The 144,179-nt window shown below is 36.0% G+C and overlaps 5 protein-coding genes and 1 non-coding gene across 8 annotated transcripts; 1 reads left to right on the top strand and 5 right to left on the bottom strand.

Moving 5' to 3' along the window:
- Positions 1-2,421: 2,421 nt before the first annotated feature.
- Positions 2,422-58,185, bottom strand: LOC136797907 (fibrocystin-L-like). Its single transcript, XM_067054489.1, has 61 exons — positions 57,988-58,185; positions 57,238-57,336; positions 53,168-53,300; positions 52,752-52,836; positions 52,439-52,496; positions 52,061-52,172; positions 51,884-51,934; positions 51,560-51,636; positions 51,222-51,335; positions 50,193-50,405; positions 49,476-49,653; positions 48,779-48,896; positions 47,811-48,065; positions 47,214-47,373; positions 46,564-46,775; positions 45,731-45,948; positions 45,348-45,430; positions 44,275-45,003; positions 43,686-43,778; positions 42,709-42,899; positions 42,050-42,296; positions 41,545-41,635; positions 40,938-41,181; positions 39,413-39,710; positions 38,689-38,937; positions 38,229-38,293; positions 37,180-37,447; positions 34,752-36,785; positions 34,205-34,495; positions 33,501-33,649; positions 33,003-33,249; positions 31,996-32,283; positions 31,334-31,577; positions 30,286-30,480; positions 29,781-29,965; positions 28,977-29,106; positions 28,340-28,434; positions 27,228-27,430; positions 26,698-26,983; positions 25,237-26,251; positions 24,469-24,706; positions 23,475-23,648; positions 22,541-22,880; positions 21,981-22,243; positions 21,368-21,629; positions 19,756-19,915; positions 19,043-19,278; positions 18,482-18,681; positions 17,570-17,752; positions 17,125-17,197; positions 14,121-14,279; positions 13,092-13,712; positions 12,243-12,439; positions 11,172-11,789; positions 10,387-10,945; positions 9,796-10,007; positions 6,423-9,026; positions 5,658-5,931; positions 4,746-4,847; positions 3,741-3,917; positions 2,422-2,969 (listed from the first exon to the last, which is right to left on the bottom strand). The coding sequence occupies exons 1-61, from the start codon at positions 58,043-58,045 to the stop codon at positions 2,830-2,832; spliced, it is 17,853 nt and encodes a 5,950-aa protein (XP_066910590.1). The 5' UTR covers positions 58,046-58,185; the 3' UTR covers positions 2,422-2,829.
- A 19,215-nt stretch (positions 58,186-77,400) lies between these two features.
- LOC136797914 (myosin heavy chain, embryonic smooth muscle isoform-like) lies at positions 77,401-95,158 on the bottom strand. Of its 3 annotated transcripts, XM_067054499.1 has the most exons (13): positions 95,138-95,158; positions 90,438-90,571; positions 84,493-84,741; positions 84,097-84,183; positions 83,620-83,866; positions 82,983-83,074; positions 82,188-82,349; positions 81,544-81,714; positions 80,594-80,755; positions 79,887-80,045; positions 78,998-79,177; positions 78,238-78,404; positions 77,401-77,835 (listed from the first exon to the last, which is right to left on the bottom strand). In XM_067054499.1, the coding sequence occupies exons 2-13, from the start codon at positions 90,471-90,473 to the stop codon at positions 77,778-77,780; spliced, it is 1,770 nt and encodes a 589-aa protein (XP_066910600.1). In that variant the 5' UTR covers positions 90,474-90,571; positions 95,138-95,158; the 3' UTR covers positions 77,401-77,777. The 3 variants fall into 3 exon arrangements, with proteins under 3 accessions (XP_066910600.1, XP_066910599.1, XP_066910598.1); XM_067054498.1 differs by lacking the exons at positions 90,438-90,571; positions 95,138-95,158 and adding an exon at positions 88,744-88,922; XM_067054497.1 differs by lacking the exons at positions 90,438-90,571; positions 95,138-95,158 and adding an exon at positions 85,353-85,494.
- Positions 95,159-96,990: 1,832 nt separating this feature from the next.
- LOC136797917 (vacuolar protein sorting-associated protein 4A-like) lies at positions 96,991-100,293 on the bottom strand. The gene is made up of 3 exons (XM_067054501.1): positions 99,747-100,293; positions 98,391-98,596; positions 96,991-97,941 (listed from the first exon to the last, which is right to left on the bottom strand). The coding sequence occupies exons 1-3, from the start codon at positions 100,189-100,191 to the stop codon at positions 97,345-97,347; spliced, it is 1,248 nt and encodes a 415-aa protein (XP_066910602.1). The 5' UTR covers positions 100,192-100,293; the 3' UTR covers positions 96,991-97,344.
- A 1,025-nt stretch (positions 100,294-101,318) lies between these two features.
- Positions 101,319-126,705, bottom strand: LOC136797909 (nucleosome-remodeling factor subunit NURF301-like). Its single transcript, XM_067054491.1, has 18 exons — positions 125,533-126,705; positions 122,326-122,495; positions 122,043-122,147; positions 120,626-120,874; positions 116,066-116,698; positions 114,241-115,764; positions 112,720-112,887; positions 111,790-111,923; positions 111,139-111,321; positions 110,588-110,756; positions 110,378-110,441; positions 110,068-110,159; positions 107,598-107,818; positions 106,569-106,873; positions 105,649-105,825; positions 103,697-103,892; positions 103,186-103,270; positions 101,319-102,213 (listed from the first exon to the last, which is right to left on the bottom strand). Exons 1-18 carry the CDS (start codon positions 126,603-126,605, stop codon positions 102,011-102,013), a joined length of 5,751 nt encoding a protein of 1,916 aa, XP_066910592.1. The 5' UTR covers positions 126,606-126,705; the 3' UTR covers positions 101,319-102,010.
- Positions 126,706-127,953: 1,248 nt separating this feature from the next.
- LOC136797915 (intraflagellar transport protein 56-like) lies at positions 127,954-143,605 on the bottom strand. Its single transcript, XM_067054500.1, has 20 exons — positions 143,542-143,605; positions 143,303-143,437; positions 142,859-142,951; positions 142,288-142,402; positions 141,846-141,895; positions 141,553-141,615; positions 140,917-140,999; positions 140,464-140,533; positions 139,731-139,768; positions 139,178-139,241; positions 137,679-137,753; positions 136,674-136,754; positions 134,525-134,546; positions 134,060-134,169; positions 133,380-133,443; positions 132,643-132,815; positions 131,647-131,716; positions 131,217-131,323; positions 129,321-129,454; positions 127,954-128,766 (listed from the first exon to the last, which is right to left on the bottom strand). The coding sequence occupies exons 1-20, from the start codon at positions 143,542-143,544 to the stop codon at positions 128,652-128,654; spliced, it is 1,665 nt and encodes a 554-aa protein (XP_066910601.1). The 5' UTR covers positions 143,545-143,605; the 3' UTR covers positions 127,954-128,651.
- On the top strand, positions 131,027-131,099 carry Trnaa-ggc (transfer RNA alanine (anticodon GGC)). Its single transcript has one exon. It is a non-coding gene; the product is annotated as a tRNA-Ala (tRNA).
- Positions 143,606-144,179: the final 574 nt, after the last annotated feature.

The raw sequence follows: 144,179 nt of genomic DNA, 5'->3' as shown, positions 1-144,179 counted from the left end.
TGTTTTTTAAAAACATACTATCTTCGTTTAAAAACTTAAGGTTTGAAAAGCCGAGTTAACAGTTTAACGAGTGAAAATATATATTTTTTAAATGTCGAGTAAGGTTTTGTCTCTTTTACCCATATCATAGGGGGGCTACGATGGAGAGCGGAATAGCAGCGTTTCAAATAAATATGGCGTTAAGGAGGAGGGGAGGGCCAACCAAAATCATTAACGAGAAACAAGTTGCTGGTTTAAAAAGGATTGACCTTTAGTGGGACTAAAATTTGATTTTCTGATTTTTCCGACCCTTAGCGGGACTTTGGAAATCCAAAAAAGCTACCCTTAAGGGCGGCACATACCGTACCCTCCATTTGCCTGAGCATCCCCCCCCCTCGGGTGCGGGAAGCACGCTGAGAGAACGTGGTGATCGGCCACATGTTATCGTAATGCGCATGCGCACCGTTGGTAATTGGATAAGCGAGACACGAAAGATTTATAACTCGGAATTTTTTATAATCAGTCAAATTAGTTGATCTATAACTCGACAACCGTAACTCGGCCTTATTGAAGAAAGAAGAAAAGTTTCGATTTCGATTTTGGATGTAAGTATCGGTTCAAATATGATAGTTTCTTTTTAAATGAGATAGTATGTTTTTAAACGAAGATAGTATGTTTTAAAAAAAGATAGTATTGTTTTAAAAAGATAGTATATTTTTAAACGAAGATAGTATGTTTTAAAAAAAGATAGTATTTTTTAAAAATCATAGTATGTTTTTTAAAAAGATAGTATTGTTTTAAAAAGATAGTATATTTTTAAACGAAGATAGTATGTTTAAAAAAAAAGATAGTATTGTTTTAAAAAGATAGTATATTTTTAAACGAAGATAGTATGTTTTAAAAAAAAGATAGTATTGTTTTAAACAAGATAGTATGTTTTTAAACGAAGATAGTATTGTTTTAAAAAGATAGTTCCGTTTTAAACAAGATAGTATTTATTGGCGCTTCATACATGCCCTCTCATAATGCAGGTTATTCTAGGCAAAAAGAAATTGATAGTATAGAACACTGCTTCACTTAAAAAGATATTTGTTCAAAAAATCCGACTTATTAGTTTACAACTTTAGTCCAAATTTGATTCGAAAATGTTTACCCAATTTTCAATTATCTAATTTTTTCTACCTATGACGTCATCAAATTTGCGGATTTTTTAAGGTTTTCTAAAATTCTTCTCGAGTTTAAGGCCATGAATATGCTTCGTTTGAAGAGCACAAAAATGATATGCTTATATGGAAAAAGTTCTTAAAGTTTTGAGAAAATTGAAATAGAGTCCCTGTTCTTGAGAAGGAAATATGCTCGATTTTTTGCTGACGTCAGCATCTTCGTCATATGCCCGATCCAAGGCACGAAGATGTATCAGAGTCTTAAAATCGCTGGTGAAAGGATGAGACATTTATTCGGGGGAAATAAAACAAACGGTTCGGAATTTTTCTAAAATGAACAACATGATTATTTGACATACACATGTTTTCTTTTATTTTGACGTTTTGTCTGACACTCAAATCACACATACAAACACACTCAACCTCGTGCCTGTGTATCCCAGGCTTTATTTACGTTACCGAAGAACACCAGAGAATACCCTGGTGAGGCTGATACGAGCTTGCGCTATCATTAAGCATAAAAAAGCCGATAGTACACAGGGAACGAGGTTGGGACACATACTTACAAATTGTTAAATGTTTTTATAATAGTTTATTATGGATTTTAAAAAATAATGAAAATCCTAAAAACTTATCGTAAATTTTACCTTTCTTTATAAAAATTGATAATCGTCAAATAAAAAAAACGTGCAATATGATTTGTAAAAATTATGCAAAAAATATGTACAAATGAATTTCTTCGCCCAGCGAGAAAGACATGTTCAAATAAAATTCCCACTACTATAAATCATACACCATTCCAAATCTCCTTCTCGATGTTAGACTTAAAATCTTTCATGAATATTTCTGTCAGATTTTTATCATGCATGGCACACCATTGCTGGTACAGTGAAACCTCTTATTAGAGGACACAATCGGGGAAACGGGTCAGTGTCCACCTTTGCAGAAGCTTTTTTATGAGGATTTGACTAGGAAACAGCCAAGGAAAATGAAATTGTCCGCTAATCAGAGGTATCCAAGGTAGACTAAAAGTTGTATAAAATTTGCCACTACTGGCAAAAACCGGGGTCTTTCCGTAGAAAACATTACGTCATGAATATCATGAATTGGAGGTATTGCTGTACTTTGTGATAGGTTAGGGCCACAAGTGCATCTTTCTTAGAAGCCAAAACCCAAAGTACCCAAGTCACCAAAGTAATCTGATCATGGAGAATGCTATTGGGTAAAATCACTTCCTAAAAATCACTTCTCCTTATCTATAGCCAAAAAAGTGCTCTCGTTTACTATAGTGAAAGTATTTACATAAAAAATCATAAACCTAAAAATAAAAATTAATAGATAGTTTGAAAATATTAAATTGAAAGTGTTTTTATTTGGTTCGTCAAATCAAACCAGTCTGGATAAACCACTCGTGTATATCATTCCAACTTACATGAATAAGAAGAAATTCAACACTTTTAGAAAGTTTTATATATAGTGATTACATACATAAAGTGAGTTACTTTCACAATTAAACGATATACCACATTTCCAAATCAAGTCCAAAAAAGTCAATCATCAGATTTGAATTCGATTTCGCTCATTAATAATCATTCGAATTCGAGCTTTGTTGTGATTGGATAATTGAATCCACTCTGTGTTCTGATTGGCTAATTGAAATCCAATCACTGTGTTCTGATTGGATGATTTACATAGGGTAGCATTGTGATTGATGCTTTTGTTTATCTTTTCGAACACAATTTGTAGAACAATAGCCTCTTCGATTGCATTCAGGGCATCTCATGGTCGCTGTTTCACCACATGGACAGAACAAACTGAATCCTTCTTCTAAAATGAGAAATTAGAAAGAAATATTGTCAGACCAATACCAGACCAGGAAAATCCAAGGTAGTCAATAAAACGAGATCGAAAATCAAGGGTGGTCCAAAAATTGAGAAAAGAAAATCCATAGGGGGATCCTGAAGAATTGAGGAAAAAAATCCAGGGGGCACCTGTAGAAATGTTTTCTGAAATAGTCCAAAGAAATGGACTATGTTGTTGATTTGCATCTGGTGATTGGCGCAGTAACAGCAATATGAAGCTAACAATATGAAAAACCTCTCAACTTCTCGATGAAATATACCGTCTTTTTGCATGAGATTCCACATCCCTCACTAAGATTCTCCAGACTTTTCCATAATATTTCCGCTATCTCTCCCGGGATAGTCGGCATGAAATTGGAAAGGCTTTGTCTAAGGATACTGGAAATCTTGTGTTTACTTTCTATTTCTATTTGGTTGAGTTGCAGGAGGCTTTGAGGCCTATTTTCGCAACTATAGACGCTTTCAATGAGCACCCCGTCAGCACCTTGGACTGAACCCAATTCCCCTCACATAATATGGGTTGACCCGGGCGTAGTTCACTTGCCAAGTGAACCGCTGCGAGTGGGAATCGAACCTCAGTCGCCTGTGTAACAACCAAGGTCAATGACCACTATACCACAGCGCCTCAAGTACTCGGCCTGATCTTTTTCCTATAGAAAAGTGGCAGTGAAATCTTAGTGCGGGAATTGGATTCTTATGCAAAACAACGGTATTCATGTAAAGAAATTATTTTTACCTTTAGGTCCAAGTATTTTGACCAGTACAGTGCTTGGGAAGATATCTTTCACCACAGTTGATTCTTCATTCTTTGGATGAACAAATTTGAGGTCGGAGTTCATGAATATGAATCGATGTTTGCCAACGAAACAGCTCTCGTTGTTTACAAAACGATCTCTTGCTTCTTGCAAATTTCCTAGAGAAGATTTACCATATCAGAACGTTATTTGGGAGGTGATAAACTGAGAAACTAAATTTCAATATGACATTACGTCTTGGGATTTTTAATTAAATTATTCTCGACTTACTAAAATTAGTGAGGATGGCACTTCAACTATTTCGATTTCGATTTTTCCCTACAGCTATACAGCCTGATACAGCACAGTAATCTTATATAGAGCTACTCACAGATTTCTGTAAAGCACGAAGGCCCGCACGAAGGGCTAGATGTCATGCTTTAAGCTCTTTTAAGCAAAAAAACAGTGAATATCGCAATAAATATTGCTGCTATTGTTTTCGAAAACCTGCAAAGCTTCTTATTGGTCAAGCACTGAAATTCATTGTAATGTCCCGTGACCTAGGTAGGATTTCCTACCTAACCACGGCACACTTTTCAGCCGAAGCACGACATCTAGCTCTTCGGGCTTTACAAATCTATGGAGCTACTCCGTCAAACTAATGCACCATCTTTAATAAGTACTAAATAGACGAAAGTTCGGAACCAGCAATTTGGTCAATCAAGATCATTCTCTCGCCTCCTCGTTTCCGGCCATGTCAGTTGTTTGTTCTGATTGAACAATTTGCCAGTACCGATTCGAATTGTGATTTTATACTGTTGTCTACTCAGTAAAGATAGTGCATCGTCATCTTAACTCATAAACGTCTCGTTGCTTAGAAAACACAGAGTAACTCTATTTAGTGTATTGTAAAAGATATGTGGTATACAGCTTAACTTTATCTTTTCAGTCTTCTTCAGGGCAAAGAAAACAAGGTTGAAGGAATAAGAAATCAATTCAGCTCGTACCTGTCATATTGACTCTGACCACGCCCATATATTCCAGAATGTTTGCATTAGTCGGGTGTTGTCTCTTTACTTCCAATATACGATAATTCAGATTACCGGAATCTAAATAATGATAATAAAAGGGGAGATACTAGAATAAACTTCCAATCACTCGCACCGGCTAACTGACCAGGTTTCGCGGATAAGAAAATACATAATCATATATACTTATCCAGCTGCTTTATACATATTGTTATATTATTTATTTATTATGCTTACTATTGTGTTTTACTGTTTTTTACTCTTAGGTGCCAAATAAACGGCCCCCCCCCCGCTTGTTAATTTTTCGAAAATTTTCCAACCCCCCCGGACCTTATTAGGACCCCCCCCCCCGTTTATTAATTTTTAGAATATTTTCAGTTGGCAAAAAGAAGTCCCCTTATTTTGCTCCAAAATGCCTGATTTTAGCCTATATTTACCCCATTTTTGGGTTTTCAGAAGTACAATTGCCAAACCCCCCGGCAATTAGGTCCCCCCCCGTTTATTAAAATTTCGAAAATGTTCTAACCACCCCGTTTATTCGAACCCCCCCCTCGTTTATTTGGCACCTAAGAGTACATGTTTATCATTGGTCATATTTTAGCAGGTAAAAAGGGGATTTCCAATGTGCATTGTTAATGAAAAAGACCACAAGCCATTATTATAGTGATAAGGGCCTCAAGTCTCCTTGGATCTTTCATCTTGTTTGATTTCTAATCCTTCTCAGCTATTAGGGCTGACTTTCCAGCGCAGCTGGTTTATTTCATTATACAGAAGGCAGAAAGATGTCCTCTCAGATTCCAAATAAACCTTTTGTTTTATGTGTAGAATAATCCACACTAAATTTATAACAAGCTATAGAAAAGTAGAATTTTTGTATTTGTAGATTCTTACCAGGGTCATCAATGAAAGACATTGCTGAATTGGCGCGTGATTCTTGGAAAACTACCCCTGGAGGAGAGAGAGCTTCAGTCTCATCGTAATCTCTTGGAAGCCTTATATGGCTCACTGCCCCTCCATCGTCGAGGATTTCTTGAGACACTTTTGATGATTGTGGACGCGCTTGGAATAAAAAATTGGAGCTGGACGGGCGTTCAGCAGTCCGCGGGCGTGAACCAGTGGCAGATTGTGGATGGAGATCGTCGATTGCGGTTGATTGCGAAGCAGCCTGAGGGAAAGATGATTTGATGTTATACTCTTCACAAAGTTGAGATTGAAGATTCTGATATTACGACGATTGAGCGCAGACTAGGCTAGTCTAAGATAAACCACTTACTAATAAATAAGTCCAAAGCTGAACAAAATTTGCAAACGAAACGGGTTTTTTTTTGCCTAAAAGAGTTTACAGCCGGTACGGTACTATTGCCATAACGGCTGTAAACTCCGTGCGTATAATATTTTCCCGCCTTTACTATCATTGTAACGGACGATAGCATCGTCTAGTAATGAACGATGAAAGATCAGAACATCAACGTGAGAACTGCTTAAGAACATATATTTGGAGTTGTTGTTACTTTTGAGAGTAAACTTAAAATAGTCAGTATTGAAAAAAGTTTTTTTGCTCACTAAAATCAACCTTAATGGAAGTCCCTCCTGCTCGTGCCGTGGCGAAAGATAAAAAATTGATTCATAAAAATGAAAGAAAATGGGACAACTTACCACTTCAAGAGGTGTGAGAGCGACCAGTTCGAAATCAGAGGAAGAGCTCGATTTCTCAAATTTTCCACCAACTTCTTCTTCAATCACAATCTGAGTGTTGTCAAATGACGTTTGTTTTTCCGTCATTTCGTAATCCGTCCGATCCGTCATAATCTTGTTCCGTTTTTTGTTTTTGTAATAAGCGAGGCAAATCACCAAGACAACCAACACGAAAACGAGGCAACAAACAACGATGATGACCATATAGATCCATGTGGAGTCGTCTTCTTCATTCTTGGTTATCTGTTCTTGTCCATTCACTTCCAAAGTCTTTTTGGGGATCAAGAGTGTTGAATTATAATGCGCAGCTAAGGTACCATCTTTAATATCTGTTTCGAGGTCGCCTAGCAACTTCTCTTGATCACTTTGTAAATGTTCAACATCGAATTCAACGATTATGGAGCCTTCGCTGACACGGACATTGGTGACCGTAACCTGTCTACCATTTTGATTTTCGCGATCTTCGTAAAATCCGATAAACCATTGTTTGAAGGTTTGTTCATTATTTTCGACCAGTGTCTTGTAATCGTTGTCAAAAGATAACTTCAATGTGATGATTTTCAGTGGGTTCAGACAGCGAGCTGTTGTTTCCTCTAGAGTAACTGATTGTTGAGGTTCAAAGGTTTTTGATAGACTGACCAAGGGTCCATTATCAGGAGTTGTTAAAGTCTTGATTTCTGATTGAGTATTTTTCCTGAACATGGTTGTAAATATCATCTCGCCCGTGATTGAGTTTCGACTTATAAGACCAAGAGTGAGACCTAAAGTGGTTGGTAGATACTCAATAGAGGTCTCGAATTGGTATGTAGTACTTGAACCAGACATTTGCATAAAATCGTTATTCGTTTGATTGAAAGTAGCATTAAACCATTTTGTACGCGCGTGCGAGTTTTGCATAAACGAAGCATAGTTATAGGTGAGAATGATAAACACTTTTGAGACATCTGCATCAAACGAGATTGAGCTGTCTACACTGACGGTAGCCGAGAGTTTGCAAGAGCCCTGGGTGTCCTCGTGATCAGGGATGCGAATCAAAACTTCGTTAAAAGGCGCAGAATCACCGATAAGGACGCCATACATATAATCACAATCGTCCAAGGTCGGGAGGGTGTTTTTATCAGCATCTAGCAATCCTGTTTGTTTTGTTGTCATGGAAATAAATTTCGAAGCCTTGGGTGATTCAAATCCATTCAATTTTTGTCGAATATATGATTGACAGAATGCGAAATCAGCTATTGTGAATTTACAATCTTGAGTCACATCTCCAAAAACGTGTTTGTTACAAGAAGTAGAAGAGGATTCTGGGATATCATTTCCAAACTGGTCATGAATGCTTTGCGCGGAGACAGTTAAAACCAAATTGGCTTTCGTTGCTAATCCACGGAAAGTTAATTCAGTAATTTTGATGATTCCGATAGGATGTTCTGTTAAGGAGACACGTCCAATGAGTCGAATATTGCTTGACGTGTTCTGCACATGCGTAAAAGTAGATTGATGAGCCACAAGTAATAGATCATTGGTTGGGAAGGTAATAGTTATATCAAAAGCTTCGAGAGGTTCCAAGCCAACTTGAACATACACAGGTACAGCCAAATCCGATCCTTTTACAATACTTAGAGCTGGCGAACTCAGCTTGTCTCCAACATTGACTTGACCTGCAGTTGACAGAGTTTCTCCTAAGAAGTACGCGTAAAGCTCAAAAGAGACCACCTTCCGCTTGACCATTGATCCGCTATCGCTGACGTTAACTTTGATCAAATAGAAAGCTTTTGTTGGTGTTTTTGTTAAACTGATTTGACCAGTTGATGATGAGATAGCGAAGACGCCATCTTCGTTGCCACTGGAGATTGTATACAAGATTTTTCCATTAGGTCCGTAATCTTTATCTGTCGCGTTAACCTTCAAAACCTCCTTTCCAGCTGTCGAATCCGCGGCAATTTGGACAATCATTTCTTGTTTGTGTAAAAGCTCAGGAGCGTGTTTGTTTTCACCTTGAATGACGAGAGAACACGAGATTGAGGTACTCAATGGTGGTGCCCCTTTATCCGTAGCTGAGATATTGAATTCGATTTGTTTTGTTGTCAAATTTTGTTGATTCAAATCCAGTGATTTTTGAACGAAAATATCAGATGTGGTTTGGGAGTAGGTGAAATATTCATTAAAGTAGGACAAATCTGATTGGCTGGTCAAAGAGTATTCAATTTGTTGGTTTACACCAGTGTCCAAATCTGTGGCATCAATCTTGGTCACTTGACTGGATAAGGGTGCATCATCGGACACGTAAATAGTACAAGGAGCCTTTTGGTTGAATACGGGAGCATTATCATTCAGATCACGGAGAGATATGGCCATGTTGAGCTCATTGCTGGTCAAAAGTGACCCAGATTGAGGCTGATCTTGGGCTCGGATTGTTAAGATGAAACCAGGTGTTGTCTCACGATCTAAGGGTCCTGCAACAGTGAGGTTACCATCTTGCGTAATTGTGAAGATACCATTTTGGTTACCATTAGTGATAGTGAAGGTGATCTGTCCATCAGGTCCGCTATCAGCATCTGTAGCTGTAATCTGAAGAAAGAAATGTGAAGAAAGTTTAACATCAAATTCTCAATTAAAGACTGTGGAATGGAAATCATAATAATTTCTGTTATAAACGAGTGTGCGTCTCAAATTGTTGATATTTTTCGCCAAAAAGAACCAAGTTTATTATTACAAAATATTCAGACCATCAACACATAAAAAGTACCCATAAATATGATTCCATCGATCCGACTCATTAATCACCTAGCCTCCTTTCGTGTCCAATATCTTTCGACTGAATTGTTTTTTTCGAGAAAAAAAATTCACAGCTGACATGGGGAAAGGTTGAAGTTTCTCAAGTCCAAAAATGGTGGTTATAGCATTGCTAGATAAAAGGCTGATTTTTTTCTTTTTCGTTTTTCATCTTCGTATAAGATGATATATACGATAATATACGCATAATATTCCACTCCAGATTGCCTTTCCAAAAAGTATAAAATCGCTTTCTAATTCGAAATCTATCAAAAGTGATACGCAATTGAAAATTTACTGCCAGCTAATTTGAAATGTACTTTAAAAATTTTGAATGTCCTTATAAAAAACGTGTACATTCATATATGTGTGTGTGCTTTAGGGAACGGAACTTCCTTGAAAAAGCAAATTCTAGAAATTTCTGCAGATCGCGAGAATTAATTAGCTTTTCAGAACTTTTGTGGAATTTATTTTCGCGAATTTACTCAAAATTCGTAAAAGTTTCTAAAAGAATCGCAATAAAACTGAAATAAAGGTACCATCTATTCTCATGATGGACACGTACCTTTTTAAGAACTGTTCCAATCGGTAAATTTTCATCAAATGTGAGAGAGTCTCCTGCAGTAGTGATGACGGGCGCGAATTCGTTGACACGTCTGACGGTAAAAATGACGTCAATGGTCGTCGAATGTTTGATGACGTCACCCTTGTCTTGTGCTTTTATGGTGTAAGTGAAACTAGGTTCTTCATCCTCGGTCTGATCCAAATCGAGGCTCTCTATGATGTGAGAAAAAATGACCAGATGAATTGATTGAATAACTAGGATTGATTGATAATTGGCTTTCTAAGTTGACTAAGTTACGTATCTTCCACCATTATGTGGAAACAAACGTTTCAATTTGCATAAAGAGTAGCTTCTACAAATTCAAATGTTTGCTTCCTTACTTTGTCAAAACCAAAAACCCTGAAAAACTTCTATATGCTTGCGTGTCAGTTTTGTGTCTCCAATTTCGGATTACAGATATTCGCTGACAGTTGTAAATGGACTTCCAGCGGCAAATTAGTCCGAATTTTTAAGCTTTAATTGCTAAAATGCCTCTTTCAAAATCACACTAATTTAAAACAAAATGACCGCAGAAAGAAAAAAATAGCTTACTATTAACATGGATTTTCCCTGTTGTTGTGTCCAATCGGAAGAAGCCTTCAGTATCGTTACTATTGACAACCAAGTACGTTATTTCTCCGTTGACTCCTATATCTGCATCCGTTGTTTCCAAGGTAACTGCGACATCACCTAGTAATGCTGTTTCTAAGACATCGGTTGCTAAGGGCGAAGATGCCGTGAACCGAGGTGCATTATCATTGACGTCAGAAATCAAAATGGTAACAGTGGCTGTTGATTTTAATTCGAAAGGATGTGGCGCCCCATCAACTGCTGATACTGTGATCTGGTAGCGGTCAACTGTTTCACGATCAAGCGCCTTAATGAGATAAATGTCTCCATTTGTTTGAGATACGTTAAATGTTTGTGATGGATCGACAAGTGAGTAATTTACGGTGCCAGCTAGCCCAATGTCGAGGTCTGTTGCATTTAGAGTATGGATGACGGTTGAGAGTGTAGCGTTTTCCGACACATTGAAAGTCGCAATGGATTGTGGATGGAACAAAGGACGATGGTCGTTCGTGTAACGTACGTTGAAAGAGGAGCTGGAAACCTGTCAACAAAAAAAGCATTTTAGTTGTTTCGGTTTGTTAACAGATTGGCAGATTTATGATCTTGAGTGCTATCCGTTAATCGTGTGTTCACCCAACATTAATTCAAAAGTGAAATTTTGAATAGAAAACATTCTAAAATTTCCATAGTAGGTCGAGCCTGTTTAAAAAAGAAATGTGAGCAACTACTCTAGTGACTGCCATTCAATAGAACTTTTAAATTCTTACCTCTTGTCCATGATTACTGGCAAACTTCAATACATATCCAACTCCGTAATTGGAGATTTTCAAATCTGTAAATGAAGCCTGTGTTCCAACAACACTGGCTGTTTTCGTCCCGTCTAGTGTACCACTGTTAGGATTGGTTGCTATGGAGACTGTTATGTCCCAGACTTCTCGTAAAGGAGAAGCTGGCTTTTCTGTACCCAGATCCATAACTTCAATGATGGGCTGTTGTCCGAATACAATGGTTTCATTTGCATTATCCGGTGCCGTATGAATGGCCAAATACATTTGACGTTTCATAATGTCAAAAAGATCAGTTTTTGCGGTCAAGTTTGTATGTTTATTGGATGTTGGTTGGACGTAGACTTCAAAACAAATTTCTTGGTTTTGTCCAACGTAGTCAAATTTGAGATCAGTGAAAGTCGCGGACCCAACCAAACTGATTTCCAAGTGTTTGTTACCTAGCAATGGGTTGGTAGGTGATGGTTGACATAATGACGCGTTAACGAACCAACGACGTCCTTTCGTATTGAGATTGACGGCGACGGCATCCGGAATGACGCTACGTATTTCGATGGAGGGTTGTTGGCCACAGATGACCGTATCATTACAATCTCCAATCTAGTTGGACAAAAGTTAAAAATATAAAGGATGAAATTTCTTCAATAAAGTATTTTAATTTGGTCGACACTCTTTTCCCAGGATTTCTCCACTTCCCCTTGAACAATCTCTTTAGTTGCTGAGCATCAAGCAGAGAAACATCGAGTACCTTTTAGAATCTTTGGTTTGACCCACAGATATCATATACTTTTACACATCAGATAGGCTAACTGTTCACAGATTTCCCGTGGAAATTGTCTAGTTTTGAAGTCGACTAGTCCGCCATGTTGTTTTCTATTTTACCTTACATTTTCGAACGTTTGAATTTCTAAACATGATGGCGGATTAGATAGCTCTAAACCTGGACACGCTTCCCTTACACGGGTAGCCCGATCCAGTCAAGTAGTTAAAGATCAGTGTTTTGATCCCAAGTCTATAAGATTAAGAATATCAAAAAAGAAAAGTTTCCCTCACTTGTTGTGCAAGCGTGACATAAAATTGTCGTTCCTTGACATCGAACGATGACGTCAGATGTCTGTGGTCATATGAGGATGCTGGTTCAGTGTGAACACGGAAGATAAGTTCGTAAGTTCCTGACGTATCGATACTCATGTTTTGCAAGGAACCGGTACCGTTGTGAATGAAGGCTTGTGAATCACCGTATATACCAGCTATAATGAAATTGAAATATTTTAAGTTGATAAATCATTCCCTGATAAAAGTTCGAGGGAATAGATGTTAGCGAGGCCTTTACATAATATTTTTACGACTAGAACCCCGGGGGGGGGGGCAGCTGGGCAAAAGGACCGACGGGTATGTGCGGGTCCTAAGGGTACCTTTTCCAATATGTTTAAAATGCACTGTAAGGGTCGGAAAAACTAGAGATGCACTGTAAGGGTAGAAATTTCAGAAAATTCTTGCAAAATCTAGATATTTTGACCAAAAATGCTAGAATTTTGACCATTTTTTGCACGAAAGGGATCGAAAATTTAGGGGAAAATGCACTCTAAGGGTATGATTTTCACTGATTTTTGCTGCACTGTAAGGGTGCAATTTTAAAAGCAAATTTTTGGCCCGCACATACTGTCAGTCCGCAAACCCAGTGCCCCCCCCCCGGGACTAGAACTCATTAACTGGCAATGACTAATAATATAGAAAAAAGTTCTCCAAGGAAGTCATTTAAAATCAAGCCCCTTGAAGTTGACTTAAAGAAAAATTTTCGTTAGGGAAAACTTCATCAGTTGCCTAAAGATTTCATCACTATCACCCGACGAAATTTCCCTTTAAGGTATATAAAATCCATTTTCGAGCCTTTTAGAATACCTGTATTGGAAGCAACAAGCTCAGCACTGAGAATCCATTCACGGTTTTTCCAACCAGTTGATACAATCTCACCGTTCGCTTTGTCAAAAATTTCTACCGAAGGGTGTGGCATGATGGGTAAGCTGTCATAGACATTTGTCAAATTGTACGTGAACCGATAACCAAGATGGCGTTCTTTGATGACGTATGGTCCATGTGTTACGGCGAAAGAAACTGTTTCAGGATAAGTTACGTTGTATAGAATTTGATACGTTCCGTTGTGAGTGATAGCTAAATCGGAGAAATTAGCCGTGCCATTCACGAAGGGGACAGTTAAAACGCCTTCAAGTCTAGCCTCTGGATCACTACCATCACCTTTCACCAGGCTAGCGGTAACCATCCAAGGAAGCTTTTTAGTACCCACATTCTGGACCCATCGGCCTAAGACGTCGTAGAGTCGAAGTTCCGGTTGGTCAGGGAAAGGTATAGTTTCGTTGCTTTGAGAACTGGGTTCCGTGCTCATAACTAATGTTTTGGGAATGTAATATTCGGTTGCCGTAGCTTTTGTTTCTTCTTCTTCTTCCTTCAATTGTTGGCGTTCGAAAAATGTCATTGTGGTGTTTGTGCCGTTCACAATTTGATCTGCAAATAGATAAGAAGAAGAAATCCATGTTTCAAATGCCATGATACTTTGAAAAAGCTTTGCTAAAACATACACACTTCAAAATGGAAAGGGACGTTAGTGGTGAAAGTAGGTGAAAGTAGTTGAAATAAGCCTCATTATCCCAGACTTAATTATCAGACTTTTCAATGAAGAAAGTTGTCTTGTTTCATTCGTGGCCCTCTGTAAAGTGATCCGGTACCATAAACCAGCCTAGCTTATTTCAAACTAAGTTAAGTATTTTTTAAACAGAGATAAATTGAATAAAGCCTCGATCAGCTCAGACAAAATTAATAGTTAAGCAGCTTTTAAACAGAGAAAACTTGAATCAAGTCTCGAATATCCCAGACAAAATTAACAGACTTTAGTATGAAAAGAAATACACAAACCTGTCTCATTGGTAGCTTTTGGTAAAGCAACTGGTTCAGGTTCTGGCTCAGTGACACTAATAACATCCAAGGTTAAATTCAGACTAGAAGCCAACTCTCCTGTTTGAGATTTCTCAACGACTTCAGATGTGATTTGTTGAAGTTCTTCTACTGAAGATTCTGGAGAAAAGAAGATTAGTTGATAGGTTAGGAATGACTCAGCATCAAATCAGCAAGATACAAAAAAGTTTCCATAACTCGAACGGCAAGGGGGAAATGAAATTACACGAGTTTTATAAGTTTTATGGTCTCTTCAACTAACAATGCCTTGTGAACCAATTTTTATAACTCGAAATTTCCATAATTCGAACATATTTGTGTTCAAGTTACGAACTGTATAATATCCATACAAAAACCCAAAAGTATATCAAATCAAATGTTATTATCACACCCTGGTTGTATTGATATCATCATCATCATCATTGCTCGACCGCAGTCGAGACAATGGATTCCACTCGCTGGCGCCAGGAGTCGCGGTTGCGCATAGCAGTGCCCAGGTCGCTAAGATCAAGGCCTGTATCCCTGCTCACCACATCCGGAAAGGTAAGTTTTCTCGATCTCTGAGCCACACGTTTAGGTTTCCAAAGCAATAGGGAGGAAATAACCTCAGATGAGGCACGGAAACAATGACCAGCAAATTGAACGCGCTTGGCTTTAAGGAGGAGAGAGATTGGTTTCAAGGAACCGTATATGGTACGTTTTGTTGGATGGTCACGCCAAGAGAGATTTTTAACCCTTCTCAGAAGTCTGGTATAGGTACCGTCTAGTTGCTTTTCAAACTTTTTGGTAAGGGACCAGGTTTCTGAACCATACATAAGAATTGGCTCAATAGTTGACTTGAAAATTTTAACTTTGAGACTAGGGTCGATGAAGGAAGATGACCAAATATTATGCAGCTTATTGCATGCACTCCAAGCTAAACCTTTGCGAATTTTAAAGTCTTTTTCAGAAGAAGAGATGTAAGAACCAAGATATTTGTAGTCTTCTACCTTTCGTAGGTTTGTACCAGATATTGTTTTAATATTGTCTGATGGTTCGTTAACATTAAGAGTCAAATATTCGGTTTTGGACTCATTGAGGTATAGGCCTGTACAGTTTGCAGCAGATTCAAGAGCAATTAGAAGATTTTGTGCATCCTCTAGGGTAGAGCTGATAAGTGCTATGTCGTCAGCAAAGTCTGTATCTGTTAAATGAACGGCAGGATTACGTGGACCAAGCCTACGTTGAAGAAGAAAACCGCAGCTAGATATTTTATCAACAGAAACGCGCATAAGGTAATCGACAACTAGAATAAAGAGAAATGGTGCAAGGGTATCACCCTGGAGAATACCAGCTAAAATAGAAAAAGTTGAAGTCTCACCATCAGGTGTTTGTACTGAAGATTTTGTATTAGTGTACAGAAGTTTTATGGCATCAATGATCTTTTGAGGGATGCCGTAAAGAGAGAGAATATCAAACATTAAGTCGCGATCAACCGAATCAAAGGCTTTCTTGAAATCAACAAAAATCAAAATTGCTTCAAGATTGAAGTTTCTAGCTTCCTCTAAGATTCGTCGAAGAGCAAGAACTTGGCTTAAAGTAGAACGACCACTTCGAAAACCGTTTTGATTTTTACGAAGAATGGGTTCAACATGAAGCCGTATTCTATTAAGAAGAAGCTTATTATAGATTTTTGCTGCGATTGGGAGAAGAAGATACCACGATAGTTTGTGGCAAGACTAAGGTCTCCCTTTTTTGGTACTGGAACGATGGTCGATTTTAACCAGTGTGTTGTACAAACTTGTCTTCAAACGCGAGGTTGCAAAGCTTTAAAAGGATATCATGAAAATTTCTGTCCTTCCAGATAATAGGTGGTATGTTATCTGGACCGAGGGCCTTGCATGATTTGTGTTGTGGAAAGGACCTTTGTCAACTCTTCCATGGAAAAAGAAAAAGTAGATATATCTAGAGGGGGAGAAATTTGCTCTCGTGGAAGAAAGTTATTTGTTGCTAACACCGGTTTTTTACCTAAAAGATTTTTAAAATGCTGTAACCAATTATCTAAGCGTTTTTTATCCGAGCCACCTTTCAGCAGCTGGATGGACGGTTTTGAGTTCTTGCCACTTAGTTTTTGTACTACTTTCCAAGCATCGCGATGAGAATTTTTGGAAAATTGCTCAGACATGTCCTTCAGCTGAGTATTAATAAAAGAAACTTGAGCCTCTAGGTAGGCCTCGTCAAGTTTAATCTTGGCAGAGGTAAGTTGCTCCTTGCGTCTCCGCGTTGGTGCTGCATTATACAAAGAGGAAGCTTTTGTTAGATTTTCTCTTGCTTTCTTGACTAAGGGACATTCTTTTGGGTCTGATTTAGCTCGTTTTTTGTTTTCTGGAAGTTGCTCTAGGGCAACTTTTTCTGTGGAATCTTTAAGACAAGAATACGCTAGCTCAACATTATCTTTGGTCAATTCTTCATTGAAAAGAGTAGAGAAACGGTTAAAGACCTCAATTCCAAACATGCTACAGACTTCAGGATTTGTAGAGGCTCTTTTCCAATCTATTTGTTTTAAAGGATTAGGTTTCGAAGGTTTGGAAGAGCGAAGACTAAGTTTGACCTTAGAAGATACGATGCGATGATCAGTACTCACAGTAGCAAAGGAAGAATATGCTCTTGAGTCCTGTATGCTATTACGCCATTTTTTCCGGAAAATGATATAGTCGATCTGTGCTTTATCGCCGTTTGGATATTTGAAGGTCCAGAGATGATTAGCACATTTCATGAAGGAGTTATTTGAGGAAAAAAGGTCAAATTCTTGTAGAAGATCTAAAAGGTGTTCACCGTTACGATTTGTAGCCTTGTCAAATGAAAAAGGAACATCAGGGTAGGCAAGTATTGATATAAACAATCATCGAGCACTCTTGGTAATATACTAAAACATTTGTATAGTCTCATATTTTCGCAAATTAAGTTCGTCAATATTATGTTTTACCGGTAGAATTAGCAGATGTTGAATTGGTTGCTTCGGCTGTTCCGTTGACTTTTGCTGGTTCACTAATTTCAAGCTGCAATGGAAAAAAATTTCAAACCTTTAATTACTGACAACCCAAGAAGAGCCCTAGCTTTCGCACTGTTTATGATTGGGTGCAAATACTAGAAGATGGCCGAAAGGGCTAATTTATTGTCAGCAGAAAAAAAGAAAAGTGTCCATGTTTGAAATCTTTGCTTGCTCCTTCCTATAATAAGTTCTGTTCATATAGACACCCAAGCCGGTTGGCCTTGGACCAACTGAAAAGACCCAAAATAATGTCTAAATGTCCTATATTACTTGGTCTATTGACGTAAATCACGACTCTACCTAATACATTGGTTAATACTGAACTATTCAGGCTAATTATGTACAAAAATTTACGTGGTAATATGATGAAAACACAAACCTCGATATACGTGATATCATCTGCGTTACGTCGTTTACGTAACGATCCGTCTTTCGACGCAACGACGTCAACGAAACGTATACGGTCTTTGGTGATTCCTAAGAGAGCTGCAAGGTTGTTGACAATTTGTTCTTTGAAAAAATCATCAATATTGACGCTGGATTGTGTTGTGCCGATACGGAGCTACAAGAAAAACAATTGAACAAATATTTTGTCATTTACTTTTCATCTATATCCACATTAGCTATTCTAGTTTTTAAAGAAATAATAAAATGTTCTTAAATTGTTCTTAGCATTTTAGCCATCGAAGCCTTATGTTCTTATATAGTTTGACATTATAAAAAACGTATCTCAAGCCATCTGATTATCTCTTAACTATTATAGAATCTTGGTAGTCATATATTGGTTAGAATCATTCAAAACTCTTTTTGGGCAAATGAGGATATGCAACAAACAAAGCGATTTAGTTATTGTTATTCTAAGAGTTATACCAAAAAAAAATCAAAGCTTCTTCACTTTGCAAATAAAGATGTTAAATCCACTTTACGTCAATCTTCTTTGTTACCATATGACAACCATGTTACTGAAATTAAACTTTCTCCCTTGAGAGCTGTTTCCACATGGTATAAAAAAAGTGCACGTATTTAAAGCGATTGGGTGTATTTAAGCCTTGCTGATTTCAATAAAAATCTATTTTAATTCATGATGTTCATGACGTAATGTTTTCTACGGAAATACCCCGGTTTCAGCCAGTAGCGGCAACTTTAAACTAGACAAATCGTGTATAAAATCTGCCACTACTGGCAAAAACCGGGCTTTTTCCGTAGAAAATATTACGTCAGGAATATCATGAATTTTGGAAGAAATATAAGGATTCGCTAAATTTTGATGAACACCCTTGGCCATACACACCTGAACAACGGGCACCATTCGGACATCAATAGCCTCACTTCCCCCAATAACAACATACAACAATTTTGTGTCCAAATCGAAGAAATTTGCACCACTGAATTTCTCATGCATCTCAGGTATAAAGGATTGACCAGTATTTTTAGAGTGGAATTTCATTTTTCCATCTTCGAAGAAAGCATTTGTTGGAGCGATGTAGACTCCTGAATCGATAAAAAAATAAACAGCGTTTCATACACTGGTTTTGAATTACATAAAAAGGCGGTTAAAGGGTATCTTTGGCCAAAAAAAGGCCTGTTTTAAGGCCTGAAATAGCACAGATTTTGGGGAATGAATATGCTAATTTAAAATCAATTTTAATTTAGGTTAAACATTTTTCAGATTCTGTGTTTTACACCTTATTTTTCGACTTTGGGCAAGGTCAAGGCCTCGGTTTTTGTCAGTAGTGGCAAATTTTATACAACTTTTTGTCTAGTTTAAATTTGCTAAACTGGCTAAAACCGGGGTATTTCCGTAGAAAACATTACGTCATGAATACCATGAATAGGATGTATTTTTACCCACCTTGTTTATATACATCCAATCGTTGAGATTTGGGATAAAAAATTTCCACGCGGATCTTTTCCTCCTCGTTCGCGTTCAACATCATAAAACGTGTTTTGTGAGGATTGTATGACGTCATATGAACTTCGTAATGTTGGTTAGTCGAGATAACAGTTTGAAACATCGAGACACGTTCTTGACATGTGTAACCATGACACCAACCATGATCTTGTGGTCCGTTGATCAGATCGATGTAACTGAAAAAGTTTTAGATAGAGAAGTCTCTAATATTAGTTTGGGTGAGTAAGGTAAATACGATATTTTTGGGAAGCGAGAAAAATTTGGCATAAATCGGTAAAAAATCATCGAGGATGCATATGACTTTTGTGACAAGTCAGCATTTACATTTTTCTTAATTTGGTCTGGATAAGAGACAAGCTTTGGTTCAAATTCCTTTTATCTCTGATTGGATAAGTGAGGCTAAAATCATAAATGTTACTTGAAAAAACAACAGGAGAAATTTTCATTTAAAAGTCCCTTATTTTCGACTGGATAAGGGAGGTAAACATACCCGTTACTTGAAAAAAACTAAACGAGAAAGTTTTTAGTTAAAAGTCCCTTATATTTGGCTGGATAAAAGAGGTAAACATACCCGTTACTTGAAAAAAAACTAAACGAGAAAGTTTTTAGTTAGGAGTCTCTTATATTCGACTGAATAAGAGAGGTAAACATACCCATTACTGGCGATACCAATGGGTGACAATCGACGTGTTTCTGTATCTTTGTCCAAGCTCTCAATAACAAACATTTTATAAAACATTTGTTGGCATTTATACATGTTCCAATCATCAATGAAGGTGCATTTGGATCCTTGTTCTGTACCGCGAATGATACCTATAGATTTTAATTCATATAATTATTATCTGACTGACTTAAATGGGAGGATTAGGGCTGCATGAAACATGTTCAACCCGTTGACAGCCAGTAAGAACTGGACTGCAAACTACGTTTCAGTAGGTGAGAACACAACGCAAAGAGTTGGCAAGGTAAAATACACTATAAAGACTAAGAGTAAAACCATAGAAAGGAAAATTTTTAACACATTGTCACTTTACAACTAAAAAAGACCAAGATTTTGGGTAGGTGAAGATAAAATTCAGTCAGTTACAAAAACCGTAGACTATCATACAGCCAACTAAAGTCTGTCCAGATATAATTGGCAGTGGAAACAAGAATGCCTGTAACTTTTGATAGTCAAATATAATTATAGACATTTTTTTTGCTTGTTTTAGAGAGTCAAAGGTACTGTATTTGAATGTATTTTTGGTTGAAAAATTCGTGATTTTTAGCGGTTAAATTTGCGATTGTAAAAATTGAGCTATTTTTCTACTTATGCTTTAACGTTCTTTTTTACACCAGTGGTAGTTCAACCTTAGGTTAAGAAGTTTGTCAAATTTCAAAGCAAACAGAAAAGTCCTTCAGAAGATATGGGACCCGAAATACCCCTTGGTAGCACTTTTCTGTGAAATATCAAATCTCCAACTTATTACTAAAAACGGGGGTTATGTTATCTTTTTTGAACAGTGCAATTAAAAGTTGGAAAATGTTAAGTGTTGGTGCATTGGTATTATTGCTATTGGTATCATTTATTATTTCGAAACGAAGTGAAATCACAGTATAATTGTTTTTAGTGAAAAGATAAGCATGAACTTATATTGCCTTTGTTATTTTTAAGTCTAAAGAACTTTGCTAATTCCTAAAACACTAAACACAATTTGGCTATGAGGTCATTAAACAGATCGTAAAATGTGTTATGATCGAAAAACTGTTTTATCAATCATATCACTACCCCCGTTTTTAGTAATAAGTTGGAGATTTGATATTTCAAAGAAAAGTGCTACTAAGGGGTATTTCGGGGCCCATATCTTCCGAAGGACTTTTCTGTTTTCCTTGAAATTTGACAAACTTTTTAACCTAAGGTTGAACTACCACTGGTGTAAAAATGAACGTTATAGCATAAGTAGAAAAAAAGCTCAATTTTTGCAATCGCAAATTTAACCGCTAAAAATCGCGAATTTTTCAACCAAAAATACATTCAAATATAGCGCTTTTGATTTTCTAAAACAAGCAAAAAGAATTTCCATAATTATATTTAACTATCGAAAGTTACAGGCCAATTATATCTGGACAGACTTTAGAAAACGACTTTTGCCGGTATGCCCAATAAAAACAGTAAAAAGACTCCTGAAACGGGCCTTGAATGTTTTCCCGAAATCAAGAAGTTTTAGCCGTTTTATTGTACTTTAAAAATAACGCTTTCTTCAGAAAGAAGGAATTTTCACTGACCTTTGTTAGGGTACTTAGTGTTCGCATCAATCCTTGAGCCGTCCGGTCTCGTTAACATTGTCCTGGGTATACGGAAATTACCAATACCCCAAACGGGTGCCGCATCCCATCCGAATTCCGATCGGGATAATAATGTTGTCATTGCTTCCCCAAAAAATGATCCGTCTAAATCAGTGATAATCATTTTACGGCGAGCGTCGCAATCCATGTCTACGCAATCTGCTGGATTGATCCAACGCGCTGTCATTGGATGATGGAATATCTGGAAATTAAATATGAGGGAGATAAAAATTTTTAAGGGGATAGAACAAATATTGGGGAGATAAAAATATTAGGAAGATTTACGTATCAAGGAGATAAAAGTATTAGAGAGATAAAAATATTAGATTTTGAATATGATAAAACTTAAGTATCTAGTGGACTCGTTATTTCATATAACGTGTTGAGCTGATATGCGAAAATATCTAGATATGAAATATTATGAATTAAAATGCTAGGAACATGGGTCTGAAACTATAACGGAGAAATGAGATAAGCGGTTTAAGTAAAGGTGGAGCTAATTTTGGAATAATGAAAGCTTTTTACAGTAGAACAGTTGAAACTTTGTTAGTACCTTGCTTTTTTCTGCAACATTGTTCAAAACCGTTTTCTCCATTTCCATTGGATGAAAGATATCCCCATATTTTGGTGACGTCATCCAGAAGTAATTATGCGCGCCATTATTACATCCAGTAGGTCCAAAGTCCGAAATGGTAACGCCATCGAAACGGGTCAGGCCCTTAATGGCCGGATATGACATTGGGTCTTCCCATGACATTTTGGGGCCAGTTGAAGGGGTCGAAGAGAAGATAGAAGATTTAATACCAATCATTTCAGCTAAAAATGAAATTAAATAACGTTCTAGGTTCCTAGTTTTTATCCCACAACTTTTTAAAGATAATATATTTCAGCAAACAAATTTTGCGTCAATATGAAAAATAAGCAACACATGCCCAAGACAGCGTTGATAATTCACAATAATGAAAACAAAAATATAAACTCCCAACATTTATTGCTAATATTTTGTTTTTTTGATTCTTTTTTCAAATTTTAGAATGGTCGGGCCAGCAAAAAAAGGTCTCGCCTTATCGTGAAATAAAGTGTTAATGATTTAAAGAGCAAATCTTTTATTACCTTTATTAGGGCGTGGTAGCCGCCTATCCATATATTGACTTGCATGGAATGGTATTTTCTGATCCGTAACACAATCGAAATTCGATGATTGTCCGATAATTAAAGAATTTCGGACCGTGATAGTATTGTCACGTGTATCGTGAGAAAGGGCATGGGGCCGAGCAACGTGTAGTGCGAGTGATACTCGGTTGTCTGCCAAGATGGTGTTAGAGACAACGATACTTTTATCGGGCCATGTGAAGATCCCGTAATCCAAGTTCTTCCATATAAGAAAATGTTCGGCTTTCCAGCAATGCTTTGTAGATTTCTTGAAATGAACACCGTGTAACGTGGCATGAACCTGAATAAAGAGAGATCTATATTATACCTATGATATAGTTACCGCGTGCCCTTGATACTGGAGTCGTTTATAAAATGCATTATACAGTAATATGGGTGTTATATGATACCACGATAAAATGTGACGAGATAATGTTAGTTTATAAAAACTATACTACATTAATATAATGTTCATGATATGCACCACTGCAATGTCTTTCACGGACCCAACAGCTGATTTGTTGAACGTGACGTATCGTATTGACTGATTTTACGTCACCTACAATCAATCAGCTATTGGGTCCGAGATGTAATGTCAGAAGACATTGCAATGGTGCATATCATGGATAAACGAACAAATCATACAAATTATCCCATCACATTTATCGCAATATCATATAAGACCTATATCACTTTATGATGCAAATTTGCACAAGAGCTGCACTAATACAAGAATGGCCGGTTAGTGAGAATTATAACCGAGGTCAAGTAATAACGACCAGGCTTGCATAAAGGCCTATAAGAGAAAGACTTGCTGATTATTAGATCAACAACCTTGCGGAGAGTAATCAAATGCTCTTCTAGACTTAAAAAAATTAAAAACACAAAGTATTACTTCGTTATCTCGAACTTTCAAGTGCGCATTCTCATCATCACAATCGGTACCGGCAAAATAGAATCCCAATTTCTCGCTACCGGCAACAACATTTCCAATCATGGTTAAGTCTTTAGCGTTGATGGTTTGGATAGCTCCTGGCCATGTTAAATCGTGCGGGTACTTCTTGTCCACCTGTTTTGTAAAAAAAAAACATTATTACATTTGACACTCTCTTATTCAACGTTCTATCATTCGATAACCTCGTGATTTCAATGAAATTGAATTTCTCGGATTATATTTCATATATACTTACAATAGGGGCAATAAATTAGAGTAAATTTGGTTTTATAAATAAATAAAATAAATAATTGAAAACAATAACCGCTAGTGGCACTAGACTGTAGCTAGCAGCAAGTGACAATGAGTCTAACCTAGAATTGAATTATTTATAACGAAGAGATAACGAAGTAATATACTAGAATTTGAATAAAATTGAATTTCACCGTTAGATTGACATTATTACCGAGTTTATGTATCGGAGGATATCGAGGGCGACGGTAAGTGAAATGATACAAAACAAAGTCGATAGTTGATGTACGGCTCTGTATCGCCTTTGCTCACCTAAACAGACGACGGTATTTTGGTGTTTTTACCGTCGTCGAGCAAAGTGGACGGTGATTTTGGAGACATGTCAACTTTGCTTTATACCGTCCCCGTCGAATTATCTCGAATACATAAACTCGCTATTCGCTAGGCTAGACAGTAAATAATTTTGGGGGAGTATTGACGTTTCAAGGGTTCGTATAGAGTTACAGTTTCTAAAATAGTTTAAATAGTTTTACGTACTTGTTCATGTCTTTCACTACATTGTGAAATAAGAAAGCTAAAAAATTTACTTTCTAGATAATTTGCGATTGATAGGACAGTAGCATTATAATCGAAATAAAAATTCACAACTTCTCTACTAATAAAAGATTTTTACTCACAATTTCTTTTTTAAACAAAGCTTTACCTTATACGTCGACTCAGCAACAGATCTGATAACCAAATTATTCAACAACTTGTTACCAGTTCCCTCCAAATCAATACCTTGTCCAACAGTATGATAAATGACGTTATTTTCGACCGTCAGATTGTTGGTGCCGTAAACGCCGACGGCGACGTTATAACCGTCGTTAAAAGAACATCCGTCAACGAACGACTCGTTGCCGTGTGCGATGTCACCAAGGTTTAGAAAACTGAGTGAAAATCTAAATGGAGAAGAATAGAAAGAGTTTTTTTTCAGTTTGAAAATTTGATTCTTTTTAAGAATTTCAACATAAAACATCTCAAGAATAGCACTTTTCTGAAATTATTCCATATTTTAACTCAGTCTTATGTATAATACTGGATCCTGCTGGATCGTAAATTTCAATCCAAAAACTCGCCCATTTCAACCATAATAATAGTTAGTACCTTTAAGTCTCGCCCACCTTACCATGAATAATAGCGCATATTTCCAATGTAAACGATACCTAAGCTTTTCTCGTCAACTTTAACTTTTTTTATTACTAGGGCATTCGCCCACCAAACCATAAATCACAGTATTTGCTTTGTAAACTCTACATACATTGGATCAAAACTTTCAGTCCATCCCTACTTCTCACGATGAATGAAACTATACCTAACTTTAATCTCATCCAGCCAATTTTTATATTACTAGTGCTTAATAAGAAACAAATTTTCAAGACTCGCCCACCCAACCATAAACAACAGTATTTTCTATGAAAACTTTACATACCTTGGATCATAACTTTCAGTCCATCCATACTGCCCACAGTTGCTAAACTGTACTTCATTCAATTGAGCTTTACCTCTGTATGGAACACCTTCGTCACCGGCATATTTACCGACAAGTACACGGCAGCCGAAACTCTGATCTTCAAGCGAGCGGGCCGGATGATTGGCGCCTTCGATTCGAATATTCCTAGACAGGAGACCAACTTTAGCGCTCATTTTCACTTCATAGTTATTGATTTTCTGTTGGAAAGCGGTGTGTTTGTACGTTGCACCGCGATTGAGTGTTAAAGTCATACCATCGTCACTGATATCGGTCAATGTGAATTTCTCGGCTTCCTCTGGTACAAATGATGACGTCGTAATGATAATCTCATCCCCAATCTCCCAATCAACCGCGTCCTCAACAGAGATCTGGGTACCACCTACTGCTAAACTCTGCTCCAGCCTCGTCCAATGGACGTCATGCTTTTTGCCGTACATTTGTAATAGCCCGAACACGCCTAACGCTTTTGCACCCAGATTCAAATCCTTAGTCAAGGGCATATCCTTAGAATCATGATTCCCGGTCAAACTGATAATAACATTACTAATAACTGGTTGATCTGGGAAGCCCACAATAAGCTGACCAGATAGACCACTGATAAGGATGGTATTAGCCTTTAGGACTTGGTCGTAGGTTTGATTCCCGAAGTCTAGAACACCATAAACGTATAGGCGATCAAGAATAACAGGCTGCTCAATATCGAAAACCATCCACCATGTTGGCAAAATCATGACGTTATCATTCTCTTGTGGGATACGCCCGTCTGATCCACCATAACCTGCAGGGGCGCCCGCCCAGCTTTCGGCTTGACTCCACTGTTTGGCATCTATTGGCCGCCCCTTTGGTGGTGGTGGGGGTGTGGGTACAACACATTTTTCGAAGAAACAGCGGTAGGTATGCATCTTGATGTTTCGTGGTGTAGGTTTGAGAGGTGAGCTTCCTTTGCCAGAGACGAGATAGGTCATAGACATTCCTGAAATTGAGAATATGAATTTTTAAATATCTTTAAATATTCTTTTATAGTATATTCAGACAAAATAAGGTTGGAATTCGAATTTTGTTGGAACATATGAGCAGGTGAATCGCCTTCGAGATCATCAAAAAAGAACAAAACGAATATTTTAATTGGCTTGAAAATTGGACTATTGGAAAACCTCGTCCTATGATCGGTGCAAAAATATTAAAAATTGCTTCAAGGGAGTGAAACAAAAACTTTTTTTTAAATAACTTCCTCAAACTGGACGTACCATGAGAGATGTTTTTCAAGTATATAGTCTATCTAGTGTGTAAAGGAATATGGCAACTACTAACGTGGTTCCCGTGTATCCCAGGCTTTATTTACATTACTGATAGAGAAATCAGCTGATAATACGCTGGAGATGAGGTTAAATGTATGTAGGTCAAACACATTAAACAAACCTTGTTCATCAAAGAACCAGTCGCCATGTTTATTACTACCGACTGCCGGTAAATTCTCCAAATTTTCTTTCTGCCCATTACTGACTGTCTTGAAGTGATCTGGCAAATTCTTAAATTCATGTTTCAACAGTAAGTAGTCGTCAGGTCCTAGTTCATTGGCTTGTAAATCGTATGTAATGTTGACAAATTGTGTAGAGTTTTTGAATGAGAATGTATACACATCGTTGATTGGAACTAGCGCTGTCCATCCGTTAGGGAACGATTTAGCTTTCATGCGGAAGAAAACCTGTTTAAGAGAAGAATGCAAAGAATTCATTAATTTATGCTTAGGAATAGTTAATGAGATTGAGAAACAATTAAAGTCTTGAAGGTGAAAAAAACAAACAAAAAATGTCAAGTAATTAACTGTAAGTTGCAAAGTAACTTTAACGTGAACTTTTTCGAGTAATCAAATGTTTTGACTGCATTTATATAATTTTGAAGCCCATGTATTATATTCCCACCAGAAAGGTATAAAAACGATAGAGTACCTCATCCTTGCCATGAGAATTTTCAAAGAAAGCATCCTTCTCATTGATCGACTTTGGATGAACGTTATTGAAGTTGACTTTCGCATATTTTCCTCCAGTACATTTCACACCTTTGACACCCCCAAAAGATGAAGCAGCGTCGTCGGTGCATTTGGCGGGATCCAAAGTTTTCATGGTGGGTAGGATATTTCCGCCCGTGTGTCCTTAGGAGTAGAAAAAATGAAAGTTATGAGAGTGGGTAAGATCAATGAAGTATAAGCCCGAATAGCTAGACTCAAATCTCCTTGGTAGGATTTGAAACCTACCAAATCCTACCAAAGTTGCGCGGCCTAGCGTGGTCCGCCTGGTTTTTACACAAATGACAGATTGAAACTGAAATTTACACCAAAATTTCGAAAAAGATATCACTCGAAAATAAAAGAATCGCTAGATTCAATCCGTAGTCAAAATACGGCGCATGTTCTAAGGGTTCACTTTTTTTCGCCTAAGAAAGGTTAAAGATTTGATTCTAGCCCTTCGGGCTTATACTTCATTGGGCAAGATATTCTCGCCCGTATTTTTTAGGAATAGGAAAGAAAGAAGCTACGAGGGTGGACAATATATTCCCGCCCGTGTGGGGTAGAAATAAAGATGAAAGTTGACATGGTGGGTAAGATACTAACCCCCACGTGTCCATGGAAATAAAAGGAGATAAATTATGAGGGTTGGAAGATACTTCCGCCTGTGTTTCCTTAGGACCTTGGGATTAGAAAATATGAAAGTTATGAGGGTTGGAAGATATCTCCCACCCGTGTGTCCTTAGGTGTAGAAAATAGGAAACTTATCGGGGAAGACATTCCCACCCACATGTCCTCGGGAGCGGAGAAATTGAAAGTTATGAGGGCAGACAAGATATTCCCGCCCGTGTGTCCTAGGAGTAGAAATAAAGATGAAAGCTAACATGGTGGGCAATTTTCGAATAATCAAGGCAAAGAGCCGATTCGAGTTAGTTTGAAATAATTATTGTAAGACGATTGAATGAGTAATTGATTAACCCCTTAAAATCTTTCTAGTATAAACTCATTATAAGATTATTTGAATAATCGAGACAATAAAAATACCCGTAAAAATACCTGTTAATGAACCATCCTCATCCATAAGCGCAGAAGCGTGTTGGAAAGGAAAGGAGACTCTGTTCGGTGAATTATCAAAATCCAATTTGTTCATTCTGTAAAATGAAAAATGTGAAATTAAACATCATCAAAATTATGAAATAGTTGCTTCAGAAATAAGCCAGGAGCATGGAATTTGATATCCGACCCCCACTTTTAAACATCAGTTTATGAGTTTGGACTTAAAAAACATTTACTGTCAGAAAATCTACATATTGTAATGGCAATTTTCCATTTTGTCCATACTTGTAACAGGAGGCTAAAAGCTTTAGAGTAGGTTGCAAAATAAAGTTTAGCTATTCACTTTTTTTTATAAGAACCAGTAAATTTTGGTCGAGGTTCGGCTGTACATTTTTTTCTGTGGTATCAGGCTTAAATGTTTCTAAAATTATATCAATATGACTAGAAGGGTTTAAAATCTACTTTGCTATTTCTGAAATTGAGGCTGCGGTTGTTCTTGGGTTTTGGCCGAAAATGAGCTTTATTTTCTCATAAAAAAAGCTTGCATGGGATCCTTATATACTTCTTAGAGCATGCTTTTACAAACTTTCAGCTTGATTAAAATCTGACAGCTTGAAAAAACACTAGGCAATCTTACCTGATAATAGCACCTCCGTCATTCGGCTTACAATGAGCACACGTTTTAAACGTCACGCACGAGTCCTCGTCAAAATTCTTTAGGGTAACGTTCGAAACTGTCAAACGCGTTGAGAAGGGCAACCAAATACCTAAAATATGTAATGTTAAATTTCATTTCAAAATCATGAACTACAGTAGAAACCCTTTAACTCGAACTCGCATGTCTCCTTTCATCGAACATGTTTTTTCGTCCATGTAGCTGACAATGACTTATGAACCTTACTCCATAACTCGAGAGTTCTATAATTCAAGGAAATGTGTAACTAATGCGTGTTTTATAGAGAGTTGTATGGAGATTCTATTTTTCTGGTCTGAAGAATGCTTAATTTGCCGAAATATTTTCAATCCATTAATAGCACTATCGGTAAAAACAATACTTAACAATTATCTGGCTCCCTAATTTCTACAAATAAGTTTTACAATGTTTGAGCCCTTCAAAAATTCTCAAGAAAGATTTTGAAATTTTGCCCAAGCTACACATTTTTTTATAAGAAACCCAAATTTTTGGCTCAGGGCTTAAGTTGCTAAGGTTTTGACTTCTTATTTCATTTTATGTCCAAAATGCCTCAAATTTAGTATGCAAATACAATCGGTACAAATTTTGATACCAAATTATGCCGAAAACATATTTTTTGTTGCTTTCCCGGTTCATGCTCAGTTTCAGGACTACGTTATTAAGGCCAAGTTGCTTAATTTCGTGGCTATTCTTATAGCTGGACCATTAGTCGAAATAATATGAAATTTGACAAATCATACAACGAACCTGCTTGAGTACAGTTAGCTTGATCGCTTGTTCTGACGTCATAGCTACCAATATCCCGCAGTTCTGAGTGACCCACAATGAGTGAATCTTTGACCATAGCACCTCCCCAGGGCGAGTCTTGTGAGTTAGCCTGTATGTATTCAATTCCTGCAACATCGTTGTCAAGGGCGATAAAGTCAACAAACCTAAAATTAAAAAAATGAAGATTTTTTTCCCATTACCATGTCGTCAAATTTGATTAGAGAAAACCAAAGTTTTCAAGGAAATTGTTGCTTTAATTTCTTATATTTAAGACCAAATCTTTAACCAAACAAAAAATCTAGCCGAAGTAAAAAGTGAAAGAGAAGCTTGAAAGTTGCTAGCCATGCAATGCGTTTGTCAAAAATTGGTTACTGTAATTCTTTTGAATACCCATTGATTAAAATAACCCTTTTTCACGCGCCTTTTATTTTTATGCACGTTTTCTGAAAAGATATAAATCTAAACAGAATCTAAAATTTCGTACCTTACGGAACCACACTCTGTACATTCAGCGCCTCTCATGGAATTCCACGTAGTCAAAGAATGGAAATGAGCGGGTTCGTGTTCTCTTGAATTGCACGATCCGCCCTTCATTGGGTGGTAAATGGGGAACACCCATAATCCATAACGCCCGAAGGAATGGGCGGTGTTGTTCTTGAACTCTAACATTGGAACATTTCTATAATGAAAAAAAGAATTGTTAAAGATTTTATCAATTATAATATCGAAAATTGTGGCTGACAGATAAAGTTTTAAAAGTAAGTAGAGTTATGTCTCTTTAACTCGAACCCTTTATAACTCGAATGTTTTCTTAAATCGAACAAGGACTAGTCCCTTTAGTTAACAATGCATTCTAAACCTCCATGTCTCAAAATTCTTTAACTTTTTTTAGCTTTAAATTTGTGTTCCCTGTGCATGTTCGAGTTATAGACCACTCCACTATATGAGGATTTTAAATTGAACGTCAACGGCAAAATAAGATCTGTTAATAGATTCAGGTACTTGCCGGATGGACAAATTGACTTCTTTTCAAACAGCAATTTCAGCTGTTTTAGCAACTATGGCAGTAAATGGGCTTTTGATTAAAATTTTTTGATGAGTAACGTCAGGAATCGCGGGATAAAGTTTAAAAAATAAGGAGATCTTTAATTTATTGCCCGGCAGGAATCGCCGAAGAAAATACAGGAATGACACAGCTGATATAAACCAACGGTCATTAATTACCAACTATCAATACAGTGGAGTCTCGATAATTCGAACACTAAAAATTTCTTCGAGTTAAGGACATTTCGAGTTACGGAGTAGTGTTTATAGGGCATTGTTAATTGAAGGGACAGTAAAACTTGTTCATATTAAAGAGATATTCAATTATAGAGGTTCGAGTTAACCCAGCTGGCACACAACGTTGTTTCAACATCCATCTAACGTTATATGGACCCTGTGAACGTTAGATGAACGTTAGATGAACGTTAAAATAACGTTGTGTGCCAGCTGGAAAGATTTGAGAAGACTCAACTGTATCATTACTTTACCTCGGGCAGATGTTTCTATCAAAATTTGGTCCTTCAGGATGTTTAAACATTTGGTACCAGTAACCAAAATGGCTACCACCCGCGGCCGCGTTGTGACTAACAGTGTTGTTAGCGTTGGTGACCCAGTAAGCGGCCGGCGTGATATCTACATTCAAAGTGGAACTTGATGGTTTGACAAAGATGGCTAGATTGTAACGGACTACGTTCCCTGTTTCGATACCATCTTCCATGAAGTACGCGTTCCCTATGAAAAGAGATTTGATTGGTTAAAACTATTGGTTTTTCTCACGGAAGCCGACAATTCGAATATTTTTCTTTAGTTACAGCTAGCCTAGAAAACTAGGCTAAAGTTTCCTATTTTTTACCACTTGACCCATTTCTGACCAATCAGAAGCTTCCAAAAGTCAGTATTCCAAGGCAAACTTCAAAACACGTAAATATAAAAAATCTTTAAAGAACCGAAAACGCTACATTGCCGTAAGCCTTGGGAGCGTCTAAGTGAATGGCCTGCTTTGCTTTTTAGTTTTTCTATTTCTCACTGTTTAATTTATTTGGTGACGGCAAATAAATCATTGAAGTGAAAAATGAAATGAATGAATAAGTGCGGGCTTAGCTGACTAATTTAGTGAGTATTTTGAAAAACAGAAATTTTAGTGACTTACCTAGAATATCATAAATCACATTCCTTTCCACGACCAAGTTATGTACACCATGCATTGTGACCGCTCGATTGAAACTACGATGGATTGCACAGCCCTTCACATAGGAACCATGTACATCACCCTCCATATGGAAATGAATGGGGTAGCGGCCGAGGCGGAACGCTTGACCCGCATGGGTGATCTCAACGTGGTTGAAATGAGCAACAGCTAATCCTTGATCTTTCTTGTCGGAATGAATCATGATTTGAACACCAAATTGATCACTACCTCTTTCATCACCATATCGCCCTTTAAAGAAAATGGAAATCATTACAGAAAGTTTCGAATACAACTTACTGCGTTAACTTTAGGCTGACACCCATTAACCGATACTACCTGCGGTTAAGATTTGCGATTTAGACTCGACATTGACACATAAATACAGTCTCGGGGTTTACAAAATTAAGTCGAAGTTTCGAAGGCAATACACGGGTTGCAAAATCATATGTCAAAACATGTGATTACTCGAAAAAGTTCACGTAATTTTATTCCAATGTTACTTGCTTTATAACTTATAGCTGATAACTTTATTAGTGTCAATAAATTCGAACCAATCAGAAATAAATATCATGTAACAAGCACATATAAAATTTTCGAGTAAAAGCGTGGTTTGTCTTCAGAACTTTAATTTTGCAACCTGTGTATTGTGCCACGTAAATTATTTTATACAGAAGTATACCTAAAACAGTTCAAGCGCCTGTCACTAGCTTTTCAAAATAAGTGGCAAACCCTCTGTCCTTTTTGGGGTGTTTCCGTATAAAACAATACGTCATGAATACAGTGGAGTCCCTATAACTCGAACACGCACGCGGAACTGAAATTTTTTCGAGTTATGGAGATTGATTTGTAAGGTATTGTTAACAAAAGGGACGAGAAAATTTGTTCAAATTAAGGAGACATTTGAGTAAAAGAGGTCAGAGTTGTGGAAACTTCAGTGTACTGTATCACGAATAGAGTTATTAGCTTACCTTCAAAACAAGTCTGTGTTGCAAATTGGTCAGGATCAAATTCTTTGGGACATGCTTTGATTTCACCATTCCATTCATCATGAACTGATCCTTTCACCACCACGTTTCGTGACAGCAAACCAATCTCGGCTGCCGTCTCAATAGTGCGTCCAGCAATTGTTTGTGTTAAAGCGATGTGCTTATATTTTAATGGTGGATCGAATTTGATAGTTTTGCCGTTATCTTCAACGGCGGTGATTATTAAAACCTAAAGAAAAGTTGGAGTAATATAGTAGTGTTAATACTGTTTAAAAAATGGCGCATAAAATCCGATATAATCGCTGAATTTGATTGGTTCCTCTACACAATTCAGTCAAATTATAAACAAAGATTAAAACAGCCGATATATTTCAATTTGAAAGAACGTCGAAACGTGTGTTCCCTCCGCTGCAAATTCAGACGTTCCTAGGTAAGAACAAAACATTGATATATCATCGACCCCTATTAATATACACTAACCTCGTTTTCACGCATACTTTTACTGGTTGACGCAATAACAATCTCGTACCCAACCTCCCAATCGAGGACTGGTAAAGTAACTTCCATTTGAGTGGCTCCAACGTCTGCTGTTTTCGAAAGGCGTGTCCACGTGTTCAAGATGTGTTTGCCTGAAAAAGAAATTGTGGAAAGTGTTCTTACGAGACGGTTTTCTTTGTCATTAATCAAGCTCTTGTCAAGACGGCCGACTTTCTGTCCTGCGACTATTCTAATTGTTAGAGTAGATAAAAGTGGGTAGAAAGTTGGTAATTACAATCCGTGATAGAAAAATATAGAAAGAAGTCATTGTATTGACGTCAAAAGTGGGCAATGCATTGACTTTAAACAGCCAACTTTCTGCTAATTTAATTCTCAATTAGAATAGGCAGGATGAAAATTGAGCCGTCTAAACTAGGACTAAGACCACAACTGTTTTAACATGGTGTTTTATTCAGAATTACAAACATCGTGTTTCATCTCACTAGATAGGGAACTTTCTCCGTATCAAGAAGGTAAATAGATAAATAGAATAAATCGAATCTACGAAAAAGTAAATATGTTCAAAAGTCAGTGGAAGTTTGTCCAAGTCTTACTTATAAGTTCGAAATGTATAACATACATAATAGTGTTCTCTATAAGGGTATAATCACACTACATTTTACATAAATTTCGAAAAAGAACTTTACCGTGTAAACCGAGATATCCAGTTCTCAAAGACAGCGATTTAGCACCATAAACCGGTAACTCTGTTGACCTCACATGTCCATGAAGTGTAATCTCAGCCTTATGTTCAAAAGGTTGTTCCTCGGTACCGACTTGTAGTGAGCCGTTATTAACGATAAGGATGTGTTTAGACTGTAAATGAATATCTTTGCGATCAAAGATAAGATGACCGCCTTTGATGAGAAGCATGGAGAGAACAGGTGTGTCTGTATCTAACAACATTGTCTGGCCTTCTTCGATCACTACCATGTCATCTAGAAAGCGAGAAAAAAACCGTGGTAAATTAATTTAGTGTTTTAACTATCTTGCACTTACAGACAAAAAAATGGTAACAAAATAGATCAAAATTAAACTTAGCAAATCTAGCCTGGTATAAAATGTCATTAAAGCATTGCCAATCTTATGAGTTTACCATGCCCATATTTTAACATTAGATAAGCAAAGAATAATAGCCAGCTGTACTTTTTGAACATTTGGTGAATTAATTGTAAAGAACAACTATGATTTTACCTTCTTTGGGCGGGTCGTTTCCGCCCCAAGACCATTTGCTTGACCATAGATCAATATAATCAAATTTCTTCTCCGATGGTATCGAGCGCCCAAATCCTTCAAAACTCAATTCCAGATCAATGCCCATTGCAGTCTTGTTGGATTCACCTGTCTTGCATTTGATCTCCGTTGTAGTAATGGGCGGTTGGATTTGACAAGGAACGCCGGCGATTAGCACTGAGGCGGTGGCGGTAGTTTGAAAATTCTGACCCGTAATACGGATATCAACGCCACCACCCGTTCCGCTACGGTTTGGTACGATTTCCGTAATCTTGGTTGTGAGGCTAGGTTTGTAAGTATAAGCTCCGGTAAGCTCCTTGGTCTCTCCTCCTTGTTGGATCTTGATGTCACATGGTACATCAGAGGACACTCCCTCGTATTGCTCATACAAAGGTGATACAAATTCAAGCTTCTGTTCAGTTGGAGCTCCCTTGATTTCAGCGTTCTCTCCACAAATAGTCACAACGGTGGAGCTCGAAAAACCACGCCCATCTAAGGAGATTGTTAACCCTCCTCCTAAGCCGCTTTGAAATGTTCCTGGATCATTGACATCCAAATTGTAAACAAAAGATTTATCACTATTCGCATTACCATAACCCTTAAGATGCATTTTCAAGTTTACGGTGCCACCTTGGTGTGGACTAAGTATACAAATAATTTGTGTTTTAGTCATAGTTTGAACATCACAGTTGGCCGATCCTACTTGAATATCATAATCAGCTTTTACACCTTCGAAGTTGCTACCATCCAAAGTTAGCGTATCACCACCCACTCCTTTAGTAGGTGAAATTGACGTAATCGTTGGACTTTTGGCTTGATCATACGTGTATTTTACAGACCCGGGATAAGATTTCGCCCCAACGAGAACAGAAACTGTCTGATCGCTTGCAGAGCCGGAAGGCGTGACACAATCTATTTGTACTTCACTGATTGATGAGCATTCCGCAAAATTGTTTCCAACCTTTACTTTAGTATTTTCTGGAACGAAACCGTTGCCACGAACAACGATAGCTTGGTTACCATGGATACTACCAGATGATGGACTCACACTATCGATTTTACCTTGGACAATCACAGTACCATTTGTAAGAGTTTTATTCAAGTAAGCATGACCAAGGACCCCAACTGAAACTACAACTTGTTGTTTTCCCTCTACAAGGGCTGGAATCTCAGCTTTAAGGTCTGGGGACGAATAATCGGTGACTTTAGCCTCTTTACCACCTACTTTGACTTTAAAATCATCTTTCGTAGAACCAATTGGAGCACCGGCTAGTGTGATAGTCATTATCGAGCCTGTGGTATCATATTCCTTTGGAGAAACGTTTGTTAAGATAGTGGTTAGATCTTTCTTATAGGTGAATTTAGTGTCTGCCATGTTTCCAAGGCTTTGGTCCCAAGCGTTGTAAGCTGAGTCTTTGACACGAAGATGCTTCTCTAAATCATCAGAAAAGTCCAGTTCTGGAGTTATGATATTCATTTCTGTGTAGGATTGGCTGATAATGGTGACTGGGTGTTCTTCATTAGTTAAAATGTCCATCAAATTAGATTTAAGTGTACCGACATCCAATCCAAAACCATGGATTTTAACAAGCGTTCCTCCACCAAAAGATCCAACTGCTGGTTCAATGCTGGTCAAAGATTGTTGGAAAATAACAGCTGATTTATAGCTGTCAATAATGTTTACAAAAGCTTTTCCTTTACCAGTAACCGACATTGAAACTTTCAACCAAGTGTTCATAGAAGGTTTTTGCGAGGTATCCATTTTACATGTAACCATAGTTTCCGTTGATTGTTCAGCTATACAATCGAATCCACCAAACTTGATGAGATTTTCTGTATTGGATCCACTGAAATGAGAACCTTCGATTGTGATTGTGTTTTGAACGACGCCTCTAATCTCGTCAACCTCGTGATCCATTTTGAGAGAGTTGATGGTCGGTGTTTTTTGAGACAAGAATTCAAACGATAAAGAATCTGAACTTGGAGCAGTGACACCTAAAAGTAGATAAAAGAAAGGTTTTTACTAGAGAAGAGTCGTACATAATCAGTGTAATAAAGTAATATGGGCATTACAAGGTATGATGATACGATAATTGTTGTTACGAGATAATATCAGTTACACTGCAATTTTTCCATGCCATTATTTTTTGCTTGCTTTCTATTATGTCATAATTAGAAGTGTAGCATAGATTTTTGGACGAGCTCCATTGTTTCCGATCGGAATTTGGACATTTAAGAATGAATTTCCGACGAAGAAAAGCTTTCAAAAAATTTAATGTTCTTTTTTACCTCGGACATGCAGAAATTATATGGCTTTCCATTGATAACGTTCGACCGTCATAAACAGTGACAAAAACGAAAATAAAATGTAATGAAACAAATTGCGTACCATCTATCTTAACAGTTACGTCAACCATTCGATCTTCTTTCGCGTACACTTCAATTTTCCCACCAAAAGCAAGTTTAAAATCATCCTTTTGAGCGACAATGCCACTGGTAAAGTAGTAGGTACCAGGTACGTCAAACCGATGAGTACAATCACCTGATTTGACCTGAGCACAGATCATGTCTTTCTCAAGAAATTCAAGCGCATCGGATGATTGCGTTAGGTAAATTCCAATCTTGTTGGGTGAAAGTGGGTTTGAAGTCCAGCTCCACTGAAAAAGATAAGTACAAAATATATTGAAAATATATTATTACATAACCAAAAAGCTTCGAAAGAAATAAAAAATTTTCATGAATTTTTAAACTTTTGTTTTAATACAATATTGAAAATAGAACTGGACATCTAGGCTTGTACATTTTAATGATTGTATTAACATGAAACTGAAAGTACTGTGAAGCAAATTGTGTATTTTTTCTGAAATTTGTATCATTTTCTAGTAGAGCACTCTTGAAGCATCGCTTAACCTTTAATACATATATTGAAAATAGATGAACTTAATGTAAACTGAAGTAGAAAAAGTTTAAAAGATTGATTCAACGTTTTGTAGTATGGGGCAAACCCTTGCCTTGGGACCTGTGGCATCTTTCATTGGACGCATTATCTTATCGTATCATGATGGTTCGAAAGTACTATGAAATTTTGAAAAAGGGCCCGTAAATAAGGCCTGGCAAAAGTCTTTATGGCCAATAAACTGAGGTTATATGTAATACTCCTACCCACCAATAAAGGTTTAAAAAATTTATCATTTTTCAAAGTCGAATTCAATATAACGAAAACGATCGATACCATTTGAAAGAGCATGAAATTCTGAGCAAAAATGTACAAGGATCCTAATATAGATGTTATGGACGTTAAATGAACATTCATTTGACATCTTGTGTCGGCGTGGTTGCAATTACATATCATCGAATAAAAAGTTTGAATAAAAGGAAGTATCATATCAGAGGGATTATAAACTTCTGCGAAATTAAAAATTAGCCTGTGATCTCTACCTTCATTTCATCTCCGGCCTGGATTTCGATCAGATTTTCACTCCATGCGTATCCAAGTCCAAATTCTATGGAAAATAATACAAAAGGATTCCTGATAAAAAGAAAGCTAATATAAAGCAATAAGAAGATAGCATACGAAGCGATGACCGAGTGGACTAAGGCATCAGCGCCTCAAACCAGGGGTTCGATGTTCGAACCCCTGCCAATGTTCCGTTCAGTTCATAGATAGCCGAGCCAGCTGGCCGTTGACCCCGTGAAAACAATAGAAAGACTGCCTAAAAGTCCTAGGTTACTGGGCTATCCACGTTAAATATCGACTCTATCTATCTATCTATCTATAAGAAGGGTCGTTTGTTAGGGAAAATTTGTTTGCAAAAAGAACAAGGAATAACAAGCTTTTATTTTACAAAAGTATTTTTCTTTATATCAGACACATTAAAGATCACAAAAGAAATCGTACCTCTGTGTCTGCCGTTGTTATCAATAGCTGTTGTTTTCGCTAACGACGGTGATTCAATCACAATTTCTGAATCACTGGTTGAAAAGATATTCGTTGCAGGAATATCGCCAAACATTACCGATACTTTTTCCGGATTTGTTCCGAATCCTGATCCGGTGATTTTAATACGGGAACCACCGGCAAGAGATCCGGAATTGATGTCCATTGTTGTGACCGATAACTCAGTTGTGATTGAACTCAAAGAAGTACCTAAAGACGAAAATGGGAACCAAAATAAATCTCAAATCAGTCAGATATCGTAAAAATCGCAAGGTATATTTTGATATCAAACCTTGCACACATAGACCTTTACTTGAATTACGTCACGAATATCACTTGCCCCGTATTCAAACAATTACCATGGTGATTATATCCCTTGAGATATTAAATCATTTTTTTATGAATAGAAGGTAGTTGAAAAAAAATCCGCTGGGAGTTAATCACCTTGGCAATAATTTCAAAACGAGGCAAGTGATGTTCGTGGCGTAATTTATGAAAAGGTCTATTGTATTATTAAAAATTAACGGATAAGAAACTTTGATCCAGAAAATCACATCTCTCTCATTTAATCTAACTGTAATTTAAAAAACGATTTTCAGCCTCGTTTTGCCGCTAAAACCCGTCCCGAAAACCCGAAAATTAAAATTCTTGAAAAAAATGAACCTTTTAACAAAGTGAAGCATACCTTTATCTTTTACATGGACAAGCACAGTGACCTTGCCAATGATGGTAATGCGTGGCAATGTGCATCGAATTTCATCTTGAGTTAAAGATTGAATTTCACACCTCGGACCAAAAGGATCAATAATATGAACTTCAGTTTCCTTCATGTCATCTTTTAGATTGGACCCTTTGATTACAATATCGACGCCGCCGTAAACAGGGAGGCCAGTGTCAGGGGTTATGGATGTGATGGCAACATTTTGACTTGAATCAGCTGTGAATTTCTCGGTGGTTGTGTATGTATGGTCACCATTAGTGATCTAAAACAGAATTAAATAAAATAATTAGGCTCCAAAATCGTACAACTTGGTAGGGAGGAAGCAGATTGAGACTGAGACTGAGACAATTGCGTTTAGGTTTTGGCATTGAAATATTTGGCTAACCCATAATCAGTTTTAGGGAAAAATTAGTCCCGTTGCTTGTGATAAACTAGACGATCCTATCGTCTACACAAGATCACTAAAAAAGGGAATAGTTTAGGAGAGGCGTGATAAATTCAGTAAGCAGTGGCGGAAATGTTTACAATGTTCCAAAACTCTACCGCCACTTTTTCCCGTAAACCGCCCTGACGCCCTAACTCTTTCCTGCGTTCACTGACCTCTAAACAAACGATAGCATCGTCTTGTGATAAACTAACATAAACTAGAAAAGGGTTACCGGCAACCAATATCTGTAGGGCGGGAGGGTGGTAAAATTCTTCTTCTTGACTTGTACGCCTCCATCTTGGATCTCAGAAGTGCTTTAAGAGTATAGCCAATATCGTACGGAACCAAAGAACAGTAGCACTAAAATGGCGGGACGCCCAGGTGGGCCACGTCGGGCGGATGCTATGTCGACGTCATGTTTCTTTAATTTTGTTTTTAGGAACCCTATTTTATTTTGGGGAAGCCGATTTTTTATGGAGAAAAAAAAATAACTTCAAACGGCGAATTCAAAAATCTTCAGATAAATAAAGCTGCCAGCTAAATATTCACAAAGTGTCGATATTATCATGTTTCCCCCGATTAAGTTTTATATCCAACAGAGTTAAGTAAATTTACATTGACTAGGTAGATTTTAATTTCCCCTCGATAAACCTTTCCAGCACGCATAAATTTTTCAAATTTGAAAATTTTCAAAAGATTTTTGAGACTCTATCTAACAGTGGTTCATAAACCTTTGAATTAAGTAACCGGACTGGATTTATATTACAATGTGATAAATGGGCTGTTCCATTAAAAATCATAAAGGGGTGGACGAACCTTTTCATGTCAGAAATGTTTTTTCTAAATACCTTAAACGTGACGATGGACAATTAAAATCAGTCTTTTACCCCCTAGAATTTTTAGAATAATTTTTTACCCCCTGAAAAAATGAAAACAGGCTCATGGAAATGTTCGTCCACCCCTTGTATGGATATAAAATTAAACGGCCCAATTAAGCTCTTAAAAACAATAGTATACACACCATTCGGTTCTGAAGGGTTCAAAGTTTTTTTATACACTTACGGTCAACTGATATTCCGCATCTGGCATCGAGTTCGTTGTTACCATCAACTGCCCTTCGTCGACACGTCTAACTGCTAATACATAAACGTCATCGGCGTTCCGACGTTTGCGTGACGTTGATGACGTCACTTTTGTGAAAGTTGCCGTGATGTTTTCTTCTTTATCAAAATTGCCTTTTACGGTAATTTGTGCACCGGCCGCGGCACCGCTTTTAGGCTCCATAGAACTGACTTCTAATTCGTAGCTATAAAGTGAGAAAAAAGACATTGTATACAGGAATTTTTTTGTTGGGTACATAAAAAATACACATCTGTAAAAAAAAAAACAGATCATTAACCCCTAGAAAAGCCAAAAATGTAATTTTCCATTTCACCCGTCTTCCATCATTTGGTCATATCCTGAAACCACTTCATTTTCCAAAAATATGTCGGTTGCAATTAGGTTGCAGGGCATCCCAACAGTAACAAGGTTTCTGACCAAAAATGATTTTTTTTTTTTAACCCCTAATGGATCGTTGACCGTTTAAATTAAGGTAGTAGATATGATGTATTAGGGCGATAATTCTTATTCTAAAAAAATTATGGCGTTTTAAGACAAAAAAATTTACTTGAAAAGGATGGGTTCTCCATTCGATGTTTTGGCTTTCCCTTTTCCATGGACATTGACCACTACTGGTTTATTTCCTGCGGGCGATGTACCTGAAAATTATGATAATAATAAAAGCTATTAAAAATTTAGAAAATTGGAGAGATAGACAGTAAGGGCCAGCCACATCCCCATGCGTTTCAAGCACTGGATTTTCGTGGCCAGCAAACATCTAAAGCCGATACTTAAGGACAAAATCACCGAGATTGTTAGAGAGTTGTTGCTAGGTATTTGACAAAGGATGCTTCAAGGGAAATTATACGTTATATAGGAAAGTTTTAAGAAAAAATCCTTTATCCGTTTGCGCACTCGTTTCTTATGAAACTCACTAAAGCTCTATTTAAGAATAGTTTCTCTTGTCACCTATAAGTATCGCTTATGGATAGAAAAATCTAACATATCGGAATCTTTAAGATTGATGATCTGACTAAGTTCCGCGTGTCTCAACTGAAGAGTTTTAACAATACCTGGACGGCACTTGATTTCAGTTTCGGTAGCCGTAGTAATCATGCATTTCACACCACCAATTGTGACGTCATTCTTATCGGCACCGGCTAAACAACCAGTACACGAAATGGTAACTTCTTGACTTGCTTCACCACCCTTTCCAGTCTTGGGCGTGATTGAGCTGATAGTGGGCGTAAGGGCGTCAGAATATTCGAAAGAACAATCACCCTTGCATACACTCACAATATCATTGATGGAAACAACAACCTAGAAATTGAAATGGAGCCGAGATCAATATTGGGCTCATTCCCTATAAACAAAATATCATGCCTAACCAATGCTAACCAGACTCTATTTTATACTCTTATACACAAGGCAACCCTTGTGCCAGACCCTAAACGAAAAGTGGTTGAAAGCGATTTTAAAAAGTTCGAATGGCTGCAATGTGTGTAGCTATTACATTGTAATAGACACAGATGTAGAGTTTGATTCGACCATAGCATTCTAAATCTACAATGCAGTGTCTTCAAATCTTTTTAGAAAATTAAATCCCATAAAAATCGACGTCCTGCACGCTTGCTAGGCCTGTAGATTTAGAACGCCATGGATTCAACCCTTTTAAAGCCTGAACCTTACCTTGTCTAAAGAAGTGAATTAAAGAAAACTAAAAAAAAATCACCTGAGGTTTTGTTTCAGCTGTTTGTAAAAACTCTCCAGTCAACGGCCCGAATAACATGCCGCCATCTTGAATGGTCTTGACACCTTTTTCCATTTCCAACCCTGCTAACGTACTATTGATGATCTCTAACTGCTGTTTGTTTCCACCGACGGTGTAGAAAGTGATGTCCCAACTGTAGCCCGAGCATGTACCTATGAATAAGAAAGCATTATAGACACTAAGCTTTATATCTCTGCGATCGAGACGCAAAAGTTCCAATCTCAAAATAGTGTCTTGAGAAAACTAAAGACTTAATTACTTTACTTTGCTGAAAATTTTGGGATTCGCCTTTTTCTCTCGTAAATAAGATCCTTCCACACTGCAAGAAATGCAAAATGCAAAATTTTGAGTTAGCAAAGTAAAAAGAGTCTCAGTTTTCTCAGAAATGTTTTTAATTGGTTTTGGAGTGCAATTTTTTATATTGAATTTTGAGTGGGTATGAAATCAAAATCAGTCTCCCACTAAGTCTGAAATTTTAGGGTATTTTTACCACAGGGGACGAAATTTTGGCCAAATTTTCCAGTGGGTCTGGGGTTTCGCGGGTCTGTGAACTAATACGACAACTGATGATGGTGTAAGCTCAAAAGCTTTTTATCATGCTCAAATGAATATATTTCCATTTGGAAAAAAAACTAAAATTGCAATAATTCCATCAACAATATTTTGAATCGATAGCCTCAATATTGGCCAAGAGTGCACTGATTAATGGTTTTCAAACAAGAGATAAAGAGACAACGCGTACAATCAACTCTCTCTAATTCCAACCTCTATTCGAATATTCGAATCTTTCTATAATTCAAACTGAACCATTGGTCCTCTCAGCTGGAAATTAGTATAAAATAATTTCTGTGTTTCGAATGTTTCTCTAATTCGAAGAAAATTTTTTTTGTCCCTTGAAGATCGAATTAGAGAGAGTCAACTGTATATAACGAATATACCTTTCCGGACAACTTTGACGTGTCCGGTAATATGATGGAAAGCAAGTTCGACATGTTCTCTCATTTCTTCCTCGCTTACATCCGGCTTAATCCCTTGAGTAAAAAAAACACAACCAATCATTATTTTGAAACCATTTTGAAAGTTCTTAAAGTAAAATTTATGATAATAATAAAAGATGCTTTACAGATTTCTGTGAAATGTGTACATATTTTGGTGTTATATTTGTCATGATTTTTCTGATATTCCTTTTTCATTGATCGATAAATATTGAGATCTTTTATCCAAAGTGGAGTAGGTTTGCAGTAGCGTAGACAGGAGGGGCACAAAATTTGTGTAGGAAGAGCAGATTTTGATGACACTGTAATTATCCATTCATAATGTAAAAAGATAATTAGAGTGTCATAAAAATCTGCTTTCCTACTCAAATTTTGCGCCCCTCTTGTCTACGCTACTGGGTTTGAAATCTTACATGGGTTTTCACAACTCACGTTTTTCTCAAATTTTTCATTTTTTCAAAAAGAATTAGGGAAATCTTTTCTCAAAACTGTTCCGAGTTGCAAATAAAAAGATAATGAAAATTTTCCTTACTTCGACTGAAATGTTCTTCCCCGTTTTCGCCAGTGTATTTCAAAACAAAAGTGCCGGTGACCGGAGGGCTCGGATATTGTTGCTGTTGAATATCAATCGAACCAAGTTGGCCATCAGAATATATCACTGTATTTGGCTCCATCAACTCTGGACAATTTGGATCGGTCTCGTTTCGGCAGGTTGTTATAGTTACGTTGTAGAAGCAAGTATGGTTTAGATTGGAGCAATTCTTTGCCTCGCTCATTTTAGAACAGGTTGTAATATTCTCGTACACGCACTGTTGGGTAACTGATTGATCGAGACAAGTCATGTTTTGAACTGTACAGTTTTGTTTAGAAACTGTTTGGTTAAAGCAGGTCGTGTTTTGGCCTGTACAGTTTCGGCTTTCGACTGTCTGGTTAAGGCAAATTAAATTTTGTGCAGTACAATTATGTGTTTTTGTTATATTGTAGCAAGTTAATCGAGTTTCTGTTTCACAGGTTGACTTATCAAGGCATGTTACATTCATGGTGCAATTTCGTGTCTCGATTGCCTCAGAGCATGTAACATTTTTATCACAGTGTGCCTTGCTTTCTCCATCAAAATTACTATTCCAGTTATCAATTCTAATTCTTGGGACATCGAGACCGCATTCTGATGGATAAATGTCAACTTTGATTGACGTGTCGTCTTTGATGACGTCATACTTGTGAATCCAATACTTGCCAGGGGCTGGAGTTTTCTTCATAGCTAAAAGAATGACAATACAAATGATTCTCAGAGTAAATACATCTAAAAGTTCTGGAAGAATAGGAAGTCTTAAAGATTACCAAGTAACTTCTCAAAGTTTGCCATGAGAATTTCATTTTTTGAGAATCAATATAAAAAACAGTGTAAATTAAGTGTACTTCTGTTGAAACTATAAGAAATATTTGGAACGAGCCGTATTTTGGTCAGAGAGGAACTACAAGTATGTATAGGATCATAGCGTTACTGATGTTTTTAAGAAAACGAAAACCATTGTCAGCAAATTGTCAACAAAAATTTTGGTGAAATGATTCTAACTAACAATCTGGCACAACAATTCCACTTACGTATAGGAGGTTCTGACGTGATCCAAAACTCGTCCAAATAAATGGGATCAGTAGCGCCTGCATATTTCCTGAACTTCAAATACCTGAAGGAAAACAAGTAACATTTGTAGAATTTCATATGAATCATATTTAAAGAAAGGCCGTAAATCGAATTTTGCTTTCTCTGGGTCCATTTAAGTAGACTAGAAGAACTTTTTTACAAATCAAAGATCGTCATTTTGAGAAAAATAACCAAACTTGCTTTACTATCGGTCTAAGAAAAACTGAAAATCCAAATGTCGCACTATTATGCTTCAAGGGTTCTAATTATATGTTTCGAATTTTTATGCCGAATTTTAAAGGCTAAGAAAAAAAATTCAATCCGCAAAATAAAATATTTATACCTTATAGTGACATCACCTTGCCAATTCATTTTTTTCGTATCTCTCAGATATGCGTCAGCTTCAAACATCTGTTTTAAATCAAAACATTGCCAGTTTCCATCCTTCTTAGCCAAAGTATAAACTCGCGTATCTGTTCTTCGAGACTCATGATTCTCTCCTGTTTGGTAATTAACTTGTAATTCTAACTTCTCAATTGGACCAATATATGAGAAGCAGATCTGAAAACGATGAAAAAAATAATCAAAGAACATTTTTCTCATACAGCGATTTCGAAACCGAAAATGTCGGTGAGCCCAGATATGTCAAATTGCAACATAAAGAGGCAAATACACGTTCAAACCTAAAGTCGGTTTTCGGAAGTCCGGCCCGCGCATACCCGACATTCTCAAATCCTAGTAGCCCCCCTCTGGGTCAAAATTTATGTTCATTGCATCCCTTCGTGAGGTATTTCTAACAAAGAAGTCTACTGTATTTGGATTTGTCTCTTAAGTTTGAACTGAAACAAAACTTAGTAAATATTCTCAGTATTAAATTTATAGTTATAGACCATGTTCTGACGTTACTGTTCCGTTTGTCGCTCCGGTATGATTTTCGTTACGGACCGAGAGTGTTCATATTAGTTTCGGAACGTTTCAGAGCAAGAAAACGGAAGAGTTCCGTTCCGATAAAATAGTGGAGTGAAACTGTTTCGATCTGTGTAACGTCTTCTTTTTTGATATTTCGCATTTTGACATTCACACTTGTTACGTTTCGTTCCGTTGGTGGAACCTTCAAAGAAATTTTTGTTTTTCCTACCACTAAAATGATTAACATTGAGAAGTCTAATCACTTACCCAATTATATGTGTTGACCAGATACCAATTATTAATCCTTCCTGTATCAGGACGTGCTGTTCTTGTAGCCAAGAAAGCAATATTGTTATTGTCATGCATTTTCAATGAGTAACGCCCGCAAGCCGCCCGTTTGTTGGTAGTACGCCATCCGTACTCAGTATGGTCCTTGTGTTTTGATGTTTCGTAACTCTCATGGTAAAAGATAGCAGACTCTAAAAAATAAAAATATTGCCATAACTTTTATCATCCCCCCTAACCCTTAGGATCCGTAGCATCTTTCATTCAGAAACATCAATTTGCTTGAAATTGGATTGAAGATTTGGTCTGGACTGAATTTTGAAGAATAAATCTAAAAAACAACACGATGAAGGGCACATCATCATTATCAAACTTTTCAATCAGATTCTAATGTAGTTAATTTTTTAATTACATCCCTTAGAACACCCCTTAAGAGGGCAGGTCTGAGATTTTCAAAAATTTGTGAAGGGTCTTAAATTGGTTTCTTATAATTCCTAATAGGAGGACTGGCATTTAATAGGGGATATTGCTTCAAATATGGAAAAAAATCTAAACTGAATTCTTTTAGGAAGGAAGACCCCAAGAGGTACCCCGCTTATGAAAATTACGTTGAATGTCGAAGGTAATCTCACCTGGAATAGGTTGATATTCACAGCTAGTACTAAATAAGTCATAGAAGACCTTCTCGATTTCTTTTGTGGTAGAATTTCTACTGATTTCTTGAGATGATTTCTTGCCATCCATTGATATGTTGAATTTAGTGTGAAGTGATGCATTGGTCATATTCAAAATCTAAAGATTAATATGTCTAACTATTTTTAATCGGTTTATCTTACGAAGTCTGAACAACTTATTACGCAATGTCATTGTTTGTTTTTTTCACACGAAAACATAGTTGCCTTTAGGGTTTTCGTCAAGAAAATTCATTGTGACGTCAATTTTTCACATAGAAAATCAACACTGCGCTTTATATTCACTTTTCTTCATTTTGACGACAAAAAACAAGGTATTTTTTGGCTTGGCTTGGCTGAAAATATTGCACGAAGGGGTCAACAATGTGAATTTACTAACAAGAAAGAATTTCGTTCAAAAGGTCGATCCTTCGAGATGCATCATTCGCTTTATCAAGAAATGGTAGGGTCAATAAAAAAATCTATCAAAATCTGAAAACCCTTCCAAGCTAAAACTGCTTAGAGGAAGCTCTGTGTTTGTAATCAATCCTTACTTACCTGAACATTAGGTCTATGGTATGATTTAATAAAAATTTGTTGTTTCTCGTCTCTAGCTTTGTTAACTCTGCTATTAGGATGTTGTGTCTTTTCACCGAATAATCCTAATTGAAAATAGAGGGATCCACCTCCATCAGCAACATAGGCTTGGTAGAAATATTCTTTGTTTCGGTCAAGATACATTGGTTCAGATTGCTGCGATGCACGGTACCAGAAGTTACGGTTAGTGTGACTGTAACTGAATGCAACAAGTGTCTAGAAAGTAAAAATCATTTATCAGGTAATTAAATGGTATCAAAGTTATAGTTAATGGAATACAAGGATGATGTGCATTTAAAATTATCTTTAATAAGATATTCTTGTAAAGATCCTAGCTTAAGAACTAGACTGCAGTCAAGAAGGTCGAGGTGCAATTCCCAGTCAATGCTATCAGTCTGTTTCTCTAAAGAATCCTGCATTCTTTAAAACCACATGAAGATAATTCCCGTGATAACCAATGTGGTGTAGTCGGGGTTGTGGATGGCGAAATTTGTCGTTCTTTATGAAATTTGTCGTTCTTTATGAAATTTGTCGTACTTTTTGTCTTTTTTTAGTAATGCAGGATTCTTTAGATAAGCCCTCTATGATTCACTTGGCAATTGAATGTACCTTTCCCAGGGTCAATCCTAGCCATGTGAGGGGTATTTTGTAGACGGAAACCCAAGAAGTCTGTCAGTGTAACAGTACTAGGTACCGAATACTTAATGGTTTACACATGATCTAAAAGCTGTGTGTCAGTATTTTGCGAGCTTGTATTTAGTAAAAAACTCCTGGGAGCTCAAAACAGGAATCCATGAATTCTTTGTAAGAGAGAAGCCAATTATAACTATTATTATCAGTTTCAGATCTTTAATTTACTCGAAAAGTTTTCAGAGAACTATCGTGGCATTGCATACAGATAAAAATTTCAGAACCGGATCCTTTCTTACCATGTTGTCACGTGATCGATTCTGTGATCCTTGGCTGATGAAGAATTCCCCTTGGTCATCACAATTGATCATCAAACGAAACATCCCACTGTATGGAGGTCTCAAAAACCCTTCATACCTAGAAACAAAAGTGATTCAAATTCAAGGTTTTAAATCAATCAAGGCTTTGTGTTTCCATCAGGTATTTTTGTTGGGCACTGTTAAAATCGGTTTAAAACTCAACAATTCACATGACAATGAATATCTATATGCAGGCAGGAATTTCGTCCTTCCCACTCATCAGTTTGCCTCAGGTAAGCAAGCACAGACAGCTTTTGTTACCAGAGTGTTAAAAACACTAAGTGTTGAGAATATATAGATATGAATTAAAGGGATAATCAGATGGTTTGAGATATTTTACCTGCAGATAGCTTCTAGGATTTTAGGAAAAACCTCTAAATTTTTCGGTGTACTTATTTTCCTAACTCAAGTTATGCCAATTTGAAATCTCGAAAAATGGGACTTTTCAGGGACTTTTCACACTTTTTTCTATTATTTTCAAGCAAAGGTTCAAAATTTCAAAGTGGCATAACTTGAGTTAGGAAAATAAGTACACCGAAAAAATTAGAAGTTTTTCCTAAAATCCTAGAAACTATCTATAGGCAAAATATCTCAAACCATCTGATTATCCCTTTAAATCATAAGTTTAATTTCTTACCTTGCGCTTGCATATGATAGCTTGACTTCATATTTATCGTAATTATTGTAATCTTGAAGAGCATATTCAGTTGTCTTTAAACTTTTGATGGGGTATGTTGAATTGTATCTTGTACGAACAGTCTTTACATCATAGTTTCTATGATTTGGCCAAGCTTCTTGGAAATAGCCTCTGCCACCTAAAAGAAGCAGAAAAATCTTGACATTTGGTACAGGATATACATTTCTAAAGATAAAACCATAGTCAATAGAATAAAGAACATGTTTTGGAAATTAGGTTGATTTTAATCACATGGATTACATGATCAAAATCAGCATCAGAGAGTGGTCAATAAAATTAGGAAGGCAATGCAGGGAATGGCGAAGTGATCGGCTATTGATTATGTGACCAAAATAAAATGAAATTCAACCTTTTTGATAGCGTTTCCTTCCTAGGTAGGTATTAAATTGATATTAGTATAAAACATTATGTATGGAGTTGTAAGAAATAAAAGCATTTTAATCAAAGGAGCCCTTCTCTGATAACTATGAAAAGACCCCCTTTTTGGCCAAAGCTTATCTTAGCATATTCTCTATTGATCGGGCAAAGCTTGTCCTTCCTGAAAAACTTTCCTCAAAGTTATGAGACAGAAGAATGTAACAATTTTTGAGATCAAATTAAGATAGCAAAAAGCAGAAAAAAATTCAAACTATCCGCAATAAGGTTTCAAAAACATACCTGCAAACAGATCACCATTCAAAAGATTTTGGTCAGCTTTTCCAGTAATACATTTGATCATTTCACGAGTGTGTTGTATAACTTCACATTTGATGCCGGCAACTTTGATCCAAACATTTTTAGTTATGGATGGTGTTCCAAAGAATTCTCCATGAATTTCTAAAGTGGTACCTCCTTCCATACTTCCCTTGTTTGGCTTGATTGAATGAACCACTAGATGATTATAAAGGATTATAAAATGTTAACTCTTTTTCAAATATGCCAAAGCTTTATATGCAATCATAAATCAATTGGTCAAAGCAATGTTATTTTTCTCAGATAGAAAAATAAAAATAAAAGCTCAGCCCTGACCCTTAATATTTTTCTTATATTTTTTTCTTATATTTTTTTCTTATATTTTTTTTATATTTTTCTTATATTATATATTTTTCTTAATATTTTTCTTATATTTTTTTCTTATATTCTTTTAGTATTTTTCTTATATTTGAATTTTCGAAAATTTGTCTGAGACAGAAGAACTTTGAACACTGTAATGCAAACATTAATCAATGAATAGAGTGCTATGATGTTTAAGAATATCGCTCATTATAATTAATAGTTGGTAGATATTATCAAAAAGTTAAACATGATACGGTTGTGCAGATACCACAAATAAAAGCTCTAGAACGCTCTACAAAAATGTTATTATTCTACTAATGTGCAGGCTCTGATTCGAACCTCTATTATTCAAATATTTCTATCATTCAAACTAAAAAGGTTGTTCCTTAAGCTTGTATGAAACATTCCCTGTAATTCAAATCATTCTCTCAGACAATGAAAATTCCATTCCTTGAAAATCGAATTAGAGTATCAATTGTTTTTTAAAGGGACCCCCAGCGGTTTGCGTGAATGCGTGAATTGGAAAACTTTCCGGGAACTGCGAAAAAACATTGCATGAATGCGTGAATTTGGGAAAAATATTTGCGTGATTGTGTGAATTAAAGATCTGCTGGGGGCAGGGGGGGGCTTCTTTATAGCTGACCAACTTACAAGCATATGTTTGATAATTATAAATCTCATCGGTTGCATCAACAAACAAGGATGATTGTAATCTCCGACTTCTTCCAGCGTTGAGTGAAGTGATGAAAGATACATTGAATGAGCCTGAATGAAAAGAAACAATTCAAAATTATTGTTGAAAACACTTAAAGTAATGTTTGTTATGGGTTTGAACTATATCAAAACCTCAATGTTAAGTTGATGCAATACCTTCTGATGATTCTCTTAACCTTAACCTTGTTATTCCTTACAATGATGCAAGCATTTCTAAAATATTATATCAAATCAGATCTTCAAAATTATAGATGAACAGATCATATATTGGTTACCAGGAATTTTCAGTTCTGCTTGAATTTTGACCCATCCTTCAGTGTGATAATTGTTCGAATCAAATTGCATCCCAATTCTGTAGAAATAGAAGAATCAGTCATGACTTGTTCAAAAAGTAAATCCCCTTTTAAAACAGTGAAAACAAAATTTTAATAATAATAGTAATAATAAAACATGGGAAGTCTGACTAAAGACAGCTTGAAACAGTATCAAAAACTTTTCTGTTTATTTCCTTTATGTGCTTGTCTAAAACTTTACATAAGATTAAGAAAAACTCAATTGTAGTTGTCAGAGTTTGGAATTTTAACCAAATCAAAAATTACATTTCATTTGTCTCGTCAAAAGCATTCCCAATGGATGTACCAACAAAAAATCTGAAAATAAAATAAAAATATTTCAGAAATATCCAATTTGAATGTTATATTCTGTTAGTTTTAGCAATATCTTTTCTGTGACTCTATTCCAAATTAGAACACAATTAAACGGTAGCTATTCTGTACTTGTTAATTTCTCTTGCATCAGCAACAAAAGTTTCACCATCTCCCTCTTTTCCTCCATCGATACGACTGATTTGTTTGGAAAGAAAGCGACCCTCAATCCTCATTGTCTCCCCTGGTTAAAAAAATAAAACATTAATTTCTTGAAGAAACATGAAATTCTCTATTTAAACTGTCTTTCAATATCACTGAATAAGAAAAGTCTACCTATCAGAAAGTGAAAATTAGTAACATAACAAAACAACTTTCAAATTATCTTTCAACTTTATAATTACTCACTACTTTCCCTTTTTGTGGGAGAATTTCCAATCCAACATTTGCTATTTTGGAGGTTAACCATTTTAAGAAAGCAGGTTCATTTTCAGAAATAAGCTATGTTACCTGGAAAACCAGATTGCGATGTGATTTTTCTGATGAATGGTGTTTGATTATTACGGTACTAAACAAAATAGACAAAATAACTTTTAGCAAAAAAATACTTATATTTAAACAATTGAAAATCAAAAATCAAATGCAATTTTTAATTATTCAAACGTAGATAAATATTCAATGACGCTAAAAAGGAGATCTTTTAGGAGAGAAAACCTCATGACAACTCTCCTGTTCATGTAAAAACCTACAGTGTACTGTACAGAAACTTAAAAAAACAACTTTCTAGTTATTAATTTTCAAGACTTAAAAAAAATCAACTTACATGAAAAGTTTGAGTGCAATAGATTGACTCTCCATCTACTTTGACTTTTATATGGTAATCTCCATCCCGAGAAGATGGTTCAGGCCTAAAAAAAATAAGAAAAGCTTGATATAACATGTAATAAAGTAGGTCAAACTCTGTCGATCTGTAATTCGAATCTTTCTCTAACTCAAACAGAAATTTTAGTCCCTTGAAGATCAAATTAGAGAAAGTCCATAGCTTCATAGGTTCCAATGAGTTGTTTTTCCAATTTACGTGTGAAAATAAATTAATAAAACACTTAATTTTCCAGAATTTTCCAGAATTTGTTTATCAATGCTGTTTTTAATGAATTTTTTTTTTTTTTGTGTTTCATGATAATTTAAAAACTTTCAAAGAGGTGGGCTTTTGGTTCATAAGATCAAAAAAATAATTACGGTGTCTCGCATGCTATCCTCTTTTCATTTGAATCTGTCATAACCAATTTGCAAGTCAAAACCTCTTTTGATATTTTATGTTCAAAGTAAACTTCATTGCCTTTGCCAGTAGTATACATGTCTTCAGAAAATCCTAAGAATTGAAAACACTCTGATAGGAATAATGTGAAAACTTGAGTTATTCTATACTAATATAGTTGGAATTATCAAATAGTTACTCCAATTATAATAGATGTTTTGGCGAACGCGACAGTCTTCAACTAATTAAAAAAACCATTACCAGCTGATAACTTCAAATAAAAGAGTACGAAAGAGATTCCGAATAGTGAATTCATTATCATAATCTTGATCAGAAAATTGACAACGAATTGATGTTTGATAAAATATCTATATTTCGAGCATAACTTCACTCATCTTTCAGGATTGTAAAATGTAAAATTACAAAGTTGCTACTTATGTGAAAAATTGGAAAAAAAAAAAAAAACGCTAATTGAAGGCTATTAAAATTGTAAAATGGTTAAAAGACAAGGTCGTAATAAAAAGTAGTTAAAAAAGGTATAATTCTCTAGAGGCTTTTAGGCCGTTGTTTAAAATAGGTTTCAGTCTTTTGATATGTAAAGCTTCTTTGTATAGAAGTGATGACCAATTATCACTGGAATCAATTACTGACGTATTATCATTTACGAGATTTATGTAGATGGAGCAAAAATTAGGCTTTTCAATACCAAGCGTCAGGAGGGTAGTTATAAACTTGACTTCAGAGCACTCCTTCAAATGTTCGAGAACTGCACTCTCCTTCTTTGTAGCATGTTCTGAGCATCGCGTGAATAAATTCCTCTCCGTTTTGCCGACATAAGAGGCACGACAACCAGGGCAGATAAATCGATAAACAATGTTCGACTTGAACTTCAAGGGTGTTGGGTCTTTCATGTTGGTGTAGAAGCCAATTTTGTGTGTTGAATAGATTACTCGAAACTTGACATTAGTGTCTTTCTTGAGACAAAACTTTAATTTTCTTTTAAATGCAGAAACAAGTTGTTCTCCTGTCGGGCCAGCGTAAGGGATACGTAACCAGAGTGTTGTCGGTATGGTATTATCAGCGTTGTCATTTTCAGAGTGTCGGGGACTGGTTGCGGTTTTAATGATTTTGTTGACGACAAAGCGAGGAAAACCATTCCAAGAAGCGAACTTTTTGATCAGGTTAATTTCATTTTTCAATTTAGCAGGATGACAAAGTTTGGTGGCACGGTTGGCAAGGCTAGAAATCCATGCTTTTCGGTAAGACCAAGGAGCGTAGCTATCAAAATTTGTATATAAGCCACTGTTTGTATCTTTTCTAAATATAGATAGACCATCTGGTGAAATCTCAAGATCTAAGAAGTGCGGTGTTTCATCTTCAAATTTGTCAACTGTAAATTGAAGATTTTTATCAAATCAATTTTATCAATATCAATCAAATCAATTTTATCAATTTTATCAATTTTTATTCATTGCTCCCTTAACAAATTTGATAAAAATCTTCAATTTACAGTTGACAAATTTGAAGATGAAACACCGCACTTCTTAGATCTTGAGATTTCACCAGATGGTCTATCTATATTTAGAAAAGATACAAACAGTGGCTTATATACAAATTTTGATAGCTACGCTCCTTGGTCTTACCGAAAAGCATGGATTTCTAGCCTTGCCAACCATGCCACCAAACTTTGTCATCCTGCTAAATTGAAAAATGAAATTAACCTGATCAAAAAGTTCGCTTCTTGGAATGGTTTTCCTCGCTTTGTCGTCAACAACATCATTAAAACCGCAACCAGTCCCCGACACTCTGAAAATGACAACGCTGATAATACCATACCGACAACACTCTGGTTACGTATCCCTTACGCTGGCCCGACAGGAGAACAACTTGTTTTTCTGCATTAAAAGAAAATTAAAGTTTTGTCTCAAGAAAGACACTAATGTCAAGTTTCGAGTAATCTACTCAACACACAAAATTGGCTTCTACACCAACATGAAAGACCCAACACCCTTGAAGTTCAAGTCGAACATTGTTTATCGATTTATCTGCCCTGGTTGTCGTGCCTCTTATGTCGGCAAAACGGAGAGGAATTTATTCACGCGATGCTCAGAACATGCTACAAAGAAGGAGAGTGCAGTTCTCGAACATTTGAAGGAGTGCTCTGAACTCAAGTTTATAACTACCCTCCTGACGCTTGGTATTGAAAAGCCTAATTTTCGCTCCATCTACATAAATCTCGTAAATGATAATACGTCAGTAATTGATTCGTATATGTAATCACATGATAACGAGTGCAATTCGAATATAATTGCACAAGTGATTTTTTTGTTATTAATTTGCCGAGTCCAAAAGGACGAGGAAAATTTGAAACAAAAAAATCACGAGTGCAATTTTCGAATCGTACGAGTTATTATGTGATTACGAGCTAATCGCACAATGACTGTCACTACTTTTCCCAGTTAGGAAAGTAAATTAGAGAAATTACACTGAGAGTTTTATCTTTTTCTCTTCTCTTTATGTCTTTCTTTTAGTGTTGTTTTTTGATTTTCTTTCTCACAAAATAAATTTTGAATGCAATTAAAACGTTCGATGCAAAATAAAAATGTAAGAAAAAGCATTAAAATCAATTTTGTAAACATTGGCGCGGCATTGGAGAGTGTGATTAACGATTAATTGCTCTCTACAGGATGCAATTAACGATTAATTGCTCTCTTTGAGGGCGTGCCAAATAAGAAAAAATAACCCAGCGTGCGATTACAGTGATAATTGGTCATCACTTCTATACAAAGAAGCTTTACATATCAAAAGACTGAAACCTATTTTAAACAAATGCCTAAAAGCCTCTAGAGAATTATACCTTTTTTAACTACTTTTTATTACGACCTTGTCTTTTAACCATTTTACAATTTTAATAGCCTTCAATTAGCGCCTTTTTTTTTTTTCCAATTTTTCACATAAGTAGCAACTTTGTAATTTTACATTTTACAATCCTGAAAGATGAGTGAAGTTATGCTCGAAATATAGATATTTTATCAAACATCAATTCGTTGTCAATTTTCTGATCAAGATTATGATAATGAATTCACTATTCGGAATCTCTTTCGTACTATTTCTACTAATTACTCCACATACATTACTTTTCCTCAGTTGGGTGTTTAAGATATAAACTGCAATTATTGCTCTTTTCGGCAATTATTGCCGAAAACGGCAATTTTTTCAACAATGAAATGCTGAATCAGCAGAAAAATAAAAAAAGTAAATAAATGAAAATTGCAGTTTTCGGCAATTTTTGCCATTTTTGGAAAGAAAAGTTGATTTATTATTGAACACATGGTATTTGACACCTTCGCGATAAGAAAAACTTTGAGAAATTGCCTAAAATTTGAGCCATAGATGAAAACTGTGCCTCGTTTAGTTTTGTTTTCAACTGGTTTTTGTTGGAAATACAGATAGCAAAATCGAGTCATATGTAAACAAACTTACAACGGGGGTTTTGTTATCTCTTTCTGGCTGTGTTTCGGCATCGAGGCAGGATCTTTTTACATATTATTTTATAACTTTCCATGTTATTGGGCAACGAAAAATTGAAAAGATCACTTTTAAAAATCCGAAAAACCTTTTTCTCAATGCAATTTTACAATTTTCAAACACCTCTGACATCTTTGCCCTAATAAGGACAACACATTTTGCTGATTCAGCATTTCATTGTTGAAAAAATTGCCGTTTTCGGCAATAATTGCAGTTTATGTCTTTTAAAACACCCAACTGTTCCTCAGCCAATAAAAACATGATAAATTATCTTGTCTCTAGGTTCATTTTTCAGCTCATATAAACTGACATCAATAGTTCAGGTCCTTTTTTGCAAAATTTCACTTTCCAGGGGTGTCAACCCCTAACTTCCAGGGGATAGTTTGTTTATATCTAAAATTTTCAGGGGGTTAGTGAAAAAAGTTTGTGAAGTTTGTCAATACCCCTGCCTGTCGTATAAATTCTTTTTTGGAATAGCCCTAGTCCTTTGTTTGAGAGAAAACACAATAAAAAAATAACTCACCAACTCCTTCGAGTATCAGCATGGTGCCTCCAGCTAAACTGCCAACATTGCCTGACTTGACTCTTGTCACTTTTGGCAAAGTGCAATCAACTTCCAACACTGTTAAAAAAGAAAAAATATCCAAGGCACTGAAGGCAGCATGGCCAAAAAAGTTTCCCGCCAAAATATTTTCCCCGATCTTTCCGATAAGTAGCCCGATTTCCCGAGAATTTTTTCAGATGCCGTTTTCTAAGAAATGGGAATCGAAACCGAAAGTAGGTAGAATGTAAGTTCTATATTTTTCGTCAAAGGTTACAGGGGGTGTATATCCCGCGCTCCAAAGCTTTATATGTGGTTGGATATGCCAGAGGATATTTATCCAGTGTCATTAGTTAGTGATAGTGAGAACTGAGATTTATTTTCGCGATATTGATTGAATAAGGGTGGTACCATCGAGGATATCATATGATGACCACAAAACTTTTAGTTGGTGAAAAAGTGAAAAAGGCTAGCGAAACGGCTCGCTCGAAAAAAATCGAAACATTTTATTACAACCGAGGTGTTTTAAGATAAAGTGCTTAACCCCTTGCTACTGCCTGTTGGGGTGTTGGTGGCACATCCCGTATGTATTCCCTTCTCGCCCAAGAACGTTCTCTAAATTCCATTACGCTTCGACCTTGGAGTCCCCTTTAGAAGATTTCAAATTGTTATTTATATGTAAAAACTAAAATGTTTAAAGTCATCAGTAAATTTTATTTCACTGAAACTCACCTGCATAAAGTAAAAAGAAGAAAACCACCGACGGCTTGGCTATTTTCAGCGCCACCATATTTCCACCGGTTTTGTTCAATCAGCTGATGAACTTCTAAGCTAACCGTCTCTGTCTATCTTTACAATTTCATGAAGATTATATTTGAATGTTCGCTTATTCACAAATTTTTATATCTTCGCTGTTTTTAGATAAAAACTGAAAATATAAAGTAAGATTTAGTCATTGGAAAAACTGGCATCGCATGATAATTATGAACGAATCGAATGCCCGCTTATTCCAGTAGAAAAAGAATTGCTTGAAGCTTTTACGAGAAACTGTTCAATGTAACTCTAGTGATAGCAAAAGAAATTGAAATGAACGTATAATAAGTTGGCTTAGGGGACTTTGAACCAAATTTGTATTTTGTTACCGTTACTATATAATAGCGTGTCTAAGATTGCGAAATGTTACTATTTTACTATAAACATTTGGAAGTCGAGATTGAAAAAGCTCTCATTTTACAAATATGTACTCTCAGACGTATGAACAAATATTAGAAAGATTAATATCAATTTTCAGACTAATGATGTATCATTTATTATGTAACTATTTCGTATCGTATCTTCATCTAGAATCTCGAGTATTGGTACTAATTGACCTCATTCCCTGTGTGTTATCGGTTTTTCATGCATACTGAAAGCGCTGGATAATACACAGGGAACAAGGTTGATTTGCCAGCACTAGGATATTCTTTAGCGTCTACAGTATATCGCTAACGTAAAAATGAGAGCCTCGCCCCTGACAAACAGTGAACCCAAAAATATTTCTCATATTTCTCTCAAATGTTTCCATTTCTTTGTCAAAGGAGGTAATACACAAAGGTTCCCAGGAATTTTCATAAAAATGAAAGATCATAATTAGTTGGATAGTGCTGGATCTTAACAATATTTTTCCAACCCACTAAAAAATTCCATTCATAACATAAAATATATTTGAAAGATAACATGAAAATTAATTTTCAATGATAATTTTATCTATTACGAAATTTTTAAGAAATAGCAAACTGTGAGTTTCGGTCATATTGAGATAGATGTGAGTAGCAGTCAAGACCCTGCGGTTCTTTTTATTTTATTTTGGACCAATTCGTTAGGGTGAATAGGGATCTAGTGTTCTTTCTTTCTTCACAATGTTTTGTTTCATTGGTAGTGTGAAGAAGGTTTCGATCACAGAGGCCCCCCCCCCCAGCGGACCTTCAATTCCGCAATCAGCAAGTTCTTTCCCAAGTTCCGCACCCCAAGTTTTTTACGCAAGTCACGCAATTTGTTGCACGCAAAAGCTTTCAAAGCACGCAGCGGGAATCCACGCAATCGGCCGCCAATTTGTCGGAATTTTTTATCACCTTTTTCCACTCATTCAGTCGAAAAAGCCTTTGGAAGAGCTGGAATCCGGTGCCATAATTAATTTTTCACAAAAAAAAGATATTAGACAAAACCAAAAAATGCTGAGTCAGCAAAACTATTTTTGAATAACCAGTTTGGCTTAGGTAAAAATGAAAGTTGGACCATCAATAATAGCATTTTTGCATTTTTTGGCAATTTTGCTGACGTCAGCAGAAAGCAAAATACGAATTTGCAATAAAGTGCTGAAAAAAAAAATTTTCAAAATGCTTTTTGTGGTGCATTTTACCAGAGCAAAAACAAGTTGCTGACATGGTTTTTGCCTATCTTTTTTGGGTGAAAAAATTAAGGGACAGCACCAGTATCCACTCCAATACCGGAATGAAGGATATGCAGGACAAGTGGAAACGGTGATAAAAAATTTATGTAAGTTTGAAAAATCTGGACAGGCCTTAATTTGCCTGAGGAAAAAGCCCATTCACGCATTCACGTAAACCGCTGGGGGTCATATAAGTACTTATCTAGGCATAAAATTTGTTCTTAGGTTAGAACAAAATTTTAATTAAAAGTCAAACTGCCAACCATTGCAGCCTTTTCGCATCTTCTAGCTATGACCATAAAACCAAGAAAAGCAAGATTGATATGTATGCAAAAATTTGGACAGCTTCATGGGCGTGTGTTCAAATCGAATCCCAAGCACTTCCAAGTGTTAGGGAAACATATAACAGGTCAAATCATATAATACAGAAACTCCAAACTCTTGACGCATCCCCCGTTTCAATCAATGTGGGTTTTCGGCTAGTATAACTATGATGGAACTTGGTATTTAAGATACACGTTTTTCATGAGAGCAAACTATACAAGACCATTGCACAAAAAAAACTCACAAAATTGTGAAAATAAGAACATTTCAAGAACATTTATAGGCTTTAAACTCAAGAACATCCGAAGGCTTTAGAAAATAAAAAATTTTGACGTTCATATAAAATAGACATCTTTCCAACTTCTTCAGAAGAACAATAGCAAACACACAAAAGCTGAGAATTATTAGATACACGTTTTTTATATAAGAACAAACTATATAAAAACATAAGGCTTTGACAGCCAAAATGTTAAGAAAAAGTTAAGAACATTTTAAGGCTTTGTGGGCCCTAAAACACCTATTTTCTTAGGAAAATGGACAAAATATACTCAAAAATGGTGAAAATAAGAACATGTCAAGAACATTTTTAGGCTTAAAACTCAAAAAGTTAAGAACATTCAAAGGCTTGAAAATTTTTTGATGTTCTTATAAAAAAACGTGTACAACAATCATCACTAACACCTCATCTGGAAAAAGAAAAGTGATCAATTTTCAACCAGGGATTCAAAATACCGATTTCATGCATCACTTTAAACTTTTTTTTAAGAGGAGAATTTTGCAATAGTACTTATTCTACATTCAAGTTGAGAGGTTTATTTTAACTCAAAAAGTAAATAATATTGTTTGTTTTACCGATCAGTTAGAATCAAGAGCAAATTAGTACCTAGTCCTCTGAGTTTAAACGTAAGTGGTAAAATCCAAGAAATAAATCGCATGTTTGAAAAAAAACACCCCTGTGACCTGTGTCACAGATCCGCTGAAACCCCAGCCCGAACAGAAAATTTCGTCCAAGGTGGTAGAAATACCCTACAATTTCAGCCCACCACTTGGAAATTGACTTTGGTTTCATCCCTATTCGAAATCCAATACAAAAAATTGCACTTCAATCCAAAACTATCCACACTGAATATTTTAAGCTAGGATAGGAACAATAGAATTTCTATTCCTATTGGGATTTTGATAGAAATTTTCATCCCCACTGTGGGAAAAAATCTCCACCGGGGCTGTCAGACAGGGGTGTGAGAAAGTATGCATAATATTTAGAGCTTCTAGAGTTATTCGATTTCTGAAGATAAACCTTAAAGAGGCTGGGTATAAATTTAGATAATTCTAAATTAATCTCATCAAATCAACCCAGATTTCTTTCTCGCTTTAAACGATTATAAAGCACACAAGTTCAAACATAAATTTAAAATCTAAATCCTAAATCTTTATATCCCAATAAAGCCACTGTTGAAAAGGTATTGTCGTATTAAGAAGTAAATCAAAAAACTTAATACACTCTTCTCGAGATGCATAAATTTATTGTTGTCCTCGTTTTCAAACAGATTTCATTGCTATAAAATTACATATTCACAATGATAATTGTGTTGCTTACACCTCATAAGACATTTTGAATTTCAAGTACTTTTGTTATTTAGAGTTAATGTTTGCCTTTTGGGAATTTAAATTGGTTTAAATGTATAATTTCATAGCAATGAAATCTGTTTGAAAACGAGGACAACAATAAATTTATGCATCTCGAGAAAAGTGTATTGCGTACATTTCTTTCATGAATTAGAAAAATGGTATTAAGATGGCGTGGTCTAATTACACAACTCCTTCTTCATCCCGTGTGTTGATAATTTCGATAAAAAAAAATCTCGATATGATCTACACACTTAGTTGTATTTAATCTATATACACGTTGTTTTTTTTATAAGGAACACGTTTATAAGGAACTCGAGGCTGAAAATTGTCCAAAAAATAAGGAATTGTTAAGGAACTGCTCAGGCTGAGAATAAGAAAACAAGTTTTAAAGAACAGTAAGAGATGGTTATCCAAACTTAGCAGCTATGTAAATAAGGAACTCGATAAGGAACTCTGAGGCTGAAATTCTCTGTAAAAATAAGGAACTCCAGGCTCAGAGCAAAGTTAAGGTTCCTTATTAAAAAAAAACAACGTGTATGCCGTGTAAAATATCTGTATCACCTCATGCCTTGATACAGGTTTTTTATATAAGAACAAACGTGTGCATTTTGTGATCAGTTAACATTTTGTCTCTATTCTTTAAATCCAAAATCTTGACACAAAATAGGTTATGTATTCCAGAAAGAATTTGTACGCCTTATGTTGAGGAGGTATTCTCATTTTTGGATCACCCTTTAAATTTTCAATCTAATTTTACTGGACTTTAACATTCGAAAAACCAAATCAAACCGCAACACCACGTCACACCTCCTCAATAGGGAGCAGGCTATTTCTGGAATAGCTCCCATGTGAAACAAAAAAAAACGAATCAAAATCCCAAAGTTCCAGTACAACGAGAGATACATTGTAAAATGATAAAGCTTTTCCACTGATGAAGTTCCGGACTTGAATCCGTTAACACTTAAGTTTTCTCTCACAAGCAAAGTGACATTTCATTTCCTAAATATATGACAAGGTACCGTTTGTATTTTTTCTAAAAAACAAACAAAGTACACTACGGTACTGCGAAAGATTTGCCTAATTATCATTCTAGGCTGCCACCAATGACTTCCTCTACACATTCAATAATTTCCCTGTATGGCTATTAGCCCATTGGTAGACCCCTGTTCCGCCGTATTCTCTCTTAGACTTAGCTCTTGAAAACGGTATAAATTTTCATTCGAACAGCATTAGGAGGGCGGCACTCATTGGAGGGCGGCGCTAAATAGAAGAAATACGCCATTCGAGACTGTCACCACTACCATCCACAATTCTATTGTAAGGAGCCAGAAAAACACGAACACATTATTCTTTAACACTAAACTGTCAATACTAGCTTCAGACGTTTTTGAAACGTCTTTAAGATGTTGTGACTGTTTTCTACTGCTTCGAATCTCGTCTCAATACGAACCAAAACTCCCCCTTTAATTAAGATTCTGACACGCCTTATGAATATCGATCTCTGACATCTGACTGCAAGTACAGTATATATGCAACCTACCAAAATATTGGTCCAGAAAACAAGGAAAATACGTTGTGCAATTATGCTCTGAAAATTATCCTATTAGATCATAAAGCCAACACAAAATGTTGAACAGTGAAAAAGAATGCGGCTACCTTATCGTTATTTTTGGGCTCGTGGCGTAATAAGGGCTGGCGTTAAAAGGGCCGGCGTAAAAAGGGCTGATAAGGTATTATATTTTGATTGAACCAAGAACTCAATTTTCTCCAACCTGATCTACACGTTCATTTTAGCACAACACAAAATGTAACTGTATCCGTAATAGCAAACCATGCTTCCGTCCCTTTAAAAATTGTTTTCCTCTGTGTCTGAAACACGAAACGTGTATATGTAAAAGAGTAATCACTGCACTGCGCAGCTTGTTACTAAAAGTTGATAAAAAACTGTTTTCATTTCTTACAAAGCCCTAAAGTGTAATCTCGTTCCTTCTCAAGTACCACTAAGAAACTCAACAAAGGAGTGCAGTGTTGTTAAAATACGGTTCAAAACATTGATATAGGCCCTCCCCCAGAGGTGTCTTTCCGAAGTTGTATAGAGGATTTAGAGTGAGGTTTTTGGCAAGTGATTTATAGTGTACATATTGACTCCTCATATTGACCGAAGTCTTCAATTTTTTCGTGGTTTTAGTTTCTTTGTTGTTCTAAAGTGAGAGTAGGCGAATTTTTAAGAGCTTTTCAAATATCGGCACGTATTTTTGTTGGATTTTGTAATCGGCAGGTACAAAATGCATAAAACATAATGCATATTGCATAATGCATAATAGTATTGTGTAATTTACAGAACGCTTTTATATTTTCTAAAACTCTCCTTTGTAGAGGCTAAAACCGCAAACTTTTCGAATCCGAACGAAAGAGAAAACATTCGAATCATAACAACAAAGGGTTTTCCGTCAGCATGAATAATAAGAAGATGCAACAGATCAGAAAGGTTTTCCCCTCAGAAAGACTTTCCCCTTTCTTCTTTCTCAAAAAAAAACGTAAACATATAAACATTCGAATGTACATATATTTGAAGTCTATTTTCTTTTATCTAGCTTTCGCATGACGCTCTTTAATTTATATTGGCTTATCTAACAAAAAACATGTTTAATGCTTTGTAAGAAGGAAAACCCGTTGAAATTTATTAGTACCTTATCGGTAGAAATTTCGTCGGTAAAAAGTGACGAAAAAATCGCTTAGTGACGAAAGTTTTTACCGACGAATATTTTCCCCGGCCTTAATGCGCTTAACCAAAACCAGCAAGTGACGAAAGTTTTTGCCGACGAATATTTTTTGCCGACGAAATTTTCCACCGACGAAATTTCTACCGATAAGGTAATTGTTCGAAAAGATCTCTGAGAAAACCCAGAATAAAGAACTTGCTACAAAATTTATATTTTTGAGTTAGAAAAGTAATATACGGATGAGATATTTTCGTGTTTTTTCTACACTATACTACATTCTGTAAAATACAACTATGAAAATCAAAATGGCGACAAGCATTTTCAGTGGATCATGGATTTTCTTCATCATCTAAAATTCAAATTTACAGCTTCCTACCCTTTATTTTCTGGTAGAAAATGGTATATTTGTTTTGTTGAAAGTATTATCTTTCAAATTCTCTTTATTATAGCCTCTAAAATTGACATTTTTCAAATATTATGCATTATGCATTATGCAATATGCATTATGTTTTATGCATTTTGGACCTGCCGATTTTGTAATAAATCATGATCAGGGGTTAAATATTATTATGAGAACCTAATCTTGTTAAAATGCAATAAATGTTGAGAAAGAATGGGGAATATCTGATTTACACCTTTATCTATATTATATAACATAACAAATTCTAATTTTGTAATAAAGTCATCCTTTTCCACTGTCCAAATTAACGGTGTAACAAACAAGGGTTAGAATTGAGTACATTCTGTTTTTAAAAGAACAATTTTCTAAGAATAATGAAGCTTGAACTAAAGAATAAGAAAAATTTAAGAAAAATCCTAGACTAAATGAATTTTAAAGAAACTAAGGGTCAAAAAGAGAAATAATATGGTATTGAATCCTCCTTAAAAGTATAATTTCTTGCTAGAAATAAGAACACGATGAGAACAATTTGAGGCTGAAAATAAGAACAGCTTGGACCTCAAGAAATATTTACTACACTCCTTCTAAAAAAGTGGATGGATGAACACAAATGAAGACATCTAAACACACATGTAAAACAGGAAACCAGATGGTTTCCCAACAGACATTTCCCCTGCCGACAATTCCTCGAGGGACATTTCCCTGACGTCCGTTTCCCCGACCGGACTTTTCCCCGACTACACCAAATTAAAAAACGCAAGAAGATTAAGTGTTAGTGTACCACTGTCGAATAATCTTCAATTGTTGTAACCATCCAGTGTGCTCACTGATACCGATTAAGCAACCTCATGACTCGCCTATTTTTTGATCTTTTACTGATAGCGCTAGATTATATTCTCTGGCGTCCATTAGTAGAGTAGATAAACACTGGGATACACGGGGAAAAGGTTAGGCTTACAGCTACTGTCATTTGACATCATCCGGCCCGGGAAATCTTGGACAGAAGATCTAATTTAGACGGTCGACTTTCTGCTCGATTAGAAACAAGTTTGCAGAAAGTCAGCAGTCTAAAGTCGATATGATGTCTTCTTCCAATCTACCATAACATATCATCTCCCGAAATCCTCAAAAACATCTATGAAAATTGTGGAACAAAAATAAAGCCATATTCTGTGAAAATATAATATGTCCTTCGAAACATCTCACGTATGCGTGGTCAAGTCAATTCATAAGATATTCAATTAAAAGAAAATTCCAACGAATCATCAAACATATTTTCAACTGATTATTCAGAATGTTGTGTTTTGTAACTTTTTCAGCCTTAAATAGGCTTGCATATTTAATTCAATATTTTCTAGTATTTTAATTAAGTATTTCCTCTATTTTCTATAAATATTTTGCTTCATAAATTTTAATGTTTTCTTGCTTTGATTGAGTATATTTTGAATATGGTAAAAGCGTTGTCATAGTTACACATACTTACCACGTCTTTTTACGGTCACCCTTGGTATATTTTTTATAAGAACATCCAGTTTAAGAACACTAATGGAAAAAATAGGAACATTGTAAGAACATAGCAAGCCTAAGAATTAAAGAGATTATTAACCAATTAAATATAAATTATTCATTCTTAAGTCTTTTTTTATCCAAAATAATAAAACATCTTTGATCTTTAAAAAGCTTTTAGGGCTTTTAGATTTCTATTTGAAATGTTTTTGAATTAGTTTTGCGGACAATCTTATAAAAAAGACGTAACGGTTGTACCATGAATCAAACCACTAAATGATGTAAATTCAAAAACAAAAATCAACCATCTGGAGCCAATGCTTAATTGAAAGTGAGGAGACTGAGAGATTCATAAAAATTATGCTTAAAAAATTTCAAAAAGAATAGGAACAGCTTAAGAACAGTCTTTCTTGAATGAATGACAAAATTCCAAGTAAGAAATTCCCATACCGACTTAATAAGTCTTAGTGAGAACAGCTATTCTCGGTTTAAATTCTATAGATGACAATAGTTTAATGAAACAACCAAAATTGAGGATGACTCCCCTAATGCAAAGAAATTGTGAACCCGGAAACAATATTGAAGCGGAAAGAAAAGAACTCCCTATTTTATCAGAGGGGGAGACTCAAAATCGTCAAATCGATAATGCATCCAGGATGATCATCCGGCCGTCGAAATGCCCGCCCGGCCGTCAAAACGAACACCCAGTCGTCGAAACGACCACCCGGTCGTCGAAATGAGCATCTGGCCGTCAGAGCGAACATGCTTTTATATTGTCTAAAGTGGAACCCGCCAGGACCACAGGATCCCTAATGAGGACCATAAGCTAGACACGCCTTATGATCAGGACACCAAATTTTTTGAGAGCAGACCATGACATTGACAAGGTTTATAATGGTCCTCTCAAAGCGGTCCACTTTCGAAAGATTTGTGATTCCCATTGAGGGTTTTAACAAGATTAGGGTCCTCATTAAGGGGTCTTGGGGTCCTTGCGAGGTCCACTTTTGAATAATAAGCCTGCCTGCCTGCTCGCTTCGACGGCCAGATGTTCGTTTCGACGGCCGGCTGGTCATTTTGACCCCCCTCCCTGATACTAATTACACCCCCTTCTCACAGACTCGATGGGGATTGATATTCCCATATTTTCACTCATTGTTTTCAAGTGAAAAAACTCATAAAACTAAAAGAATTCAGTGAGGAAGGGAAAAATGGCATATAGTTTTCCACCGGGGTCGAAATTTTGGTCAATTTTTCCAGTTGGGAAGGGGTCCCAGTGGGTCTGTGAGAAAGGGGTGTCTAATTTAACCCCAATTCCCGATCAATCCAAGTCGTTTTATTATAGGAAATTAGAGGAGGAGACTCTCTAATTGGATAATTATAAAGAAAAATATAACAAGCATCACTGATGGTTAACCCAGGGGGTGAAAATAGAAGGGACGCTTGCGCAAAATTTAAAGTGACATTTTCTTTTGTTTTGGCTATTATTTCGCGGGTTTCAATGGTATCTTATGTCTATAACCCGAACAAATTAAAAATGGCGGCCGATTTGATGAATTTTGAAATTTCCCTCCCTCAAATATCGGTTGATTTCTCGAGAAATACATGCTTTTAGATCCTGTCTTTTTGCACACAAGCTTCTTATATACTCTTGTTCTCTAAGCCATAAAGCTTTTCACTTGTCATGCTTCATTGAACAAGTAGTAAACGAAGGTTAGCTAAAAACAGAGATAATTTTGAAGTGACTTTAGAGCTTAATATCTCAACAAGATCAACACCAATTTTAAAACCCTTTAAGATATAGATGCCAAATTTATTCCTCTTTCGATTGGTACCAAAGGATTTTTGCCTTTTTTGAGACCTCAAAAGACCTTAGCTTAAACCTCATGGTAGTTGAAGTCACTATCAAATGTCATGTTGTCAGCCATTTTATTTCTGTTTTCAGACAACGTTGCGTATCTTCTAATTTTGATTATCACGTGGTTTTTATTTTCTCCCGATCTTTTCCCCACTCTATTATAACACGATCACGTGTAATAATAAAGCAAAAATTAGATCAAGAAACCAGAATCTAGCTGGAAAGCAGAGTAATATGTCGTGGTGCAGCCTTGAAAGTGGCTTATCCTTTAAAATGTCGTTGTTTGTTTCATGGTCGTTTAATTTTTGAATTGTGTTAGAATCTCTGGGATCGATGGAGAATCATTATGAAATACTCGATAAGATTTGCAGACTTTGTGCATCAAAGATTAAATATCAAGCAAACTATAGAAATGCTAAACACATCTCAGAATTTAAAATTAAAATTAAAACTTTATTTGATTATGATATTGCTGATGATGAAAAGTCCAAGGATCCTGAATACTTGTGCTGTAATTGTGTGAAAAAATTGAGAAAAGTGGACCACAAAAATAGACTATCAAATTCAGTCAATGGTTTTGTTTGACAACCACAGACACACAATTGAGAACTGTTTAGTTTGTAGTGGTTCATTATTGGCAGCAAATAATTATTCAGTTTCTGAAATAAGAAAATTCTCAATCAACCACATCAGAGAGGCTGCAGAGAAATTTGGTTTTTTGTATGTTCCTCATTTGGAAAATCACTCCTGTTGTGAAACAACAAGATCAGATTTTTTTATGGAAATTATATGTTTATAATTTGGAAATGGAAAACAATAACACTCACATCAGCATACTGCCAGAAGAGTTTAAAGAAGCATTGGGTTTTTTATCTGGAATTCTATCAGTTTCAAGAACAATGCTATGGAGAAAATGAGCAAGTAGTACATATAATCGAAACCCCAACAACAAACCAGGAGGTTGACCATCAGGAGATTTCTTTTGATAGTTGCTCACTTAGCTTTGTTTTGGTTTTGGTCTTGGCTTCGTTGAACACTTTACTGACAGCTCGATGTTTAATAGCAAATAGGATACACGAAGGGTACAAACACATCAAAGGTCATGCTTCAAGGATGAGGTTGCAGAAGACATTATTTATGTGCTGGCTTGAAAATTAATGCCAATAATGGATGTTTTTATAGAACTGAATTCTGAAGTTCATAAAAAAATTACATATACCGTAAAAACAATATGAGGGTCCTCAAGATTATTGCAGTCAATCAGTCAATCACGGTATGAATTCTCCACCCCTAGTTTTGAATTCAGGATGTGTATTATATTATTTTCATTTGCGTAGTCCTAAAACTTTGCATACAATTCAATCCCACTGTGGACTGAGACAGCGAGATTGAGCCTATGGACACTGATCAAATTACAACATGGGATTTACAGTTAAATGACATTTTTTTGTATGGAACTCTTGGAATTCAAGATTGCAAAATAAATTTCAAAACAGACAAAATATTTTTTTGTATCAACAAGAATTTCTATTTGGTGGGATTGTTTGTAATATATTTGTAGGTATATATGTAATATCTTTAAAATGTAATTCATGGAAAATATTTTATGACTTCAAATATTAAAAAAAAACAAATTTGAAAGAAGATCTTTCTCACTCGATACTGCCCTCTTTACACACTTTTCTTGTTATACAAAGTACAGTAATAGATAAAACTCTCAAATTTTTTTTGCTCTTTTGCTGTTTGCTTTTCATTAAATATTTATATGGTTTCTCTTTTATTTGGTCTTGTTATTATATTATACAGAGAAAAGAACGATTTTGTTTAAATTACTGTACTGAAAATTAATGGTTTTTATGAGAGAAAGCAAAGGACACACTTTTCATACTAATTCCGACTAAAATTTTAATGTAAACCTGATAAAAAGGTTTAGTTTTTGCATGGTACCCTCAAAATCCTAGATCCGCCCATGATTCCTCAGCTTCTTCTTTGCTAAATCTGTTTATTTTTCTTATAGTGCTCAGATTTGCTCAGATCCATAAGCCGCCTAACTGAAAACGAAAGTGAAATCTACCATTTTGAAAAATTTATTCCTGCTCGCTGATTGGCTTATTTATTTTCTTCTTGGCTTTTGATTGGCTGTTTATAGAACAATAACATTATCAACTCAAACAATGGGGGTTACAGACACTTGACCGGAAAAAAGCAGTGTAAGGGTCCCTTCTATTTTCACCCCCTGGTTAACCTACCCACTTGTGACGTTGGGGAAATACTTAGATCGGGTGTCGGGTATGTGGAGTCATAAGGGTCCCTTTTCACACTGTTGAAAGTCTCTCAAAGGGGTAAAAAATCATGAAAAAGCTATTCATTTTATATAAGGGTTTCAATACTGTATTGTATTGCAAAAATCGAATTTTAATCTTTCAAAGTTCACGAATCCATTAAATTTTGGCAATTTAATAAATTTTAGGAAAATGGTCTCTTTATGCAGTTAGTCACACTAGCGTCCCGCCAAAATACGTATCAAAGATTAATGCTGCGAAAGCGCTATATCGTTTACTTGACTCTCAAGCAAAAAAATGCGGCGCAAAACTTCTAAAGGGATTCATGAAAATAAAACCCGGCGCTTTTTAATGAAATTAAAATTTTCAAAAATTTTGAGAAATTGCCTAAAATTTGAGCCATAGATGAAAAAATTTGAGCCAAGCCAACCTTGAAAACTAATTTGAAGATCAACTTCCCAAGAAAATTATCTACGGGGGAGGCGGAACCCACCTAGATCCGCGCACCACCGGATAGGCTGTTTCCCGGAAATTTTGCCGGACCTCAAATAATGACCCATTTACATATGCTTAAAAGTCGAAGCGCAGTGGCTCGGGAATTGAATGACAAATTTTGGTTGGTTGATTTTGCTTTGGCTGCTGCACGTTTTATTTTGTTTCAAACTTTCAAGTTTTAATTAATTGTCTTGCGAACTTGATTCAGGTAACTCTCATCCTTGTTGTGCAAATCCATCCTGTAGATGACTGATGTTATTTTTTCTGAAAGCTAGATTTCCTAGTGTGACTAACTGTTATGATGGGTCGTAACACGTTAAAAATTTAGCCTCCTTTTGGAACTTGGTGTTTGGCTTGCATATACACGTTTTTTATAAGAAAAATCTACATAAGAACATAAGGCTTCGATGGTCAAAATATTAAGAACATGTTAAGAACAAGCTAAGAATATTTAAAGGATTTATGGATTCTAAAATGCGTAATTTTTAAGGAAATTGCACAAAAATACTCACAAAATGGTGAGAATTAAGAACACCTTAAGAACAATTTTAGACTAAAAGACTCAAAAGGTTACAAGAACAATCCGAAGGCTTAAAAAATTTTGGATGTTCTTATTAAAGTTTCAACTCCTAGCAGCCATTTACATACAGATTACAGCGTCTTTTTATTTCATATGACTTACAGTACATCAAATTTTCTTTCCCAAATCCAATTTTCTCTACTGTAACTCCAGATTCTGAATTACAACAGTGAACAAAGACAAGATCTCTTATTTCGTGATGGAAGCGAAAATTATTGTTGATTGTCTGGAATCAAAAGTTTTTAATTGCAGTCCCGCCGATTTTCCCCATTGGGAATACACGTTTTTTTTTTATAAGAACGTCATAAATTTTCGAAGCCTTCGGATGTTCTTAGTTTTTTGGATTTGAAGCCTAAAAATGTTCTAAAAATGTTCTTATTTTCAGCATTTTTTGAGTATTTTGATGTAATTTCTTAAGAAATTGCATGTTTTTAAGTCTCCAAAGCCTTAGAATGTTCTTAGAATGTTCTTAAACTTTTGGCCTCGAAGCCTTATGTTCTTATATAGTTTGTTCTTATAAAAAAAAAACGTGTAAAGAAACAATTTTCCAATTAGTTTTTAATTTTTACGTTGTCTCAATTTTAGATTCAACTTGTTACTTTATGGTAGTTATGCAACAACAAGAGTATTTTAACCTGATAACAGCTGGTCAAAATATTCTTACACGCATGGTAAACCTCTCAAGGTACTTGAAAATTAAACTTCTGAGGAAAATAGTCCTCTCGCAGAAAATTCTGCAACAAGAATATTGTTGTGCACAGGAAAGTCAACAACAAAATTTTCCTGATACGGTGCCCTATTTTCAAACACAATCAAGCAACTTTGTTGTCATTCCCAGTCCTAGAAGACGGGCATGCTCCTCACAAATTCGAGATTGAATATTCGTCAGATTGTTTTGTTTTCACCCATCCCTTTAGAGCTTCAGCGTGGTGTGCAAAAAATAATCACAATCTGATCTCACTCACTCTCTGTTAGAGTGTTTTGGCTGTAATTTTTTGGAAAAAAAAAGAATTTCTTAAGAAGATGACCATATAAGCTGATGTGCAAGACAAGATTTTTCCAGAGCACTGCACGAGGAAGGAGGAATACATTGCAACAGGAATAGCTTAGCAAGTTAGTTTGTTCTGGGGAAAAAAAGTTAGTTTCAATAACAAGTTTGGTCAAATTCTGATTAAATATGCTAATTAGTGCCTTTGGAAGTAGCTCACTCGCTTATAAGGTCGCGTTTTTACGTTTTTTGCTTAAAAAAGCCTTAAAATCGCTTAAATAGAGCTTTTTAAGCGTTTTAAAGCTATTTTAGTGAAAATTCATCGGTTCTGCCCCCTTCGCTGGACTTCAATGGGTCTAATCCTTTGCATTGGAGTGTCCCACGAGGTTTAGGACCATTGAGAACCAGCTTAGCTCTGTATGGAGCTCAGAATAAGCTTTTCTAAGGCTCCAGTAAAGCGCTGTAAGCTTACAGCGTAAGCCCAGGCGGCTCTGGAGGCCTAAAAACCGGTTTTCTAGCAAAACTACTGTTCCCAGTCGGTTCTAAATCCTCTAAATCGCTTCAGCACCATGAAAATATGCTAATTAGAGCCTTGTTGGAAGTAGCTTTTTGCGTTAAATATCAATAGCTGGACTTTTTGGTTAAAGCTTAAAGCTTCAGCAATACAATACACGTTTTTTATAGGAACAAGCGATATAAGAACATAAGGCTTCAATGGTCAATATATCAAAAAATAGTGAAGAAAGTGTTTAAGGCTTCGCAGACTCTAAAACACCCAATTTCTTAAGAAAACAGTGAAAATAGGAACATGCTAAGAACAACACGTTTTTTTTAAAAAGAGCATCTAAAAATGTTCTCAACATGATCCTAACTTGTTCTTGACATTTTAGCCATTGTTTATTGAAAAAAAAAAACGTGTATTTCCACTTTAAAGTTGGGCGCAAAGTAATTTTGCTGTTTACACCAAAGGTATCATTAGTCTGAATCGCAGACCTCTATAGATATACTTCCTATTCTATAAGAAACTTTTTTCGCTAGAGGATGAGCAGAAGCCTAAGGTCTAAGGAAGACCTGAGATCTCTCCAGGATAACTGACTGGGCTCATCAATGGAAGATGTCTTTTAACCCTGATCCATCTAAGCAAGCCATTGAAGTCTATTTTACCTGTAGACTCACTCCTCCTAATGCTCCAGTAATCTCCTTTAATAATTCTAATATCGCGACCAGTGAGTACCAGAAACGTCTAATCTTAGATTCAAAACTTTCTTTTGATCGCCATCTAGACGAGAAGATAAAAAAGGCCAATAAAGGAATTGGTCTTATTAACCGACTTCGCAAGCATGTGCCTAGGACATCTTTACTAACCATTTATAAATCTTTCATTAGGCCTCATCTTGATTATGGTGATATCGTATATGACCGCCCAGGAAATGCTACCTTTGTGCAGAAGCTTGAATCTATTCAATATAATGTCTGTTTAGCTATAACAGGCTATTTTCGTGGAACGTCTCAAGAAAAACTATATTCAGAACTTGGTCTTGAAAGTCTTGCTGACAGGCGCTTTGCTAGAAGAATGACATTCTTCTATGGAATTATTAACAATTTAGCCCCTTCGTATTTACGTAACTACCTGCCAGTAAGACTTACAGCACCAGGTGGCCTTAGAACAAGAAATCCTATTTATCCTCTTAATATACGAACTGAGCGTTTCCGTAACACTTTTTTTCCGTACTGCATATCTCAGTGGAATGTTCTGGGAGGTAATATACGAGATCTACCTTCAATTAAAACTTTCAAAAAAGCAATCTATAAATTTTTGAGACCCAAGCAATCTCATGTTTTTGATGTTCCTGACATTCAAGGAGTGATCTTTCTTGATAATCGACTTCGGGTCGGTATAACGTTAGTTCCTAGCAGGGGGGAGGGACTATATTTTGTGTTTAAGTAATGTTTTGTAATATATGTTCGTAGTGTACACGTGTCTTTGTTTAAATAAAGAAAAAAAAGCCTAAGGTATCATGGTCGTTTTTTAAGGAGCTCCTTCCGCGAGAACCCGGTACACGTTCTTTTATAAGAACGAACATATTGAGAGCATTTTTAGGCTGAAAACTCAAAAAGTCAATAAGTAAAATCATAAAGTGGTGCAAATAGCTCTGGGTACGAGATTGTCCAGTATTCACTAGTATTTGGCTAAAAAATGACCCCTCTCGAGGTCCTCCCTGAATGTCTTTGAAAGAATAAATATGTAAGTAATTGATAAAGTATTATTTTCTTAAGCTGTAAAAAGAAAGATTCTCGAGTAGAATAGTCCTATGCTTCTATTCCCAGACCTGTAGGTCAGTCAAGACTAACCAAGCGAAGAACAATGACAGATAATTGAGTTTTGTTTTGACCGGAAAAGCTTTGTTAATGGGACGGTAATCAGCCTAATTACTCTAAAATACCTACAGTAATTGATTTTAAATTGTATGAAAATGACATTTTAATGCAATTTGAACGAATATGAATATACAGTAGAGATATCTGGTTATTTTTCAAAGCTTATTTGTTGATTGTTGCCATATTCATAACAAAAGGGTAGATAGATGATAGAGTCTCCTAGAGTTTTGAACATAGAAGAATAATGATTATATCTTAAGAGTTGAGAAATCGAAGAAGATTGTTTGGTATAAAAACTCTCGGCAAAGACAAGTGGAAACGTGAAATTGGAATCGGCGAAACAAAACAGAGATATCTGGCTATCGTGCCGTATTATTTGAAAACCCACAGAAAACTGGAGTTTAAAGGAACTTGATTACATGATATTTTTTGGGAAAGTTTTTGTGACCACACTATGGATTTCATGTTGAAACATATCGTCATAACCATGTTCACTTTCATTACAATGTATCTATGTTTACAATATATCGTTTACTGTGTGACCAGGGATATCACCAAGGATTTTGATGACATCAGCAGAATTCGATTTGCTGATCATAATGGGTCGAGTTATCGTTCAAATAGACCAAAATTTTTGACACCTTCTTATTGAAGATGAAGATGAAAGGGTGCTTCGAACTTTGAGCCTGTCTTAAAGATTAGAAAGCTAGATAGTAAGAGTCACTGACCCTTAGTGATTTACTATTTGTCCTGTTCAGAGGTAGGCTGCATGCATCCCCAAATTAGTTTTGATATAGGGGATGCGAATCGGGCTCTGATATCGCTTCCGAGAAAATTACCGAATAGCTATGTATTTTGCAGAATTTTGGCGACTTGTATTTTTCAAAAAACTCGATGTGTATTGTTTGAGTTATTTGATGACGTAAATAGAAATCAAATAAAGATTCAAATAAAAGAACATATGGCTAGAAATCTCTCTTTCTCCTCTCTTTCTTTTTGTTTATCGAAATTAATTGAATTAGCAAACAAAACTCTCAAGATAATAAAAGACGACAAACTGTCAATCAAAGTTCTCTATCATTCAACTCTTTTTTTGGTTAGCAGATTTTTTGCTAAGTTCGGAACGGTTTTGAGAGCCTGATTCGCATCCCCTATATCAAAACTTATCAGAGGGGATGTGTGCAGCCTAGTTCAGAGGCAATTTCCCAAAATATTTCTATTCATCTGTATTTTTAAAGGAAAATATTCTTTTGTATATAGAGAAAATTCAGTTCCTGTATTTTTGAAGGAAAATGTGTTTTTATTATGATATATATGTTTTCTTTTTATAAGAAGCTTAACTTAGCTCAAAGCCCTCGATATTTCTTATTTTTTCAGGCCTCGTAATTCCTTAAGTGTCTTTCTTTGGTAAATTCGAAGTAATTGTTACGAAGCGACTGATAATTCGATGGGCTATTTCAAAACAAAACCAATAATAGTCAGGAAGATATTGTAAGATTTTGTGGATTTTTGTACATGGTTTTATTTAATTTATTTTAGTAATATTTCTACAAGAAAAAAAATATTTTTAACATACAGTAAATACAAAAATAGAAATTGGGCGAAACGAAAAAAATAAATTTGAAACAAAAAAATATAAAGTAAATCATATTTATATAAGAGCAATTTAAGGGAAACAAAAACACATCTTGGATCTGGATACCTGTATGCAATAACATTAAGTTTTTTGTGAGAACAAACTATATAAAGCTTCGATGTCCAAAATAACATTTCGCAGACTCTAAAACACCAAATTTCTTAGGAAATTTCACCAAAACACTCACAAAATGATGAAAATAAGAACTCATAAAAAACGTGTATGTATTCCATTTGCTCTTATATAAATATTTTTATCAATCTGACAAAGTTTTAAATGTGAAAAACAAACCAAAATGGAAACAATAGGCTTGGTCAAAAGAAGAAAATAGAGTTAAAATCTCCCAGTACCAAAAATTACTTTTCAAATTTGGTACCATGATTTTTCTCTCATTTTCTACTTTCCCTAACCTTTACAAAAAATCTTTTTGAACAATATAATATCTTTCTAGACTAAATTCTTTGACAATATTTTTCTCTAATTTAGTGTAATATTTATTGAATATGAAGTTTTGTGATAAAATATTAGGGAGGGCGTTATCTACCTTCAGGGATGGGATCATTTAATAATTGAAATATTAAATGATCCCTTCCCAAATTCAGCAACATTTTTAGGATAAAGGAAATCAGTGCAAAAGCAAGGTGGTTATTCTACGGTACAGAGTTTCTCGTCTAATCTCTAACACAAAAATTCAATTTAAGAAAAAAATTATAAAGACCTAGCTATAAGATAAAATTTTGTAAGGATATGCATGACGCCCTAATAGGATGTTGTGAAAACCCAAGGGGAAGGGGATCTGTTGAATCTTTTGTTGAGATCTATTTAGTAGCGGATTGAGAATCAAGGAGGTACCATTTTTCCATTTTATATCTCCTATACAGAAGCTTGTGAAGTGTTTCATTGTTGAAATATCTGGAAAATGTTGTTAAGGGGTGTAAAATTAAAGGGCGGTAGATAAAAGGGGCGTATAGGGCGTCATGTACCCTTTAAATATACAGGAAGATTGAAAGATGTCAGCTGCGGCAGGACTTGTTGATATTAAATCTGCTTTTCATTCTAATATTTAATGAACTGTTTTCCCAGTTGAGGAAAGAGTGCTCAGCTTTTAGTCTATGTTTTGATTGTAGCTATCTTTAGATTAAAAGCCTTGCTCATATTTCTCCATCAACACTATTCAAGGTTCATAATAATTGCGGTACTCGAGTTTATCAATGTGCTCAACATTTGATTGGTTCATTTATGTCAATGTTAGCAAATCTATTGATCTTCTCTTGTGGTCCGCAAAAAAAGCAAAGATTTAATCTTCAAGTTCGTCGTCGCTGGCAAGTTCAACAGCTCGGCTTCTCGCTTGTGCTCTGAAAAGGAGAGAAAATACAGAGTATAGATTCTAATCTAGTTCTTCAAATCGGCTTCTCACTTGTGCTCTGAAAATGAGAGAAATCAAGAAAGAAATACATGGCATAGGTTTCAGTCTAGTCTAACAGTTTAACTAACTGACTTCTAGATTGTTCTCTAAAACGGTCAAATAAGCTTATCTCGTAAACCTCAAGAATTTGACCTATCTTCCAAGACTAAATACAGCGCTAGTTTAGACGGGGAAGGGGGATTTCAACGATTCGTAGGCGAAAGCTAACTTAAACACCATTGAAGTCTCCAGGCTAACCCAAAGTATTCGGGACATACGTACACACAGACAAACTCGCAAATTTTAAGTTAACAGCTTTTTACGACTTAATTTCGGACAGTTGCTAACTTACGCTCCTCTTGCACGTTGTAATTCTCGTTTCAAAGATTCGCATTCGTCTTGTTTCTCTTCTAGCTCATTTTCAGCATTAATTTTGCCCAATTGTGACCTCTTCAAATCTTCCTCAGCCTGCATCAATTCACGTCGAAGTTGTTCGTTCTTCTTCGTTAACTTGTCAGCCTGAAATCGGGGAAAATCGGGAATGCATTAGCCGAATTGGGTGAGAATCAGGGATAGATATAGAGCTCTTTTAAGTTTTGACAAAATTACGTAACTTGAGAGATTATGGAAGCAAACGTTCGAATTTGTAGAAGCGACTCCTTACGCAAATCGAAACATTTGCTTCCATAATGATAGTGAAAGTTACGTAACTTATTCACTTGAAAAACCTCTATTAACTGAATGGGAGAATTTTATGTCAGAGCTCCTTACCTACTCCTTACCTACTCCAAACGGACCTACAATCGGTGTCGAAATACTTGGCACAAAAAGGAAATCCACTGGGGTGTTTTGAAACCACAATCGATTTGAAAGTGCTCTAAAGTAGGTTCGAAGGGTAGAGTTTTAACTAAGACTTAGGACCTTAGGATCTGAGGATCCAAAAGTTCAGTAATTCTCGCTCGAACTTCAATTTCGAAAAATGGTAAATTAGCCAAAAGTGCCAATATATTATGGCAGTGATTGTAGATCAAAAGGATGATATTGTAAGGAAAGACAATGAAATGATTCTATAGAATTGGGAAAGTTTCGATTTTGAGTCGAGAAATCAGTACCTGGCTTTTGTAGACTTCTTCAGCTTCTTGTGCTTCGGTCATGAGTGCAGTGGTTTCAGTCAATGACTTTTCTGTTCGGCGCAATGTTTTATTGAGGGCTTCGCGCTCTTTCACTTCTCCCTCGAGGTCGACTTCCATTTGGTGCATTCGGCGCTCCAATACATCTGTAGTTTCACGGATCTAAAAATAGAATAGAGTAGCAATGGGATATTAATGACTTAAAACGTCTTAACAACAAGTTTCATTCGTCTAAGCAATGGAGCAACTCAGGGAGAAAGAATGGCGCCCTCCCCTACCTTCGGGTTGATAACTTTCGGGTCGTCTCCGTCTTCGGTCGGAGCCTGTACCAGGCCTTTTTAAATGCTTTAGACAGCCTATCGAGAAATAAAATATTCGGTGTCATACACATGTAAATCAACATATAATAGCCTCTTTTTATCATACAATCTTGTTAGAATTGATAGAAATACAACTCTAGTTTCCATGCAACAAGGAAAGTGGTTATATCACTGAGTTCAAAGCCTCAAAGGAGCAGGAGTTGAAACTCTTTAATTGGAAACGAAGCCACTTATTTTGCACCAAAAACGCATGTAGTTTTTAGACAAACGCCAGAATAAAAGTAAAATTCATAGTCAGAAAAAATGCGGCGCAAAAGCAAAGAAAAGGCTAGATTCAATCTGTCATCCCATAAGCAGCGGAAATCTTAAAGCTTCACTTTTTCTTGTTTGAGAAAGGTTGAAGATTCCTCTCTAGCCACTTCGGGGTTTTCAAATCAATGGGTTAGAAGCCTATGGTACAAAGTCAAAACCACAAAGGTTTTATATATCGTCCAAGACTGCAAAGGGTCAAATACGAGTACAAACCTCTGTTGTTCAAAAAACGTTCTTACCTTATTTTTGAGTGTGCTGTCCAACTTGGAGTATTTCTCTTCTAATTCTTTGTTTTCAGCCAACAGTTTGGCTTTTTGTAACTCCAAAGTTTTTCGTTCGTCTTTTTCGTTGGCATAGTTACTGCTGGCTGCTTCTGCTTCTTTCTGGTATTTGCGTGCCTAGAAAGGAGGGTTAGAAGTAAAAAAAATTGGAGTTATGGAGTAAGTTTTATAAGCCATTGTTAACTGAAAGGACAAGAAAACGTGTTCGAGTTAAGGAGATATTCCAGTCAAAGAGGCTCCATTGTATGAAAAAAATTTCTATGTAAGTTGTAAACTAACTCTTTTCCTAGGGATGTTAAATTTAAACATCTGCAAGTAAAATGCAGTGGCCAAAGCATGGTTTTTCGTCAGAGACGAAAAATGGATTTTACACAGCAAATTACCATAAGTTTTTTGAAATTTTGGGAACTATGCAGAATTTTAAAGCGGAAAAGCATCTATACATACTTGACTGAAACGGAAATCCGTTAAACAACAATTTTACTTTTAGTTTTAAGTCTTTTCCTATGTTATTTCTAGGTAATATTGATAAATAGTGAGACTGTAATTGCGAGTCAGGGATGTCTCGATCATTCAAACTTTTCCAACAAGCTTTAGTATGGGAAACTTTTTAGGGATGTCTCGATCATTCAATCTTTTCTAACAGGCTTTTCGGTGAAACTTACTTTAACATCCATTTCATCAGCTCGTTGTTTTTCATCATCATAATCCATCTTCAGTTCGTTATATTTATCATCAAGGATTCGTTTCTCGTCCAAAGCCTGTTGTCTGAGTAAACTTTTTTGAGCTTCCACTTCTTGTTGCATCTCAACCACTTCGTCTTCCGCCTAGCGTGAATGAAAAGAAGAATGTCAAGAAACAGGTTTGACCACAAAAACTCGAGATTCAACTTGGAATGAAATAAAAATTAGGGTAAGAAGTCCTTCTAAGGCTTATGGAGGGGGGATTTTAAAAACACAAATAGTTCCCATAGAAGCAAATAAAAGCCGAGAGCATTTATGGGCCGTTATATAAGCTAAACCAAAACGGCCTGCACTGTGATCATGTGTACATGCCTATCATATAGAAGTCTACAAATCTGAATACACGTCATATTTTCTTATTTCTAGTTTAGACGGTTGACTTTCTTTCTTGTCCTCCCTCGATTTTTGACAAAAGTCAGCAGTGAGCCGACTAGAATCAACTCGATGTCTTCATTTTCGGGATAAAAACTGAAAACACCGGGAGACAGAAAGTCTAGATTATATTAGACAGCAATATCGTTGTCTTATAATAATAATACTATAATTGTAACGGGATAGTATCAGTTTTTATGCAACCGTAATTTGGTCTAATGTCGACATCCCTCATCTAATCCCGACACCCTTTTTATCAGCTAAAAATTGATAGAAAGGTTGAAACTGTTTTTCTTTGCTTAGTGGTCAGAGAGGAATAATCCTTTTTCAATCAGCAATTCAAGCTTTCATATTATTCCTGTCTCTAAAGAAGGGTGTCGGAATCAGACGAGGGATGTCGATATTAGATTTGCATATTAGACCAACTTACAGTACAATTTGTCCTTTCCATGTCTGAATTAGTTGTCTAGCATGTTAGACTAAAATCAGATCTTACTTACCGCGCGTTTAGCGCGTTCGCTCTGTTGAAGGTTGGCGATAACAGAGTTTTTTTCCGATTGAGCTGATCTCGCTTTCTTTTCCATCTCCTTCAGTTCTCGTAATAAGCTTTCTTTCAGTTCGTTCATTTCTCCCAACTCCATTTGTAAGTCTTTCAATTGAGCAAGTTGAGTCTGAAAATGAGAGAAACGTATACTTCGATTAAATCTCGCTAATTCGAACTCAACTGGAGGTCTAATTTGTTCGAATTATAGAAAGTGTTTTACCTAACGGGAACTAAGAATTGGTTTGAAATACAAGTAAATTATTTTAAAGCCCTAAAATTATCTTTTCAACGAGGTATTACTTTTCGTCGTATCTTATATGCTTTATGAGCAGACTGTCAGATTTTTTTTTTTTTGGAACAGTATTTAATAAGCTTTCATTACAAGTAATTTTGATTGAAGACCTAATTCAAAATAGTAAATATTGAAAAGAGCTTTCAACCGAACCCTAACATAACCTATTTTGCTTTTGCCAAAGCCAAGAAAATTTTATTTGAAGTTGACGCACAGCGGCTATGATGAAACAATCTTTAAATTTTGCACAGTACTGAAGGAATTAAAAGGCAAAATGTTCTTTACAAAAACTGTTTGTCATATCTTACTTGGTATTTGCGGATGACTTTTTGTTGATCATCGTTTCGTCTGTTTGCCTCATCCAGTTCAATTTGTAGACCAGTGATTTGTGATTCTAATCCTTTACGTGATGCCATCATTTGTTCACGCTTCTTTTTCTCTTCTTCTAAGGTCACCTTCAAATCACGTTCCTAATAATGGTAAATATACAAAATAATTCAGTTTTATATTTAAAGGAAAGAGTAAGCCAGACCAACATTCAATCCAACATTATTTTCCAATATTGGATGAGAAACTAAAGATCAGGTCTTGCCGAAAATGTTGGATCAAATGTTTGATGCCCAGCAACCACGTTTTTTTCTTCGTTTTAATTTAATTTAATTTTCGTTTTTTGTTGAAAATTTTATATTGCCACAAATCAGTTCAACATTTCACCAAACATTTGAAAAAATGGTATATTGGATGAAATGCTGGACCAGTTACCCTGGCCTTTAAGCATATAATGCGACCGTGGTGCAGTGGTAGAGTATCCAACTACGGTGCGCGAGGTTGTGGGTTCAATCTCCAGCTGGGTCATACCAAAATGGTACTTGATGCCTCTCTGCTGGATGCTCAGCAATTAAGAGAAGGATAAAGGGTAAATGGAGCAATCCAGGGAGAAAGAGTGGCGCCCTCCCCTACCTTCGGGTAGATAGTTATCGAAAGAGGAGCCTTCGGGTCGCCTCCGGCTGCGGTCGCAGACTTACTTACTACTTAAGCATTGAATGGTGGCTAGAATGGTAACAAAATACTAGAAACAAGCGATGAATAGGGGGTAAACTTACAGCTTTATCGACAGCTCGTTTCAATTCTTCGACTTTATCGTCTTTTCGTGAGATGTCTCTTGCATACTGTTCCTTGTTTGCTTGGTTTTGTCCTAGAAATGTAAAAAGGCTTTTTCTACTCTATGCCATTCATATTAAACGTCGACATAGCTTTTTTGAAAAATATGAGTTCTTTGCTTAATGTTAATTGTTAACCATTTTGGAGGTATAGATTTCTTCATCGTCAATCAGGGTCGGATACAGGAGGTAGGCTATCTTATTCACGGAGAGTAATTAGTTTCCATATAAGGTAATACGGTAATAAAGTTCACTCTCCTCCATTGGTTATAACCTCTCTCTGTATCCGAGCCAGTCAATCACCTAACTTTTACCAATTTCTTGTTAAATTTGAATCCAAATCTATTCTGCAACATCATGTAATAGCGAATTTATGTTTTGCACTTTTGAGGATGGTAGAGTGACTGAAGCGATTTGGGATAACTCGCAGTTCCGCAAAATCGAGGACGGTAAAAGTACTGATTTACTGTCGTCTTCGGCTGGTTAGGATCTAGCCAAATTAGAACCTTACCGTCTCCGTCGCTGAAAAACACACATACATAAACTCGGTAATGTTCAGTTCTAGATAGTATAGATTTACCTTGAAGAGTCATGTAGTTTTGTTCTACTTCTCCGAGTTGTGATTCAAAACTAGCGTTCGTTTTTCGTGCTTCTTCCAACAAGATATCAGCATGTCTTTTATCCTTCTCCAAATTGTTTATCATCGATTTAGCGTTATCCCGTGCGTCACCAAGGTTCTCGCATTCTAGACGGAGCGCCTTGCGGGCGATCTCACCGTCTGTCACTTGACGGTCTAATGCCCGCTTATCGTCCTCTAAAGTTTCCATCTATAAAAAGGTAAGTTTAAAGGAATGGCTTACAAAAATTAATACATAACGTAAAATCGACTTGGAAAGATTTTAGTAAATATCCAATGTCTGAAAGATTTGACAGATCTGGCAGTAAAAATTTGTATTGATTTAGAATATTAAATCTTATAATTCATGCATGGTTCACTATAACTACAATATTGATAAGGAGGGCCCGGAGAGAATATGACCTTGGGAAATCTTTATACCTTGTTTTCGAGGTTTGTTTTCTCGATAATGAGATCTGATTTAGCTTCTTGTAATTGTTCACGAATTCGGCGTTCCTCGGCAACAATCTAAACAAGAATGAATACCGGAATGAAGAGATGAGGTATATACTAAAATTATAAGTCGAAAAAAAGTCAAAATTAGTTTTGAAAACTTTTACACTCAACTCTCCCTAATTCGAGCCATTATTTGAATATTTCTGTAATTCGAAATAAAACAATAGCTCGTTCGGACTAAAACTCCACAACTACAATTCCTGGTCCATTCCTGTCCTGTGTTTAGTATTTCTTAAAGAAAACGACCTAACGACTTTGTATTTCCTAGGGCGAGAATTTCGATCAACACCGAGAAAGGATTTTCACCATTACACAACTTACTTTGTTAGCCCGTTTCAATTTGGCCTGCAAATCGGCAATCTCACTTTTCTCCGTATCAAAAATGGCGTTAATTTGGTCCAACTCATTTTGCATACGTTTTTTCTGTTTCTGGAGACGGTTGACATCCGATTCCAGGGTATCATTTGTGTTGCGTAAATCATTGATCTCGCGTTTCTGTTTTAACGTTTGTTCTTCCTGCTCGTCAAGCTCTGCACGCAGGGTTTCCAACTCACGCCGGCATAAGTCCAACTACGAAGAGAGAAAAATAATCCGATTTTAGAATACGATTTTCCCGATTTTAGTAATCACCAAGAAAAGTCTAAATATGAAGGGAGAGAAGATGATCCGATTTTAGAATCCAATTATTCCGATTTCACTAATCACTGGGAAAAGTTTTTCACGGTGCTTGTAATTCACGTCGATATAACTAACGGCTATGTAAAGAGAACATAATAAGATTTTATTTATCCCGCTATTCCGAATTTACTTAGCACTAAGAAAAGTTTTCCACAGCTTCTAGCTCATACTGGCAAACGACTATGGATGGAAAGAGAAAATAGTCAATTTCAAAATATGTTTTTTTTAAGAAAAGTTTATCGGAGCTTCTAATCAACGCTAGCATACTTTCAATTGTCAAAAAAGATAATAATCCGAAGTCAAAACCTAAGATTTCTCTTATTCTGAATACTAGAAATGGACAGTAAATAGCCAAGTTGTGGGCCCCTTTCCCCTTTTTGACCACTCCCAAGCTGTGTTATTTACTGACCATAATACTAAGAAAGGTTTATTATCCAAGGTAGGCCCTTCATTTTACACCAAACAGAATCAACAACAAGTCTACTAACATAACAATCACTTACAAATTTAGGCCCAGGCCCTTGACGTGAATCAGTTTCCAGGCTAACATTTCGTAAATACTCTCCAGTAAGCTTTCTTAGGATTACCGAGTTTTCACGGTCATTATATAAGTGTTTACTCATCACAAAATCACGCAAAGCCGCGTTCTTGCGTCTTTTAAAATCACGGACAGAAATTATTAAGACTGGAATACACCTTATTGACTGTAGCCTCCAATTGCCGCGCGGGCATTTATTTGTCCGTTTTACCACCCTAAAACCGTCCCAGTCTTTTTTTCACACCTAAAGACAATAGAAAAAGTGCAAAAAAAGGATTTACATATCATAAACCTAGCAACAATAACTGCTCGAGAGTCTATTTCGCTGGCAGCAAAGGCATCCTATACCATCTAGGAGTAGTCATAGGTTTATCTTAGTTTAGCATTCAAGCTCCCCGAAAAAAATTTGAGGTGGAAAAAAATCAAGAAAAATAGCTATCCTGCAGGGAATAAAAAAACTCAAACAGTCTCAATAATTTTTGTCCGTGATTCTAGATCTAATAAACATTTTTTTCATCTCGTTTCAAATTCTACAACTCCATATATCACCAACAGATGGTCTATTATAAAGAAATTATGTATCTCCTTAAGCTTACAAGTTGTAACCAAAAATACTTTTCTCAATCGACTTAAAATTTTTTCTCTATATCGATTTAAATTGATTAAAATCGCGCTCAATATTTTTTGTATAAAAGTTTGCATAAAGTGCCTCTGCGATGAAGTTTTTGATAGCTTAAGTTAGACTTAACTCTCTATCTACGAAACTGTATATTATTTGACGAGCTCTCCACACAAAATATGTGTTAGAGTTCATTTTCTTTTGCGTCTATACGAGAAATTAAGCCTCAAAGGTTAAAAAAAGGTATGACCCTTTTTGTATGAAAACAAGCGTAACAAAATGTCTCTGAAAGTCTCTTCTGTTTGAAACTATTATATCAGCCTATATAAGATCAAGAAAGGCAAGCAAATTTTTTTTCGCCAAGACTGTAGGACAGTCATTTTTCGTATTCCCAAATCGGGGAAATAAGTCGAAACGGGGATAATATCAATATTCAGGAAAAAAGCCGCGAGATTAATTCGCAAAAAAACTAGGTAGTGAGTGTAAGACGGGTGTTAGATAGTAGGTAGCTATTATAATAGCCTACCTTCGCCCGGACATTCAAAAGGCTTGTCGTTGGCTGTGCTATTGATTTGATTTAACACTAAAAATCAGTACTTATGTCGATTTGATTAAACTAGTAGATCTCACGAGAAAAGTCAAAAATCAAAATGATTATCATTGTAAGCTGAGATGTATTGACATTGTTTGTCACTCGATCCTTGCATTGAAAAATAGATGATTTAGATTCCCGGATAAAATAATAATAATCGGATTGTGAAAGTATAACCCTCTCATGAATTACGAAATGTTATCTAAATTTAGTACTCAAAATTCAAAAGACTCAAAGACTTAATTTAAGCCAGCCGATGATATTCCTTTACGAGACCTATATGAGGAGAGGAAAATCGCCTAAAGGTCGTAATCGATAAAATCGTTCGATATCGATCATAATCGATATTTCATTCTAAACTTAACGAAAACTTCCAACCAAGCATTTGTTTGAAAAACACGCGGGTCGTGTATTTTATGTTAAAAATAAGTGACTTCAAATCCTGCATAGGAAATTCGACTCTAGCCTTTGGCTACCTTATCGGCCAAAACTTAGCCGGCCCTAATTTTAGTCACCTCATCAAAATTTAGTCACTAAGGGCCGACTAATAATTAAGACCGAACTTTGTTAAAGTAATACCGATATGGAAAGTTAAGGAAAGCTTAATTATAAACTTTTGATTTGGCCCAAATTTTTAGTCAACCCAAAGTTTAGTCGGTCATAATTTTAGTCACCAAGCCAAAATTTAGTACTAAAATATCCATCTCGCTGAAAATTAGATATTAGTTAAGATTCTACGGTATTACCATTGACTTCCAAGCCCGAAAGGGCTAGACACGAAACTCCTTGATGGGAAATGAAGCCACTTATTTCCCATTCTAAATGCGTGACCCGCGTGGTTTTCACACGAACGCTTGATTGAAAGTAAAATCTATCGCCAGATTTCGAAAAATATGCCACGTGAAAACAAAGAAAGCGCTATAGATTTAATCCGTTATTCTAAATGCGGCGCAGATTTTAAGGCTTCACTTGAGAAAGGTTGAAGATTTATCTCTAATAATTTCATTACATAGGGTTAATGATATCAAAAAAGTTCCAGATAGCTAGAGGTATGTGTTGTGCTTTGAAATCTGAGAGATATTTCATCATCATAAAGTAGAAGACGTTATTTTGTTTCTAGTGACAAACTTTGCTTGTCTTAAGTTTGGATGAAGTGCTTAAACGTTTTAAGCCAACCTTAAAAGTCCAACCCTCTTGATTTCCAGAAAGAGATAACAGGTCGATTTTTAACGTTTTCGGGCACTTTCTGAAAGTAACTTTTTTATTCAATTGAGCATAACTTTTGATCACATGAATCGAATTTAATAAATGACCCATCAAAATTTAAGTTTATCTTTCTTCTTTCTGATAGAATAGCAATTGTTGTTTCTTAATTCTTAGATTTCGAAAAAATCAGTTTCAAAGAGAGAAACTTTTTTGTGGCGCACCCGGTATAAAGTCTGCAATATTTCTTATAAGAATCAAGATGTCATTAGCATCATAATTTTTCATGTTGCTTATATCACGAGATGAGTACTTGGGATCGAATTAATTTTGGTAGCTGACAAGATTTATGGACCAATTATTGACGTGTTTTCGCTTAATTGAACGAATCACAACCCTAGTAGACTCATTCTTCTTCTTCAATACAGTGTTTGCGAGTAAAGGTCGAACGTTGCATAATTGTGTTGTGTCGGTTGTGTCGAGTAAGATGTTAGATCTGCTCATCCTCTAGCGAAAAGAGTTTCTTATAAAGGCAGTATATCTATAGAGGTCTGCAATTCAGACTATGTTAGATTTGACTTCGGGTCTGATTGCAGATCAGTATTTTTCGAATGTAGTTAGCCTTAAGTAATTCAAAAATTGGTCTGTAATCTGTAGTTCCTACTTCATACAAAATGTTTTATAAACAATCCTATCTTCAATTTCCTGACGCTATTAAGAGAATTACAGGTACAACTTTTGACCTCATTCTAAACATTTCTCTTGGTACACCAGGACACCCTTTCACTCAATCGAAACACAGAAAACTAAAACCCAGTTCCTTAGTTTGCTTTCTTCATGATTCTGATAGTGCTCACGAAAAGTAGTTTAAATCACGTCCATTAGTAAAAAATCAAAAAGTGGTGGAAGTGGCTCTGGGTACGAGATTGGTTCAAAACTTACCTTAGCTCCTTTGCGGCCTTTGCTTCTCGAGAGAACGTCACTATCAGCCATGTTTTCAAACAATTGACCAAAACAACAACAAATATTAAGGAAACAAGAGTTTTCAAGATGACAAAACACAACAGCTGTGAGCTAAAAAAACTAACAGACAGAATCGAGAAGATAATATACTGAGTGGAGCATCAGCTGGTATTTTTTTTTTGCATTGACAAAATTATCATTCAATGAACTAAAATACCTTAAAAGGATACACACAAGAATAGTTCTGAGGCTAAGATTTTTAAGAGAGCAATTCTGATTGGTTTAGACTGTTAATCAAAGACAGCATATCAACCATAAATGTAAGCCTATATAACTCAATCTTTTAAAAATCCTCTAGTGACTATCAAAGACCAGCCTACTCTTGAGTAGCAAAAATTTGTTGAAAATCACATTCTCATTGGTTGAGAAGCTCAGCACAAGAGTGTTTTAGCCAATCAAAAGAGACCTTTTAAAACAGTTCTGTAGATTTGGCAGAGAATGGAACTTAATAAGATTGCTGTGTCCATTATAAAGCAAAATCATAATGAATGATATGATAATAGTATACTTGAAAATTAGCATCTATTATAAATCCATGATCTCATGATTCTTTTTATAAGAAAATATACAGAAGTAAAGCAGAAGATGACACATTTTTCCTATACAAGTAATCGTTTTATATAATAGAAAAACAATTCCAGTTCTTAAAATGATAGTATTAAGGTTAGCTTTAAGGCAAAATCAGGAGAATGGACAAAATACATAATAGGCTGGTGAGCACAGTGCAGCAGCTTGTCAAACTTAATAAAAACAAGGATTCTAGCGCCCCCTTGCTAGGAAAAATCTGTTATCAAAGTACGGAATTCATATTAACGATCTGAGCATTTTGGCCCCCCTAATCTCCCCCGCTTTTAAAAAGACGACCGCTGTTTGGAGGGTACTACCTCTACCCCATGACATGTAAGTTCAGACCAATCATCCTTTGTAATTCCACCGAGTCTGTTACATTATCCACAAATAGTCGTAATTATACGGGCATACCCACTATTATTGTAAATGTGATCTAAAGTCTATTCGCTTTAGGTTTATGCGTGCTTCTTTTTTGCTACCATGCGAATAACAAGTCCATGTAATAAAACTTATTCTCCTAACCTGAAAGTGGTTTCAACATTATAGCAAATGAGTGCACACTTAAAGCGAAGTGAATGTAAATGTACAGCCTTATATCATCCTAAAAACGTTAAAAGTACTCTAACTATAACTTTTTATTGAGACCTACTTTAAGTAAACACTGTGTACCAGGCAAAACTTGTGATTTGCATTACTATGATAAGTCTGGATACTACAATAGTAATATATGAATTGAATGGAAAACAAAAGACGAAATCAAAGGGTCCTGTTTTAAACTTGCTTCTAAAATTAACTGTCAATTTAAATGTCAATTTAAGCAATTTAAATCACAAACCTTTTAATATTGAGTCAACACAGAAAAAACGTGTATTGTATTGATAATAATACTTGTGCTAGACCAAAACTTTTAACCCCTCATGTGTTGCCGAGTTTAGACTCTCAGATACGTAAAAAGCCGTCGAAGCAACGTTTTTCGTCTAAGAAAAAAATAGCCAAGACATCAAAAAATACTTAACTGAATTTTGACACCAAAAAAAACATACCTCACTCCTGTAACGTTGTTCAGCTTTGGTTACCATTATGCCTTTAACAAATAAATGTCGTCTCCAAGGTAACCAAGAAGAATTGTCAAGAATGGAAGGAGGAAGGGAACTGGGACGAGTTATTTATTGGTTCCCTAGAAAAGAAAACGAACTGAAATTGTTATTTGATGGCCAAGATTTATTGTCTTTTTATCGATATCAAAGTCGGGAAAGATAAGGATACAAAAATACACAATAGAGATCGGAAACTGGATTCTTACATGCCCCAAATGGAGCAGTAGTAAGAATCTGATCTTTTGGGGAGTCAAATATTCCAACTTCTTAATTTTAGAGGGAAACATAGGGACAAATGGAGGGAATTAATACCACACGATGCAGTAACTGATAAGATAACAAAACTTTTTAGGCATAGTTTAGATCTAAGCGGAAATTTTTTAATAAGAGCTGATCATAAATTAAGGAAGGTAAAGCAGTGCAAGTTCATTAACTGTAAAACTGAGTTGCAGCTCTCTAATTCGATTTTCAAGGGGAATCGGATTTTCATCGAATAAATAAGGTAGCGTATCGAATAGTAGAGTGTCGTTTATGATTGTTTCTTGTTGACAGTGGCTTTCAACATTATCGAATAATAGAACGTCGAATTAGAGAATCTCAACTGTACTTAGAGGAGAACAAAAAACAAGACGAATGGTAACTTTAGGTTTGCAGCAAGCATCAGGCCTGGTTCAACTTATAAAGGGTAGGATCAAGGCATCTTAGAAATAAATATATCAACCCTCCGGGTCAGCTTTTGAAGAGTCTGGTAATGAATAGACCTTTTGATGAATTACGTCACGAGCAACACTTACCTCGTTTTCAAAAAATTGCTATGGTAATTGATTAAAGAGTTCATAGGAAGTTACTATATTTATGAAAGTATCACTTGAAGGCTCAAGGAATTGAACAAATTGAATTACTTGGTAACGGTTTCAAAACGAGGCAGTCATTGCACTAAAAGTAATTCATTGAAAGGTCTATACAAGGAAAACTTCTTTCGAACGACATTATCGAGAACACAAGCGTGGGAGAACACTCTTGTGAAAAAAGTGAGATAAACTTGCATTGAAGTTATTAAGTAACATTAATTTAGTTAGGCTATTCGAATTGTAATCGCAACAAAAAGTTCTTATAATTAAACAGGATAACAGGAAAAACTGAGTGATAAAAAAGAAATAATCTGCAAACATTCTCCGACATGCAGAGAAAGAGATCTAGATTAAATCCTGAACACTATTAAGCAGACATAATTAAATCAATCAACTATCTTTTAAATAAATAGATAGTCATTTGAAAAGACTGCCATAATCTAGAGTGAGCTGCGAAAAAACAAATCTCAAAGTATATCTCAGTCAACAGATACCTAAAACATCTGTTAACCAATGAACCATATATACTCAACCAAACGTATTAAAAATAAGACTGTAAAAATTTCATAAACTTCTCTTTCGATGTTGAGATGAGTTTTTTTGAAAAAATAAATGAAATCAACTATTTCGTTACGAAAGAAAAATTTGGGCTACACCTCTGATTAGAAAGGCTAATCACTAGCTGAACGCCTTCTTAAAAATGACTTTAATTTCCGGGGGCTAAATTTTGATACTTCACATATAGGTGATAATAAAAGTTACAAAACCTTTCAAACAGTTTTAATACAATATCATGGAATATAACAATAGCGTTCAGTTTAAGGTCGCTGTTGTTATTTTCTGCCCACGTAGTTTGATTATTCGCCCGATAGTGTCATTTGGGCCCGACGCGAGGGGAGGGCGCAAATGGCACTAGAGGGCTAATAATCAAATTGCAAGGGCAGAATTAATGACAACAACGAACGAAAACTTAACGCTATTACTATTATTATCCATATCGGACATTCAAACAACGTTTTTTTCTAGCCTCAACAAATTCTTTTCGCTTCAATGCAATGTCTTCAACAAATTTTTAGCACCTTGCGAGCGGGCCGCAAATGACCAAAAAGTGTTTTTTTCTGACGTTAGTTTAGTCTCTTCGCTTCAATGCAACGACTTCAATTCAATTCCGAGCGGGCCGCAAATGACGTTATTGCCCTATACCCGGGCCGTTAATGATATTTTAGCCCTCTGAAGCCTGGTGCTTTACTTTAGTTTCCTCAGCGCGGGTATGACAATTTGAGTCAAAAAACCTTTCAATACCGCCCGCCGATTGAACCTTTAAATGACTTACTTAATGACCGCTATATGGATAATAATAGGTATCAGTGAAGTCAATTATTCTGTGAAGTCAATTATCTTCCAAAGTCGAGATATCACATTTTAAAATTTGTAAAAATGAGTTCTTACATAGCTCTTACGTTGAGATTCTATTGTTTTTTGAGTTGTTTCTTTTAGTCCAAAACTTGTAAGAAAACTTGTAAAGTGGATATCTTGACTTTCGAAAAATAGCCAGGCAAAAATATTTTAAGGTTTTGTTCAGAACTATGAGAAAGAATTCCCAGATTAGACATCTCAAGCCATCTGATTATCTTTTTAATGATTATAAAGAGGATTATAATCTCCTCAACATTTTGATTATCCAAGAGGGTAAATATCAAATTATGAGGGAAAAGGGCAACAAAGGTATTCATGGCACCAATATCTACCTTTTCAGCCCCGGTACCATTGAGCGATCCTCTATCAGCTTAGTCTAGTTTACAGTCCTCTATTCTTCCTTAAGAAAAACTTTTTCGTCAAAGGATGAGTCTTTTTAAATATTTTTAAACGGCCGTAGTGGTATAGTGGTTATCATCCTTGACTACCACCTGGAAGGCCCGAGGTCGATACCCATCGTGTCACTACGATTCGCTTGGCAAGTGAATATACCTTTGTCCAGATACAAGAGTGTGGGTAGATTAGACTGGCATTGTGACGCGCCGCGGTACTCGCGTAAGCATTGACACTCCCTGTGTCATTCGAGTGCCATGGTATACGTCATGGCTTGGCAGCTCGCGTCTGTCAAGTCGCAGGACCCATCCCGAATGATTCGGAGGGCATATGTCCATCTATCTAAACGACCGTAGAAACAAAGGTTGAACATTTTTGTTACCGTTGAAAACAGTGTGAAAGTTTGATAAAGATGGGTAGGTTTTGGAATAACCATTCGCCATTAGCCTTGAGAGACGTTTTACTAAAAAAAAGACGTCACATTGAAAACTCAAAATTTTATATTCAAAATTCCATAGCTCCAGGACTCAAACCATTTTAAAATATGTAAACAATTAAATTTCACCCCCGTCTTCTTTAGATTAGCGCATTAAAACTAGACATAAAAAGCTGACTAAAAGCTGTCTAAATGATGATTTGAGAGAAAAAAAAGATCATTAATTTAAATTTAAAGTATAACTAAAGTGGAAAATATTTTTTAAAGGTGACAACATGATGACAACCCTAAAAATAAAATATGAGCAACCCTAACAAAAATGAAAAATAGAGGAAAAGTAAGAATTCAGTTTTGCCCTGGAAATAGATAGATATATGCCCTCCGAATCATTCGGGATGGGTCCTACTCCCGAAGGAGTAGGAATCACAGCGCTGACAGACACTGCGACTTGACAGGCGCGAGGCTTGGCTGTTTCTTATTTTTTTTCAAATTTTCGTTGGCTTTAAAAATTCTTTCAATATTAAACAAGGAGATTCTAATTTACATGCATTTTTTTATAAGCATAACGCTTATAAGCATATGAAGGCTCAGATTTGCAGATTTCCTAAGCAATTTCCTAGGTTTCTGTTCAGAAAGGTTTGGAAGTGGTCAAGTAAAAAAAGACATTCCAAGACTAGCCACATTCCAATGCTCCAAAAATCTAAATGAGTTGGCCATAACTTTGGTGTTAACCATGACGACTCAAACGACACTGGGAGAGCGATATTCACGCGAAGCCGAACCTTATGCCGCAGCACATCTCAATACCAGTCTAATCTACCCACACTCTTGTATCAGAGTAATGGCATTGGTCGACCCGGGCTAAGGTATATTCACTTGCCAAGCGAATCTTAGTGACACGGTGGATATCGAACCACTATACCACTATGTCCTAGCAATAACACAGGATAAGGGGAAATTTACTCGGCTCAAGCACTTACTGGCTGTTATATTAAAGATAAATTTTTAAGGGATTATTTTCAACCTCCCTTAATTGAGAGTCTGAAAGAACCTAGCAAACAGAGCTCGAGATCCCATGGGATGGCTTAAATTTTCCGGTTTCTTTCCACTACCTTCTCCGGACATACCGGCAAAAATGATTTTTCTGCTGCGAACAAAGTGCCTGGAAAATACACGGCCATTGGACTGACCGCCTAAAAAATTGAAGTTACTTTTTCACCTAACCAGAGTCTCGGTCTTTTTCCATTGCAAAGTGGCTATAAGCAAGTTTTTCCGGGGATAAGTTAAGCAAAACAAAAGGGCGTACCCCGGTAAGCTAGTTAGTAAAATAAGCGAGAAATTAACAGAACGAGGGTCCGAAGTTGGAATGACTCTATTTGGATTCTCCCCCATTCTCTCTTGAAAATCGATATAAACGGAACTGATGTAACAAAAATAGACGCTGAAAGGCCGACATCTATTCATTCATATAGTAAGTCTATAATAAGGTCCTCAAAAGACCCTGCTCAAAAATGACACATTTCACGAGAAAAATAAAAAATGTTACATACCATTAAATAAGTCATGACGTCATCTTTGTTATGATTCGATGGCTCTCGCAAAGACTTTATTCCATTTCTTAATAACAGGGCCCTCACAGAATGGGCTTAAGCTTGTTGAAGGTTGGGATTTAGAGACCATGAATGTGTCTTTCTGTATGACGTTTTCCATTGCATAAAAGCCATGAATTGAAATTCATTTTTTGTGGTTCGATTGACTCTTTTTGATGCTTTTTATAACATTTTGCGTTTGTTTATTCTAATTCTCTGAAAATATAAAAATATACAGTTTTTGTAATTCTTGACATCAGTGACAATAAGTAAAGGTTCATGTAAATCAGGAAGAAAGAGTAGAGTGTAGCGTATGTGTGTAAATAAAGCATGGTAAGGCGAGACCAATTCGATTAGTTGTTTTACGGGCCCGACCGACCCTGAAATTCTAAAAATCGAAATAAAAATAAAATCGAGTTTGGTAGTCCACTTTTATTTTCATTGCTTTGCAGACAGTTAAATTTTTAAAATTTCGGTACTTTTTCCAAGGTTTTGAGAATTTTATGTTCAATTTTTAATTTTACTCATGAATTCGAGCATTTTGTGTCTTTTTATACACTATTTCGCATTTTTGTCAAGATTAGTAGTTTTTGCTGCCTTTTTAGGAGACTTATCGGTGAAATTCTATTTTCATTTTTATCTTTTCGCCGACCGACCGACCGACCCTTTCTTTTGGGTAGCTTGGCCCGTAAAACAACAAAATAAATTGGCCTCACCTAAAAGGGATAAATACTAAAGTTTCTAGGCTTACTTATAACAGCCCTTGAAACATTAAACACAATCCCAGAAAAAAGGTTTGTAGACTTTAGGGCAGTATCTAGGGGGAGAAGTGGTGGTAACATTTATACATTTAGTAAATCTATTTAAAGATTACAGAAAACTAATCCAATACCTTGAAGTTCGCCAAAATCAACCGAAAGTAACCTATAAAAGAGTCACAATTTGAGAAAAATTTACCCCAGGGCCCCTAGCCCTGTCCAGAAGTTGTCCAAAGATCTTAGAAATTGATTTGGTGTTATCTCGTTGATAAGCTCCCCCGGAATTATAGATAACGATAACGAAATGGGCGTAAAATGGAAGAGCTTATACTCTATATCTCTATTGAAAAGTCAACGTTTTGGCCCGGGCGAAGGTAAATCCACTTGCAAAGTGAATTCCAACATATACTGATATAAATATCAGTATATTCAATCAAAGACTCAATAACCATAGAAGTAATGCATACAGACCACGACAAGAGACAATCCCAGCGTGTAAACATTTCCACCAAACCAACCACGATTTCAACAGAGACGCAAAGTTCACCATCATCGAACAGATCAACGAGACAGATATAGAAAGAATGAAAAGGATAATACTACAGAGAGAAAACTTCTGGATCAAAGAACTGAGAACCCTCGCACCTCATGGGTTGAACCAAGAACTCAATCTTCTCCAACCGAGCGCCTAAGTCTGATTTACACGTTCATTTTAGACCAAATTCAACTTATCAGATGGCCCCATTTACACCAACCCATTTTCAAGCCGAAATCGCCTAAAATGACGTATTTGTCCAATTTGACGTCAAACAATTTTGTATAAAAACGCTTTTTTTTTTTCTATAGAAATATCATTCCCTTGAGAACGGACCGAGTCCGAAACATGTCGGGAAAAATCAAAATATAATAGCCGCATTCTTTTTCACCGTCCAACATACTGATATAAATATGTTAACCCTTTAAGTGCCAACTCAAACTGGTCAATATTATTTACCTTAGCCAGTTCCTTGACCACTAACGAACCGTTGTTTGTTAATCATGGAAACTGGTAGTCGCTTAGTAGAGGCTAAGTTACCACTTTTAATTAAATGAAATCCTGGCGTAATGTAAGAATAAATTAAAGAAATATAACATCAATCATATGGGTACAATTCTGATAAATTTACAGATTTAAAACATGTGAAAATAAAGAGCAAGGTCAAGGAGTTTGCCCTACTTGAGTTTGAATATCTGAGAAATGTGATGTGACCAAGCTGGAATGAACAGCCCTTCTTTGAAGACTCAAAGTAAAAGGGACACTTGTCGGCACTCTGATAGTATCGTCGGAAAGCATTTGTTAAAAATCTGATCAGCAATAATTTTCAAAACAAATATCTTGCCGAGGTTGAATTTTCAGTGACACTGACCTGATCAGCCATTTTGTCCGAAATCTTCAGTAAATTGTTGAAATCGGACAGTTTCTTCTTGCGATACTGTTTTCTTATTCAACGAAATCGAGTGAAACAAATCTTTCGTATTTAATTTACGAGGTTGAACTTTTTCACGTGGTATATTCTCCAGGCGCAATGATATAGCGCTAGCGTCGCTTTTAATTGTTGGAGAAAGTGACATTTTCGAATCGTTCCATTTCCACGTTGAGCAATCTCTTAATTCCCGAATCGGCTCCATAACAGCTTCAGAAATACAATTCGAGATATCACTTCCTGAATAACCATCCGTTTTATCGACAAGTTGGTCATAATCTGAATCATCTATACTCATTTCAACGTCTTTTAAATGGATGCGAAATAGCTGTTTACGCGAATTCGCATCCGGTAGAGGGATGTATATCCGTTTACTAAATCGACGTAAGAATGCTGTATCGAGTTCCCAAGGACAGTTTGTAGCACATAAAACGAAGAGATGTTTCTTAGGCTCGTCGGATGGAGAAGCAGATGTAGATGTTCTGCTGAACCCATCCATTTGTTTTAAAAGTTCGTTTTTTATACGGCGTGTAGTTTCTTCTTCCTGTGGAAATAAAAAAAGTTTTTGTCACCAATTTCTCCCCTACAGAAAAGTAAGGCATAGAAAAACAGCCATTCCAGAAGAAAAGTACGTCACACAAGTGTTAGACTGGATACTGCCAGTAGATAAAGATACCCTTTTGAGCACTGCAACCCATGCACCTTTTGATAGCACCAATAAAAAAGGCATCTCAAATCGCGGTTGACGTTTTCCTAATGGCTAAAAAATCTATCAATCATATTCAACCCATTAAACACAAAACACCAATCCTTGCAGCCTTTGTAAAAAAGAGATTCTTCAATTTAATAGAACTTTGTTTTTGTTTTTATCTTACTTTAATTTGCCGAAAATTCAAGAAGAAATTTATATTTTTGACATAAATATTAAGGGAAACCATCAAACGTTGAACATCACCCCTGGGTTACCAAATTCTCGAAATGTTACCGCAGTACCTTGCTTGATCGTTTCCTACAAATACTATCAATCTCATCAATAAAGATGATAGCACGTGGGTTGCTTCTAGCTTGGGAGAAGAGCTCTTTAATCAATTTCTCACTTTCTCCAAACCAAGAGGAGAGAAGATCAGAGCTAGATAAAGAATAGAAGGTACAATTGGCCTCTGTTGAAACTGCGTGAGCGATCGTTGACTTCCCAGTTCCTGAGAAATAAATTCAAACAAATTCCTTTCAATACACTCTTCCTTTTAAGAATCCAATATATATTTTTTGAGGCTGTTCTTGCAATTTTGGCACTTTGAGCATAAAATCTTTCTTTTCCAGTTCTTATTTATAAAGCAATAATTGTATATACTCTATTATCACTAATTTGGCCTCTGAATTAGAATATGGAGAGGACTATGAAGTTAGATCACCGCCAAAATTCGATCCTTCAAGTCGTCCCGACGTACTAGAAGTCGTCCCGTCGCACTAGAAGTCCGCAGGTCGCATTAGAAGTTTGCAAGTCGGAATCTTTTGGAAGTCGAAACATTCCAAATTTTAAGTCGAGTCGTTGCTTCAGAAGTTGACTCGTCGCAAATTTCGGCAGTCGACTCATCCCAAAAAGTTGGACTCTAGGCTATTCTGGAAAAAAACTTTATTGTTTTGTATATCAAAAATCAAAATATTGTGGAGATAATGTTATGTTCGTGTGGTGTGCAGTTTTTGTGCACGTGCAGAGCTCACCCAGGGAAAACTTCAATGTTCAAAATGGAAGCTGGTGGAAACACACGTGTGGAAATTTACTTATTGATTAGAGCCATGTCAAAATTTTGAAAACAATGTGAATTTATATTTTTATCTCCATGATATACCTGATGGATGACATGAACACTTATGAGAACAGTTAAACGTACATGATTGGAACATGTACCAAGTTCCGACGAGTTAACTTCTGATAGGAACCACTAGAAACTTGGTATGACTCGACTTAAAAGAATTACGACCTGCGAACTTCTAGTGCGACGGGAGGACTTGAAACTTGGGATGATTCGACTACCGAAAATTGCGACGGGACGACTTCTAGTACGACGGGACGACTTGAAGGATCGAATTTTGGCGGCGATCTAACTTCATAGAGGAACGAATAGATAGTCGGCTGTCTAAAATATGACTTAAAAACGCTTCACACCGAGTGCCCCGTGGTGATTAACAGCGAAAGCATCAAGTCTAATTAATTGAGATAAATGGGGCCAATTAAGACTACAGAATTGCCTTATTTGGGCGATGAAAATGTCATAAAGATCTAAAAAAAATTACTTGATGATAGAAAACAAGGACTAAAACGAATAAATATAAAAAATTCATTCATACCGGGTGGTCCATACAACAGAATACTTTTCCATGGTTTCACTTTCCCCGTGAAAAGATGAGGGTATTGCACCGGTAATATAACAGCTTCATGTAAAAGAGATTTGACCACGTCTAGGCCAGCGATATCTTGAAATCTCACTTCTCCCGCTTTGATGATAGTCTGTCCTATCGCGCGTTCTCTTTGTTCTTCTTTTTCTTGGCTCTGTGGCAGGTTATCTTCCTGTTTAGAAGTTTGTTGATTTTCTTTGATTATCTGAGAGATACATTTCTGAATTTCTCTTAAAGAGTCTCTATGTAACTGAGGTAGATTTGGTTCCTTTAATTTCTCTCTGATCTTACCGGAATAAACGTCCAACTGTTCTAACACAGTAGCAAACTCTTTGACTGATGTCTGTCTCGTTGCAAGCCGTGATATACTTTCAATATCTAATACAAGCTTCTCCATAACTCTGAAAGGCTCATCAACTCAAAATCCTTGACATACTGAAATCTTGTCTGCTGTTTTTTCAGTTAATTTTCTATTTTCTTATTCGTTATTTTTATTTAATTATCTGAAAAAGATAAAAAAAAGAACATACAATGTTAGTCAAAAGTTATAGAGATCTTCTAATGTATTAATTCCCGTAAGCATAGTCCGTATAAGAAACCCCGGTCTGGAAGCCTTTGGTTTCTTTCCATTGTTTCTAGAAATTAGTTTGTTTTGCTCACTTTTTGATCAGTTCAAGGGTTTTTTATACGGAGTATGCCGTTAGTAACAAGCAAAAAATCCACACAAAAAAGAATCGTAAATCGTCACCTTTATCGGGACTAGTTTGAACGCTAGTTTTTGCAAGCTCAGCATATTTTTCATAGTAATACAGACCTCAACTCTAATATTGCTAAATTGGCCTTAATGATGTTTTAGATAGTTCAAAAAAATGTCTCTTCCATAATAAAAAGATTACTCAAACTAAAAAAGGTACTTGTATTATGTCATATATGATATCCGTCTTATGAAAATAACATGAAATAACCAGATAATACGCGTAATACATGTTATATGTTACATGTTATAAGTATTATGAACAAAATACGCGCTTGAATAATGTTGAAAATTAAAAAAAGCCAAAAAAATCTTTTATACTTTTTAATGAAATAAATTGGGAATAAAAATTCACTCTAGCTACTATTATAAAACTGAGAATATATAGTATATGCTATTAATTAAGTCTACCAAAAAAGCAACTGTTTGTTTTCTTAAGAACAAGAAAATTGAGAGAGGACGTTTTCATAGATGCAAATTATCGAAATGAAACTCCTGACTTCAGTTTATATGATCACCAAAAAGATAATTCATGATATGCATCACTGGAGAGTCTTCTGGGAACTTTTAAAATTTTCCACCCAATACGTCACTTAAACAAAAGAAAAAGTGACGTTATTGGGCGGAATAAAAGCAGAAAAGTTGCATAATTTCGTGAAGTCATTGCAGGGGTGCATATCATGAAAACAGTAGTAAAGCGATTTCTCTAAGAGCTACGCCTAAAAATTTTTAAAGACCAAAAAAAAAAGAATCAAAAATAATACAATAGATTGGGAAATAAATAATATGGTTTCTCTATTATCATATCAGTGGAAATAAATACAAAAGACAAAAAAATTGATGACGGAAAATAATGGTTTGAACTGAAATTGCATAGTTCTGAATGTTTCTTTGCCAGTTCAAAGTCGCTGATAGAAATTGATGAATAAAGTGGTCCTCCTTATAGTGATCGCTCAATGTTTCCAAAAAGGATGAGCGCTACCGTTAGATTGGAAATGCGTGTGCGTGAACTACAAACTATGCGTGAAGCTACAGTAGTAGAATTTTGAATCTGTAGTCAGAGCCGCATGCGCTTATCTATAACCAATGTTGTCAAATATATCAATAAATATATGAGCATCGTTTAGCTTGCATAAGCAAATGAGACAATCATTATGACGTCGTCACCATTGGAATATACACGGCTCTTCCGAATCAACAAACCAACAATCGAAGTTCTTCGATATGTGCAGGTTTTAACGAAATCATCAAAAAGTAATCCTGATCTGATGGAAATCACTTTGCGATAAATCATTTCACATTCAAAAGGAATCATGGGTAATCAGGACAACCGCGCTCTAATAACAACTTTCTGTTGGTCCAGAATTTTGGTTGTTTTTGCTTTTAACCAATGGGAAGCCGTTATGGGGACGCAATGATTACCCATGATTGATTTCGATCATGAAACGGTGTATAAATAAATCTAGCGTCCTTTCATCAGCGTGTTCTTAAAACCTTTCAATTTTTGAACGAAGAAGTTATCAAGGACCTCGGCACATTTGTAGAAAGAAGAATCCGGTGGATTGAAAATACGACAGTTGTTGAAAATTCTTGACACGTCGGCAACAAATTCCGCTAATGTGGTGTATTTCTTTTCACGTAATTTTTTACTCATCGTTTCGAAATCTATGAAAAATGATTTGTAAAACAAACAGTCGACTCTCTATAATTCGAACTCTCGAACAGGAAATATAATTTCTTCGAGTTATAGAGAAATCAGAATCCTAGAAAATGTGGATATTTCACCTTCACCTTTAGGTGGTTATAATCATAAAAGATTTCAAAAACAGAAATACGAATTAACAATAGTCAACTAAAGATATAGGAATTTCAAACTCACTGACCTTTATATATACCTGACCGAGTTTCTCAATCCCAGCAAAGCAAAATCTTTGATCGGAGTTTTTTGAAAAGTGGTACCCTAATGGCGGCACTCAATAGCGGTGTAAATGCATCGAGAGCGCTAGGTCTACCTTGATGATGTAGTACCGTTAGACGTTAATTTTTAACATTGCAAAGGCTTCAATTCCAAAAAAACTCCAATCAAAGATGGTGGATAAGGCTCGATCCAGGGATAAATAAAGGTCAGTGTATAGACTCAAGTTTCCTTATTCGAGCTCCTGTCCTTTTCATGTTCCTTTCAGTGGATCACATGAAAAGAAATGAAATACTATCTAAGGAGACAAAGAAGAGTTCATAATTAGTGTTAAAAATAGGGCTTCCGAGAGTATAAAATACCGGAATAACGGTTATTTATTCATAAAATGCTTGCATAACGTACTTACCTATAACAATCCAAAATTTCCCTTAACAATCAAACGCACCAAGATGAAAAACAGTGGCTTTACCGCAGCACTTAACCGAATATTTACGATTTTGGAGCTTTTGATTGTTAAGAGAACTTTTGGATTGTTGTAGAGGTAAGTCATTACCAAACAAAAATTTGACAAATACCGTCAAAAAGGTTACGATGAGTAACGGAGTACCGGGCACTCGGCTTTTCAATACCGGAATACCGGTCATTTCCTGTCAAATACCGGAACACCGGATTCTCGGAAGTTCCCTTTAAAAAGATATTTAATCAAAAAACGAACATACCCATGGGTTCTTTAATCTGCTCATAGTAATCAGGGATGTCGGTTGCATCGACGGGTTGCTGGAAGGGCCATGCCATCTTATGACTCTGTAAAAGAAAAATAAAGCAAAATTTAATAAATGTTGAAAATAGAAGTGCACTTGCGTAATCGTGGACACATGTCTTTTTCAGCACTGGTAGATAACGATTGCGGTCAAAAATCATCTGTCATTGCGAAAGGGTGGCATATTTTTCAATTCTTTTCATACTCAGACCATGTTAAGACGTTACGGTTCCGTATCGTTCCGAACGGTTCCGAAACAAGTTAAAACGTCAAAATTCGCAACGTCCAAGACGTTACAAAGCAAAACAGATGGAAACGGTTTCGCTCCACTATTTTCATCGGAGCGGAACTGCTCCAAAACGTTCCGAAACCAATATGAACACTCTCGATCCGTAACGGAAACCATAGCGGAACGATACGAAACCGTAACGTCTGAACATGGTCTTGAGCATAAAGAAATCAAAACCTACCTTTAATGAGCGATGCAAACGTTTCAATCCATCTATTTCTTTGGTCGACAATTTTCTCAACTCGATTAGATTCTGATCGTTTTTATCACAACAATTCGGACAACGATACTGTTTGATACCAGCAGCCTCGATTTGAGTAATTCCCACACACGTACCGTGGAACCAATCTTGGCAGAAATCACATCCAATGTAAAACCTTAAAGGCAAGGAAAAATATAGCGGAATGGATTGAAAATAGTAATTTTTCAGCTGAAATTTCAATTGAAAATACTGAAGGTTTTGAGCGTTCATTACGGATCTGTAAATGATTCAAAATAATTAGTTAGTAATTAGTGTTGTTTGTTTTGTATACAAACGAAACTAATCAAAACATGAATGAATGAATGAATGAATGAATGAGTGAAAGAGAGAATGAATAAACGAATGAAAGAAGTAGAGACTGAATGGACAAGCTAGTGACTGAAATAATGAACGATTGAATAAATTATTGGATGAATAAACGAACGCATGAGTCAGTGAGGGAGTTAACAATTGGGCTTTTCCAGCAAACAAGTGATACTTTTATGGACCTACCTGGTTATGCATTTAACAAATATAATTGATATCTACGTGAGAATGACCGTTAAAAAATCATTCAGAACACAAATAGTGACGATCTATCAAAATTAGTCGTTTGTTTCTTATAAAAAAAAACGTTTAGAAACCAAAATTTCATGCTCTTGAAGTAATCTTTCATATTCAAGACTTTGTGAGCAAAAAAAAACATCTATCTCATTAAAAAATTGAGTAATTTGGCTAATAACATTGATGTATGCTTATTAATAGTGATTCTTATAAATAAAGATGCGTTTTTTGAGCTGAAAAATTCTTTTTTCACAAAAATCTGCTTGAGCCATCTTTTACCTACTTTCATGTAAAAAATCAGAAAAAAAACAATGATCCAATATTTCACAAAGTCCAAAAAACCCTTTTTTTAGCCGTTTTTTGGCCCAAATTTGCCCAAAAACATTTTTTTTCAAAAATTGGGCTCCGTCACATTTGATGGTTTAAAGTTATGCATCTTTGTGCAAAAAATCATAAAGAATGAAAGAGCCAATCTCGAGAAAAGCTAATAATTAAGTAATTGATAATGTGCTAATAAAAAAATATCCAATTTGGCCAGTTTTTCTATAAAAACACGCTAAGCAACCAAAATTTTATGTCTAAACACACATACTCTCTAAAAGTAAGCCCTCATGAGCAAAAAAAACATCTATCTCATAAAAAAATTGAGTAATTTGACTAAGAACATTGATGTATGCTTATTAATAGTGATTCTTATAGATAAACATGCGTTTTCTGAGCCAACAAAATTTTTTTGCAAAAATCTGCTTGAGCCATCTTTTACCTATGATGGCTACTTTCGTACAAAAAATCAGAAAAAATTAATGATCCAATTTTTCTCAAAGTCTAAAAAACCCGTTTTTTAGCCGTTTTTTGGCCCAAATTGGCCCAAAAAATTTTTTTTTCGAAAATCGGGCTCTGTCACATTTTGGCCACCACCATTTTGCACCTTTGTACCAAAAATCAAAAGATTCCTATGATTCAATCCTGAGAAAAGTTGGTCACAGACGAACGGACGGACGAACACAGGTTAATTTATAGGACCTCCACCCCACCGGGGTAGGTCCAAAAATTTGAATATGGGGGTGGAGGATAAAATATTTTTTGGAAATTTACCCCCCCGGACATTGTGACTTTTGACCCCATGGACATTCAAAATTACCCCAAACAGAGCAGATCCCCCCCCCCGGACAAGGGTAAATTTTGTAGATTTCTCACTACCGCCGGACACTATATATTCATCACCCCCATGTACGGACATTTTCCGGTAGAGCCCATTGAATAGACGTGAAAAGAGCGGGTAAACAAGTGCAGAGTATGTGCGAACGAAAAATGGCAGCGATACTCACTGTAAGTCATCATAAGGTTGTTTGCAGAGACAATACAATTCTTTTTCTTCCACAATTTGGTTCTGTTTGGAGCATTCCTTGCAAATAAACTCGTCCATCGTCTTTGCATCTGTCTCACTGACACCAACGCAAGTACCATGGAACCAATCGTTACATAGGTCGCAACCAACGTAAAACCTGAAAAAATCATTATGGTAAATATAGTCTTCATAACTCGAACAAGTTTTCTGGTCCCTTCAGTTAACAATGCCTCACGAACCTTACTCCATAACTCGAAATTTCTTTAACTCGAACAAATTTGTGTTCCTCGTGAATGTTCGAGTTATGTAGACTCCGCTGTAATACAGATCTGTCATTGTAAAAACAGCATACGAAAGCTGATTGAAGAAATTTAAGCGAGTCTCAGTGTTAGTGTCCTCAAGGGCCTCAGACCGTCCTTCCAAAAATGTACTTTAATTATCATTCGTTTCATATAAAGCTTCCCATAGTTCCAAATTTTACTAGAACGCAATGCTCACTTCGTAAAAAAGTAATTTACGAGAAATCTGTAAAGAGTCGCAGTCAAAACAAACCGGCAAACTCAATAGCTATCTACCCAAAAGTAGGGGAAGGCACCACTTTTTTACCCTGGACAGCTTCACTTATTCATGATCTCTTTAATTGCTGGGCAATAAGCAGAGAGGCATCAAGATTCTTTGGTATGATCCGGCCAGGGTTGAACGCACGACCTCGCGTACGGTAGCCGAAAGCTCTACCTTTACACAACTTCAAGGCTCGAAATAACGATTTCAAGTGGGTCAGACAAAACGTCCGATCAGGGTTGCTTTAGCTTGAGAATTACCATTTTCTGGTCGGACAAGGAGCAATTTGGGTCGGACAATGTCCGATGTCCGACCGTTATTTCAACCCCTGCAACTTACTTCGTATCTTCGTAGGGTGTTTTACAAATACAATACAACTTGGTGTCGGTTTTCTTCGCAGCCGCACCAACAGTGTTTGCTTTCTTGGGAGTCGAAGGGGCAACCTGTTTCGAAGCTTTGATGACCGGCTCTATTTTCTCTTTGATTTCTTTCGTTAGACTAGTCTTCTTGACTTTCTTTTTCTTTTTCTTGTGTTCGGGTTCCAAGTCTTCGTTGTTGTCAGTGGATACTCGCTTCTTGATGGCCTGAGGTGTAGGTAGCTCTGAAACTAAGCTTTCTTCCTCTCCGTCTTCTTCTTCATCAACCTTATGAGAGAGACAGGTATCAAGGTTACGGGTTATGGGCGGTGGATTACGATGATAAAAACAGCGAGGTGGAAAATACATGTGCAATAGAAAAATATCACAACAAAAAATCGTCAAAATTAAAATGTTACTCTTAAGTTCCAAATAAACGGGCCCACCCGCGTGTTAATTTTTTGAAAATTTTCCAACCCCTCCGGACGTTTATTAATTTTTGAGAATATTTTCAGCTGTGAAAGAGAAGGCCCCTTATTTTTCTAAATAGCCTGATTTTAGCCTATATTTACCTTTTTTTTGGGTTTTCAGAAGTACAATTTCTAACCCCTCCGGCAATAAGGTCCCCCCGTTTATTAAAATCTCGAAAATTTCTTTTTTTCCTCCCGTTTATTGGGAACCTCAGAGTATTCTAAAAACGAATTCATTCCTGACCGCTGAGAATTGAAATTTCAACTTTATTTAGCACTCTCTTATTCGACGTTCCACTATTCGATACGCTCCACTATTCGATACTATTGAATTTCACCGTCAACAAAAAACTCTCATAAACGACACTCTACTATTCAATTCATGATATGCACCATGTCTTCTGACAATACATCACGGAACCAACAGCTGATTGGTTGTAAGTGACGTAAAATCAGTCAATACTTCCTTATTCGATGAAAATCCAATTCCCCATTGAAAATCGAATTAGAGAGCGTCAACTGTATATCGATTTGCACATTACCTGTAGGAGAGCATCATCTGACTCTTCGATTGTATCCATGCGGATAATTTCTTCGCCCTCGGCCGCCTTTTTCACTTCAAATTCTGCGCGTAACTCTTGAAGCATCAGTTCTTCTAGAATAGCTCGTTTTCTTTTCATCTCGCGCTTGAGTTTCTCCTTGCGGTCTTCCAGTAAATTTCCTAATCGACTGATCTCCACCATACGTTGCTTCTTGATGGCACCTGGGTGGTTAGGAATAAAATATTATAGAAAACAAGCAACATGCTGAATGGACCTACCTGATGATGAAAGTTAGATAGCAATGCGAAAAGAAAAATGAAAAAAATCAGTCAGAAAATATAGCGTTTAGCGAAAATACACAACACAATAAATTCATCATTGATTGTTGATGGGGAGAGGGAAGGGTTGTAGGGAAAAAATAAATAGGAAGTTCTGGTTGCAAAAATCAGTTTTATTGACAATTGAATCATGCTTGATGGTGAGCATTGTTATCAATAATGTTTTTGTGTGAAAAACATATAAATAGAAAAAAATCTAATGAAAATCTGCAAAACGGCGATTTCCAGCATTTTCAACCGGAAAAAATTTTTCCTCAAAAATCGAACACGGCCATTTTTTGAGCATTGCAAATACGCATCTTTATGCAAAAAATCAGAAAAAACTAAAAATGAAAATTCGAGAAAAAGTCAAAATACCGGTTTTTCCGGCATATTTCCGGCATTTTTGGTCGGAAAAAAATGGTTTTCGAAAATCGGGCTCCGTCACATTTTAGGTATTGTCATATTGCATCAGTGTGCAAAATTTCATAAAAATATATAAAGTACAGCTCGAGAAATTCAAGAAATACCGTTTTCCCGGCGAAAATAGGTTGTTCCGGCGACTTTTAAAATAGTTCCGGCTTCAAAATCAATTTTATAAAAAATTTAAACATGCTTGATGGTGGGCATTGCTATTAATAATGTTTTTGAATGAAAAAACAACCGATTGTAAGGAAAAAGTCCAATGAAAATCTAGAAAAACGGCGTTTCCGGCATATTTCAGGCATTTTCGGCCGGAAAAAAATTTTTCTCAAAAATCGGACTCGGCCATGTTTTGGGCATTGTTAATACGCATCTTTGAGCAAAAAATCAGAAAAAACTAATGATAAAATCTCGAGAAAATGCCAAAAAAACAGTTTTTCCGGCATATTTCCGGCACTTTCGGCCGGAAAGAAATTTTTTTTCCGAAATCGGGCTCCGTCACATTCTGGGCATTGCCATTTTGCATCATTGTGCCAAAAATCAGAAAAAACTAATGAGCCAATCCTGAGAAAAGCTGGTAACAGACGGACGAACGGACGAACAGACGAACGGACGGACATCAGTTAATTTATAGGACCTCTACCCCACCGGGGTAGGTCCAAAAAGGATGTATCTACGCTTTTGAAGACGGGGTAGAAGCTGAAGTGATTAGGAGCAACCACAGTTTTCACGCGCAAAAATTAAGTGCTCTTTCAGATAGGAACAAACCAGCTCTAAATTACCATCATCGACACAGAAAAAGAACAGGGATACATGAAGTCGCTATGTATCTTCAACTGGCTATGGAATCAGAGACTTGAACGGCCCATGGTTTTTATTTAAGGTCGAGGACCGTAAAGCCGTGGTAGAGAAATATTAGGACTACTAAATCATCTTAGTTCTTAACACAGATATCATAATTCTTTTACACACTAGATAGGCTAACTGCCCCATATTTACCGGGAAAGTGTGTCCAGTTTTACGGCCGGCTAGTCCACTATGTTGTTTTCTATTTAACTTTAGATTTCCGAACGTTCCAATTTCAAAACATTCGAAATCAGTAGATTGTCAAGTAGAATAGGAAAAGACACTTTCGTTATTGTAGGACGCCTAATCAGTTTTCAGAGATCAGTAGTTCCGAACTATCAGCATTGATTGCATATGGACCGTTCTCCGTCACAAAAAAACGAAGATAAAACAAGCTCGCGAAACGGGCTCGTCCAGAAAATATTCGTACATGGGGAGTGGAGGATACAGTGTCCGGGGGTTGTGAAAAATTTACAAAATTTGCCTTGTCCGGGGGGTAAACTTGCTCTGTTTGGGGGTAATTTTGCTCTGTTAGAGGGTAATTTTGAGTGTCCAGGGGGTCAACTCCAACTTTTCTGGAAAAGCCAATAGGGAAAAAGCATCGACCTTAATGACATTGACCTCTCTACGCAAAAGCATGAGATGTTCTTGCGAAATGAATGATGTAGTACAAATGTAAATCTAAGCCATTTCACAGTCGCAAAGCGTAATGGGTAATCAGAACCATTGCGCACAATAACGACTTACTATTGGTCCAATGTTTTGAAATTTTTTGAAGATTTTTGCGTCTAACCAACGGGAAACCGTTATCGGGCGCATTTAGTCCTGATTACCCATGATCCATATCGACTGTGAAATGGCCTCTATTAAGAGTCGTCAATTACCTTCTTTCTTAGCCTTTCTTTTGTTGTCACGGCGTTGGATGGTCTCAACTTTCTTGATTACTCCTTCTAATACTGATTTGGCTATCAGGTACCTTGGTAAGAAAAAGGACATATACCATTGAAAATCTTTATCATCTAAACTTGAATTGTAGATCAGATCCAGTCAAGAGCTAAGCAGTTCCAAGAATGATTTCTACCAAATTTTGATAGAAAATTCATTCACAATTTAACCAGAGGGAAATTCATTTTTTTTTATTAACTTCGATAATTTACTGAATTTAAAAAGAAACATCGATATAAACGCTCTTACTCTGGCTCAGGGTGGACAGCTGTTCTTCGCCCTTGTTGACGTGGTGTGATCACTTTTGAACGCCCTGAAAATGGTGTAAATTGTAAGGAACATAAAAGAACATTCAAAGCCTGGAGATCTTAAATCGTTAATAAAGGGAGTAACTGCTTCAGAAATCAATGTTGTTTTTTTTTGCAAAAAATAGTTGTCGATTGAGAAACGTATACTCACCTAGAGGTGAAATTCCTTTAGGGGGAGCGAATTTGTTGTGAGATGGAAATTTATTGAGAAGGACATTGGAGATTGAGGTGCTACCGGCGATACCCAGAGGTTTCGGGTAAATATGTTGTCCGTTTAATGATGATAAAGGTGCTATGTTCGTCTTTATGCCAAGTTGGCCCTGGAAAATATGAGAATTAGAAAACAGTTTCTGTCAGCGAAGAGACCAAATCTTCCGCAAGATTTTTAAAGATTTAATGGTTCAAGATTAAAGGCCAGCGATGGCTAATTGCGTCAGTGTTACAAAAACGGTGGGCTCGATTTCAATGTTCCGTTCAGCTCTTAGATAGCCAGCTGACCGCGTACCCCATGAAAACAATTGTAAGACTGTCTAAAAATCCTAGAATACTGGGCTACCCATGTAAAATATCGACTCGAAGATTGGGGGTCTTGTCTGGAACAATGTAAAAGTAATTAAATTTGAAACAATATCCGGCCGTATCAACCGACTTTTCTGAGAAAATTGGAGTTTTTGAAAACAATAAAAAATGACAAACACAAACCTTTTGGAGACCCATTTTAGCACGTTTGATAGCCGAGTCGGCCAAGATCTTTTTGACAGGAGCTTGTAGAGAAGCAGGTTTGAAAACATTTTGTGCTTTGTTGTCCGTCCTGTAGTTCTTCATACTTCGTTCAGTTTTCACGCGATCCCAGTATTGTCTCACTTCCCAAGGGTTCAATTCATCCTAAGAATAGAGAAAGAAAGTGAAGTCTAAGTGAAGTGAATTCTTTGTGGAGCGACAGCAAAGTGGTCCAAGGCGTCTGCTTCACAAACCAGGCGGTTCGAATCCCCACCCCTTCCAATATTACGTTCAGTTCATAGATAGCCGAGCCGGCTGGCCGTTGACCACGTGAAAACAATAGAAAGACTGTCTAAAAGTCCTAGGTTACTGGATTATCTACGTAAAATATTGACCCTATCTAAAGTGGTTTATAAATATTTCTGCTTTCTTTGCAGTTTTATCACTTTCTTGGGAGTCAAAAAAGAAAAGAAAATAGCCAGTGAAAGATTCCTAAAAATGAGTGAAAAAGCAGTCTGAACAGGTCTGAAAAGGGTCATAATCGTTTTGATAATTTTTTTCCCGTAGTGAAATGAAATTTCATCTTTAATCTGTTTAGAGTATAAATCTCCGAAAAGAAAATTTGATCTTTACCTCGACCATCCATTTCTCATAGGTAGTTTTCTCTTTGGGAAAGACTTCACCATTTTCATCCTCGCTGGAACTCAAGTTATCGTCTTCATCAATAGTGTACTTCAAAGGAGTTGTTCGCTCACGTAAATTGATGCCTGGTGGAAAATGAAACAGTTGACTTTCAGCGATGCATTGTGGGATTGTTTCGAGGGTATTACAATAGAATTCCCTCGAGGAATTCCTAAAAGAGATTTCTATTGTAATACCCCTAAACAATCCCACAATGCATCGCTTTTTTAGAAATATCAAAAACTCCGATAAGATCTATTAGAGAAAGATTAGAATTACAAAGAGTATTTCAATATTTCATATCACTCTCCAGCCGAAGGGAACAATATTTTGGTTCGAATTACAGAAATGTTCGAATAATAAAAGTTCGAATTAGAGAGAGTTGACTGTAAACGGAAACATACTATCATAACTGATACAACTATTGATTCTTTTCAAAAGAGTTGCATAAAAAGAAGTTTAATTCTAGTTCAGAAACACCATTTGACCGTAATTAAGGCATTGGTGTTAATAGACTTTTAGAAAATTTGTACAAATTACCTGCAGTCAGGTTAATTTGAGAAGATGCAATAACTTTTAAAGTATACCATAATCGGAAGTGGTGGTTTACGAAAAAAAAAATGTAAAGTGCAGGGAAAGATTTTGCCACTTATATCGACAAATTTTAAGGTATAGTCAATATTTCAAATGACGTATGTTTTTTACAGAAATACCCCGGTTTTAACCAGTAGTGGCAAATTTAAACTAGACAAAAAGTTGTATAAAATTTGCCACTACTGGCAAAAACCGGGGTCTTTCCGTAGAAAACATTACGTCATGAATATCATGAATAGTTAATGTTTCAAATGAGATGTGAGTGATGAATAATCAATACATAGTTACCTATCAGTGATCGCCTTGATACAGCAGGCTCCGGAGTCTTTGGCGATGCTGGCTTACTTTTCTTGGTCCTTACTTTGAATGGTTGATAAATTTTGCGTATTTTGTATCGATAGATCAACCCGTTGGATGAGATAGGTTCACCATCAAGAATCTCGATCGTGATGATGCCTGAAGAGTAAGTAAGTAAGTATATTTATCTGGTGGCTGTCGACGGAGCTGTGAGTGAGTGAGTCTATCCCCTTTTCTATTTGCGCTAGACCTGGGAGATCGAATGCTGAGGTGGAGCGCCACACCTACTCTCAGCTCCCACTAACTTACCGCTTAGATCAGATTACCCAATCTAAGCTACTCATCCGCCGAGTTTGGGGTGACCGGGGATCGAACCCACAAACCTTAGATTGTAAGGCGAATCATAGTGTCCTCCAGGGTTTGTTCCCCCCAACAAATTCTTGATTTTTTTAAATCTCCCCCCTCTTTTTCCCCCCTATGACTTTTCACTTTTTTAGTTTCCCCCCTCTTTTTTGCTTTCCCCCCAGAAAATTCTGAAAATATCATTTTCGTATAAATTTCTCAAATTTCAACCTGACACAACCGTAAAATTTTGCTGCAAAAGGAATACTAGACAAAATAGAACAAAAATTGGTTAATTTTTCAATCATGATCTAATCACATGATATCATGTGGACTGACCTTGGTTGCTGAGATAAAATTGAAGTGATTTCACACTTCCCCCCACCAAATTTGCCAACTATCGATGTCCCCCCCCCCCCCCTTTACTATTCAAATTTTCATTTCCCCCCTCACCCATTCAAAATAGGAAAATTGGTTTCCCCCCCCCCCCCCCTTTATAAAGGGGGGAGGAGGACACTATGCGAATGCTCTATCGACTGAGCTACCCGGCCTGAAGAACAATAAATAAATAAGAACACTTTTTTTTAAAGAACATCTTTAGATTAAAACACGTAATCAGCAAAGACACAATATGAAGTTTACTAAGAGCATAAGTACATCGAAACATAAGGCGTTCAGTTAGAATTTGCAGACTGTGCAATAGACCATTTCATAAATTACGTCACGAACATCACTTGCCTCGTATTGAAACAATTACCATGGTGATTATGTCCCTTGACACTAAATGATTATTTTATGAATAGAAAGCAGCTTTAATAAAATCCACTGGGAGTTAATCACCTTGGCAATAATTTCAAAACAAGGTAAGAGATGTACGTGACGTAATTTATGAAAAGGTATACAGTATCACACTAAAATCTGCTGCAAATTTCAGAAAACGTTTAGAGCACCGAAAAAGCTTCAATTTTTTTTTGTTTTGACTTTCTTATGAAAAAAAAACATGCATTAATAAGCTCTGAGATATAGAAAAACTTCCCGACTGGCAGTGGACAGGATATTGCCCGACCGAAAATTCAAAAAAGGTTTTTGAGCGTTTGAGTGTTCGACCCATTGAATAGTGAATTACACTAAAAAGTGAATTGAAAAAAAGAGAAGATAAAATAAATATACCTTTGAGAGAAGTAACCACTCTTTTAATACCCTTATGTGGTTGATCATTGATAGTATCCCAATCAATACTAGAGTGTAGCATACGTAACAAGTGTGCGATAGAGGAGAAATGTTTGGAGCTCGCTGTCAGGTACCTCCAAGCCATACGAAGGGTTGGTCTTGGCATTCCTTTAGGCCAAGATGATGATGCTGATCTGATGTTGTATAAAAAGCCATTTGCTTGTTTGAAATAATTGCCTCTAGCTAGCTTGCGGACTGAGTGTTTCTGTAAAGTGAATATACGTTTCACACCTAGCCTTTGGTTGTTGAGTTTTTTGGTCTCTTCCTCTAGCAACGATGAAGCAGTTTTGTATGGCTTGTGTATTAACAGTATCCTTTTCTCCACTTTGGATAGGAAAGCAGTTTGTTGATTTAAATTCTTGGCGAAAGTGCTGACTGAAGAGGATAGTGCAGTTCTGGGTGCTGCTAACGGGGTTGTTTGGTTTGACGAGGTTGTGACTGTTTTGATGGAAGTTGGTGTTTTGATGACAGGCTTGCTAGTTGCAATAGAATCAGCTGCTTTGATAACAAAATTTCCACTACTTGTCCGAAAGGCTAGGACCTTTCCACCAGGTGCCTTCATACCGGCAGCTTCCAGAGCTTTCATGATCGATAATTGATTATTTCCTCCATTGATTAATTGTAACAACTTTTGAGGATCATTTGTAGCTGATAGAGGTACTTTGGTAGTGACTTTCAAAAATTTCTTTTCTTGACCTGTGGCACCATTTTGGCTCACCATTGGTTCAATTTCAATGCTTGGTGTGGGTGCACTGATTTTCAATGTGGAGCCATTTGGTGTGTTCTCAACACCTTCTTGTTTCATTTGGTTGGATGGAGTTTGAGGTTCCTGTTTCAAGGAGGTATTATTTGGTATAGGATTTACAGATTGGTCATTAGATTCTGGTGAAACATTAGACAACGATTCATTAGAGTTCAAATTCACTTGCTCATTACTCCGTTCATTTTCAGTGTTCTCTGTTTTGATAGTGACCTGTTCTTTTGGCTCTCTTTTTTCAAAAACAGCCTTTAATAAGTCCGAATCACATTCTTGTAAAATTTTCATTTTCGTTTTCCCCTTCCATTTGCAGTCAATGTTTTGTTTACCAAAGTTACTGATATCGTCTCTGGTTGATTTGGATAGTATGGCTGGTCTTTTAACCAACGTTGTTTTGAACACCTCTGCGTCTTCATTATCAGATTCCGGTGAATGCAACAAAGTCAGATTTTCATAATCTTTTGTTGAATTCTCTATAACATTCAGTTTACTGTTCCGTTCATAACTAGATCCTTTCTCTGCTTTGATAGTTTTAAGTAATTCGTGTAATTTTTCTCGCTTTTGCTTTTTGGTGTATTGTTTTTGTTTGTGTTTGTATGAGCATGTCCACATCCAGCCTCCTGATCCGTAAATACGATAACTTTCACCTTTCTGCTCCCACACACTATGTTTTGGTTTCCATCGGAACTTGACAGGAATTAAATCATCTATAATAGGAAATAATTGTGAATTAGATGTAAAATAGTTTCTAAGCAACTATACCATATTTGAAACATAAACTTCGATACAGCAACAAAACCACTGATTCAATAGTTCTTCATTTAAAATGAAAACCTATCCCATCCACTGAATAAAATAAATGTTTTCAGTAAAGTAAGACAAAAACCTAACAAGACACATAATTTTCCTGACCTAAAAACTTTATTAGGGCAAATTATCATTCTGGGTAATACACAGAGCGTTAACTTTAATGAATAATGTGTCAGATATAAATAAATATGGACTCACCTAGAGGGATATCAATCTCATCATCACTGACAACCTCTATTTTCTCTACTTGTTGTGATTTCTTTGTTTGTTTTGATTTGGCGGGTTTCAATTCACCTTGTATACGATCCCATTGTAGGGAACCACAGGTTTGTTTCCAGGAATTCACCATGATAATCGGTTTGATGATTTCTTCCAAGTACATGAGAATAGCAGAAAAATGAGTGACCTCTGTGCATAGTTTAACAGCTTGTATCCAAAAGTTGCGCTCTTTGTACCAATTAGGGTGCATAAATGCAGCTGGTATAGTACTCTCAAAGTTAACAAGTGTATTTTGGAGGGTTGACACTTGCCCCAAGTCTCCTCTAAAACAGGAGCCAATCCAGCGAAACCCATCCAAGGAAAATCTGGCATGTACATATTTCCGACGTTCTCTTTCAATATTAATGTCATGTTTGCTTCTCGCTAAATGATTTGAGCTGAATTGGTTTTTGTAGTGTTGGTATGCACCATCTTGCCCAAGTTTGAAATAATAAATATCTTCTGTAGGCATTGGATCACGCTTGATGGGACTTTCACTTTCAGATGCAGACTGTGTTGATAGGCTGCTTTCTTCGGTCATTTTCTGGTCCGTCATTTCTTCTAATTCTGATGCTATAAAGTAAAAGAAAATAATTCCAATTAAGTATTAGTAGCATAGTTGATTAAGAATGGTACATTTATTAGATAGTTAAATGATCAAGCAGCACTACTGGGTCAGAAACCGTTCGATTCGGACACACGAACGCTTTTCCATGCGTGACGAATGCTTATGATTTTTTTTAATAAAAGCGTTCGTCACGAACGGGAAACCGTTTGTGACGAATGGTTTTTATAGAAAACCGTTCGTGAAGAACGCTTTAAAAACTTCAAGATATAAAACCATACGCGAAGAATGCTTTTCCGTTTACCGCGAATGCTTTTGAACAATCGTTTAAAATCGTTCGTCACAAACGGTTGTAAGTTTTTAAAAATGTGTGCTGAATGGCTCTTCTTAACAATTGTCAAAATTGTCGTCCTTAAAGGTATTCTATAGGAATAAAAGGAGCCTTTTTTATGCAGTCTTTATGCTGAGCCAGATAAATCAAAGCTACTTTTTTACGCAACGATATCCTGTAAACAAGTGAAAGATCAAAATTTGTTTCAAGATGTGACCTCGCATTCTTTTGCTTTCGTAAACAAAAAAAACTAAGTTGATTTCGAGCAAATTTACAATCGAATGTTTTGATTATACATAAGATAGAAAACGTTCTATTTATTATAAACATAAAAAGATTCGAAAGAGTATCAGTAAAAGTCTGAGGAATGAGGAAGTGTTTTTTTATTCAATGTATTTTCATTTTTTCAAAACCTTTTTTTAATCTTGTCGCACTTGTTTTTACTACATCCGCATCATCAGACCTTTCAATCAAAACAAAACCTTTAACAGAGGTTTTCCTCACATTGACTGTTTTTAAAGTTTAATGATGATAAAAATAATTTGATTTTTCTTTGACTTTAAACGGAGTCACTGAGACAGGGGTGTATAAGGAAAGTTTAATAATAATTAAAATCATTTGATTATTCTTTGACTTCAGTCGGAGTCACTGAGACAGGGTTGTAAGGAAAGTTTAATCTACTAAGGATGAAAATCATTTCATTTTATTTTGACTTCAAACGGGGTCACTGAGACATGGTGTAAAGAAAGTTTATTTGATACTGATGAAAATCATTTGACTTTTCTTTAACTTTTTACATTATTTGATCGGGTTCTTCGATTTGGGAGGGCTTGGCTTTTAGGCTATAATTTCAGCCACGTTGTAGGCTGTACACATCCCTTCTGATATGAGTTGTTATAGGAGATGCCGTATCGTCTGGAATGTCGGTGAACAACCCTTGTCGAAGTACAAGGTAAGAAAAAAGAGCTAATCCTCTGTGGAAATTCACTTTATAGCATATTTCATTTCATCAAGGATTTCATCGATACTTAACATGTCATTTCTGCTCTCTGTGAAGAAAAGGAAGACAACGCAGTGTCATTTTATAAAGATCAAAAAGACCGCCATTCTTGGGCAACATTTTCTCTCCTTTTTTGCAACATTTAAAAGAAAAAGAAGACATTCTAATGCTTATTACGTGATAACAATCTCCCACGCTCTAAGAAAAGCTCTGATTTTCATTTTTATAATGTATATAACCTTTTCTTAAAATTAAAGAAGGACGGAAGTAGAAAAACGTGCAAGTTTTCGTACTAAACGCTAGTGACGAACGCTAGCTTCTTAAAACGCTCGTTGCATAAACGAGTCGAATTCTACGTTTATAACGAACGCTTTGGAAAAGAAAGTCGCTCGAAAAGCATTAGTAATAGTCATTGCATTGTTTTTCTAAAGATTTTCGTGTTCGAATGTTTTTGAATATATGTACAAATTAAAACATTCGAAACTAGAGAACGTAAATTTAGAACGGGATCTCTCCTTCAAAAATGGGGACTGATAACTTTTCACCATCTTTTGTTTTTGGAGAACAAATCTTACATAAACCCCTGTCTCTTACTCTATTCTTTATCGAATGCTTTCTCCGTAACTTTTATGAGTACATGTTTTTTTATAAGTATTGCGCTTATAAGCATATCTAGGCTCATGTATGGCAAAAATTTAAGAGTTTTTCAGAATTTGTTTGCTTTTGGCTGGATTTTCGAAATTTCTCTAAAATTTTGCTTAGGATATAAGCATCCTTCAAAGCATTTTTCAGCTTTGTAAATCTCTCGATCTAAGCATTTCCGAGCCAGCTTTTGGATTTTTGTATGCTTATAAAAAATTAATTGTATTTCTAAGATCGCTTTTATTGAATCGCTTTTTTCGAATCGCTTTCTTTGCAACTTTTAAGAGAGTTTCTAAGATCACTTTTATCAAATCGCTTTCTTCGTAACTTTTCAGAGAGTTTTCTAAGATCACTTTTATCAAATCGCTTTCTTCGTAACTTTTAAGAGTGTTTCAAATATCACTTTTATCAAATCGCTTTTTTCGAAACTTTTAAGGGTGTTTTCTAAGATCACTTTTATCAAATCACTTTCTTCGTAACTTTTAAGAGTGTTTCAAATATCACTTTTATCAAATCACTTTTTTCGAAACATTTAAGAGTGTTTCAAATATCACTTTTATCAAATCGCTTTTTTCGAAACATTTAAGAGTGTTTCAAATATCACTTTTATCAAATCGCTTTTTTCGAAACATTTAAGAGTGTTTCAAATATCACTTTTATCAAATCGGTTTTTTCGAAACATTTAAGAGTGTTTCAAAGATCACTTTTATCAAATCGCTTCATTTGTAACTTTTCAGAGTGTTTCTAAGATCACTTTTATCAAATCGCTTTCTTCGTAACTTTTAAGAGTGTTTCAAATATCACTTTTATCAAATCACTTTCTTCGTAACTTTTAAGGGTGTTTCAAATATCACTTTTATCAAATCGCTTTTTTCGAAACATTTAAGAGTGTTTCAAATATCACTTTTATCAAATCGGTTTTTTCGAAACTTTTAAGAGTGTTTCTAAGATCACTTTTATCAAATCACTTTCTTCGAAACTTTTAAGAGTGTTTCAAATATCACTTTTATCAAAGTCCGATTGCAGCCCTGCATTGTCGAAAATAATAACAAAGAATCTCAATGAGTGGGACAGGGCTATATATACCAAACTTAATTTATTATTAGGTTATTCCGATACAGGTGTTCTCTAAAAGATCGTTCGTGGTGAGACAGGGGTATCTTCAAAGTTTTTCTTTTAACTACTTAAATATTCTGGTTTTGACTTTCTAGACGGAAGGAAGATTTGATTTGGACTTGAAAAGAAAAGTTACAAATGATTTTTACTTAAAGTTTCCTTATACCTTATCGACCCCGAACAGTTTTTTAAAGCAATTTTGCTGCAAATTTTTAATGACTTTTATTTCAATTTTGACCTCTTCTATAAAGTTGTCCTTTTGAAAAAAAACATTAATGAAAGAAGTAACTCAATAAGTAAATTCATTCCCCGTTCCATAAATCCAAGTACATGCTAAGTAAATTTTCTTAGAAATCTTTCCCATTAAAATCCATTCGTTGCGTTTGTGACGAACGGTTTTTTGAATAATTCTTTAAAAGCATTCGCGGCAAACGGAAAAGCACTCTTCGCGTACGGTTTCATTTCTCAAATTTTTGTAAGCGTTCTTCACGAACGCTTTTCTTTTCAAGCCGTTCGTCACAAACGGGTTAAAAAGAAAAAGCGTTCGTCGCGAACGGTCGCAATCAAACTTTTTTGTAGGGCGTTCGCGAAGGATGCAAAAGCATTCGTCGCGAACGGTTAACCCGTTCGTCACGAATGGAAAAGCGTTCGTGTGTCCGAATCGAACGGTTTCTGACCCAGTAGTGCAGGTGCAAGTACCAAGCAGGTGCAAGTACCAAGCCAAAGCAATGCAAGGAAAACCAGGGAGAATAGGGGGTCAATGAACGATGTTGAACTCCTTTAAAAGCCAAACTGTGTAATCAAAGTAACTAACACAGTATAATACTTTCAAAACAATATGGGTACCTGCATCCTCCAAATCCTTGAACTTGATTTCCTCTTCAAAATTCTTAAACTCATTCTTGATTTCTTTAACAAGGCCTTCAGTAGGTGATCCTCTGTTTGGACTTTGAGGCGAGTTAGTGTCTTTAGTTATAGGACCTCTTTTGGCTTCATAATCTTTCACATCGAATGGTTTCACTTGATCTTTAATCAAACTATCATCAACAAATTTCACTTTTGTGTCATCTGGATCTGAGATTGGGCTGGTTAAGCCTAAAATTTATAAATTATAGCTATTTAGCATTCAGGCCATATTTTAGAGAGGCAAGACAGCGTCCGTTGGTGGCCAAAAAGGGCATTTTTTCCAGTGTTTTTCACTAAAAAGGCTGTTTTTACCAATATCTTAGCAATTTCAAGAGAGGCATTGTCCGATAACCGGACGATTAAAGGGCATGAAAAATGGTCTGGCATTGGGATGGACTTAAAAAATTGTTGGTTTGCCGTCACCCGACCGACCCTACCTCGAAACCTGCCGACCCAAAAAATTTATTGCCATTTTAAAGAAGATTTTTTTTCCTAGAAAAACTTCAAACAATAAAAAATCAAAACTTGTATCTTGTTTGTCTCAAGCATAAGAATCGTAAATTCCCTGCTAGCACTTCTGTTTTTTATACAAAATTACTTAAATGTAAACAAACTGTTAACCCTTCCATGGACGAAAATTTCATAAGTCGCCAAAAAAAAAATAAAAATTCCGACCGACCGACCCACTTCCAAAATCTAGGGTCGGGTGACGGCAAACCAACAATTTTTTAAGCCCAGCCTTGTTCTGCAATATATAAGTTTACCTTCTCTATTTCAGACACCTGGAAAGAGAGTTTCCTCATCTAATTTCAAACTTTTAACTATCAATTGTTTTAATAATATCCAAAAATCCACAACAAGAAGGCTTCAAATATAAAAATATATCATCAATTCTAGAGATCTTATAAGATTTTTAATTCTTCATTCAATCTTAGAATTGTTCCTGTCAGACCTCTAAAACTACAATCAAGGTCATAATATTTGAGAAAAAAAGGAAATTCCCCAGGAAGTTTTGAAACCACAATCGATTTGTAAGTGCTCTAAAGTAGGTTCGTAGAGTTTTAACTTTGAGTTTTACAAAAGACTTACAAGCTAAGTTCAAAAATAGTCCAATAAGGCTCCGAATATAGCCTGGAAGTCTGCCAACCCATCCCAAATTGAAATACTTGATTAAATTAAATCGACTTTCTCGCCGGAACTATAAATCTTGAAAAATGTTAAAATAACCGGAATTCTCAATATATTTCAACAACGATTGTAGACTAATGAAATTGAACTGCTTAAATCCAATTGAGTGTGATCCTTTAAAGATAAGGCATGGAATCTAACCAACACATTGGTAAATATGAATACAAACCTCGTAAATTTTCTCTAGCATGTTGTTCAACATCTGATTTGTAATCCAAACTTTCTTGAAGCTTCAAATTAGTCCTTGGCTTCTCCAAAAAGGAATGTTTTTCACCTTGTCAAAAAGAAGAAAAAAAACATTTAAAATCTAAATATCTATCCTTGCATTTTGAGGTAAAAGGTCTACCTTCAAAAATTTAAATTTCTTTTAAATATTTTGAATATAACTGATAAAAATGATATTGATTTTATATTGAAAAAAAAATCTCAACCTCAATACAAAAAAAAATTACCTTTTTTTTCTATGTATAGTTCATCAGTAATTTTCATGTGTTTCACTATCTCATCATAGCGCTCGTCAATTGCATTCAGGAGAACGTATTCTTCTTGGCTTCTCAAAGCTCTGGTCAATTCATCTAAATGTTTTTGGGTGCTGTAGTAAAATACGTCATGCCGACCTTCCCTGTAAAATAAAGAAGCTACATGCTGAACGGCCTTGAAGATTGATGTAATAAGAAAATAAGATAAAATGGCAACAACAGTAAGAAATGAGACTAAAAAATAAAACAAAAGAAATCTCATTAAAAATTATTCCTTGCATAATTTAAACCTGTTTTAAGGGTCCAATGAATTGAACCAGGCTCTCCCACTCGATACAATCAATAACTTTCCCCAATTGATAGCCAATTAATAACCATTCAATTGATTGGATATCGATTGTTTCTGATAATCAAAAGGTAATCAAGTGTATTCTAAAGTTGTGAGTATTGATTGATCATGGTTGGTTTTTTCATTAATTTGCTATGAATTGTAAGTAATAAGATCATCTTAGAGCTTAGACTAGCACTCCTATTATCAAGATTACAGGATTTGGAATGCAGGCCGATTTTACTCTTGTTTTCAGTGGTTTTATTTTCGACTTCAAGCCAACATCTTAGCAACAGGGGGCTCCCCCATAGTTACAGGGGTCAGGCTATTTTTTATGCCCTTTTAGCGTCCGGTTATCGGACGCTGCCCCTCCTGAAATTACTAAAATATTGGTAAAAACAGCCTTTTTAGTGGAAAAACACTGGAAAAGGTGCCCTTTTTGGCCACTAACAGACGCTGCCTTGCCTTTCTAAAATATGGCCTGGGGGTTAATGCAAATTTTCCAGATTCCCGTTTTTTCATCAATTCTTCAAAACGAAAATATTTATGATCGTAAATTCTTCTTCCACTCATGCACTTTGTTGACAATCTAACTCTTAGCATCAAAATTGCACTTTCTTCAGAGAATTGAAGATGAGAAAGCCTACACCATAAAATCACGGATTGAAACAAATAACAGAGGTAAATTGAATGATAAGATGATATTTTACATCATGTGAGGCACTGAAAGGCCATCGGCGCCAAAAAGAAGGGCTATGTGAAATGTGACAATCTCATTGGTGGAAATGCGATAAACAGTCCAAAAAGGAGCAGTCAGTAGAAGAGACCACTTTTGTTTTTGTTGCATATTTTGATATAAACTTCGCACAGGGATTTCTTGTCAATGTGCTATGTCAACTTGTCAGCATTGTAACTGTATATATAAGACTAGCCTAGTTTTTAATCCTGATAAAAGGGGACTCACGGTTGACGGAGGAGCTGAATTAAGCCTTTTTTTAGACCAAGTGGTAGAATTTTACAAAAATTTGGGCTCAGAAATTAGGTCCTATGTGCGAGACGGAAAATAGGCCTGTTTCAGTCCAGAAAAACGGAATTTGGCAAAAAAATCAGTTGGAGAATTTGGAAAAAATATTTCTAGAATTTTTGACGGAAATCAGGAATTTAGAAGGAATTTTCAGTGGTGGAATTTTAATACTTGTTTTAAGACAATTTGACAGAATTTAAGAAAGAAATTATGGTAAGACACAATTGGATACCTTCTGAAACCACCCTGAGTTTTTAGTTTTAGGCTGCAATGAATAATTGATCAATCAATAGGCAATCAAATTATTGATTGTCTACCAAAACTTTTTGTAATGCCAACGAACCGTGTCTAAATCTGTCAAAGCAACTATTTGGTCTGCAAAGTAGTTAGAGTGATTTTTTAAACAGATTATATACTCAGGTTTTATTTATAGACATTTCGAAAACCAGATACTTGCTATGATGGAATTAGACAACGTATAACGGCATTGCACGTAGTTTACATAGCGTCAGCCTGGGTTTAGGTCCAAGGCAAAAATTAGCCCCCCCCTGAGTTTTAAGTCCCCCCAAACATTTATGAATTTTTGTTAGCCCCCAGGACTTTCGACCCTAGACACTTTCAAAAAATTGATCCAGTAAAAAAGGGTTTTCCAATAGACCTTTTCGCCTTTCCATCTGCCATCTTGAATTGTACGCAAAAATAGAGGAACGAAAAAGCCGTGGTTGGATTTAGTTGGAAAATATGCAAAACATATCCAAGTTTACACAAAGATTTAAAAAAGACAACAAAGCATCTTATAAGTAAATATTATAATCATTAGAACAATAAAAGATGGAATTTCTTAGTCCAAAAAGAAATATTTACAGAACAACAAAAGCTTTTTAGAAATTTGTTCTTAAAGACATTGCATATTCTGTTTTCCTGCCATTAAAAAATTCCACCAAGACGGAGTACACACATCAAACTTTCAAACCATGCAAACAGTAATTATGACATCACACATTCAGCGGGTTCAGATCAATGTTTTGATTTGATCGTTTGGTGGTTCTATTCCCAGGACAATAATTTACCGTCAGCCGGATAAGGATTATCTTTGTACCTTCGCGGGTGATTTTTCAGCTTGAGTTTTTATGTCTAATGTTATGGTTTTTTGAAGTGCTTGTTCTAAGAGATGAGCGAATTTGATTATAGTTTTCAAAAGAAGCAAATTTAATCTTTCTTCTACAAGATTAAATTTTAATATAATGCCAATTATGCATGTAAGTTTTAATATTAATACTTTCTTTTTGCATATATATGTTTTGCATACTTTCTAAGGGAATTTCACCACGGCAATTTGGCCACCATAATTTTTGCATACAATTCAATATGGCGGATGGAAAGGCGAAAAGGAATATGTAATTGTAAATTGCATCCAGTTCTAAGTTTAAGATATTGCACCGCAGGCAAAATTTTTTCAGATTCATGAGCTTTAATTTGAGTAATTGAAGCCAACTATTAAGCTGAATTATTTTAGCCCCACATTAAGTGATGAGATTTTAGCTCCCCCCAAGTACATAGGTCCCCCCAAAAAAGTGGTGTACTTCCAGCCCCCTCCTTTTTCGGGAAAAATCTAGGGTATAACCCCCCTCAACCAGCAGGGGGGCTGACGCTATGCAGTTACGGTACCGATTATTAGAATCAATTGATATCCAATCAATCAATTGGTTATCGCTTGGAAAAAGTTATATATCAATTGTATCAAGTGGGAGAGTCTGGAATAAAGCTTCTCCTCTAGTGTCATCAGATATTGGATGAATTTATGAAAGCTTTTAAAAACTATACTTACACAATAATGCGCCTCACAATAAACCAATAAACCCTTCCATGTCTGTCAGAGCCCAAAGGCTCATTTCTGTAAACTTGACATCTATCAACTTCTGTTAGCACATCTGTTACTCCTTTAACTTTACTTGCTTCGCAGACAGGACAAAACCATTCATTATCTGGCACTTCACTTAAACTAGGAGTGAGACAATCCAAATGGTATACTGCTGGGCAAAGTTCACAACATAAGAGCTCTCCCATTTTACAGCATTTTCTACAGTGATCATCAGAGATAAAAAGTCCTTCATTTGCAATTTCTTCCCTGATATGAGGTGTCATCATACAACAATTTACAAGCCATGTTAAAACTTTCAAAGTATCTTCAACAGGAACAATGGGATATGTCTCTCTTTCAACAATTGGAACTAGAAATCCAAAATCTCTGTCTGAATGGGCATATAAACGTATCACTTCTGGCCATGTGAATTCATCCATGGTGTGAATTTGTAACGAGACCATATCTTTCTCTTCCAAAGAACTGTGGTTAATTTGGCAAGCTTCATCCAAAGAAATTACAGAATTTAACAATAATAAATGTATTTCAGATAGCAGCGGTGTCAGTTCTTTTGCTGCTAATGCTGCACACAAGTCTTCAAAGCCAAATGTAGAAATTTTTAGAACCCTTCCAAAGTGTCTTACAGCTTCATAAACTTCAAGTGCTTGAAGCAGATGTTCCTTTTCAATAAGCAAATCATTGCTTGAGACTGGTAATAGAAGTGGTCCTGGAATATCTTCAGGATCAACTGTTCCAAACCAAGCAACCTTTGGTGTTGAACCTTCATACTCCAGTTGTTCATTTTTATCAGTTACATCAACACTGTCTTCCAAAGATTCTACAGTGGCCAAAGAACCCTCCGATGCATTCGAATCGCTGTCACTGTCACCAACAAAGTTTCGTGCATAATCTGCGAACTTTTTGCCCTTCCTACTCCTGGATTTACGAGGACTTTTTGGCTCTTTTGGAGTGCTTGGTGGTTTTTTACTCTTCCGTGATGGTTCGCGAGCCCTAGTCAGTCCTCCTCTAGCGCGAACCATGCCACAATCTTAGATTTATTTGTCCGTGATTCAAAATTTGCTGCCTGTTCTTTCATCCACTTGTTACCGCCATAACTTGATGATGAAGGTCTGGTCACGTGACCTTGATTCATCGCGGCTTTTTTATTTAGCCTCGATTCTGTGCATTCCATTTAGACTGCAAAATAGACCATCATCATCATCCCGCCCGCACAACAACCACCCACTAGGACAAAGGCCACCCTCCACATCAAACCGGCTCTCACCCGCGAGACTTTTTTTAGTTTCTAATTTTTCTGAAGTGCCAAGAATAGGAGGTAGGAAAAGACACAAGAAACTTCAATTTTAGACTTTGACACGTAACATGTTCACTTCCTGCCCACGCACACGCGGCGGGCCTAACATTGTCTGTGTATAAACAGACCTGCCCAATATCAACGGAAATTTCAAACAGGCCGTACTATGTTACGTTTTATACGTGAGATACACTTTGGTACAAATCTAAAGCACATAGTCAAGGAGGCCTTTTTATGTATTTATTGATGGAGTGCTCAGGGACTCAGTCGGGAACTCAGTTAAGAAGAGGGGCGGGGAGGGTTGTCTACACAAGACAATAGACAGCTCCAGGCTTTTAGACTCTTGCTTCTAAAAAGGTGTAATTTTGTAATTAATAAAGCGTAATATTTATTTGCTACAGCCAATGTGTTTGAACTCCAAGTGCACTGAAATAGAAAATACTATCATCAGGTTATATTTAAGGTGGCACAAAATCTCAACATCCATCAAACGTGCATATAGGAACGTTGAAGCAACGTTGTGTCATATGTCAGTTTGGTTAGAAGTGAACAGAGAAGAACAAAGATACATCTCATGAATTTTTTTACTGTTACACGTGAACTTTTATTGCTTTATAATAAAAATCAAAAAAAAATTGGGTACAATTTCATCGTATTGTTTACATTAATAATCATGATAAAGTTTCAACATATACTATTTACAATAATAAAAAGTTGTTTACATATAAATTTTCTCTTCGATTTTCTACCCAATAAAGCCCCAATGGTGTTCTACCCACCAAGAAAAGGGAAAATGGCTATGTTCAAAAAAGAAAAATATATAGGAAGTATGAGGGCTAAAATTCAAAGATATCGCATTAATTTTTTTTATGAAGTTTTGATTTAAATTACCTTATCGGGGAAAACTTCGTCGGGAAAAATTTTCGTCGGGGAAAATTTTCGTCGGGGAAAAATTCGTCACTTGCTGGTAGTTGGTAAACGCATTAAGGCCGGGGAAAATATTCGTCACTTGTCTAAAATTTCGTCACTTTTCCCCGACGAAGTTTTCCCCGATAAGGTATCCAAGAAGATTGCATCCTTTACAAAAAGGGTATGACATTCATGAATTAGATAATTTATCAGCCATCTCACGCAGGCCCCGTGAATCCCCTGGCAAACTCAACTAACATATTGATATTTTAGCCTGATGTGAAAAACCTTTCAATATTAATCCCCATGAAATACCATTGTGAAAAATACACATTTTTGCGACTGAATGAACTTAAACGAAAGGATTTAAGATGTAGATACCTAATTTTATTACATCCATAAGCTAATATTGAAAATATCACCACACCGGTGAGGGGCAGGGGGTTGTGCCAATGATATAAATAATAAATAAAAAATTACTTTGAAGGAAAATTGGCAATCCACATAAGATGTGTAGATCTTTAGAAACATACAGTACACTAGATCAACCCAAGAACATGAAGTGACTGACCTAGTGTTGAAAATCCTGGTCAGATTTTGTGAAAAAGTGAAAAAATCTTTCTCTCTAATTCGATCTTCATGTGACAGTATTTCTTCAAATTAGATTCGAGTAATCGAATTATAGAGTGCGTTTTACACTACTTTCTAGCGGCGGGGACAAAGATTTCACTTCGAATTACAGAGATATTCGAATTAGAGAGATTTCACTGTATTTGCAAGTCTGAACGTCCGACCGGAACACACTCGAACCTCAAGTCTCCTAGTGCTCGTGTTTGGTTGACAGGTGTATCGATTATGGGTATCAAGCTACGGGTACTCTGTTATCTTTGGCCCATTTCTTCATTGTACGAATAATGTATTCTACTTGAGGATTTGCAGTGTTTCGAAGAAGTTGTAAAACATCGCGTAATGTTTCCCTGTTGAAATGGAGTAAAAGAAATGATTAGGTCAAAATATCATAACAACGCCTCATGTAAATGGAGCGATGGCCAAGTGGTCAAAGGCGTCAGCGTCTCAAACCAGGGATTCGCGGTTCGAATCCCCGCTCCTTCCAATGTTCCGTTAAGTTCATAGATAGCCAAGCCGGCTGACCGTGGACCCCGTGAAAATAATCGAAGGACTGTCTAAAAGTCCTAGATTACTGGGATATCCACGTAAAATATCGATTCTATCTATCTACACAAAATCTGTATACAATATTGCAACACTGTACCAGATTTATGTACCAGATGGGAGGAATATTGAACTTTTAGTTCAGAACATCCCAAAGAAAAACGAAACCATACACAATATCCTACGGTAGCAAACATTTTTCATCTTGTGCCTTTTTAAATGGGTCTCACCAAAGGCAGTAATAAATCAACTTCTGAAACGCATTCCAAACTGGGCAGTTATTTAAGCACATGAGAATACGACGTTTCTACGAATAAGTTGACACCATTTGAAAGAAATCCAAAGAAATCTTTGTTACCTTGGTTCGTGACCAGCAATGATCATTTGGAAGATTCCAACACATGCACCACGCTTCCCCTCCCAATATTCAGGGTTCGGGTCCAGTCTCTCCAAAACATCAAATGCTTTTGCTGCGTAATAAAACTGACCCATCTAAAAGAGAGATAGGTCAAAGCAATAGTTAATTAACTTAAGTTAAGTTACCTAATAGACATACTTAATGATAAGGTTTCACCATGAACCCAAATACCTTATCGGCCAAAACTTAGTCGGCCTTAATTCTAGTCGGCCTTAATTATTAGTCGGTCCTAATTTTAGTCACCTCGTCAAGATTTAGTCACTAAGGGCCGACTAATAATTAAGTTTTGGCCATTTCTAAATTTTTAGTCGGCCCTAATTATTTGGGTCAAGCTGGAGTTTTTACAAGTTCTTTGATGACTCTGTTAAATGTTGAGACAAACGATTGTATTACTTTTTCTAAAGAACGCGTCATCCCTATTGTTTAAAAATAACCAACCAGTTAAGCATCTTGTGCAAATTCCAAGGCATCTCAATTATTTTAGTCACCAAGCTAAAATTTAGTCACTTAGGGCCGACCAAGTTTTGGCCGATAAGGTAGCTTAAAAACAACAAACGCGCTCTCAGTGTAAAATGTTGACTTATTTAAATTGAGTTATGCACAGTGATTGTTGTCCTGAATAGGGCCTGTGCGATTCAGAGCAAATAAAAGATATTCTAAACCAGCTTCTGTCATAGATATCTGCAGCTGTAGATTTGAATGCGGCCCAAGATTGTCATACTGTACTTTAAGATACAGTTGAGTCTCTCCAATTCGATCTTGAAGGGACGAAAAACTTTAATCGAATTAGAGAAAGATTCAAATCACAGACAGCAATTTAAACCACTTCCCAGCTGAGAGGACCAATATTTGAGAGATTCGAATTAGAGAGATTTGACTGTATACTTTAAAATGAGATTCAAAAGACCATAGTTTCTGAATACAAATAATGAATCTACGGATCCTGCACTAATGTACTTCCCAGTTTTCTCAAAGGTAACGAATCAAGTGGGAATTCATTACCTATAAGTAATACGCACTTGATTTCACACAGTGACTGTTGATGGACTAGCTGTCCGAAATCGGGGCTCCGTTGGGCTAATGCCTCTCCCCAAAGTACACAGCTTAACAGTCCTCTCCGTTGGGCTAATGCCTCTCCCCAATGTACACAGCTTAACAGTCCTCTCCGTTGGGCTAATGCCTCTCCCCAATGTACACAGCTTAACAGTCCTCTCCCGTTGGGCTAATGCCTCTCCCCAATGTACACAGCTTAACAGTCCTCTCCGTTGGGCTAATGCCTCTCCCCAATGTACACAGCTTAACAGTCCTCTCCGTTGGGCTAATGCCTCTCCCCAATGTACACAGCTTAACAGTCCTCTCCGTTGGGCTAATGCCTCTCCCCAATGTACACATCTTAACAGTCCTCTCCGTTGGGCTAATGCCTCTCCCCAATGTACACAGCTTAACAGTCCTCTCCGTTGGGCTAATGCCTCTCCCCAATGTACACAGCTTAACAGCTCTCTCAAAGTTAGCGGGTTGGTTGGAGATTGGACACTGACTGTGTCTCAGTTCGTAGCAATTCCATTGATTCGTAGGATTCAGGTACCGGATGGTGAACATTGAGCATGTCGCTCCCCTCGTCTACTACGAACTAGTGTAATAGCAACGAACCGATAGCACAGTTGGGAGAGCAATCGCCCGGCAAGCGAGAGGTCGTGGGTTCAATTCCCACTCGATTCGTTACCTTTGAGAAAACTGGGAAGTACATTAGTGCAGGATCCATAGATTCATTACCTATAGGTAATACGCACTTGATTTCACACAGTGAATACAAATGATCCGAGATTTGAATATTACCTTATAGCAATCATTAGCGATGAGTTGTAGTAGACTGAACGATTCCGACGATGTCTCCATTTTCAAATAAAGTTCCCAGGCTAGTCGCGCTTTCCGGTTCATTATATCTGCAAAGAAATTTCGAGCTCAAAAGCTTTATAAGTTGTGAAACAAGTGAGCCAAACTTTAAGTTTGCTTTTCCTATTGGCAATGTAAGAAGAACTTTATAAAAATGCATACAATTTTTTAAATAATCGTGAATAATTTATTAATTTACGACACAGTTAGCAATGTTAACTCCCATATCACCCAGTGTATTACCCAGCGCTTCTTGATTCAGATTACCATCAAAATAAAACATTGCACCATTTCCTAGCCTTGGAGGGCATAAGCACTCATCTTTGCCAAAATTCCCCTCCCGGGCTCCAAATAATGAAAGAGCAAAACTTACAGCACCGAGCAATCCAACTAATGTAAATGTAATCGTTTTTGATCTTCTCATTTTGAATCAACAAAAAAACCTGAAAATACAAAAGGTTCAGTTGACTCTCTATAATAATTCGGTCTTTAAAAGAACAACAATTTTCTGCGAATTAGTAGAAAAAGATAGAACAATAGGCAAGTGATCTAAACCAAGGGTTCCCCAGTTCGAATACCCCCTCCTTTCAATTTTCTGTTCAGCTTTATTGGGCTTTTCCAGAAAAATTTCTTTCCCCCTACTGTTGAGGATATTGAACCTTTCGAAGTATCGAACCCCTTAGATATCCTGCTTTATTAGTAAAGACTCCCTGTATATCCACTTTAAAAACTATGCTCAACCCCCTGGATATCCTCTCTTATAAAGATGCTTACCCCTGGATATCGTATTTTTTACTTGAAAAGACACTTTACCCCCTGGATATCCGCTCCCTTGTAGATATTTAACCCCCTGGATATCCACTTTTGGACAAAAATCGTTAACCCCCTAGATATCCGATATCCCAAAGACTATGGGTTAGAGCTCCTCGAAGTTTCACACTCTTGTCAATGTGACCTTTTGCGCTGCTAATAGCCCTAGTTCCAGGTTCTTGGGAAGAACCAGGCTTAGGATCAGTGGTCATCACAAAGCAAAGTTTTTCTTCTGAGATGGAAAATTGACCCAACACAACAAATCAGCCCAGAATTTCAATATTTTGAATATTTTACTAAATTCTAAGGCGGAAAAGTCAATTTTTATACTTTGCAGCGAGACTAAAAAACTGAATACTGCTAGAATGTATGTGGTTTTAGTACCAAAACTATCTTCACGAAATGCACTATGGCAATGTCTTTTGACACACCCAATAGCTGATTGGTTGTAAGTGACGTAAAATCAGTAAATACGTCACTTTCAACCAATCAGCCGTTGGGTCCGTAGAAGATATTGCAATGGTGCATATCATAAATTGACAATCGACAGAACAGATACCTCTTCAGCTTCCTTGAAGTTTCCATTAGCAGCTTTGGCTTGCCCGTAATTGAAATTGAACGAATCATCGTTATAAAAGTAACTTTTGATGGAATTGAAATAGATTAACACATCTTCGAATTGCTTAAGTAGGAAGAAACACGATGCCATACATTGTCGACCATGGATTGTATCTGAAAGATAGAAATTTATTTAGAGAAAAATGGTCCAAAAACCTTGAGGAACAAATATCATTTGCCCTTGCCGTGTTACAGTTTGGTGTTTCAATAGAGAACAAACAGCTAACTTGAAATGGGCTTTTCCAGAAATAGCCCGTGCCCCCCCCCTGTTGAGGATATCGGATATCCAGGGGGTTAACGATTTTTGTTCAAAAGTAGATATCCAGGGGGTTAAATATCTAGAAGGGAGCAGATATCCAGGGGGTAAAGTGTCTTTTCAAGTAGAAAATACGATATCCAGGGGTATCTTTATAAGAGAGGATAACAAAGGGGATTGAACATATTTTTAAGAGCGGATATCCAGGGGGTCTTTACTAATAAAGTAGGATATCCAGGGGGCTCGATACTTCCAAAACTCAATCTTCTCAACAGTGGGGGTAAAAAATTTTTCTGGAAAAGCCCAATTTTGCACGAAGTTTGTCAGGAAAAGATTTTTGTTGACGTGAATTTCATAACTTTCTTTTTTGAAATTTTTTGCAACTCTTGTTACAGAAAATATCAAAAGTTGATAAAACGTACCACATTCACTGGCAGATCCACCAACCAATTGGAAATATTGTTGAGCTATCTTCAAATGTTCACGCTATGGAAATAAATAAGAGAAGCAACAGGGTGAAATATATCTGCATCTTCTATCATATCTTAGTTCATGATAGGGTAATTTGCCCTCGCACCTAAAGCTGGACAAAGGAAAAGTATCATGTTGATCTTCTTAAAGAATGACAAACATGAAAATCAATCACCGAAGAGTTTCGGAAAAGTGTACAAGAATCATTTATGAATTATAAGGATTTTATAAGATCTTTATTGCTTCTCTTTCAATGTATATATAGTCTAAGGAGGCGCAGTCAAATTTTTAATTAAATTGGCAAAAAAAGTGAGGGGGGCTGTCTGTTTATAGTCCTCGATAGATTTTAGGGTATTCTTCTTTCGGGTGTTTCTTTGAAAAGTGTAGAAAAAAATTTAAATGATTTTCTCCTTTAGAAAATCAAAACTAGCCATTCATGAAATATTCAATGCATGGAGACAAGCTGGAGTTTTTACAAGCTCTTATTTGATTTGGTTGGTCGTTAAGATGTAATAAAAGAATCTTATTAATTTTTTTAAAGAACGCGTCATCTCTATCACTTTTAATGACCAATTAGTGAAGTATCTTGTAAAAAACTCCAGCTCATCCCAATGCATGACAGCCAACTTACCGAGCCCTGGTCTTGACCAAGAACAGCATTGACAACTCCTTTCAAGATGTATTCATTTGGTGAAGTTGGTTCGACGTCTTTGATTAAATTGAAAGCTTCCTTAATATCATCTGTTGGTGAAAAAAAAATAAAATTTTTTAATTAGTTGGTGGGACAGTATTTATCCTTTTTTTCTTTGATATTTCAGTTTTGAAGGAGAAACTGGCAATTTCGATGCCAAGCACGTCATGCGGTCACAAAATATGAATTTTAGTTTATTTTACCCTTTTTTGATACCTACAACGTCAAAGGATACGACGAATTGGGTGAACCACAGAAGTCCAGAGACCAAAAAGCTGCTATTTTATTGGTAGACAGGTACATGAAAAAAACTCTTCTTTGAATCCAAAATTCATTATCTTTTCGTTATATTATGAATGTGATAAACAACCAAACTTTCTAACTGATCATTAAACGTTGACTAACCTTGCCTTAGATAATACACAACCTGAAAGTAAAAAGAAAAACATCAATCATTTATAAAATGAATTTATTCAACGAACTTAAGTTATGTTTTTCACATCAAATTGACTTTTCAAGGGCCATTGAAAAGCCCCGGCACCAGATAACTGAGCTATCCGTTCCCCTATTGGGAATAGTTCTATTTATACCGAGACGATTAATTTGTCTGAGACGAGCAATTTAGAAAATGAGCATTATGGAGGAGTGTACTTTCCATTCATGTTTCAATAAATAGGATCTCCTAATATCAAAAGATTTGTTTTTCAAGATCGACATCCCTGAAAGTCTGGCTTGAGAATAAAGACCCATTGGATATCCTCGCTCGCCTATCTGCTTAACCCCCCTGTACAACTTCTCTTGTAATACGCTACGCCTCGATGCCCAATATCCAACAGGTGAAACAGACTACTTTAAGGGCAGAAAGTTTCGCGAAGTCAAAAAGTCGCGAAATTTAGCGAATTTAAGTTTCGCGAATTATGGTTTTAGCCGAAATTTCACAGATAGAACTTTCGCGAATTCATATAAAATTTACCTTTTTTGGTAACAAAAACTCAAAGTATTTGAGTTAAAACCCTTAACCCTATTAGCCCCAAGCTTTTTTGACTTTTGTATCCCCAGGGGGGGGGGGGGGTAGAATCTACCACCCTCGATTATTTTCGATCTAGAAGAGCTATGGCCATGAAATTTGGTACAGATGTTCTCCATCATGATACAATTTTCCAGGAAGAAAAAAAAAATTGATGACGTCATTCAAAAACTGATGACATCATCACAAAATTTCCACCTGACGGAAAAAAGCCAAAGTATATGGTTTACAAAAATGTCTATTACAGTCGAACCAATAAAGATATTTCGATTCTGTTTGAAGATTCTGAAAGGTAAAAGACTGTTCTTTAACATAAATGCCGGTTTTGCAATTTCCATGAAAATTTTTTCTTAAAATCTATGCTGAAGATGAGTAAAATTTTCAAAATTTGATGACGTCATAAATTATGACGTCATCATTTTCAAAAATTTTCTTTAAATTTTTTAAATTTGTATTATTATCCATATAGCGGTCATTAAGTAAGCTATTAAAGGTTCGATCTGCGGGCGGTATTGAAAGGTTTTGTGACTCAAATTGTCATACCCGCGCTGAGGAAACTAAAGCGCCAGGCTTCAGAGGGCTGAAATATCATTTACCGCCCGGGTATAGGGCAATAACGTCATTTGCGGCCCGCTTGGAATTGGATTGAAGTCGTTGCATTGAAGCGAAGTGACTAAAATAACGTCAGAAAAAAACACTTTTTGGTCATTTGCGGCCCGCTCACAAGGTGCTAAAAATTTGTTGAAGACATTGCATTGAAGCGAAAAGACTTGGTTGACGCTAGAAAAAAATGTTGTTTGAATGTCCGATATGAATAATAATAGTAATAGCGTTAAGTTTTCGTTCGTTGTTGTCATTAATTCTGCCCTTGCAGTTTGAATATTAGCCCTCTAGTGTCATTTGCGCCCTCCGCTTCGCGTCGGGCCCAAATGACACCATCGGGCGAATAATCAAACTACGCGGGCAGAAAATAACAACAACGACCTCAAACTGAACGCTATTGTTATATTATCAATGCCTATCACGTGTCAAAATTTGAAAATGATTGAGTAAATAGTTTAGAAGTTATCAGCACTTTAAAATTTTGAGTTTTAAGGATTTTTGCTGGGTTTTATGTCATGTTTCACAATAAAGTCATAAAACCTGATCTGGACAACCTATGACCCTAAAATTTTGTACAAGTACTTTTAATAAGATTTTATTAAAAGTCAGAAAGTTTCAAGTCGTTTGAAAAATTTTTCTCCGAGATATAAACAAAAGAACTCCAGCGTGGTAGATTCTACCCCCCCCTGGGGCTAATAGGGTTAAAGTATTTCTAGGAAAGGTCAATCATGGAATTTGTACTTTTCATTCTATCAGAAGTCTGCGATTCTGGTCACTGATAAGACGTAAGACGAGTAACAATTAAAACATGCAAAAAAACTCCGTCACGGAATAATAGTGATCTTGCTAAAAACCAAAGGTTTCAAAAGAATTGTTCATTTTCCGTGATTATGCACAGAAGAAGTACTTCAGAAAGATAATTACCAAATTAAGTCTTGCTTCTGGTAGAACATCCAAAATAGGGGGTAATACTTGGAGGGCTCCTTCCCCATTTCGGAAAACAACCTACAAAAAAAAAGTATATTTATAGGCAAAAATAAAAAAATGTAGTGTTTCCGGAATCCGGGTGAAGGAAAAAGGTCTTATGCAGCCGGCCGTAAAATTTTTTTTGTTGCTTTTTTTGATAACTTAAGATCATTGAAATAGAATATTGAAGATAACTTTTATGTACAAACAATATGAAGTAAGCCCCGGATATAATGTATCAACTACTAACAAAGTCTGCAGCCGGGTCAGAAAATTATATTTCTTCACCCGGCCGGTTTCCGGAAACACTATATTTTTTTTATTTTCGCCTTATTTAACTGAAGGTTTGGCTTTCGACACTCCACTGATTTATTCAGTAAGATCTATGTCCAGTTTTAAGTAAAAAAAGTTGAAGCGATGAAGTTCCTGCCCCAAAGTAAATCTCTTCTACTTTTCAAGGGTAAAATGGTAGGAAACTAACTAAAAAACTCTTATTCATTTTTTTTTAAAAAGGGCGAGGATAGGGGAGGAGGTAGGTCATAATTTGTTGTTCTCATACACGTTTTTTTTATTCGAAGGTTTAAAATTCTTGAAGCCTGCCGATGTACATTCTTAGATTTTTTTAGTTTTAAACGTGAAAATGTTCTTATTGCATTGGATGTTTTATTGTCCACGAAGCCTTAAAATGATGTTAACTTGCTCTTTATATTTTGGCCAATGAAGTCTTTATGCTCCTATATAGTTTATTCTTATATTGAAACGTGAATGCTATTAAAGGCGCTGGCTTACATTCAAAAGAGCCTGGAATGAAGGGAAACCATTAAAAAGGATTGCTTTAAAATGATACTGAAGTTTCAAGAAGGACCAAAAGGGATATGAAAAAAATATATTAAAAGAGTCTTAAAGAGATTTTCTGCAAAAAAGAATGACGAGTAAACCCAAAAATAAACACAAATTTCTTACCAAGTTATGTTTGATGAGATCCTTAGCGTAATCGAATGAAGATGTTGTGATTTCCTGTAATGCTTTCAGTTCAGCCTGAAGTACAATGAAAGAACGAAAATTCTAAAGGTTTATATGGGAAATTATCGTCATCTACTGCTTCCTTAGGTTGATTAAGATCAAGACTACTTAATCGGGGGAAAAATGTCGGGGGAAAGTGACGAAAATTTTGAAGGGGTGACGAAATTTTTCCCCGACGAATTTTTTCCCGATATTTTATCACCCGACCAAAACTTTTACACGATTTTTTTATCCCCGACCAAAACTTTTACCCGATTTTTTAAACCCCAACAAAAATTTTTTGCACCTTTATTAACCGAAATTAGTGCTTTAAACGTCGAATTACAAGAACTTTTTTCGAGCTAGTGAAGGAAACCATTTCATCTGGACAATTTAGTTGGGTGAAAGTGACTAAATTGTAAATTTCGTCGGGGAAAAGTGACGAATTTGAAATTTTGGTCGGGGGAAAGTGACAAAAATGCCTCTAGGTGACGAAATTTTTCCCCGACGAAAAAAAAAACCCGACTAAATAAAACTCCGACTAAATAAAACTCCTACATTTTTTCCCCGATAAGGTATATATGTCGGGGTAACACAACCTACCATTAAAACAAGAGATACTTTACTATAATATTGTCAACCGGTTTGTTTTTTTGACGAGCTTATGGTTTATTGCTCTTTACTCAATCTCAGGCAACATTTCTTAGTTCAGCCCTCTCTGATTGGTCATTTTTTAAATTAAATTCGGTTAGAAGAAGTACTTCATGTAGGCAATAGACATAAAAAATATTTTGTTTCTTAGTCACAATCCATTTTATAGCTGATCCAGCTGGCCGTAGACATAGTGAAAACAATTGAAAAACTGTCTACAAGTCCTAGATTATTGGGCTATCCACATTATTGACTCTAGGATGAAGTCGAATACAACTTCAAAGTTCCAGAGTTGGGTTCACAGTACAAAATAAAATCAAGACAAAATCTATTTTTGGCATTATGGGTAGATCGAGTTATTTAGCAAACCTAGAGTCGATGTTTTTATGTGGATAACCCAGTAATCTAGGACTTTATAGGCAGTATTTTGATAGTTTTCACAGAGCCCACGGCCAGCCGGCTTAGCTATCTAAGAACTGAAAGGAACATTGAACACCGAGTGGGGAGCGAACCCCTTGTATGGATTTGAACAGTGAAACCCCATGTTTAAGGCGCTGATAACTTTGATTCTTAAGTTTTAGTTTAGCCCACCTTTTGCCCTACCTATTCTAACTGTGAATTAAAGTGGGCATAAAGTGGGCTGTCTAAAGTCAATGCATTGCTCTCTTTTGACGTCAATGCAATGACTTCTTTCAATCTTTTCCAAGCAAATGTTTTAATTACCAACTTTGTGCCCTCTTTCTGTCTAGTCTAACAATAAAAATAGGCTGGACAGAAAGTCGGCCGTCTAAACTAGAGCTAAACCTTACCTCGGCAGCCTTTCCGTTATACAATTTGAAGTGATTACATGCTTTGAGGTTAATCGCAATGGCGCTGTATGTGAAAAAGTGGAAAATAGGTAAAAATCGTTAATGAAAATTACAAAATAAGTTGATAGAATGGGTTCATTTTAAGCTTCAAAATAGAATTCAATATCACAATGACAAGGTAGCATTAATAATAATTTAGAGGGCAAAATTCAGAAAGATTTGGCAATTTGCATTATGCTTTTGAATCCAAATTAAAATAATTTTGTGAGATGGACGTATGGTTAAAGTTTTCAATTCACCTACAACAACTCCTTTAGAAACTTGCTTGGTTTACTAGTCACTCTAAAAAAGCTACATACAAAACAGCAATTCTATTTCCGAATGAGTGCAAGCAATATTAAATAAAAGGGAACTGCAAGATTTCAACAGCTCCAAATATTATTTTACAGAGAGAAAACTCCTTTTATAATAGAGTACATTGTAAAGTACGATCTGCAAGCGTTATTGTCAAAAAAAATTGTTTTTCAATAAATTGATTCAGTATGATTCTTACCTATCAGGGTAGCTTTGGAGATAAACAGACAAGACCTCCTATAAAGAAAAAAAAAACAGAAAACAGAAATTAAAGTAAGCCATAAATCTGAGGAGGTACATGTACCTGATAAGGTATTTTCATGGCATTTTCTAAAATGGTTAGTGATTATAAATTGATCTTTAACTGCTTTTTTAACCGGATTTACTTCCCTTCACAACTATCTTGACAAAAGCTTGCAAAGGTAATGATTTTTTCACATTTGACACTTCGTCAGTAGAAACAAAATTTCAAACAGGAAATTAAAACACAAAGTGAACATAATAACCCCAAAGTAAAAAAAAAGTATATCAGTATATATTAATTTTCCCGTGGAATTTTTTGCAAACTGAGAATCTAAAAATTTCCCAGGGCTTGAAATAACGGTCGGACATTGGACATTGTCCGACCCAAATAGCTTCATGTCCGACCCAAAAATATTAATTTTCAAGCTAAAGCATCCCTGATCGGACATTATGTCCGACCCACTTGGAATCGTTATTTCGAGGCTTGATTTCCGCGTGTAAAAGTTTGCGAATGAGCCTATTATTTTTTCTCCTAATTTCCTTCATTTTCCAGAGTTATGGTGAGCATTTGGAATTTAAATTTTTGTTGGGGACTTATTTTCACAAAAACAGTCAAAATTTGCCTTAATCGCGAGAATAAATGTAGCAAAATCCACTTAAATCCACTTAAAACAGATCTTGAGAAATACCTGTGATACATCAAAATAGTCCAATTTGTAGTAGCATAAAGCCACATATACGTTCAAAGCAGCATACTCTCTAAAAGATGAGATTAAAAATGGTCATTGAAGTTATGACCCAAATGACTATTACTTTCCGAGACATATTACTACATTTTACTAAGATAATATAGTATTTAAGCTATTTAATTCATTCTATTCATGATATGCACCACTGCAATGACTTCACAAAATTATGCAACTTTTCTGTTTTTGTTCCACCCAATACATCACTTCTTCTATTGTTTAAAAGTTCTCAGAAGACTCTCCAGTGGTGCATATCATGGATATATTGCATATCAATTTTAGGGAACAGGGCAATTCTTTCCCATAGCTTATCTTATGACGACATCCATGTTATTAAAAAAAATTATTTGAATATCTAAAAAAATTCTATATGTTGAAAATTATTGATATTGTTACCTGTTATCAAGCAGAATCCTTTTGTAGATATCGATGGATTCTTGAAAATGACTCCGTAGGTAATGGATTGATGCCAAACTCAACTAAAATCCAAAGACGAAGTATTATTAATAAGTATTAGATGATTTCATCAGAGTGCTTGATGATCGAGATTAGAGCTTCATAATGTAGCTAACTTGAAGTAATATCATAATTCTTGCACACAAAAGTTAAAAATCTCAAGCAGAGCTTGCATATTTAGTTTTTTCAGTCAACATAAAATCTAAAATTAAACCAGACAGTTTTCTGAAAACTGTTCACATTTTCTGTCATTCTTTGAGACATTTCATTAAATTAAAAAACAAAAATGTCATGTGTTGTAAGTGTTGTAAAACTAGTAGTAAAGAAAATCATAAACTGTTGTCTTTTAATTTGTAAGTGAATTAAAACCTTGAAGCAGCCAAATATGGTTTTCTGCAAGTCTTTTGATATCTCTGTTCCAATCGAGTCTTGCTTACATTTTATATCAATTTCTAAAATTTGATATTTACTCCTCTTTGCAAATTAATGAAAATCCAATAAAAATCTAGTGAACTCTATTGCATCCTGGCAAATTTAAAACAATATCTTAAAAAGGAATCCCAAAATTACTCTAACCTGATCTTCTACTACATCTTGAAGTTTGGAATGAAATCCCATCAATTTGGATTCATCATTGAACTAAAAACAACAAAGAATGAAGTACATAATAAAAAACATTAAACATGGCAAGCTAAATTCTAGAAAAGCTCCTTTCCGTCAGAGACAGAAAATTTCTGTTTTTCACAAGAAAGGTTGTTTTTGACATGATTTTTCATAATAATTTAGGAAGCACATTTTCCAGTCACCTGGCACTAAAAAGGCATGAAAATGAAATGTATGGATACTATGTACTTTAAAAGAAAAATCACCTTATGGGAAAGATGAAAAAGAAGACGGTTGGACAGCTTGGAATTCTTTGCTAAAAGAAAAGAAAATTTGGTATAGGTAAGCCTTAGAACAACTTTGAACAAATGAAACTTGAATGACTTCAAGTGGCTTCATACCATTACCACAAAATCCTCTACATCCTTTATGTTAGCTACATGACTATTGTGTGCATTCCTCTAAACTCCTCCCTGTGAAACAATAATAAAGCCGTTCTCCTCAGAAATTCAACTGATGCATAAATATGGGTGTTTTGTTTGATGAGATAAAGATCACTTTTACTGATATATTTTGATAAAAATTTGTAAAAAAGTTTTGGTTTAATGTTAAAATTTTGGTTTCCAACTTTCAAATTAGATGGAGCTAGTTAGATTGACTTTCCCACATGAATACTTTTAGCTTTCAAATTTATAAAAGTAAACCAACCCTTATCCAGTGATTCCTGTGAATCTTGGTACATGCCCATCATAAAATAACAACACGCAAGATTCTGAAAGATATCTTGATGGAAATTCTCTTTCTTCATTAGGTTATGGTATTCCTGTAAAGAAATTTAATGGGTGTATCAACAGTGTGATTGGCTTAAAAAGAGGTATATATTGTACAGGGTATCTTATTTAAATATTAAAGTAATCTATTTGAAAACTTGGAAATGTTATTGCATTGGGCTTTTCCAGAAAAAACCTACATAAAGGGTCAGTGGTAGATAAATTGTCCAGAGTCATTGAAAAATTCGTGAAAACTGCCATGCTGATGGCTAGTGTCTGAGGGATTATTTGATGTTTGTCTAGTGGCAAAAAAACAAAAATAATATATCCTCTTCATCCGATTGTACAGCCTTTTTTGGAAGAGCCCATTGATGGTGAAACTGAACAGTAGCAGCTTTGCATTCATTAGTCAATAGGCAAATAATGATCAACAAAATTATTATCAACTGAATTGAAAAGGAGATTGGTGCGAAACATTTAAAGGTTAAGAAAATGTAGAATAACATTACATCCATGGATTTCTTAAAGTCTCCCAGATGAAATGCACAATATGCAATCCAAAGTGCTATCTCTTCACTATTTTTGCCAGCATTTCTTGTGAACTATAAAACAAAAGATGGCAACATATTTGATACTTCAAAGAATCATTGCTTGCCCTCATACACAACTTATATTTTTATATATTTCCTAGTTCAAATGTATATGTCTTGTTAACCCTAACTTTTCTTAGTTGGAAAACAACCTACAGTTTAATTTAAAATCTATCAAGCACTAGATCAGACAATCTAGTTGCATTCTGAAAACAGAACTTTAGCACGTTTTGTCTGGCTTTGCTGCAACTTTGGCCATTTCAATTGAAAGACGAAAAAAGTTTGGTTTTTCGAGCTAAAACAAAAGAGCTCCATTTTGGGAATTTGACTAGACTATTTTTCAAAGAAGATTCAGAAAGATACCTCTAATAGAGTTATAGCTCCTGTATAGTCTCTAGCTTGTAAAAAGTCCTCAAGTTTTGGGAGTTTCTTCTTTTTTTTTGTTTCCTTCTGTGGAGCAGCACCAGGCCCTAAAGCCGGTTTAGCACGTTGGAGCATCTGAAATAATTGAAAAAGGAATATACAGTTTAATTGCACTGCAACCTTTGTAGGTAAAAAAGGTTCAACTAAGGAAATGAAGCCAGTTACATAGTCATACATACCATTTTGGCAGCAAATGTATATCCAGTTAAGTCTAAGATCCCATTTCAATTGTGTTTTTTATCTAAAATGAACAATTGCATAATTACCTTAATCCCAATATAAGACTTCACCAAGCAATTAAAAGTACCTGAAAATCAGACTGGCCTTGGTATGGTATTACAAGTGGTCTAGTAGAGGCCAAATTTTTGTTTTAGATTGGCCTTTAGCCCTTCTAGAAGTTGTTTTCAAATGGTCCTGCAAACGGTCCAAAGAGCAATGTCTACGAGCAACCAGATACGATCGCTCCTGACCGCTAGTTAGTGTATGTTAGTAACGATTACATAAAAAATTGTTTTAAAAAGAGAGTTGATCGATTAATTGATCTGGAACTAGATGCTTAAAGTGGCCGCTAAATTAGCAAGACTCGTAGCGTGACCTTTTGGTATATTTTTACCCTCAAAAGACTGTCTGAAGACCGATCAGATTTCCAGGTATTTAAAATTGCTTGGGGAGTCACTAATTTCTGTTCACATTTTATTAACCCGTCAAGTATCTCCCTATTTTTTACTAGGTGAAGCATCTTGGGCGTACTGCCATCGTAAAATATTTTTCGTGAAAATTTACTGTATTCTAACGCTAACATAATCTAGATAGGAAA

The sequence above is a fragment of the Clytia hemisphaerica genome, unplaced genomic scaffold (genome assembly GCF_902728285.1).
Source record: "Clytia hemisphaerica strain Z4C2 unplaced genomic scaffold, Clytia hemisphaerica genome assembly, whole genome shotgun sequence".
Classification (NCBI taxonomy): domain Eukaryota; kingdom Metazoa; phylum Cnidaria; class Hydrozoa; order Leptothecata; family Clytiidae; genus Clytia; species Clytia hemisphaerica.
Note: the sequence above shows the minus strand (reverse complement) of the source record. Positions and strands in the feature narration are given on the sequence as shown.

Bases quoted from the DNA above. Each gene is read 5' to 3' on its own strand.
- LOC136797909 (XM_067054491.1), bottom strand. From the start codon at position 126,605: ATGGTTCGCGCTAGAGGAGGACTGACTAGGGCTCGCGAACCATCACGG. The intron at 116,699-120,625 runs GTACCCATATTG...TTTACTTTATAG, and splicing joins CAAGGATTTGGAGGATGCAG to CATCAGAATTAGAAGAAATG. The intron at 103,271-103,696 runs GTAGGTTTTGAT...TTTCTTTTACAG, and splicing joins GTTTGCATCGCTCATTAAAG to AGTCATAAGATGGCATGGCC.
- LOC136797915 (XM_067054500.1), bottom strand. The intron at 139,769-140,463 runs GTATTTCTCAAG...TTTTCTTTATAG, and splicing joins ACTATTTTGATGTATCACAG to GAGGTCTTGTCTGTTTATCT. The intron at 136,755-137,678 runs GTAAGAAATTTG...TTTTTTTTGTAG, and splicing joins ATCTCATCAAACATAACTTG to GTTGTTTTCCGAAATGGGGA.
- LOC136797907 (XM_067054489.1), bottom strand. From the start codon at position 58,045: ATGGTGGCGCTGAAAATAGCCAAGCCGTCGGTGGTTTTCTTCTTTTTA. The intron at 46,776-47,213 runs GTGAGATTACCT...TTTATTTTTTAG, and splicing joins TGAATATCAACCTATTCCAG to AGTCTGCTATCTTTTACCAT. The intron at 3,918-4,745 runs GTACGAGCTGAA...AATCTTCTCTAG, and splicing joins GGTCAGAGTCAATATGACAG to GAAATTTGCAAGAAGCAAGA.
- LOC136797914 (XM_067054497.1), bottom strand. From the start codon at position 85,472: ATGAGTAAACACTTATATAATGACCGTGAAAACTCGGTAATCCTAAGA. The intron at 83,867-84,096 runs GTATAAAGATTT...ACCTTTTTATAG, and splicing joins AAACAAACCTCGAAAACAAG to ATGGAAACTTTAGAGGACGA. The intron at 82,350-82,982 runs GTAAGTTTACCC...TACCATTATTAG, and splicing joins AACGAGCTGTCGATAAAGCT to GAACGTGATTTGAAGGTGAC.
- LOC136797917 (XM_067054501.1), bottom strand. From the start codon at position 100,191: ATGGAGAAGCTTGTATTAGATATTGAAAGTATATCACGGCTTGCAACG. The intron at 98,597-99,746 runs GTATGAATGAAT...TTTATTTCTCAG, and splicing joins TCTGTTGTATGGACCACCCG to GAACTGGGAAGTCAACGATC. The intron at 97,942-98,390 runs GTACTGCGGTAA...TTATTTCCACAG, and splicing joins GTAGGAAACGATCAAGCAAG to GAAGAAGAAACTACACGCCG.